The 144,179-nt window shown below is 41.6% G+C and overlaps 2 protein-coding genes across 2 annotated transcripts; both read left to right on the top strand.

Annotated features, from left to right (window-relative positions):
- The first annotated feature begins 37,995 nt into the window (after positions 1-37,995).
- eif2b3 (eukaryotic translation initiation factor 2B, subunit 3 gamma) lies at positions 37,996-89,759 on the top strand. The gene is made up of 12 exons (XM_033649586.2): positions 37,996-38,302; positions 39,816-39,981; positions 46,043-46,200; positions 57,165-57,324; positions 58,821-58,932; positions 69,914-70,003; positions 74,176-74,312; positions 74,563-74,753; positions 75,982-76,044; positions 76,188-76,336; positions 82,878-82,981; positions 89,532-89,759. The coding sequence occupies exons 2-12, from the start codon at positions 39,834-39,836 to the stop codon at positions 89,582-89,584; spliced, it is 1,365 nt and encodes a 454-aa protein (XP_033505477.1). The 5' UTR covers positions 37,996-38,302; positions 39,816-39,833; the 3' UTR covers positions 89,585-89,759.
- Positions 89,760-104,801: 15,042 nt separating this feature from the next.
- Positions 104,802-132,719, top strand: ptch2 (patched 2). The gene is made up of 23 exons (XM_033651186.2): positions 104,802-105,185; positions 106,801-106,993; positions 115,725-115,914; positions 116,011-116,080; positions 116,178-116,269; positions 118,571-118,679; positions 118,784-118,870; positions 118,998-119,119; positions 120,104-120,251; positions 121,272-121,403; positions 121,502-121,657; positions 121,772-121,864; positions 121,952-122,077; positions 122,923-123,304; positions 123,503-124,027; positions 124,579-124,721; positions 124,893-125,073; positions 125,166-125,446; positions 126,869-127,006; positions 128,060-128,202; positions 131,326-131,731; positions 131,833-132,400; positions 132,520-132,719. The coding sequence occupies exons 1-22, from the start codon at positions 105,039-105,041 to the stop codon at positions 132,397-132,399; spliced, it is 4,431 nt and encodes a 1,476-aa protein (XP_033507077.1). The 5' UTR covers positions 104,802-105,038; the 3' UTR covers position 132,400; positions 132,520-132,719.
- Positions 132,720-144,179: the final 11,460 nt, after the last annotated feature.

Here is a 144,179-nt window from a genome sequence, read left to right as displayed (position 1 = left end):
CCTTTTTCAAACTGAGATGCACTGTTAAATCTGTTGCTTTCCCTTCACAGTAGATAATTAAAAAAGAAATCAAGAAAAAAATGTAGGCATCCCATGGCACGGGGCAAACTCAAAAATATCTGGTAATCAAAATAAAAAGGTCATTTTTATTTCCTCAAGAAAAATTAAACTTCAAATAAACCAGTTCTCCATCTGACAGTAATCACATAATTTCACTCTCGACGACTTCCATCCAAAACAAGAGTCCTGCACAGCCTCAAATCCACTCTTAGTTTATTTCAGCAAATTGCTGTAATTACACTCACAGATGCACTGACGAATTACAGTAACATAAGGGCTGAATCTGTAATCAGGAAATAGCAGCATTACTTCCAAGCTAGTTTGTTAAAGGTTACAAAAAGAGTGTTTCTTTTCAAGAAAGCCTGCACTTAAAAAATACTAAGGTACATCATACCCTAAATAGATATGTCAGTACAAACAAGCAAAACATAATTGCTGCTGAGTCTTAGCAATAGGGCAATTATACTTTATTATGTAATTCAGTTTGTGTGTGTGTGTGTTTACAAAAGCCAGTAAAACAGGGGCATGTTGGAGTGTGGTGCAAATGCAGTAATGCGTGCATCACATGTTGCTCTTTCTTTTTGCTCTAAGTATGACTCTTTGTCTTTTAATTTTGAGATACAGCAGCAAGAGGTGGACAGAAAATTGAGTTTTAAATAACACCAGGACAGTAAACTATCCATTTTGTGGCAGCAGAGGCTCAAACACATCTGAATATTGAGTATGTTTCATCACTTAAAGTAGATTTTATTTTTGCACACCAGGCACATATGGATGGACACATGTACGGTCTCAGCATCCTTGTGTTTGTGCACGTGTCTGTGTTTTCGAGATAGACAGCGAGAGCGTGTGGCATTAGAGCTGCTGCGTGAGTGTACACTGAAGTGACAACACTCTGCTTTCATTACAGAACTGATGGAGAGGCTTTTACAGTCTCCATTATTTCACCTTGAATCACCTATCAGCAGAGCACAATAGACACAGCCGTGTCTTACATAACAGTCACAAGAAAGAGTTTCCAATCATCATTAACTGTGCTTGTGTATCATCATAATGCAGTGTTTGCTCATCATTATGCTTCATTATGGAGGTCGGCGACTGAATCACCACCCCAGATATCGACCAAAGCAGCTTAGACAATAGCAACAAAAGAGAGTGTTAGATGTCGTGTATGATTTTTATGTAGCATCTTTAAAATAGAATTAGCACAACAAAGTTTCACAAACATCCTATGAATGTGGGGATCACACTTTTCAGCCATGTTTTCTATGCTATTATTCTAAGCAGCAGCCCACAGGGAGGCCAACCCTCCCCTAGTGGAGTTCAGGGAGCGATCAAAGACTGAAGAGAGTGAAAATTAAACTAAAAAGGAGAATGTATCTGTAGAGCTTGTTGGTTCAAGCAATGAGTTAGAGCTGTCAGGGTTAGTTTCCCTACAGTCACTCAATTTTCAGTGCATATTGAAGGTATACGCTGCAGGAAACATTAAAACTTGGTCCCCAAACACTGCTTGTACGTTTGCTGCAGGCTATTTGCTGTAATGGAAATAAGCAGGCTAACTAAGCTAACCTACCTGTCCAACAGAAAACAAGCCAACTCGTCTCTTGTAGTGCTCGCAAGCAAAAGTGAAAGGGAAAGCCAAACTCAGATTCACTCTGTGCACCGTTTGGCCTCGCTATATTTGCGTTTTTGTGATGTGATGTTATAGTCTCCTCTTGGACGCTTTTTTTATGAAGCCTCGACTTCACCTGTGCGCTGGTATTGGCAGGGGGCTGCACATCACTGCCCAAAGGTTGCAACCCTTAAACGTCCCGATCAGTGTTGGGCAGTAGCATCACTACAAGTAGCGACATTACTAACTTAACTACATTTCTTAGTAGCATGGTGGTAATGTCACTACTTGCGAAGGTCTGGATAAAAGTAAGGACAATAGAACTGAGTTTAAGTAATGTGACTGACGCCAGCACCACACCTACTCATGTAGATGAAGGAAGAACTTCCACATGACATCACTTACTAATCCTTCAGTTTATTCTGCTTGCTGCTTCACTATTGGCTTTTCTGCCTCTGATTGGCTACATTACACTTCTTGACATATCTCTCACATGTCTTGTCCATAGACTGTATATATTTAGTGGATTTGCAGTGGACACGAGAAAAATAGACACAACAAGGGCCAAGAAAAGAGCTGAGAGACAGAGAACCGTATTAAGAGGAGTGACAGAGTGACATACTGATGTCACGTTTTATTTGCAGGACATGTTCATGTTCAAATGTCCCGAAAAACAAATGTTTTCATTGAGGTCCATAATTTTTGTTGTTTATTGTGGTTTTACTGACTGAAAAATATATTTTGGAATCCTGTTTTTGAATTACTGACAGAGCCAGATAGCCCACTGAAAGAGGCCAAGACAGAGACATATATGAAGTAGGAAGAGGAGAGAAAGAGAGAGAGCAATAGGTCAACTGATGTCATGTTATTGGAGGACATGTTCAAATGTCACAGAGTCTTAAAAAAAATAAGAAAGTTTTAATTTTAAGTCTGTTATTTTATAATAAACAGTTCAACTGAGCATTTTTGCTGACTATTTCTTTAACTGTCATGTTTTCTTATCACCGAGATAACACTGAATTGACATAAAGGCCAAAAAAAAAAAAAAAAAAATCAAAGTAGCTTTGCAAGTCGCAAACTACTTTTGACATTTTCTCGTAGCTTAGCTTGCTGCATTTCTCTGGGGATAGCTTCAATGTAGTAGTCTCGCCACCAGACAATCAGAGATCTCCGCCTTCTGATAGTCTGGGGACACTCCTTTCTAAAGTGTATTTAACACACCGGCGAAAACGGCCGGCAACAAAGCAACGCCTCTTGCATTTTTGAAAAGGACACGCCTTCTCGGAAATGTGCGCTCCTCCTTTTCTTGTCCGCAAGGAAACAAACACACAGAGAGCTTGAAAATGGATGCCGAGAGATTTAATTCCATTTTTATAAAACGTGTGCTCATCCGTGAAGAAAATATTTTTTTCCAGCGGATGTCTTAGTTACAACATTATTGAGCTAACTGGCGTCATGTTGTATCCGACAACGGGAGGCTTTTAACAGATGACGTCCAGATGTTAGCTTTACTGCTGTTAGCTGTCCCTGTCAGCTGCAGCCACTGATGCTTTCTAGACATCGTGATTTCCCAAAACTGAATAAATACCACACATAGCAACACAAAACTGCTTTGCTAGCTCAATCATGTTGTAACTAAGATATCCGCTGGAAAAGATATTTTTTTCACGGACCGTTTTATGAGTTATTACCTATTACAGACACTGCTAACGGCTAACAGGGCTAACAGCTAACGGTTAGCCCAGCTAAACGTGCACACAGAAATAGTAATGTTTGTTCAACCATTGTGTTTATAGACTTTACAAACATCGGATTAGTCCAAACGGTGATACAGTGATGTGAAAAATGTGATATATAGGCTATATATATATATATAGCCAAAAGCTCTGCTGGTTTTCTACCTGGAAGTATTTGTAAACAACAAGGCGATTGCCTCTATAGTCCGGCCGGACGGATGAGTCATGGCCTTGTAAAAGATAATGTTTGTTTCTTTTAGTTGGCAAGAATGTGTCACCACAAACGCGACAAACATCCACTAACTTTGACGGCGTTTTCTGCGAGCACGGCTGAGCCATTTTGTTCAGCGAGCCACCGAAGGACCGCCCTGCAGATTTACTATTGGTTCTGCAACGTAGGGAGTTTTTTAAACTCTGAAATTGTATCCGCCCATCTAAACACAAAATCAGGGAGAAAGTCATCAGTCTTTAGTTAAGCAAAGCGTCTAAAGACTGACTTGTGAGTCTATCAATGTAGTGAAACTTTATTTTGATGTAGAGTAACTGGTAGCTTAGCTCATTGCATTTTCCAAGTAGCAGGCCTGACACTGGTCCCAGTAAATTCACCACCACACTTCCAGTGGGTCATAAGTGATGACTGAGGGATCACTTCTGTATAAATCTATACATAAAAGGTCAGTGCCATTTTGGAGCAGCCATAGTAAAGATTTAACTATTTAACATGATATTTTCCGATGATGGCATCTGTCCTGCCAGCCATTGTGACATTATTATCTGTTTTTATCATCAGATTGTTTCTTCGTGGCCATGGGTCAGTCATAGTGAGCCTGTCACATCACACAGTCATTCTGTCCACCCTTTAGATGTGGATTACACATGTTTTAAAGAAAATTATATACACAATGCACAGTACTGCATGTGCTACAATGAATTAAATAGTGAAAATGCAAATGTTCAAAAATATGAACAGAGAGGATGTAACCAAAAACAGAAAAACAGATGGTGCATTGTGAAAGCAGTACTTTTTGACAGCACAATCCCAGCACACTGGCAGACTCAACTATCCCCAGAGCATTGTTTAAAGGCCTTTAATACAATTATATAAAGGCAACTGACAAAATAACAGTATGCTGTATTATATAATCACATTTTAGAATGAAATGAGTCAACATGAAGTAGATGTAGGCTAAGATAAGCACAAGAGCACTGTAGCCTCTCTTTTTTTTAACTTCCTCTACCAAAAACCCTACTGTCACAGTTTCCCAGAAATCTACAAATGTTGCCCAACAAAGGATTTGGTGGTAACATATTCAAACACCAGATCTGAGATGTTGTAATCTCACAGTTAATAACAAGCAACAACTCTGACATAGTTGGGCCAAATCTGCAGCTTTTGTAAGGTACTCAGCGTGGTGATATTTTACAATGGGAGTGAAGTGGGACATCACATTGTATTGTATAAGGTGTGTGCACACATATAAACTGTTTTTGTTCCTGTCACACTGCTGCAGTCATTTGATAATAGAAAAGAGAGCTTGCTGGACCGCAGCCAGCTAAGTGATCAATCTCACACAACTGCGGCTCGATTGCAGAGTTTGTGTGTGTGTGTGTGTGAGACAGAGAGAGATAGAGTGTGTGTGTGAAGACAGTTTATGTATGTGGCAGGGCCTACCTTGCCCAGGAAAGCATCACTATGTTTACTGTGGAGTAGAGGATAGAAGATGTTGTGCTGCCTAGAGATAATCAATCTAATATGTCCAAAACTGTAACAATAGCCAATATTAAATATGAAGAAACTAATTACTCATCAGTGAGATTAAATCCCTTACAGGGAAAAGTTAGAAATGAGGAACATAACACATGTGAATGCAAATGAGGACCCGATTGACTGACAATAACAGCTGAAGACGCTCGCGGTGAAAACCGTGAAGCTGTGAAATTCTCTGAAATTTCCAGAGAGCTCAGCACTGACTTCCTGTTTGCCTTTGTACCCTTCGCTGCAGCTGCATCTCCTGCATCCTGTTGATACAGACTAAACAGAGACTGATCTAGCTTTAGTGCTATTTCTCAGATCAGTGTTTATCAATATGTGTTTTTTGTGTTAGTTAATTGTTTGTGCTTGTTTTGTGGGCCAAATGTGAGACACACATGTAGCATTGTGACCACAGGGTAATTAAAACACCAAGGAACATAATCCCTTAAAGAAGTATAATACCTTTGAGCTGAAATTAGCTAACCAAGCTAGTGATATAACTGTAATCTAATGTACGAAGAATAAAGCTTTGTTGTTGTCAAGCACTACTCTCCCTGCTTATACCAGATACAACTAGATACAGCCCAGTCGCCAGAATAAATGTACATTTCTGCAAACTACATATATGTTACATTTGTACATTTCATATGTAGCAAATGCTGAAACTTTAGGTTTCAATTTTAAATTGTGTAGTAGTGCTGTGGTTAACGTGTGGTTAGATTTAGTCACAAGAAGCACTTAGTTATGGTTAGGGAAAGATTATGTTTGGCTTAAAATATGTGGTTGTTGTCACCACAACCACTGCTGGAAAGGTCACAATGTGCTGTTAAAAAACACGGCTGGTCTCGAAACAGCGGTGTGCTTCTTGGCCTTCCCCGTCCACCGTCCTCTCCTCCTGATGAGAAGCTCAGCTCATATACATGAAATCAGAACTACGTCACTTTAGAAATGTTAAATGATGCTTCTGAAACAAATGTAACGTGTCTGTGGTTTGTGGAAATGTAAAAAGCCAATATGTTCTTATGACGACTGATCTGTTTGGACACTCTGAATGTACAGCGATCCACTCACACTGTAAAGACGCAAGTCTACATCAGGGCTGTTCAGTTACAAATTCAGTTGGGTTAGATTTGGTCACATGTCTGACCTAGGCACATCACAAAGTGCAGAAGCTGAATAAAAAAAAGAGCTATCAATGCTATCAGTGCACAGAAGCATAACAAATGGCGATAACAATAACCAATAACTCTATCTCTCTCCACCAATAGCCCTTTTAACACAGTGATCACACTATAGGGCCGCTACAAAGTCCCTTCTTTTTGCCTCCTTTGCATGTTTACACAGACCCAAACTACGGTGGCATCATGGGTTTGCAGAATCAGAGAGGCAGGAGAGATGTCGGTGTGACATAAAGCGTACGTGTCGGTGGTGCTTTCTAAACAACAATGGCATTTACATGTCTATAACAATCATTTACCATCCCTGTTTTATAGTGGCAGATCTCCTCCTTTGCTCGGAGGGTAAGGAGCTTCCGAATCTCATTGTTTTCTCAATTTGCGGACATTTACAGCTGCTGTTTTTCTTCTTTGAGTTAGCCGCTAACTGCTAACAGCTAATTTCTAAATCTCTCGCAGTGGGTCGCAAGCATAACTTATCATCATCTTATCAAAACGTCACACCAATGCCGCCCATGATCCTGTCTCACAGGCTGTCCAGTTTATACAGACACCTTTGCAGCACTGTTACTACCTCTTGTCACGGCTTAAAGGTGAGATGCTCCGTCCCTCCTCTCTGCAATCGTGCCTTATGTACAGAAGGCAAGGTGGCATAACGGTGCGATATTCCCAAATTTAACTGGCAGTGTAAAAGGGGATAGTGTCTCAATCCCTCTCTTTTTCTCTTTCTCGCACACCCACACACCTCACCTCATTACATTTTCCATCGAGACCAAGGAAGTGTTTAGGAAAAGACATAGGACATTGATTGTTTCTGCACATGTGCAACTAAACAGAGATGAGAAGGAAGCGAGGTAGTTAACTTATTAGTTACTTCCAGGCACTATGTTGTCAACTTATCTTGTCATATTCTAGTATCAGATTTAATTTTGCTACACCACTCAGACATTGCTTCTGGGCCGGATGTGGTCTGTGGGCCACCAACTGAATAGGCCTGCACTCAAGGTTTGTCCCTTTAAATGCTGGAAATAATGTGTATTAATCAAACTAAATGTAAACGGGCTCTTTAAATTGTTTTTCACCTCAAATTGTTTGACTTAGCTGTGAAATCAGACGTGAAATTGTGATGTGCCATGGTCGACACAGCAGCAGATAGAAAAAGATATTAGAAGAATATTTGACCTGTTAGGTGTTTTGAGTGGCTCACTGTGCTCTGCTGTCTTTTTATAAGCACATCCAGTCAAGAGCAGTCACCTGTTTCTTCGTCTTTAACACGAATATTCTCCTCCATCCTTCTGTCACTTAATTTTGTACATAGCTCTCTGTCCTTACCTCATGACTCTATCTCTTTTAGGCCACCTGTGCACACAACACAGAAAATGAGGGAAGAAACAGTTCTTCCATTTTTAGATGCAAGCCTACTTATAGTTCTGTCTCGGTCACCTGAAAACAAACTGTACATACTTCTGTGAGCACCTGTGAAGAAAATCCTTCCCAGAAATAAAGTGTGTTCCTTTCTCCCTCTTTTACTATTTCTGCCTGAAACATCTGCAGCACTTAGTCCCCGCAAGTGCCAAGGCAGTCTCTGTGAGTGTGTCTTATAGCTTCCCCGTGTGTGGATCCCTTGCCTGCTGTGTATCTCACCAGAATAGAACAATGCATAGCTAAAAGTAGGACGCTGACGCTGGATGTGAATAGATTAAAAGCAAAGAGGAAAAGGGGAATTTGACATACAAAAGTCCACATTAAAAGGGTCAGAAACAGAGCTAAGCATCACTGATTGCATCACCACAAAGCACAGTGGATTAAAGTGCGAGCGTAAACGCATCTGGATTTACCAAACTGCCAATTTACCATAAATAGAACAGCTGCCATTCCTCACTTCAGGCACTTTCAATCTGCCAACACACCCAAAAAAAATCCACTTTTTGATGTAACAATAACTTGATATTTAAGACATACAGATATTTTTAAAAAAGTGAGATGGATGATTCACACATTTTGCATACATTATATCGCTGAGAGAGAAAGTGTGTGTGTGCTTCCATGTGCTCTCCACTTCTGCCTTGTCCTGCAGGGCAACAGCCGGATAATCTCCAGAGTGGGTGACTGACTGAATGCTGCTATTTTAGCTTTGCACTGTCTGCGTCTATGAATCACTCTGCGGGGTCAGAGCAGAGGAAGGAGAGGGGCTCTTACAGAGATGGCACAGCGACAAAAGTAAAACAGCTCTGCTTTTGCTTTTTGTGGGTCCAAATAAGACAACAGTGTGTAACGCTTCATTGCAAACAGGGAGAGAACATACAGTTGACATAGGAGGAGCACAAGGAGACCCTGATATTTCAGCAGTGTGTTGGATATTACTGGGACAACTGTATGTTATCTACATATCTGCACTTTGTATTCATCCTGAGTAACCCTCTCCACCTGCTTGTCAATCATCATGCATCTTCTCATGGATGAGCAGCTCATGCTTGTGACAGTGTAAGATGTAAATATTAATGGCGTCCTCCTTTGCTGAGCTGTAGCTAGGTGAGCTGGCAATAAATGCACACTTCCTTCCATACTGTGATACAGTTGGTGGGTGTAGTTTGGTAGACAGAAAATATTTACTGCGTAAAACTGCTCACAACATCCATCCATCCATTTTCATCTGTGTATCCAGGGGGGCAGCAGGAAAAGCAAAGCACCCCTGACATCCCTCTCCCCAGCAACGCTTTCCAGCTCCTCCTGGGGGATCCCGAGGCGTTACCAGGCCAGATGAGGTTTATAATCCCTCCAGTGTGTTCTGGGTCTGCCCCAGGGCCTCCTACCAGTGGGACGTGCCCGGAACACCTCAAACGGGAGGCGCCCAGGAGGCATCCTGATAAGATGCCCAAACCACCTTTCGATGCGAAGGAGCAGCAGCTCTACTCCGAGCTCCCTCTGGCTGTTTGAGCTCCTTACCCTATCTCTAAGGCTGAGCCCAGCCACTCCACGGAGGAAACTCATTTCGCCTGCTTGAATTCGCGATCTCATTCTTTCCGTCACTACCCAGAGCTCATGAGTATAGGTGAGAGTTGGTTCGTAGATGGACCAGTAATTTGACAGCTTCACCTTCCAGCTCAGCTCCCTCTTCACCACGACGGTCCGGCACAGCGCCCGCATCACTGCAGAAGCCGCATCAAACCGCCAATCCATCTCTCTCCCCATTCTACCCTCACTCATGAGGGTTCACAAGTGCTCACAATAAGGTCTTTGGATTATCTTGATTTCTGGAAAAAGACTGTTGAGTTATGTTGAGCACCACATGTGGAGTGCCATCTGGTTCTATTATAATTGAGGGAAGGCAGACATCTCTACAGCCGATATGTCAAACAATCAGCAACTCACACAAAAACAGTATCAACAGATAAGTAACACTACATGTAAGATAAATAATGTGCATTTTTTATTTTGGGGTGAACTGTCTCTTTAAGTTTCATGGTAGATTTTTATCCTCTAAAATATCATGTAAAATAGCTTGCTTTTATTTTCATATTCCACAATATCTGTAAGGAAGATAATTCATATCTGCACTTATTGCTTTTTCTCTGGTCATCCAGCGAGAACAGCGAACTATTGAATATTAATTTCCTGAGGGTGATTAAGCATGCGAGGCAAACTGTATGTAGGCCAGTTTCACCAGCAACATTCATTAGACTCTCATTAAAACACATGAAGGGAACAAGCAGGAGACGTAATGAGATAGTGACTGGTGATGTGATGATATCCAGTACATGTTTCAGTGCTGGTGGTAGCTCCCAGCTGAATCAAGCTGCTCAATAACATCTTACAGTAGATGGTCACAGTTGGTCACAGCTGTCACTGTTTGGCCTTGTCAGGTTCTGGATCACTGGAGCGAATAAAACATTTCTGGAAACAAGAGCTGAAGAGGAGCAGAGGATGTAAACCAGCTGAAGGAGTCAGGTTTTGCACACGGGAGTATTGTTGGTCACAGACGCAACACTGTATTGTCCTCACATCAGACCACCTCACTGTGGCTTCACTCCTCTCATTTGGAAAGCTCATAAATAGATCAATTTACAGTTCAATAGAGGAGGGAGGGAGACAGAGAGGAGGAGATGGATGGAGACGGTCAAGCAGCACAGCTGCACTCACAAAAGACTCTCGGGCCGACAGGGAAAAGCTTGCACAGTGCTTCCCCCTGATGGAAAACAACATGTGATTCTATGGGTAGTCAACATTAACATGATAAATAGAAAAGAAGCCTGAAGCAGTTCCTTTGAAAATATATCAAACACAAAGCGTGTGTTAGTTTCCTTTGTTTCTTCCTGCTGTGCAGCATTTTACAGCTTGTCCATAACCACTATAAAGTCATGGCCTGAATACAAAACAGTATGCATAGCTCCGATTTTAATGATGTCCCATTAGTCATCATTAAATTAATATTTGGAGGAGAACAGCAGCTTGACCTGAATTCTCTGAGACGACACAGTGGATATGACTTGATTCTTAATGTGGTCGGTTAAAGTCTCCATAAATTAGAGTTACACAAACAACTTTTAGTGCTTTTTAAAGACAATAGAAGCTGGTTTCTTTTCACTGTTATGTTTATAAAGTATTCAGTGTTTTAACTCAAAGTGTGGCTGTTTAGCAGTCATGATATATGAATGGCTATACTGGTGTCTATGGAGTAATACCTTCAGGTTAATCATGCTCAGTGTCTGCTGTGGGGCACATGGCTTCCCCTGTAATGTGACGGAACTTTAATGGTGTATTGCTGCCATCTACTGGACAGAGTTGAAACACCACATCTAAAACTATATAAAGTCCAAAAGGTCATGTGTAAAAAGATCCCCTTATTTTCCTTCAGAAGTCTTAGAGATTAATGAAATAAGAGAAATCACATTTTGTATTTGTCAAGTAGCATTAAACAAAGTTAAACAAATTATATATATTGTTCCCTCTATTCTGACATTGGCTATAGTTCCTCTCAAGAGTGGTTTCCCTGGTTTAGCTAACTTTCAGTGAGATAATTAATTGGTTTAACATGTGGTTTTATTTTTAATTTATTAAATCCATGTGTTTTTCCATTATGAAATGAGATGTAGACTCTTTATCACTGTCCGTTTTCTCTTATGCTGAGTGTCTAGTGATTTAATCACTGCAGAGGCAGCATAAGGCATATGGTGTAATGCCATTAATGCTAATCTGTATAGGGAACTTACGAGGGGAAGTGCCAGCGCAACAGATCAATGACACATGATTATTTGCACTATTATTATCACAGCCCTGCCAAACAAACCAGCCTCTTGGAAACAGGATGTAAAATGAGTCACAGAAATCACTGAAGGGTGAAAGACCCTTTTGAGTCCATGACCTTCTGCTGCCACAGGGATTTCAGGTTAACCGATTCAGTATCATCTGACTTCTTAAAATGAGCTTTTACCTGAATATTTTCATCTAACTGATTCAGTTTACTGTGAACCTGTCAATCACAAGTGCTTTATTTTGTTTCACTTCTTTTGGTTTAGTATTTTTTGCTTTGTCTGTTTTCTTATTTTACTGTAAAACCTAACTTGTGTTATAGGACAGATCTGGGTTGTCCCTGTTGTGAAAACTGTTTGCTGATGTTCTATGTAATCTCCCTGGCCCTGTTTCACCCCTGAGTTCGGTATTTCACTCCTTACGTCACAGTGAAGGTGGGTAATGGGTACTAAATATAGATCGGCGCGTGACACATGAGGATTTCCCTGACAGCTGAGGAACTTCCTGCATGTCAGCTGATGTGTGTTATGGCAACCCAGATGTAAACTTCATGGTACCCTACTCAAATGTCACATCTGTAAGTGCTTACAGTATTATTGATAATAACACGAGTGGCCATGGCACCCTGGTAGCTCACCTGGTAGTCCTTAGCGGTGGCCCAGGTTTGAGTCTGTTTCTCTACCTCCTTTCAAAAACAAATAAAAGCCAAAAAGGTCATCTTGAAAATAAATAAATGAATAAATAAATAAATAAATAAATAAGGAGGTATAACCATTAGGAATCCATAATCTTAACTAAAACTTGAGCCAAACACTGAGAGGAAAATGACTGCAGGATTGGAAGTCTTTTAATATGGTAAATCCACTGTGTGTAGGATTTGAAACGTTAGCGCCCCCAAGTGTTAGTTGAAAGGCAGACAGCAGTGCACAGCGTGTATTGTGCAAATCTAACTCAAAAACACTGGGACATCTCAGACGGATGGGGTGTTATCTGTCTGACGGGATAGGTGACCCCTGGTGACATATATATAGATAAACAGTTTCCATCATTTAATCACTTTTTTGCTATCTCCAAATTAGGCATTATGCCAAAATAAAATTCAAATTTTTTAAGCCATGCCCAAGATTTGCTCATTCATCAATCTCCTGCAGCTTCCTCAGACTCCAAACATCTGATATCTCTCTTTGTTTGTCCACTACTACCTCAGTATCCTGACAGAAGCCTGGTTCAGTGGGCTGAATATTGGGATGTCTGAGACACCTGGGATCAATGCTTGTGGAGACTTCAGACGTGCTTGATTAACATCAGGTACAAACTGATTCAATACAAGTCACCTATTGACTCCATTACTCAAACACCAAGCCAAACCAAATGTATCTGTCTGTTTCCCCATTTTGTGACAGATGCAAAGTGCAGAGGGCTCTTTAACAAATCGTTTCTTGCATTTTCCTCAAACACACAGTTATTGGTATGAATTATTCCAGTGGTTCTCCTGCATCTATGGAAGGGGTATTTATACCAACCCCAAACTGAGTCTGTTCTGAACTATACATCTAAGGGCAGCTGGCACCAATGCTCAAGATGGTAGCTGCCAAGAAGATGATTCTAACCAGCTGAAAATCTCCTACAGACTCCTACTTTCAGAATGAAATGATCATAATCACAAAAATGGAGACTAAAGCGTCCAATTGATATATGAGCGACATGGATCCATTCATTGCCTATCTAAAAAAAATAAATAAATATGTGAAACAAATTAAAAACCCCACTAAGAATGAGTGTCATTAATGCAACACATATACTACAACATTTTTCACTGGGGTGACCTCATTTACATCTTAAGATCTGAGAACAATTATTTAATATTCACATACAATTTAACATATAGCATCTTTCAAATAAAGATTTTTGATGGTTTGTATGTGCATGTATATTTTTGGGGGCTGAAAATGAAACCCTGCGTTGTAAAGACAGTCAATTTTGACTATGGTCTTCAAGCTGAGCCAATTGAATGTTTTGTCCTACGCTAATAATGACAAATGATTATTATGTATATAATTTGTGATGACAAATCCAAACCAGTCATGAGCTTTGACATGTGAAACTAACAAAGAAAGAGTAATGACTCTTCACCACAGTCATTATGCTATCAGCTTAGCAACAAACAGAAAACATTGAACAGGAACCTTTTGTTGTGAGTCACACAAAGGCAGATAGATAAGAACAATCAGGGAACCAAGGTAGATACAAAAGGCAATTTACTGTAGTTTCAGTAAATAACATTTCAAAAAAGGAGCTAAAATTACTGTATTTATTCAAAATAAAAATAAAATAAAATAGAATAGAATAAAATAAAATACAATAAAATAATAGAATAAAATAAAATAAAATAGAATAATAATTTATTTTTTAAAAATAGCATGTTTCTGTTTTGGCATGACAAAGAGGTTACAGTGTGATATTTTCACTGAATTACCAAAAAAAAAAAAAAAAAAAAAAAAAAAATCCATCATGGGGAAGTAAATCATGATAATTAACCCACCTTTTTTACAGTGTCTTTCCTACAGCAACTTCAGTTTGGTAAACTAAATTTCAGATGTCAGATTAACTTTCAGATGTTAATGTCATTTATACTAGTCAGTTTAAACCTTGACCTGTCCATCCATCCATTAAGCTTCTAATGGGTCCTGAGGAATCTGTCCCAACAAGTGCCAAGTGCAAAGCAGGTAACACCCTGACGATGTCACCTTTCTATTTCAGGGCCTCAAACCTCTGTGTGCACATACTCTACCATTTGCACACACACACACACATACACACACACAAAGGCCAGTACAACAGCCGTTAGGGTCTTTTGCAGCTGAATGGCATGTCCTTTACAGAAGGTAAGTGCTTTACATGCTGCCTCAAAGAGTTTTGTGCAACCAACAAAAAGTTTGTATGGTCTATTCAAACAAGAGTTCACACACACACACACACACGCACAAAGTCACACAACTTCATAAGCAGACACACATGTACAGATAGACACACACACACATACACCTCCTTAAAACTGAAAGCCCATGGCTTCTCTCCTCAGAGGGGTAATAAATACTTTGTAGCTGTGCCAACAGACAGCCCCTCTTTCACAGTGTCAGCCAGGCCATGAAAGAAACCAGTAAACAATGACTCAAAGAAAACATCAGCTTATCAAGTAGTGATGTAAAAATCTTCCCCAAACAGAATCCATGTTTCATTTACAGCACTGAATTGAATATTAGCTTTGTATCAGTTAGGCACCTGTCAAGAACTGTTTGATGATAAAAAAGATCATCGTACAGTAACACACTCAAATGTAGCTTGTCTAAAGCTGTACAGCACCAGCTATTTCTTCTGTACATAGGTGTATCCCTTATATTGTATATGATTACGTTTGTACATTTTATATGTGGCAGATTCATTGAATCATAATGTTTCTTTACATTTCAGTGTGAAACAATGATGAAACAATGTGGTTAATGTGTGGTTAGGTTTAAGCAGAAAACTTGGGAGTCAGAATGCAACACATTAGTTTTGGACTCCGGGGGTTGGCATGTGGATTTACGCTTGTTTCATGCATTGTGTTGTTTCAAAATAAGGACACATTCACACTGGTACTATTTAGTCAACTTTAAACCAACCTTGGTCCTTTTCCATGGATAGTTCGGTTCGTTTGTGGTGTGAACGCTCATTTGAACTCTGGTGCGGACCAAACAAGTGAACTCTGGTCCGCTTGAAAACTGAGAGTCTCAGTTCTGTTGCAAGTGAACCCTGGTGCAGTTTGTAGACATAGACGTAGAGTACATTGCATTTAGGTGTTTGGTGTTTTTGTGGTGACCAAGATGGCTGAAGGGGATGGAAAGTTTTAATAAATTCAGTCCTGGCTAATCGATGAGCCGGGTTTTCTCCTTCCTCATGCTTTTTTTCTTCCTGGTCAGTGGTCGTTTCGGGCAATACCGCTCCCTAAGAAGCTGTTGTAACTGCAGGACGTTGTCCAGGCAGTTTGGTCCGCTTTAAAAAGTGCAGTGTGAAAGTGAACCGAACTACCCTGGAAATCCAGAGTTCTCACGAGAGCACAATTTGAATTTGCTCAGCAAGTCACTCTGGCAATCAGTAATGATGCTCATTACCCATGTCGTTGGAGCAGAGCTACACCAATCAGATCGGTGTATCTGATATAGGCAGGCCAGAGGTGAGCTAAACAGATGACGACAGTGCTGCGACGATGAAGACGTCCGGAATCAGTCAGTAAACATTGCAAGATGACTACGGATGAACACCAGTTGTTTGAAACGGCTTTGGCTGCTACAATGAACGAGTTAGACATGGCTTTTTCTCTAGAAGAGGAACAGAAGACGGCGTTCGAATCTTTCCTTTGCAAGAAGGATATTTTTGCTGTTTTGCCGACAGTTTTAGGTTAGGTTCACTTCCTTAGCAACAAAAGTGCATGGTTAGGTTAAAAAAAAAAACACCATGACTCGGCTTAAAATATGTTTGTTACCAATGCAATGTAATGCAACATATATCTCTTGTGTAGCATGCTACACATACTAACATGCTATGCTGTTACACATCACTTTCCCCCGCCCACCCTGTGTTCTTTATAATATAGCAGTTGCTCAGAGTGTTAAAAAATGTTGCCATCTGGTGCATCTCATACCACTGCTAAAGGGTGCCTTGTGCACTGGTATCTGACGCTATGGGACACTGACCAAGTGTCGGTATACCAGCCATATTGTCTAGGGCAGCGGTTCCCATCTGGTCCAATCATGGGGTCCAGATTTCTCCTTAGTCATTAGGTCAAGGCCCACAGAGTTGAATAAATTCATTGTAATACTCATGTTTGTCCATGTCGTCGAGCTAGTTTGCTTCTCTGTTAAGCAGCTGTCTGTTATTCTTTCTTTCTACAGCAGGAAATTGCACTTCAAAATAAAAGCTCTGTGACCAAAAGGCACTCTACTTTAAAATTCAATGTAATTTTTATAAATTTGGCACATTCACAAGTCACTTGTGGTCCATTCAGAATGGACCTGTGACCCACTTTTGGATGGCGACCCGCCAGTTGGGAACCACAGGTCTAGGAATCACATCATCTACCATCCCACCCTCTTCCTGATGACTAAACTAAGTGTCAGGAGGAAACACGGCAGGACAAGGACCAAAGTTAAGGTAGTGAAAGTCCAACCAGGGCAGGTGGGAGGGGTGGTGGATGGGTCCAACAAACACTGACCTTCACCCGAGAGAGCGGTGTTCACGTCCTGCAAGATTCCAAAGCCAAACCATGTGCTTTTGTTACCTAAACCCAACCATGTGTGTTTGCTGTTGAAGGAAAAATACGGTAATTAGTGGTTTATTTTGAAAGAGACTGCATGTAAATGTTAAATTTCCTGTGAAACTGGAAGTGTATCTTGAAAGAAGACTATGCATGTAACAGGCAGAACTTGACACGGTGTCCCAGAATATCGACAACCAACGCACCCAGGGACGTGTGGACGTGGAAAGTCCATGACCAAACGTCAGTATGTGACAAGGTCGGAGTGAGAATGTGTTCATGCAGAAAAATAACCCAAAAACATCCTGTAATGGAAAAGTTTGTTTTCAGTCATACAGACACACTCCTGCAGTAACTGGAAGAAAATTAAAAACCTGATCTTTTTACATCTCAGCTTATTTGTCACTAAACATCACAATCCAGACACACACACACACACACACACACACACACAAGGCAGTCACAAAGAGGGAAGTGAATGCTTGCTGAAAGCTAAATTGAAACATCTTGCAGTCATGATGCCATGACTCGCCATTGTTTCTGGGCCCAAAGAGTTGTAGCAGGAGAATGGGAGAAGCGAGAGGAGATGAAGGAACAAGGGGAGAAAGGAGGACCTTGCCACCCATTGGCAGGAGAAAGCGAGAGGAGACTGATATTAGGCGGTCTGTTTTGAAAACTGGTGGACACCCCTTTGCATACACTCTCTCTCTCTCTCTCTCTCTCTCCCTCTGCCTCATTCTCTCTTGCTCGCTCGCCCTCCTTGCACCCCCAGCCTCTGTCTCTCCCACCTCCTCCTTCCTCCTGCATCCCCCCTCCCTGGGAAAACAGGGACAACAAATTAGCCTTCTTTTCTCGGCAAGGCCTGGGGAGGAGGACACTTGGACAGCCCTCAGAGTGTCCGCCTGGAGTTCCCATGGACCCCTCTTGCCCCTTCCCCTTTCAGCCGGCGAGGAAGCAGTCATTGTGCCAGCACCTGTCTCTGAGGAAATTGGTAAAAGTGATGGCTTTGTTAGCCATCTCCATGACAACCAGGAGAAAAGAGTGGGGCCAGCGAGCAGGGATTGGGGTAGAGACTGGGGGGGTGAGGAGAAAAAGAGTGGGAGAAGGAGGGAGTTAAGGGGTTCCACAATGGAGTAGCAGTTGCATCGCTTTGGCTTTGCCAGAGATCTACGTGAGGATGCTGTGACTTGCTGTGCGTGTATGTGTTTGGGAGGGGGCATTGTGTGGGTGTAAATGCAAAACTTGTAAGTAGCAACCAGTGTAGAAACCTCCACCGACCGCTTCTCTCTTTCTCCCTCTCCCTCATCCCTGTGGGTGACACTGTGACATCCACCAGTGAAGCAAGGCGTGAGTGTGAATGGGTTGAAAGCAACAAGGTCAGTCACATCATGTCCAGAGAATATCTCCCCCTTGGAGCAGCAAGCACACACTTTTAATAATTAAGCGGCAAGTTTCCTCACTGCAGCCCAGCTCAAACTTTCAAGTTAGAAGTAAATGAGACATGTAGAGAGAATTAGCAAATTTAAGCCTGATTCATGACATGTTTGGGTAGTCCAGTTGAAGCAAAGGAATTATAGTAAAATCTAGTATTGTGCATAACAGCTCCTTAAAGGTTAACAGAAAGATTTTTCTGTTTTATGCTTTAAAAGAAGAGCACCTGTCTCTGTATTTTATCAGCCTTTTACACAGTGCAAAATGAAAGCTGGAGAGGCAAAGGAGAAATTGATGCGGCCGTCGTCATTTTCAAATCATCTTCTTGTCGAGGTGCATCATTGTTTCAGCTGAGAAATACAATAAAAAGCTCCTTGAAATCTTCATAGTACAACATTGAAAAATACTGTATTGCAGTGCTTGCAAAATGGCAAAAACACCCTGACAGAAAATGATTTTATATAAAAGGACAGGGTGAAAACAGAACAGTTTTATTTCATTTACATTATGTGAGTTACCAAGAGTAATGCTGGCCATTCAAAAACTTCAGTTATGTAAGGATGGAGTATTAACATCACCTTGCTCTACACTCATTTATATTGATAACATAGTTTTTTTGTCCTCCATCACCAAGTCAACTGCAATACTTTCATCAGACCAGCAGATGGTGCTCATTCACTTGCTCTCGCACAAGCAGAACATCTTAAGAAGACTCAGCAGAGCTTTACATTTGCACTTTAAACAGTGTGGCTAAGGACCTACCAATTACTTATTTATTCATCATGTTGAATGAAAAGTATTAATATTATTAAAGGCCTTCTACGGTGGGTGGAAATAGATAAAAAGAGCACTTAGCCTTCAATCCATTTAAATCCCTATATATACACTCATGGGTCACTTTATTAGGTACACCTTGCTAGCACTGGGTTTGACCCCCTTTTGCCTTCAGAGCTGCCTTAACTCTTGGTGGCATAGATTCAACAAGGTGCTGGAAACATTCCTCAGAGATTTTGGTCCATATTGACATGATAGCATCACACAGTTGCTGCAGATTTGTCGGCTGCCCATCCATGATGAGAATCTCCTGTTCCACCACATCCCAAAGGTGCTCTATTGGACTGAGATCTGGTGACTGTGGAGGCAATTGGAGTACAGTGAACTCATTGTCATGTTCAAGAAACCAGTTTGAGATGATGTGAGCTTTGTGACATGGTGCGTTATCCTGCTGGAAGTATCCATCAGAAGATGGGTACACTGTGGTCATAAAGGGATGGACACGGTCAGCAACAATACTCAGGTAGGCTGTGGTGTTTAAACCATGCTCAGTTGGTACTAAGGGGCCCAAAGTGTGCCAAGAAAATATCCCCCACACCATTACACCACCAGCAGCAGCCTGAACCACTGATACAAGGCAGGATGGATCCATGCTTTCATGTTGTTTACACCAAATTCTGACCCTACCATCTGAATGTGGCAGCAGAAATCCAGACTCATCAGACCAGGCAACGTTTCTCCAATCTTCTATTGTCCAGTTTTGGTGAGCCTGTGTGAATTGTAGCCTCAGTTTCCTGTTGTTAGCTGACAGGAGTGACACCTGGTGTGGTCTTCTGCTGCTGTAGCCCATCTGCTTCAAGGTTGGACGTGTTGTTGGTTCAGAGATGGTCTTCTGCAGACCTTGGTTGTAACAAGTAATTTTCTTTTACTTTTTAGAACACATAGGTTTGCACCTCCATGAGTGTCTCAGAGAGAGTGACCACATTTAAAGGTATGATTGATGACGTCCCCTCTGTTCAAAAAGGCTTCATATCCAGATAAGAGGAAACACAACTATATTAGTGGTCAAAGCCAGGAAACTGCTGTCACTCACATAACCACAATGGCGATTTTGATTTTCTCCCACATCAGTGAAGGTCTGAGGCTGCTCTTAAAATGTCTCATATATGCTAATATCCCATGGAGACAGTAATACTTTAGCTCTCTGTGATGTTGGGTAGAAGAGAAAAATAAAAAAACAGCCAGAAGACTTTCTTTTGATCCTGTCACTGTGATAGAATTCAGTTTTGTGGCCATGAATGACAGGACTCAGGGTGATTTTACAAGGATGAGATGTATTTGTCGTATTCTACATCTCACATCTTCCTACTGCTTTTAATGGCATTTGCTAAAATTGACTGTGGCACACTAAAAATAACCAATCAGAGCAGAGGAGTCTCCAACGCTGCTGTCAATCATGTCAATCACTACGCATGAACTGCGGCTAAACCGTCAAACTAGGCAAGATTCTGTTACTGCATTGCCTATTTATCATCTAATGTGTGTTCATAAACATATTTTAGTGTTCTGTTTAGCTGTAAAATGAGAAAGTTTGAGACCTAGCAGCCATATTTGAAATAGTCAACTGAAATACCAAGCACAGCCCACCAGCTGAACCAACTTTCTCATTTTACAGCTTAACAGTACACTAAAATATATTTCTGAAAATATCTGAGGAGACAAATAGACGATGCAGGAACAGAATCTTGATTCATATGCAATCAGCGATGCCTAGTTTGACAGTTTGACCACAGTCCTCAAGCAATGATTGCAACATGTGACATTTTGACAGCGTGTTATGGGTGCAACTCATCATGGGAGATTTAAAAAGCAGCTGTTAGCAGTTAGCAGCTAACTTAAAGAAGAGAAGCGGCCACAAATGTCGGAAAATTGGGAAAACAATGAGTTTCAGAGGCTCCTCCCCCTCTGAGCAGAGGATGAGATAATCCACAATTTAAGAGGGACAGTAAATGAGTTTTATTGGCACATTAATGTCATTGTTGTTGTTGACGCATGCGTGCTGCAGACGCATATGTTGTGCAGCTGTTGTGTTACATGTTACACCCATCATGCCTCTTTTGATTCTGCAAATCCATGATGCACTGTATAATCACACACTGAAGTGGATTGATGCTGCTGTTGTTTGGTTCTGTGTAAATGTGCAGAGGAGGCATTAAGATGGGACTTTATAGCAACCCTATAGAGCGATCTCTGTGTAAAAAGGGCAGGAGACTCCTCGGCTCTGATTGGTTGTTTTTGTTCACATGCATTAATGCCATTAAAAACACTACAAGGCAATAGAGTAGGTAGATGAATGTGATTTTTTTTCTCACAGATTCTCTGTCTCTGTCTTAGTGGTCTATGAATACAGTGACAGTTTCAGCAAATAGGAGAAAAAAGGTAGTTCATAAAAGTCACCAACTTCACGATTAGTTCAATATGACTTCAGTTTTTGTTACTTACCACGATGATGTAAAATGGCCTTGTGATCAAAATCTGTTTTGATAAATGACACCTATAATCATCTATAGTAGTTACTGTGAATATAATTCCCTGCTGGTTGTGTTGGAGTACTGTAGGTCTGGAAACCTTTATGCATGTGTAGGAAAAGCATAGGATTGAGTGCCAGGTATTCTATAAAAAACAAAACAAAACTGTTATATACAATATCATCACTTAGATACAGTTACAGACAAACTATTGTTAAGCTCCCATGTTAAAACCTCATATCTTCTAAATGTAGAGCAGGATGTTGGGACCACCCAGGTGTTCACAAGATTAAGTTGAGGGTCACAAGAGAATTAAAGATACAAGGAAAAAATCTTATGTTTATTTTTTCTCATGATTTCTTTTTTGCATTTGAAGTATGAGATACATTCACCTCACAGCGCCTCTAAAAAACACTTCTTGGTTGGACTGCTCACAACCCATGCCAGCACTCAAAAGTGAACGCTACCTGAATAAAGAATTCCAGCACGTTGTTTCCATGGCCTGGGAAAGTTCAATCAATATTTATGAACATGTGCTACTCTCTGTCAAAGCCAGACACCAGAGGAGTACGTGTCAAACTTGTGAGGTCATCAGGTTTAAAGTCTTGAGCCACTGCGAATGACAGACTAAGACTAAGACAAAATGTTTGTTTTATTCTTTATTCCCAAATCAGCTTTATTCTATTGTAGTGTTGTGAGTTCTGAAACAGAAAATGTACCTATATACTCTGAACATTCCCCTGGGTGCTCTCAGTGTCATCTATAACAGTTCCCTCCAATTCATTGTCTACGGAGCAGCTCTGAACTTTATGCCCTATGACATCACAAACTCGAGGTTTAGCACTCTGGTTTTTGGATTTGGAAAGAGTTTAATTTTAATTTTGTTTAATTTTGGATTGTCTCAGACCATGGGAATAACAAGGGAATTTTGAAAATGGGCGTAGCTCCCCTTTGAAGGAGGAGGCTGCAATTCTGGAGAAACATTGTTGATATTTGAACTCAATACCCAAACAAAGACATGTCTCCCATCAGTGCTCCTTCTGAAACTTAAGTAATATATCACTTACATTTCATTACTATCATGGTGTAGCTCCGTTCGTCATGGGGGAGGATGCACGTTGAAGAGAGAGATTGGACAGGACAGTGTTGTGTAGCTTGGTCGGAGCCACGCTATTTGTTTCCTATTTAAGGCACCAGGGCTGTGTATTTGTACTTGTCTATGTGTTCTATTTGCTCCAGCACACAAACAGACCAGACAGGTTGTGAGATAATTTGACAAAAAGTGTATTGGATTAGAATTGCAAACCACACCGTTAAGGACATAACCTGTGATTAGGGGTCACAGGTAGACATTGCTTCATTCTAAGAGCTCACACATCAAAAAGGATGTTCTAGGATACAGCACGAGCACTTTGTCTATTATGTGAATTTCCATTTCGTCTCCTCCAAAGCAGAAAATAAAACTTGATGGGTAGCATTGAAAATAATTGGCAATATGTACTATTGCTCCTGTCCTACTGCTCTGTATGAGTGTCATTCCAAACAGCATCTGTGAATATTGCCATATGGGAACAAAGTGAACGCGGTGGGTTTACGAACGCCTCTTAAAGTGTCTTCACTGCTGTCCAGGGGCTTAGATTTATCTCCCCTCCAATGTGAGGCTGCACTACGTTCACTGAAACAAAATACTCTCAACATCTGGAGCAGACATACGTGTGTGTGTGTGTGTGTGTGTGTGTGTGTGTGTGTATGTATGTGTGTGCAAGTCACCCCATCTTCTTTTTGATACAGAAACCCTTGAAATGATACTCAGCCTCCTCCTCAAAATATATTTCACAAGAAACAAGAAGTCATTTAGATGTTGTTCTTTCCTCCCTCCATTGTCTTTAAGACACGCATTAACACACATTGTCGTGCAGCATGTGTGTTAGATTCGGGTGTGGGCTGATGCAGCTACTTGGTCTCCACCCTTCAGCACACATGGTATCAAACTTTTGTGTCATATTTCTTAGGAATTTAATAAGAAAAGATTGTGACCCTGCCTCCAGACCAAGGGGATTTATCTCCGGGTCTAAAAAGTTAAGTCAATAGGTGCCTTTAACATGCATTCTCACTATTGGCCAGCAGGGGGCGACTCCACTGGTTGCGAAAAGAAGTCTGTTTGTATATAGAAGGCTATGAGAAATTGGCCCTAATTCTCACATGATTTATTACCTCAGTAATCATTTTCACATTGAGTTTATGGTCTCAATCACTAGTTTCATGTCTTCTTCAAATTTAGGGGCCCATTTAGATTAAAATAGACAATAAAGCAGGGTATGCTTTAGGATGTGGCTACCTTGTCATTGACAAGTCACTATCACGGCAGTGTCCACGTGCTCTCAGTCAGATCCACCCCTCGCTCCTTCACAGCTCCACCCTATCATCCAAATATGGTCATTTCTGGCTCCAAAAAAACCAAAATGCCAGACTCAAGGCTTCAAAACAGCAGTCCACAAAGCAATGGGTGATGCCACGGTGGCTACATCCATTATTTTATACAGTATATGCTCCAAGCCACAATCTGAACAAAATCTGATAATGTTCCTTTTTTCAGTAAGAGCTGAGCAACCAAAACGTCATTGTCGTCATAAAACCCATTTATAAAGATGTGTCTCAAATCGCATACTTCTGTACTTACACATATTTTGAGTGCGTAAGTGTGTTCACACTGAGAAGTATGGAAAAATGCAGTGCACTATGAGTACCCGGATGGTGCACTCAAAACGGTCAAGACGTTGAGTGTGGAACTATGGACACTTCTCTTCCTCAGTGGTCGCCATCTTGGCTACGTAGTGGAAGGGGAGGGACCACTTTTCAAACTGGAAATAGTGGCCGAGGACTGTGTGACTGTGAACGTCGCCACATTGTACAAATACATGTGTTTTTGGCACTAAGCACCACTACACTGTTGTCGGGTATAAGCCAGCAGTATGTTTATTGGGTTAATTTAGCAGTCTGTAATGATTTGGTACTGTGAACGATAACGTGAATGCTAACGCTAGTTTGCAGTCGTCACTTCCGGTAAGTGCACAGCGGCCGTGTTTGGTTTGAGACAACCCTACCCTGTCGAAATTTGCGCACTACGCTAATGAGTACATAGCGCACATAGTATACTACATAGAAGTGTACCAACGGAAATATGTGAGAGACACACCAGAGTCTGCAGCCATGCTAGCAGCTCTGTGAGGCTGCACAGTGGTGCTTGGAGCTGAATGCAAATGTCAGCATGCTAACATGCTCACAGTGGTAATTGTTACATGTTAATGTAGAGTAGGTGTAATGCTTACCATGTTTATGATCTTTGTTTAGTTACATTTGCTAATAAGCACGAAAAACAAGGTACGGCTGAGGATGATGGGCATGTCATTACTTTTTGAAGGTATTGTCTGAACCAAACGACTGGAAAAATCTAAATTTTGAAAGTTCCTGGCAAACCACTCCAATAGTTGTTGAGATATTTCGGTCTGGATAGCCACTTGTCATCAACAGAGCTATTTAGTGTGGTCAAAAAACAAGTAAGTTTGGGGTGCCCAGTAGCTTAGTGGGTAGAACAATTGTGGCAGTGGCAGTCGGTTTGATTCCAATCTGCAGCCCTTTGCTGCACATCATCCCCTCCTTTTCACCCTTTCAAGCTTGATCTGTCCTTTTGAATAAAGGCAAAAAATATGTGAAAAATCTAAACAAAACAAAACAGGTAAGGTCTAGAAACACATCTTTTAGCCACAAATAAAACTGACTTACCTATTGACATTTGCAGTGAAAACACAGATGTAATTCGGCATACCCTGGGTCAGAGGTTGACCTAATTCAACCAACTATACAAAAGCAAAGCCAATCAGGGAGTGCAACTAGTGCCTGGTGCTAGGCCATCATTTGTAGCATCATTCGAGTGTCCTCAACCATTGTGTGTGTGGTCATGTGTATGTGCAAATGTTGTGCTATTTACGTGTAGGCCTATAATGGTCTCTAAATGCAAATAACTGTGTCCATATATTTTATAGTGCCTGGTGTTACAGTCCTTTGGGGAAATAACACAGAGATGTAAAATGCTGGAAAGGAATTGTGTTCTATATGTTACTAAATGGCTTTCCTGTTATTAGGGCTGAGATGTTGTTGTTTTTACAGCATGAGTATGTTTTATATGCCCCCCAAAACACAAAACATGGCCAGTGTCTACTTCTTTTGGTTCATACATGGTGACGACATATTTAACAGATTTATTTCTGTAGTTTATTTCAGCATGTTGGATACGAATTGGTGATGAGCCATTTTGCTGCGCCTCAAAATGACCAGTGTTCTGATATCCAGCTCCGAAGATGAAAACCAAACAACCTTCACCTGCGGACGAAGAAAAAGGCCGGAGAACAAGCATGTCCTCACACTGGGAGTTTTTCTCAACTTTTCAATCTTAATAATGAACTGTCAAGTTCTAAAATCACTACAGTAACTGCATTTATTCCAAATAGAGTCACAGCAAGATAAACAGTGGCACCTGGCGCAGGGGGTGTATAGTCAATAGTGTGTGTGTGGTCATTCACTGATGGACTTACTGCAGCTGTGCACTTGTGTACTAATTTCATGGCTTAGTCTGTGTGAGCATGTGGGACACTTTTAATGGCAAACCAGTCACTGACCTTTGATCCAATCCTCTACAAATTCATGTCATCTTTGGACATCCATGATTATAAGATACTAAAATACAGCTGCTGCAGGCAGCAACAGTTTTTGTCAGCCAAACTCGCCAGACGAAAATGTTGGAATTGTACGTTTCTGCAAACCAAAGAAAGCCTACCTTACATTTGTACATGTGGCTCAGAAAATAGAGCAGGTCGTCCACTAATCTCCTCCAGTTCGCATGTTGCTGTATCCTTGGGCAAGATACTGAACCCCGAATTGCTCCGAATCTCTGGTCCATCAGTGTATGAGTGTGTGTGGTTGGTTACAGAGTAGCAGGTGGCACCATGTGTGGTAGCCTCGGCCACCAGAGTGTGAATCTGACGTGTAGTGTAAAAGCGCTTTGAATAGTCAGAAGACTAGAAAGGCACTATACGAGTGCAATCCATTTACCATAAGTATCATATCGACATTTCTAAAGGGACAATGTATATGAACTGACTTTGACATCAGACAGTGGAGGGGATGGTGGATGGCGTGATACCTAGGTGACATGACTGCCAAAAAACAAATGCCTTTTTGAGATCAACAAACAATAAAACAGGTTGTTTTTTCCAGGGTCTCCGGTGGGGATAGTGCCATGAAAGTGATCGTTTACTACCAAGACATCGCTGCATTTACAACAGGGATAGTGCCACAAAAAGCTATCTTTTTTTACAGAGATATTGTCAGGTTCCCAGACAAGATTGTGCCATCATAAGCGGGTATTTTAAGCCAAAACATGATCTTTACCTAACCATAACCAAGTGGTTTTTGTGCCTAAACCTAATCACATGTTAACCACAGCTTTGTCAAAAGGTAAAGGTTCAATGTATCTGCCACATAATAGTAAACATGGTGTGCAGTAACATACAATTCCAATATTTATGGGTTGTTTTGGTGCATGTCACATGTTTAACAAATTACTAAAATGCTAATAAAAACTACTGTAAATATGTAAACTGTGGCAGGCATTTTTGGTTAGTTTTTCTGTAGAATAAAGAAACAAATGTATGGTTATGTTATGTTAAGAAAACCATGTCCAACATCAGCCGAACTAATTTCAGCCCCTCCAGTATGTGACTGTACTGCAGAAACACCAGCCTTTCAATATTTGTGATTTCTGATTCTTAAGCAGAATTAAAGTAATTTATCACACTTACACTGTACAGTAGCTCTTTAACCAGTAAGTTTAGAAAAAAACATCTTCTTTTTATAGTTTATTGAAACATTTCACAGTGGAAAGTATTGTTGTAGTTTTGTTGTCTGTACATTTGTGTCTTTCTCTGCTTGTTTCAGGCTATTTACAACGATTCTGTCGACTTTTTCTTTGTAGTATTCTTTTTTATGCTAAAAATATGTAACACAACTTTATAAACTTTTTTTCATCAAACACTGCTTCACCAAATGACCTACACTGCGTTACCCTCAGCATTAGTGTCTGTACTAAGCAAAAAGTCACAGTGTTCCCAAACAACTTGGATCCAGCAAACTACCCCAGACATTTTTCCCGATTTCTTTATCTGTTTCTCCCATTTTCAAAACACAAACATTTTAAAACCATGGTTGTTCCTCAGTTCATCGTTCCCTCTCTCGCTCTCTGTCTCACTCACTCACACACACACAGACACGTGCGCACGCACACACACAAAGCTCACAAGCCAGCAGACAAACACCTTAACCTCAAACTTAGGTGCAGACAGGACCACACATACTGTCTCACACACAAAATGTTTGGAATGCCATAAACATTTATTTCGGTTGAAAAGAAGATTTTTTTTTTTTTTCACGTGTGTGTGTGTGCAGGCATGTGTATGTGTGTATGTGTGTGCACATCTCTGTTTTTGCTGAAAGAGAAGGAAAGTTTAACTACACATGTAGGCCACCAGATAGAAAGAGATCAAACATGACCAAATATTTTGGGTGTGTTGTCCATAAAACAGGACAGGTTTATACATAAAAAGAGCTAAACCCAGTGCTGAGTCATCGCTAACCAATGAACCATTTCAGACGGAGAGAAGTGATTTTGCAAATCATCCTGAATTTGTGCTTTTAGTCCCTTTAGGAGTTTGTTGTTACAGAGGAGGAGGATATTTTGTACTACAGAGGGTGTTTTTGTCTTTAAATTTGTAATAAAGTTAAAATGATAATCCTAACAGCGCTGAATTTAGTTGCATTTTAGTTACGTTTAGTTTATTAGTTTTTAAAACCAGGGCCATGCACAACACAACCGCTTAACCAGAGTTAGTCATATAGCTAATTTGCATCTATGGCCTTAGGCAAGAATATATTAAAGGACAGAAAAGTATGATACAGGTGGTTAATTACAAACAATTAAAATCTAGACAATTTACAAATTTATAAGCTGCAATGGTTAATGGACTGCACTTAGCGCTTCTCCAATCTTCCGACTACTCAAAGCACTTAAACACTACATGTCACATTCATCAATTCACACACACATTCACACGCTCGTGGCCCAGGCTACCATACAAGGTGCCACCTTCTACTCAGTAACCATTCACTCGCACTCACACACCAATGGAGCAGCCATCAGGATCTTCCCAAAAGTGGACGACCCGCTCTACCTCTGAGCCCCTTAGCAGTACATCATATCAGATTCACACCTAAATTTCAAGAAGCATATTAAGATGCTGAGCAGGGTTGCAAACAGTCTCATGCATGCTATGAGCATCTACAATAACTTAGCCTCTTATGATGATATACAATCAAGAAACTGAAATTTTGGACAGGAAAACCAATAGGAGCACATCATTGCCATGTTCTTCAGAAACTAAATAAGTTTAGTTTTGATAATTTCATTAATTTTGCCATCCATAAATGCCTACACAATCAGGTCTTTCTCATTTGGACAAACATCTTTTTCTGTCCGTGGAATTAACATGTGGAATTCTTTACCTACAGAACTCAAAATGAATCCTGATTTAGATCACTTTAAACTCAGGAATCAGCCATGCAGTCACGACTAATTTGGTGCTTGTATTGTTCTGTAGTCTGTAGTCTTTTGTAAGGTCCAGACAGTGGTGTGTGGCATTTATGTATGCTGCATACTTGTCCCTACACAAATAGACATTAAATAAATAAAACATATAAAATATATATTATATAATCTCGGAAAAAAGTTGATTCCTTGCAATAGTTTCCCTCAGTGATCACAGGATTGATTTGTCTTGGGCCATGTATTCTATTATGCGTTATTTTAAAAATTCTCAAACTTGTGCATTGGGAATTGACTTCCATTTATCTGCCGACTCTTTACAAATTGTTTTCTTTTTTTTTTTTTAAATGTATCGTGCTTTTGCATCGAAATTCCTTTCCATAAAGTTGCAAGAATATCCATCTATAATGTCTATTTATTCCTGCGTGTGGTAAGATTTTCCTGATTAATCTACTAAACAAAAGCTTTTGTAATTATGAAGGACTACTGTGTCACATCAGATTGTGAAACACAGAAGCGAAGCAGGTTGGAAAGTATCCCAAGTCATTCCTGTAAAGCAATTTCCTTTTAATTCATTGTAATTTTCCAAGAAATCTCCTCAAACATGTTTGAAATAAAGCCTGGAGATGTAATTTCCTTAAGAAAAGACTTGCGTAATGTAATGTTTACTATAGCTAACTATCGATATATACAAAGAATTTCTGTGTGTGTGACTGTCTGTCTGTCTATGTCTGTGTGTGTCTTTCTGTGGCCACATTATGTCTTACGGACTGTCCACTGACTGGGAGGTCCTTCAACCACACAGGGCAAAAATGCAGACACACATACACACACACACACACACACACACACACACACACACACACACATGCACTGAAGACAGGGAAGCTGCTGTTGGAAATGTGTGGTCAAACCACGATGGGATTCCTTTCTCTTACTTATATCTTTTCTTTCTTCCTTCCATCCTTCATCATATATTGCTCCCTATGTTTCTTATTGAGGTTGGAAACCATTCATCAATTGCCTGTGTTTCTAAAGGAATATAAAAGCCTGAGTAAGTGAAAGTGTGTTCCTTAGACCATATATTTGTCTTTCTCCACTACAAACTTTTCACATTGTGAAATATATCAATAAAGCAACAGCACTTACCTTCACAAAAAAATGAAACTTCAATACAATACCTTTAAAAACATCAGTATTTGATTTTTGGGCAGCATTGCCGCCTCACAGCAAGAAGTTTCCAGGCCCTTCTGTGTGGAGTTTGCATGTTCTTCCCGTGTCAGTGTGTTTTTTTTCCGGGTACTCCGGCTTCCTCCCACAGTCCAAAGACATGCAGGTTAATTGGTGAATCTAAATTGGCTGTAGGTTTGAATGTGAGTGTGAATGGTTGTCTGTCTCTATGTGTCAGCCCTGTGATAGTCTGGTGACCTGTCCAGGGTGTACCCTGCCTCACGGGCAATGTCAACAGGATAAGCGGTTACGACAAATGAATGAACAAGTATACAATTCCATTTTCAATTTCATGGAGAAAAAATTACATTTAGGACATTCAAGTTAAATTTTTAAAATTCAAAATGACAGCAATGACTTCTCTTTACTTGGTTAAATGCACAGAACAGCAGAATGACTGCAGTAAATATTAACAATAAGAGAGAGCAAGAAAGTGCATTTTGTACATGTGTATCGATGAATCAATATTTTTGACGACACTAACAAAAAGGGGATTTTTTTTCCACACTTGACGTATACCATAGAGCCAGAACTTAACATAAACTTTATTATAAGATGACAACATCTTTTGCAACACAAATATACTATTTTTAACACCACAAGCTCAACTCTGGAACTCACTCCATTCAAAACACCTGCTTCAGAATATACAGATGTACAGTCCTCGATTATAAAATGATCCAAACTTTTTCTTCAAACAAAAAAAAAAGTGTCATATCATATTTTGGCCAATAAAATATAGATGGATAATACAGAATTAAATGGCAGCGAGAGGGCAAGACTGACATTTAATGCCAGTAAACAGAGAGGAAGGTAAGTTAAAAGACAACACTCACAGTTATAAAGTCAGTTGGACACACAGCTAGAATGGACAGACAAGCAGAGGAAAGTGCCAGCGCCTTGCGGCAGGGAGTTGCCCAGCTTTTCCCACTCTGGCTCTTCAAAACTCAGCCCAGATATTTCCTGGTTTTGACACCGGCTTGGCTCTCAGATTCCTCCTGCTGCATGTGGAGGGAAACAAGAGAAGAATTACTCCAACTGTGTTCAAGTGAAAAAGAATGAATTTCAAGGTCTGCTGACGCAGACTGTTGAACCTTTGGAAGAAGTAAAAAAAAAAAAGCATTTATTTGTGAAAGTCCTTGGAAAACATGCTTCATGTATCACAGTTGTTTGGGTCGATGACACTTAACGTCTTGCAGCTGGTTTCAAGAAGTAATGGTGAACAAATCTACTCAGTTTTGGGGTTTTTTGCTCCAATGAGACAATGACCCGTATCTCGTTGAAAACTTGCATAACAAGAGTCTTAGTAAACAAAGAAGGCATTCACTGTAATTAAAAGCATGTATGTGCACCAGCCAAGCGCCTGATTATTTATGGTAATTAGTGAAGGAAAAAATGAATAAGGAATCTCTTTTTACAGTAAATAAATATCTGTAGCATTGTTAAGCACCAGTGCAGAGAGACATCTTTATCTGTGGCGTGTGTGTGTGTGTGTGTGTGTGTTAATCTCTGACATTGGGTGAACGAGCCTGTTTTGGTTTCCACAGCAGCGGTGAGGGCCCCACAGTGCACTGGCCCTGGAAGTGGCGCAAACACAAACCACAGTATGTCTGTGTGTGTGTGTGTGTGTGTGTGTGTGTGTGCGCGCGCCTGCGTATGTGTGAGACCACATTGGAGTGTGTATGTGCTGCAGTGCCCACCTCTAAACTCGGAGGGAGGCTTCAAACACACACACACACACACACACAAACACACAAGTACACGCCCATGCATGCACACTCACACACACTCCCTCGCTTTGACTGTGCTCTCTCGCTGGGTGGTCTGTGCTGCAAATGTTTATGATCTAAACCAAGCTAATCCAACTGGCTTGTTTCAGTGAATTGAGAATGATTTACAAGACGCAGCGTCGGGGCCAAGGAGGGAGGAGGAAATCAGAGGAAATCTTGGGGCTCCATTTCAAGTCACTCTGTGACTAGATCCTGCACACTTGTCTCTGCGTCTGCTCTCATGCCTACCTCCATCTGTTTCTATCTCAGAGCTGTGGTATTCTGTGTTTGTGTCTTTTGCATTTGCCCCCCACTCATCGCTTAGACGGATGTCTTTATTTGACAAATTAGCCGCTCTTTGACGATATGCAAAATACAAGGGATCAGTGGATTTTCAATTGCCTGTGAAGGCTCTCACCCTCCTTTTCTAATTTCCCACAGAAAAGAGAGAAAGGAAATCTTGATAACAATCTGTCCTGGGTCTCACACACACTTCTCTAATAATGAACACGCCATATGCAGGACGAGATGACGCAATGGCATTGTCTTTCCAAGGAAAAAAGGATATGCCTATATAGCAGCATGTGCTGGCAAGACAGTCACCCACCTTTTGTATCTTTCGCAGATTCGTTTGCGTCTTGTCATGTGAGCTTTCAGTGACACCAGCAAACTGCAGCCCACTTCTCCACTTAAGTTATGTGGAATGTCTTGCACACATCAGCGCTCTGTGGTAAACCAGTTAAGCAGTAATCTTTGTGAGTGTCAGTGGTTTGGGTTGACTTTTATTGGAGCTTCACTTTTTTTTCCAGATCCCCCTTTTTATGAAGAGAGAGGGATGCCACCTGCACACTGACAACACCTTGTAAACTGGGCGGGTGAAGACGAGAAACAGGGAAACATAAAGGAGCCTTTGTAGCTTGGAATATTTGCTCGATGAATGATTTCATCTGTAAATTTTCCACAAAGTTTGTCTAAATGCTATCTGTTGTAAGTTTGTAGCTACATTTTTCACACTGCAGTACTTTAGTTGCATGGGGAGATTACTTTTTTCCCAGTATCTCCTGATAAGGCGCAGCATCGGCAGTTTTCAAGCCTGTGTCAAATTTGTGCCTGTAGTTTGTGACAATAGGCTCTACAGTCCTACAAATCACAAATGAATAAATAGATAAATGAGGGATAATTAAAAAAGATTCAAACATTGTCACAGAGTATAAGAGTGCAAACACTGAAGCAAAAAACAATGGCAAATCTACGTATTTAAACCTTTGACTCTGTCCTCAAAAGAGCTTCAAGTCTGAGAAAATAATGAGGTTATCTGAGCTGGGGCTTGGAGACCACATATTTTTAACAGAAAGCCTGCATTACACACTGGAGGTGTGAGTTTTGAAAGACTTGGGTATTCTTGTGGACTTAGGAGGTGATAATGAAACACATTATAACATTATTGGCTGCATTGTGGGAAATATAGGCTACATTGTTTGTGAGCTTGACATGGGTTATTTTGGCCTCTGCTGCTTCAATTTTGACCATTCGTTTTTAATCCCCCAACACTTATGGAAAATCAGCCAAAATTGAGTGGAGACAAGCTTCCCTCTGTGAGGTTAACAGATGCAGTTTGGTAGAAAGAAAATAGCTCCTACATGAAATTGCTTACAACAAGTTCCGTTGACTGTCTTGAGTAACAGGGTCATGATTTCTTAAAGGAGACACTGCTGTTTCAAATATATTTTTTTGGCAATTTGAGCACCACAAGCCGAGTGCCATCTAGTTCCATTGTGTTTGAGAGAAGGCAGACATACAGCCGATATCTCCAACACTCAGCAACTCACATCAAAACAATCTAGATTAATAATTACAGGTAAGAGGTAAGATACGTATTTATGATCTTGAGTGAACTCTCCCTTAATCAAGCAACCATTAATGCTTGGAGTGGTATCTGCACCTAATGCCTGTATTTGTCTAGTCATAACAATTTCTCTGGGGAGTATCTATGAATATTACGGGTTAGAAAAACCTCGTGTCAAAATTATATTTACTTTAACCAGTAACATAACCTTAACTTTTAGCATTGAGCTAGTAGGCCCGTCACCCTACTGATGAGATTATTTTTAATCTGAAGTCATTTTTAAGAAATCAAAATTTAGATTTTTTTTGTTGTAAGGCATTTTGTTCCTCCTCCAGTGTATGTTGTTGTATACAAAGCAGTCTATGATTTGCAGCATAATGGATGCATCACTATCTCTGTGCCAGCGGTAGGCAACCTGCAGCCTCTCTCCACTGGCTCCCGTCGGCTTTAACAAAAAATAAAATAAAATAAAATAAATCATATAGAAATTAGTAGTGGTTTTTTTTTAACATTTTAATTTTCATTTATCAGTGCTGTCGCCTTAAAGTGATTCTTACATTCTCCATTTCTAAAAATGTGTAGCCTATACATTAAATCAAAAAAGGTTGGCTTCATTAAAAGAGCTATATGTAAGAAATCTAAAGCAAATAGTCATAAAATCCTCCTAATATGTCACAGAGACTAAGGAATAATGTTCATATAACATACAGATCTCACTGACAACAATAGTACAGCCAGAATATTCGCATTTAAAAAACATTTTTACAGTCCGCAAATCATGTTTATGTTTTGAATTTGTGTTTTGGCCTGTTGCGCCACCCACCACCGTCTACCAGTCACGCAGTCAGTAGAGTCTCAGCATCAGTTACAGTTACGACTGAGCTACAGCAGCACGGCAAGCAGCATTAGCAGTGTCCCGGTACATAGCATTAGCAGCCGGCTCCTCCTCAGCTGTATCCCGGCAGCAGCGTTAGCAGCAGAGAAGCCGGACCTGTTCGAACGGTCCGCTGGAAAACCAAAGATCAAGGACACGGCGACACGGCCCTGCCACGGCAGCCACCTGTGGGCAAACAAATCAGTCTCCAGCGTGCCGCTGTCCAGCAACCTCGAATATGTAGGGGAGGGGGGGATGGACACGACTTGCAGCAGTATTTTGAATTTGAGTGCAGTAACCGTTTTGGCCACAGTCTTACATACAGCGCCTTTAATATGTGTCAATCATCCTCAGCCCAGCACCATTTTCTCTACATTTTGTCAAATCTCAATAGCAGTGGCGACAGTAGTCTTACGTCTCCCTAGATTTGCTAGCTGTGGACTCCAAATTAAAGTTTTAAAGAAAACAGAATTCTGCTTGAAGAGATTCATTTGCTTTTACCGCCAACTCTGCAAAGTTAAAGTTCCACATAATCATAAATAGCCCACTGCAGTGCCACCTGGTGGTGAAACATATTGATGCATGCTCAATTAGATCTATCTGTAATGCTGATGGGCTAATTTAAATTTAACAGGCTGTTTTACCTCCAGGTTTAATATGTTTGCAGCTCCAGATAGATTTTTATAATCATTTTTGGTCAAAATGGCTCTTTATATAGTGAAGGTTGCTGACCCCTGCTCTATGCTAACAGTGCTGAGCATGTGTCTATTGAATGTACGACTGAACTCCTACAAGGTAACAGCATCAGCTGTTCACACAACGACGACCCCCATGTGAGGGAAATGTGAAGCCTTTCCAACGTTTGAGACGTTTTACAAGAAAACCCCACTCTCTATTTGTCTGACTGAATCTCCGTCTCCATGTCTATTTCTCTCCCCTTCTTTCTTTTCCTCTACCCTTTGATCACTCCTCTCCCAGCTGTTTCCCTCCTCCTCACCCCTACTCTTTTCTCCTCATTACTTAAGGACCCCTTTTCCAGGAACCTGTCTTTCTAACTTATTTTCACTTCCTCTCTCTTCTTCCTCCAACATTTTCACCCACCACGCTTTCCTCCTTCCATTATATTCTTATTTCATTATTCTGGCATTCAGGCAACAACAGACGGACAAGCTTGTTTGTCTTCTTCTCTCTTTTTTCTCCCCTCTCCTTCTTCCCTCCTTTCTCTTGCTCTGGTTTCGCGCAAGCAGCAACGAGCAGTCAAGCTCATCTCCTGGCCAGAGCAAACAAAACCAAAGCCACATTCCCCGAGCTCAATTTGCTGTTACGTCTCAGCTCTGTGAATTGGGAGTTTTCAAGCTTGAAGTCTGGAGGAGTAGCTGGGTGGCTTCTGGCTACTAATCGGCTCACACCACTTTTAGTGTGTGTGTGTGTGTGTATGTGTGTGTGAGAGAGTGAGTGTGTGTGTGTGAACCCAAGGAATTACTTCTACTGTGGTCAAGAGGACAAAAAAATGAATGTGTATTTAAAGGTCTTTATATGTTTAATAGCAGTCATTTACAGACAGCTGCATCCAGAAACTAGAAATAAAAGCAACTGAAAAACTAAAAAGTGTATCAAAAACATGACATGGTTTGACATGACAAAACATGACATGACATCATCAATGACAACAACAACTCATGAAACTCTTTCATAACTCTGGGTACTGGGTAATATGGAGAAAATCTAATAACACTATAATTTTGACCAAATACCTCCATGCTGACATTGCTTTCACAAAATATTTACACAGTTAGATATCTGATTAATAATCATCAGTAATGTGGATATAATACTAAGTGGGTAAAGGAAAGTAATAGAGCAGAGCAGTCTAAACATGCAGCCTTTAAAACCATGAAAAAACAACACATACGACATTATATCCAAAATCTAAGACAATATCTAGTGTCATATGACATTATCAATTTAATTTTGAGGCATTGCCCACCCCTCCTTCATGGTAGAGTCAGTCATTGCTTTTTCTTTTATTACTATGGTTACTTAATTGGGTGGTTATGTAAGCTTCTTCCATGTGTGTATGGCAATGGTTATGAATTTGATGGGATTGGATGGTGATAGCTGTTTTTGCATTTATCCGATTTTATGTGATGCTACATCATATTTTGTGTGTGCTTAATATTTTTAAAAATATTTTATTGTCTTGTGTCCTTCCAATTTTGCCATGTGAAGCATTTTCTAGAATCAAGAAAGAGCTTGTTTTATGTATCTTTATTATATTTTTTTCTCTGATCATCTGTATAATCATCATGGTCATCAATTTATGATATTCCTCTAATATGTTGGTGATTCTTGAGTCAATATAAGTGAATAGTATCTATCTATCTATCTATCTATCTATCTATGTTTTTTATTTATTTTTTGATGATTGTTTTTTTGTCTCTTTCATAGAATAACCTAATGCAAGACAGCACATTTAATCAAGTAGGCCTACAGTAATTAAGTGCAATTATGAGGTACTTGCACTTGGGTATTTCTATTTTAGAATATTTTATAATTCTACTCCACTTAATTTCAGAGGCAAATATTGTACAGTCTACTCTACTACATTTTCTAAACAGTGAAAGTTACTAGTTAATCTTCAGATTAATATTTTATTTACAAAATGTATGGGTCTGTTTTACGAGTTTATAAAATATGGTGCATAATTTACAGATGAAATGAAGAATTAAGACACAGTCGATAACTATAAAATTGATGTAGCAATTACACATTTATGATCAAATAATATAACACTGACAGGAGCCATCCTGCCTAATAAGTACTTTTACTTTTAATTATTTTGGTACGTTTCATTGCTAATACTTTCACGCTTTATTAAAATATTAAATACAGGAATATTACATGTAAAACAGTATTTTAATAATTAGAATAATCAATGAAAACACGAACCTATCCCCCGCTCTTCTCCTCTCTGTAGGAACCACTCTGCGGAGGAAGTAGTTTCCTACACGGACGTATTTCACTGAACGCACCCAGGTGTCATCATTCAGTGCTAGCTGCTAGCTACCTTAACGTTAGCTCTGTCAGATAGTTCAACGAGTAATTTAACTTCTGCCACCAGCGCTTATCGGAGTGGGTGTTTGCTTTCCAGAGGACGTGTCCGGCTGCCTGTGAGCTGTCTTTTAAGCAGCGGTATCGTCTGCTGCTCGGTGCTAATCGTTAGCTAAGTGCTAACAACAGTGACAGCAGCCAACTTTACATGCGTCTGCCGCTGCTGTCATTACAAGTGGCAGCGGATCAACAGGGATCTCTGACAGGTACATTTAGACTTATTTTCAACCACGCAGCGGGTCAGCGTGACACTTTCACCTTCTTGTTAATGTTTTAGATTCAGTTGGCGGTGTGCCTTTACCATTTATTATTACCGGCGTACCGCTAGTTGTATCAGATAAGTGTCAACGGTGGCTGCTGTGTTGATGACCAGAGTCATTTTGACATAATGCAGCAAGAAATGCTGCTTGCCTCATGATTTTTATGCCATATATGCAAAAAATGACCATGCTCGCACGGTAAAGTACAGTACAGTAACAACACTGTTTTAAAACGGGTGACTGCATGCTGTGAACAATTACACACTCACCCTTTGCCTAAAATACACACACACATATATTAAAAAAGGCATACTTTACTTTTGATAGTATTCCATGTGACTCTAGTGGAAAAACATTGCACTCACTTAAAACAAACGGTAACTATAACTTATGTTAATCAATTAAAAAAACACCCAAATCAACGAGAATACTGTTTTAATTTAAGTTTGAGTCACCAACAATGAGTTAGACAGTTCATTACCAACGGGTAATCAAGTGGCTACCTTTGGTAAAATACTTAACCCCAGAGCTGCATCGACAGTTTCATAATGCCACTTAGAGCACCAACTGGGGTTGCAGTGATATACCGGTTTCAAGGTATACTGTGATATAAAAGTTGACGGGAATCATACCGTTTACATTTGCTTATCCATCCATTCATCCATTTTCAACTGCTTATCTGAGACTGGGTTGCAGGGGGCAGTAGGCTGAGCAAAGCATTCAAGATGTCCTTCACCCCAGCAACGCTTTCCAGCTCCTCCTGGGGGACCCTGAGGTGTTCCCAGACCTGACAAGATATGTAATCCCTCCAGCTTGTTTTAAGTCTGCCCCGGGGCAGGTGGTACGGGCATCCTGATCAGATGCCCAAACCACCGCAACTGACCCCATTCTACATGAAGGCGCAGCGGCTCTACTCTGAGCTTCCTCTGGATGTCCGAGCTCCTTATCCTATCTCTAAGGCTGAGCCCATCTATCCTTAGGAAACTCATTTTAGCTACTTGTATCTGCAATTTCATTCTTTCAGTCACTACCCAGAGCTCATGACCATGAGGTGAGGATCGGGACATAGATGGACCAGTAAGTTGAAAGCTTCTGCTTCAGGCTCAGCTCCCTCTTCACTACGATGGTCCGACACAGCGCCCACATCACTGCAGAGGCTGCACTAAACCGCCGTTCTATCTCATGCTCCAGTCTACCCTGACATTTGTCATTTGTCATTATAGAAGCCAGTCATACCATGAAAATCCCATACCGTTACAACCCTAGCACCAACCAAACTAAAATACACAGATGTACACAAACTGTATACTGTTAACTGTATGCAGCCTTGTGTCTCTACACAACACCTACACTCCACATACAACATCTATATTTATACAGGTGAACTCATCAAGTTGTGGTAGTTTTTCAGTGTATATGAATATAACTCTCCGTCAATCTGTTTGTCCCTCTCCGATAGCTGTCCCCAGCAGACATCATGGAGCTCCAGGCCGTGTTGATGGCAGCTGGTGGGGGTTCTCGTATGACTGATTTGACATACAACACCCCCAAAGCAATGCTGCCTGTTGGCAACAAGCCCCTCATGTGGTACCCGCTGAACCTGCTGGAGAGGGTGGGCTTTGAAGGTGAGAGCTCAAAGTACTTCTTCTGCCACTACATCTGATACCCCCTACGACTGCTACACCTGCCTCAAATACTGCTACCACTACTACTGACCTCTGAGTATTAACGAGTATGTACAGTACAGGCCAAAAGTTTGGACACACCTTCTCATTCAATGCGTTTTCTTTATTTTCATGACTATTTACATTGTAGATTCTCACTGAAGGCATCAAAACTATGAATGAACACATGTGGAGTTATGTACTTAACAAAAAAAGGTGAAATAACTGAAAACATGTTTTATATTCTAGTTTCTTCAAAATAGCCACCCTTTGCTCTGATTACTGCTTTGCACACTCTTGGCATTCTCTCCATGAGCTTCAAGAGGTAGTCACCTGAAATGGTTTTCCAACAGTCTTGAAGGAGTTCCCAGAGGTGTTTAGCACTTGTTGGCCCCTTTGCCTTCACTCTGCGGTCCAGCTCACCCCAAACCATCTGGATTGGGTTCAGGTCCGGTGACTGTGGAGGCCAGGTCATCTGCCGCAGCACTCCATCACTCTCCTTCTTGGTCAAATAGCCCTTACACAGCCTGGAGGTGTGTTTGGGGTCATTGTCCTGTTGAAAAATAAATGATCGTCCAACTAAACGCAAACCGGATGGGATGGCATGTCGCTGCAGGATGCTGTGGTAGCCATGCTGGTTCAGTGTGCCTTCAATTTTGAATAAATCCCCAACAGTGTCACCAGCAAAACACCCCCACACCATCACACCTCCTCCTCCATGCTTCACAGTGGGAACCAGGCATGTGGAATCCATCCGTTCACCTTTTCTGCGTCTCACAAAGACACGGCGGTTGGAACCAAAGATCTCAAATTTGGACTCATCAGACCAAAGCACAGATTTCCACTGGTCTAATGTCCATTCCTTGTGTTTCTTGGCCCAAACAAATCTCTTCTGCTTGTTGCCTCTCCTTAGCAGTGGTTTCCTAGCAGCTATTTGACCATGAAGGCCTGATTGGCGCAGTCTCCTCTTAACAGTTGTTCTAGAGATGGGTCTGCTGCTAGAACTCTGTGTGGCATTCATCTGGTCTCTGATCTGAGCTGCTGTTAACTTGCGATTTCTGAGGCTGGTGACTTGGATGAACTTATCCTCAGAAGCAGAGGTGACTCTTGGTCTTCCTTTCCTGGGTCGGTCCTCATGTGTGCCAGTTTGGTTGTAGCGCTTGATGGTTTTTGCGACTCCACTTGGGGACACATTTAAAGTTTTTGCAATTTTCCGGACTGACTGACCTTCATTTCTTAAAGTAATGATGGCCACTCGTTTTTCTTTAGTTAGCTGATTGGTTCTTGCCATAATATGAATTTTAACAGTTGTCCAATAGGGCTGTCGGCTGTGTATTAACCTGACTTCTGCACAACACAACTGATGGTCCCAACCCCATTGATAAAGCAAGAAATTCCACTAATTAACCCTGATAAGGCACACCTGTGAAGTGGAAACCATTTCAGCTGACTACCTCTTGAAGCTCATGGAGAGAATGCCAAGAGTGTGCAAAGCAGTAATCAGAGCAAAGGGTGGCTATTTTGAAGAAACTAGAATATAAAACATGTTTTCAGTTATTTCACCTTTTTTTGTTAAGTACATAACTCCACATGTGTTCATTCATAGTTTTGATGCCTTCAGTGAGAATCTACAATGTAAATAGTCATGAAAATAAAGAAAACGCATTGAATGAGAAGGTGTGTCCAAACTTTTGGCCTGTACTGTATATATATACATATATATATATATATATATATGTATATGTATATATATGTATATATATGTATGTGTGTGTATATATGTATATATATATATATATATATATGTATATATATATATATACATATATATATATATATATATATATATGTAGCAAGGGCCTTGCTTTAGAGAGGTCGCCATCTTGCGCCGCCATGTATGTAAGGCAGCTCGAGCGGACAATCCAGCCAGCCAGAGAACGCGTTTTGCGTGTATAAATAAACCAACGAAGGCAGCGGAAGGAAGGAAGAAGGAGGAGGAAACAGCAGAGCGTGTTAGTAGTTCATTGATAGAGAGTAGCGAAAAGTTTTTTTAGTTATAAAGTTTGCGAATGGACCACACTTACCACGCAACAGGAGAGAATGAACCCGAACCGTCATCTGCGAGGAAAAGAAGACGCAACTTCACTCCTTGTGATGCACTCTCTGCGGCGCTTTTCCTCCTGATGATATATCTCCCCAACGATGGTAGCACCGAATCCCATTCTGTGCAGCAAAATGGGAGCGGAGGATTCAGCCTCTCTTCTCGCCTGCTCAGCACCCAACACATGGAGTTCCTCATCTGTGTACTCCGGCTCAAACAGGTATGGCTCTGGGTCTGTGTCCGCTACAAGAAACTCTTCAAAATCGCGTTCAAAGTCGTCCATTGCAGCTACTATAGTCCGGAGATATCGCTAGACTAAATAAACAGCTGAGCTCTGTTTACAGGCTACGCTGTCAGTCAGTGTGCGGGCTGGAGATTGGTGGAGCAGAGAGGGGAGGGGGTACCCGCAAGGTACTGTAAGCGGGTATGTGTGTATGGAGTGTGTGTGTGTGTTACGCTAGAAGAGTCAGAGTTTGGGACGAGTCTTTTACCCCCTGGAGTGTTACCGGAGTTTTTGGAGTGCTCAAATAAACTGGCCTTTTTCCCGAACGCTACTCTGGTCTCCTGCTCGTGAGGGATTCATTATAATATCGTCGTAACATGGTTTAGATTTCTAAATAAATATTCACCTCGTCGCTAGATAGACCTACTCCTGAAAAACTCGTGTCTGTGCAAGGCTTTTTGTCCCAGACAGGGCTTGAGTAACATCTCCCTCACTCTCCTTTTAGTTTGTTGCACGCTTTAGGGCGGGACATCGTTAGTGATCTGCTGTCCTTCAAGCTGAGCAGAGGTCTAATCAGCCAGAGTAAATGAAAACACCTGTGTGGGTGTGCATGGCCTCTAAAGAATCATTGTGTTTTCATTACTTTAGAATGAGCTGTTTATATCTACATTAGGAGTGGGTCCTCTTCCATTGAAATTCATCATGTTGCACCACATTGTTTCCACAGTAGCCCAGAGTGGTCAAACTAAACACTGGTGGGGTCATTCACGTTTTCTCATCAGCCACTGTGGTTCTCCTGCACCCTTGGCACATGGGAAATGTTCCAGTTGGTTGCCATCTGCAACCTCAGTCACAAAATGCCACTAAATCCTAAACAGCAGACCTTTAAATCAGTTAAAACAATAGAGAAATTAAACAATAAGTAAGATCTTTCTCTCATCATTATGGAATTTGAATTTAACTTTAACCTACACTTGATTAATGAGATAATCAAGGGCTGGAGGATTCATTTTAGAAATGCACTGCTCTGTCAGTCAGGTCTGATACTGTAACATTTCCTAGTCAGAGCTTCACATTAATTGGATCTCTTGGTAGTGGCCTCATGTGAGTTGTTAGCCCTCCATCCAGAGTGTCAGAGACGGGTGGAAATTGTTACAGGAGTGCACTGGAATTCCTGGTTGGTTTCCACATAAAATGTAAAGAAGCAGAAATGTGGCTCACTTGGACAACCTGGAACAAAACGTGTGCAAACTTCATTTTGGCATGAACGTGGAAAGAGGAACTTAGAGAAAAGGTCACCTCCGACTCAAACACAAGGACTATAACTGTTTTTCATTTTAGACATTTGCACTGGTTAGGTTATATCACTGGTTTGAAAAAGCAAGTTAAAGTCGATGTCTGTTAAATATTTAGGTGTTTTAGAGAGCAAATGTCACTGAGCAAAACTGATTTTGTTGCAGTTTATCATTTCCCTATAATATGACATGGACAGGTTGAAAGAGAAGATCATACAAATGTTTTGTTAACTACAAGAAATTCATATAAACTATGATGGAAAATTTAATATAAATTGCAGTTGACATTTGTTGTGGCTATTAAATTCAGAGAACATCTATGGAAATACAAAATGCAGTTCTACAGACAGTAACTAATCTATTGGGATGGATGAATTTCAGAATTTAATGTTGCAGGTGGGTCACACTTTCTCTGTGATGTTATACTGAAAGAGAGACTACAAAATTTGGACTGAACATTTCAACCGGTGTTGAAACGTATACAGAAATAAATGTTACACCATCTTTCAATCCGTTCATTTTAATAGCAGAACCAAATTCTAATTGTTTCTCCCATTCACGGTCAGCGGTAGTTAAGCTGTTTGTTACCTCGGAAAAATGCAAGTACTTTTGCAAATTGCCCCCAGCAGCACTGCTCTCTCTCCGCATAAAAGGTACTGAGTTTACGACTGTGCTGCTTTTTTCATACTTTCACCAGCTTGTCATCACATCATCAGCCGTTGTCAGGTGTGCATTTCCTGTCTAGATTTACAGTCCAGATTTTTGCCTCTTGTGCCACAGCATGCAGTAGGTCCAGAAACTCGGGGCTTATAAAGGGATTTGTTGCAGTATGCTGCTCTTGCCAGTAAACAGGGCTGTTTGTTATAAAAGCCTGTAGGTCCTCACTAGCCTAAATAAAACTAGCTTTCTATACATAATCATCCTGTGTGGCCGGCAGTTTACTGTGTGCAGCCAGCTAGCCAAAGCCCTGCAATTTGGTTTTACTAGGCTGACACAGCTAGAGTGAACAAATGCCCGGTAGAAAACATTTTATGCAGACAAGGCTAATTAAACCAGACGGACTCTGCAATGTTCTAGATTCATAAAGTGGTCTGTTAATGTTATTACCAACTTTATTAAAAAAAGGGAGCAGTGGTCTTAGCCTGATTTCAAGGAATACTTTACCCACAAAACAATTCTATACTGTGTATATATATCAATTAATCACCATGTGTTACCTTAAGTTCATGAAGAAAACTTTGCTTTTCTTGCATGCCTCCACACTGAGTACAGAATCCAACATATGCGAACATGTTTCATTAAATGAAGTAACAGGGATCCTCATTTAACAACAGCAACGCTATATCAAAACATCTGTTACAAACTCTCACACAACTCCTGCCTCATTTATCCAGTCATATTATCAGTACTTCCCAAACGCAGGCAATCAAGGTTAAATGTTATAACTATATAAAACCATGCATTGGAGTAGTGTGTCCTGAGCAGGCCTGGGCATGCACCTGCGTTTGAGCTCTGCTTGAGTAGAGTTCCCAGGCGTGCGACTCGTCCGTGTGTAAAAGTTTGTATTGATCTGTTTTAAATTGTAAAGTTTTAGTGAAAATGCATGTGTTTGGGAAGTCCTGAGCATGGGACTGGTTAAATGAAACATAAATTATACTGCACGAGTTTGTAAACAGACATTTTAATATAGTTTTACTGTTGTTAAATGAGGACCTTATTTACTTCGGTTCATCAAGAATGTTCACATCATTTGGATTCTTCGTTATCCGTTGAGGCATGCAAGAAAAACAGGTTTTCATTACAGATTCAGATTCAGTTCATTTATTGGTCTCCTTAGAGAAATTTGACTTGGAGCTAGGGGTCAGCATACATATATCAATCAATCAACATATCAACATATAGTAACCAACATAAAATACACGCATTACAACACATAGTCACCCAGTTACACTCCTCATTAATCAGTTAAACACATGGCAAGGCAACACATAGTGAGTAACTGATACAAAAATGGTTATATAGCTGGTGAAGTGGTCCTTTAAGGTTTAGGATGTATCATAGCCAAAAAGACATCTTGTGGACTTTTTATTTGGCAGCTTTGTACTCATCAAGGTATTGCTCTGAGCTGTGTGGGAGCAGGAATTCACATTTTGGTTCACCTAATAGGTCTTGAAGGACTCTCATTCAATCAAGGATCAGAGAGAACGATTTTACAATTCTTTATCCTGTGAATAACAGGCCTAGGGACGTTTTAAAAAATGTCATAACCATAGCAAAATTTGTCATTTTATTAGGAACAAAAATAGCTTTCCAACACATGGCACACTGCAGTTATTTGCAATTTTTGCAGCTTTCTACAGTGTGGGTTGTCTGATAGTTATTTTCTGTGAACTGTGTTTTCAGAGGTGATAGTGATCACCACCAAAGAGGTCCAGAAGATGATGAGCACAGACGCTAAAATGAAGCTGGACACGAAGATGAATCTGGATTGGGAATATATCCAGGAAGACGGAGACATGGGCACTGCAGGCGCTCTCAGACACATCCAGCGGAAGATCAAGGTGTGTGTATCTTTGTGTATGTAGACACGAGGGCAGGGGATTTATCATTAAAGGTGAAGTCTGCTATTCTAATCCAATACACTTTTTAAAATTAAGTGAATATCTCCTCACGGACTGCTAGCTGATCGTTTTGTGTGTGCGCTGAAAAGAATATCTGGTGTTCATTCTCAGTCCTGGCTCTGTAAATGAGAGACAGAGTGGCTTGGAGCTGACACAACACTATGTAGGCTAATGTCCCTCTTTCACCTCCACGCCCACGAGGAACGGAGCTACATCAGGGTAGTTATGAAACTTAAACAACGTCAGAAATATTACCGGAGCCTCTGAAGGAGCACTGATTGGAGAGGTGTATTTGTTTCTTTCTCCGGAATCTCAGACTCCATGTTTAACTGCTTTGGGGTGTAGCCAAGCTCATGCCAGTCGAATTAAATTCCTTCCAACAGAATGGTCTTTCAAGGTCAGTTTCCTGCCTGATGTTTCAGGTTTGCATTGGGAATTTTGTATACTGCATTGTACTTATTATAGCTACAGTTAGCAATAATTTTAGATTTAAGATTCGCAAGTACATCAACCAAAATGTTCTCAGATACGTTTTCTTTATGAGTCAGATAATTAAATGATAGAAACTTGAAACTTTGAATAATTACAGTAATTACAGAGATTTAAACGGTTTGCCGCGACCCTTCTGTCCCAGAGTTTAAATTTGTTGTTTTCTCTTGTTCAGCTTAATGTCCATATTTAAGTGTTTTCGGCCACAAGCTCAATGATCTAAGAATATAAAAGGAAAATGGAGTAACTTCATTTGCTGTTATTGGTTGCTTGCTTTTCTAGGTGCAAGCTTTGTTACTTGCAGTGGTGCTTTAAATATAGCCATGCAACCCCTTGGTAAATGCGCCTGTTTTCATCCAGGAGTGTCCCCAGTGTTGTTAATCAATGATTGTTGACTCATTACAACTTTAATTTGAGCTAGACAGTTTCATTAAGTTATTTGTAATGAACATAAACTGAATATTGCTTTATTATGTAGTGAAAGGAGAGAGCCCAATAACACATTATACATTGCCACTACCAATAGCCAGTGTTCTTCAAGCCTGTGATTCGTAATGAAAGGGATTTTTTCTTGTGGAATTTCGACCCCCAAGAAAAAAAATTGAGAGAGGTTGAAGGTAGAGAAGGAAAATGACAAAGATTGAGGGGGAGGTTTAGGTGGGCGTTGTGTGTACTGCTGGGTGACCACTGATCCGTGCCTTTCCCTCCCCTGAATGGTCAAGGCCGCCGCAGTGCCTCATTTCACCTTTTTAGAATCCACACAAACACGCACAGGCACACACGCATTTACACGTTTGCCGACATGGCATCCATGACCCCCAACCCCAATTTCCAGACCCCCCTATGTATCCTGCCTGTTGATCCCACCATCCCTCCCTTCATCCGATTCTCTCTAAACAGATGAGGTCATGGTTAAAACTCAAACTCCCCGTGCTGCCAGTTTACCCAGTGCACCATTTATTCTCATCCTGTAGTCATGCACATCTGTGCAGCATTTGTGTTTGGGTATGTTGGGGTATATGTTGTCCCTCAGTATATGCCATGGTTCCGACTGACCTCCTGAGACCATGAAGACATGTTTGTATGAGGTTTTGTGCGTTTATAACTGTTGATTTATTTCTAAATCTGTCGCTCTTGTTTATTGTTAGACTAGCAATGCTCTCATGGAGTTGGCTCAGTATTGTTGAATTTTAGAGATCTGTACTTCATAGTATAATTACTGTGTCCTGCTTGGTGTCTCTACAATTTCTAGGGGTGTGGGGGATAAACCAGTTTACTTTAAAATCATAGCTATTGTCTTCTGTGATTCTGAATCAATATACAAATACCCTCCAAAATTGTGTACTTGAAATACACTTGATGGAGGGAATAAAAAGGGAGACATAACAAGTTCACAAAACTGTGATGTGATGTGGAAGGAAAAATTAATTCAACCTGCTCAATCATCTATGAAGTCAAGCTTTTGGATGCTTTTTCTCTTTAATAATCTCCTGGGTAATGAGCTTGACATGACTCACTCAATATGTAAGCTTTTAGGGGTGTTTCATACTCTTACTTACTGCATTGCGGTGGGCACTAAAACAGTAAATGAATCTATGCCGTAGGCTCTGCATATATGGGTATCCAACGCTGTGTCCTGACGTTCACCTCCACAGAAATGTAACTACACGTTATGGCGATGTAGACCTCCTGTTTATTTTTGTAAACTGAAAAAAATATTTTCTTCAGTAGAAGCAAATAAAGCAATAAATTTGAAAGACAGTGTAGGAGCCATGAATTAATTTAGAAAGGAATGAATCTTGTAAGATTAATACATTTTGAGGTGGATTATATTTTGTATTGGTACGTGTTTTTGGTTAGTGTTTTGGGGTATTATTATTTATTATTTTTTGTGATCATCTTAATTATACGTTTGTGCATGTTACAATAAGTTGATTCCTTTTCATTAATACATTTATTTGACGTGTTTTTGGATCTCAGCTTATTGTTTGTTGGGGTGTTAGACAAGTTAAACAGGCCCAGGCTCTCAGCGACTTTTAGTTAGTTTCCTGCAGTCGCTACAGACAGTAAAGCCCCCACAAAATAGCATTTGAAGTAGGGATAGACCGATATGGATTTTTTTAGGGCCGATGCTGATACCGATTTTTTTCCATCACCCTTAGCCGATGACTGATTATGGACTGCCGATTTTCTTGAGCCGATATCTGGGGCCGATACTGCTTTTGCTCCCTCAATTTACATAAAAAAAATGACACAATGATAACAAATATTACAGGTCTCAAGTTTAAAATAAGAAACATTTATTGAACAGTAAAAAATACTAAAATAAGATGAAAAGTTGAGGTAGAACAGGTAGAATATTATTATCATTATTATTATTATTATTATTATTATTATTATTATTATACATTCAAATAAAAAAAAGAGTTCAGTGCTCTTAAATCTTCCAGTAATGTCTTTATAAAATAAACAAATATTTAAGCTGAAGCATAAATAAAACAACAACTACTGTACACAGTAGGATTCGCTGCATGTGCGCTGCAGGGTCTTCCGGCAACACAGAGCTGCCCGTGGATGCCTGTCTGCAAATCATGCCAGGGAAAAATAAATCTGCGAACCCACACGTGTATCGGCCGATGCCGATACAAGTAAAAAACTCAAATATCGGCCCGATATATCGGCCGGCCGATGTATGGGTCTATCCTTAATTTGAAGTCTTGTGCGTGATGTATCCTGGCTAATATGAGCAGAGGAAAAGTCTGCTAACGGCAAGGCTAATTTATGAAATGTGAGATCCCTTAGTCTTGTGCAGATAACGTTAGCATGTTTGATAAGTGAGGAAAGCGTGACTAGCAAAAGACAGTTTTTTAGTCTATGAACCACGTGAGTTGTTCAAAGTTATTGCTGCTAAATATGTTTTCTGTGTTCGTTGAATCCATCAAACTTTTCTACACTTCACACAAACTCAACACAGTGGCATAGAAACGGTACCACCAACCAGCGCGTTGGAGCTGAAATTGAAGAGCGGCACAGGCAAACCACAGCACAATTATAAATGCTCACAACAACATAGGCCACTTGCCCTGGCGACAGAGTAGAGCCTACGCACAACTATAAATCAGCCTCCAGGATTTACTGTACTGCAGTTTAAAACATAAGTTAAATGTCTGGATGAAGCATTGACAAAGAAAAGCAGAGAATAGCGTCGGGGGAACTTTAAAAAAAAAAAATTTGAATAAGTTTATATAATTTGCATTCATTTTTTATTGGCAGTTGTCTGCAGTATCAGTACCAATACAGTCATCGAACAAAACACTGTGAATTTGGCTCATAGATTGATTTTAAATAATGTGATCCTACAAATTAAAAATGAATCATTAAACTCTTCAGAATTCCCACTCTCAACAGTCTCAGTTGACAAATCTCCAGATACCGTCTCTATTCAGAGCGTACCACATCAAACGCACATTTGAAGGCATAAGTGTCCTGCCACGGCAGCTCATTACATTCTTCACAGAGAAACCAGTCGGCTTTGCTTTTGAAAACAGATTTATCAGAGACTTAAAATGCTGAATTTGTTGTGACAAGTGAGTTTAATGTTTTTTCCTCTGGCATTTGAATGGGTCCATACAGATTCTTATTATTCTCTTCCCTCAAGATTTTTTTTCCGATAGATGCGTAGTATACCCACACACACTCACACACAGACACACACTTAAACCGGACTAGCTCCAGCATGCTCCCATTGAGAATAGTCGAGTCCCTAATCCTTTGAGCAGCCAGCTAGATTAGAGGCATTGAGTTACACACACTCGCACACTGGAGGGTGATGAGTGAGGAACTGTAACCATGGCCTGCCAAATCCCAGCACAGAGATCACTCAAACTGTCAAACTGATGCATGAGTACAGTATAGACACACACACTCACTCATCTCTTTACACAAACACCCTCCCATGAGGGGATTTGGTGTAACCTATCAAACAAAATACTTACAGGAATCAGTGTACACTGTGGCTGAGCAGAGTAGGTCATTCCTCTTGATTATTGAAAAGAGAGATTACAAGCAGCATATTTTATTTTGTTCACTCTTCAAACAGCAAAGTTACACAAAAGTGGAGGGATGTGCCTGATTATTACTTAGGTCTTTCACAATAAGCCAAACTAGTGAAAGGAGTACTTTACATGCACTTTTTGCTTTGTGTGCTCAAAGCCTCTTTGACATTTGTATTATTGTTCAGGTTTAATCACCTGGCAGAATGAGTGTATGCAGGCTAAAAGAACTGTATATACATTGGAGTTGCTGATTCAATGGCTCACCTTTGGTCTACATATGTTAGTCAGCTTGTAAGACCCAAGACAAAAGGTGAAGAGAGAGCAGACTGAGAGACAGACCTGAGGCTTTTCATTGGAGAGGGACACGGCAAACAGATGAGACTTGTCTTCTTTTCATTTGTTTTACATCTTTTAACCATTTCGCGCTACCTTTTTCCTCCTACCTGTGACACACAATAGTTTAAGTTTAAGAACGTTATGTTAAGCCAAGCCAGGCTTGTCATGAGAACTGATACTTCACTACCAAATCGAGGCCAAAATTCTAAAAACGTGATACTCATTTTTCTTCAGCACCACAGATACCAGCGATGCAATTCTTCCAGACTTGATGCAGCTGCATACACGGCTATCTCTAGTCTGCTGCTAAATGCTAAAAAAAAGAACACAATAAAAGCAAGAATAGCAACACGTGGAAGACGATGACAAGTGCAGCTGCAGGGACGGCATTACTAGTAGTAATTGTCGAGTTAGCAGTGCCATTAGCTAGCTGCCCCCAGACCCAGGTGGTGCGTAGTGCAGAGCAGCCAAGGCTAGCTACCCAGGCTAGTTGTCAATCTGTCTCCCATTAGATCTAGGTGGTGCTCAGTGCAGTAAACTGAAAAGCAGCAAAATGTACCTATAGACCGACATGCATAACTGGTCAAAAATATTCTCGCCGGTCAACATTGGTCACTGACTAACGATACTGTTGACATCCTACCATATGTGTCCTCAACCACAAAATCTCATGCACCCACATAGAGTAGTGCTTCGCTTCTGAGACAGATTATCAGGAATGAATAAAGAATTTTAGTTTCATTTAAATGTTTTTGATAAAGGAGTGTATGTTTGAGTACAAAGCATTTATTTATTTTTACTGTGGTATTGAAATTTGTATCAAGAATTATGAAATGTCACTGGTATTAGTATGATATCCATGAGTATGTCCTGGAAAGACACATTCACTCACATGTGTAATCCCAACAGAGAATTTAGAGGTTTTCAAAATGTTCACACTCCAAAGTATTTGGCCACTTTATTTGTTTATTACCGATCTCTACAGTTAATAAATAAGGAGCAGTTTGTCACAGTTTCTTACAAGAGGATAGGTCACACTGTCATCGTTACTTACCTACATCAGCCAACCAAAAACATTAGAAGAAACAAGCTGAAATCTGCATAAAGCTGCAGACTTGGGTGTTGATGTAAAGCGAGGTTATTACTTTCCATTTTATTTTTTGTTACCACCAAAAGATTCCTTCACAGATATTGAATTTGAGTTCAAAGTTTCAAAGTATTCGTATTAAAATGGGTTGAGATTGTGTAAGCAGTAGTTTTGGACCACAGGGATAAGTGTGTGTCCGTGTGTGTGTGTTTGTGTGCATCAGTGTGTGTGGTCCTGACCTGTCCAGAGATCCTGGCTGTTGAAAGGCCAAAGTGTCTCTGTCTCTCCAGCTGACTCCACTCTGCTGTCGCCTGACAGTGTGTGTCTGTGTGTGGGGATTGTGCAGGCGCATGTTTCTATGTGTGCGGCGCGCATACTTGTGTGCTCTGTTTCTGAACATGTGTTCAAGCTCGCCTGTGTGTGATAGAGGGAAGAGAGAGTTGAAAGGTCTCCCGGGTCTCCGTGTCAGTAGATCTCCTGCAGACACCTCCAGCTTTGCCGTGGCAGCTTCCTGTCGCCAGGTCCAGACCAGGTTATGCTGGGGGAGTTACCTCCAGGTCAACTACACGACCCCTGACCCCACTGATACCAGCCTTCTACACACACTCACACACACGGAGCTCTTCAACATTCAACCACAGTGCTTATTACAAAATCAAGTGAATTCTTTAATCCTTTGTAGTTTCTGTTTCATATTGGGAATTGCAAATGCGATGCAAAAGCAGGTTGAACTCCTGCTTCCTCTCCCATTTTATTGCCAGCTCTTAAAAATGTGGGAGACAGAAAAAAAACTACAAGGCCAATAAAAAGAGTGAAAACCTCCGCCAAGGCCATGCCCTATTTCACAATGTTGAAGGTGCAATATACGACATTAAGATCATTCATTTAACAGCAAAGTACTATTATTCACGTCCCCTCTGGCTGTCTTATCGCCACCACTCTGCAATATACATTGCCTGGGCTGGGCGTGCACAGGAGCGCGGTGCTCATACGGGATGGTATGAGCACCCACTGTATGATCACACTGTTAGTGCTGCCATTGGTAGCAGTGTTAGACAGTTAGCACTGCTGATGTCCCGACCCACAGTGGCAAGACGGCCTCATCGTGGAAACAGAAGGCACACACACGCACAGAGCAGGTCGCCCCAGAGACTGTGCGATAACCTCCATTAATGATGTCAGCTCTGTCAACACTGTTGTTTAGCACTATTCGACCCCACCATTTTGGCACAGCCACCTCAATATTTGCTATGTGTAATCATGGCCCAGTCTGTGAATATTGTGTGTTGCATAGCAAAAAATAATTTGTCTATCCGCTCCAAAATTTAATGGGTTCTTACTTGGCCCAGGCTGCAACCTTCCACCAAGTTTCAGGAAAACTGGGCCAGTAGTTTTTAAGCAATCATGCTGACAAACGCACAAACCGAGCCAAATTCATGACCTCTTTGACAGAGGTTAAGATGTGTTCTGCAGTGGACTGTTTAACTTCTTGTTTATTGCTCCTCAGGTTAAACAGTTATGGTGATGGTTGTGTTTTAAATACATAGAATATGCTATGGGTGTATACTGATGTATTTAGTTAATGCATTACATAAAGTTTTGCCAGTATTTTGTTGTTTGTATTGTCGCATCATCCGATCTTTTTGCTTCAGTCTTTTCTACACCCCTCCATTCATCTTTGTGTTTTTACACTTCCAATGTTCCTCTTTTTCTTTTCCTTCTTCCCTCCGTCACAGACAGAGTAAAGATGTCTCTGTCATTAAGGCGGCTGGTGCTAATGGTGGGATTAGTTCTTACGCTGACAGCCTTCATCACTGGACAGACAGATGGATGCCGCACACACAGACACACAAATGTGGGCGCACCCACATGTAAACACACATACACGCATGAAGACGTAATGTCCATGGAGGCCAGTTAATAGGATTGATGTCTGTTCTGTGCTCCCTGTCGTTGGTGGTAGAGTAAGTGATATGTCTATGGAATTCACAAGCTGTGTATTGATATACAGTTTAAAGCCTGGATTGGTTTACATATTATTACATAGCTGGAATGTTGAAAATAGTTTGAGTTTATGACGGGAATAATCTCTTGAGGGTGAAATGGTAAAAGAATAATCTTCATGTGTCCTTCCTCAGCAAATGATGAAGAGTTTCTTTTAAGTAAGGATATATTTTGTCATTTGAGTTTTTGGAAATCAAGCACTGAGATCTTTGTTTTCTTTCTGTCATTATGATGTTAGAGCGCTGCTGTTTTTGGACCAGTCCATAGGAAGGTGCTAAAAGCCAGCCAGCCCAGCTCGTTGTTCTGGGTAAAAGAGGGAGGTAGGAAGTTATTTATGGGATATTGTGTCAGTCTCTGCCAGAAAAGTGACAGAAAAATGAACCAGGCCTGGATACAAACATGTTTGGGTATTTGCAAAGTTAGCCGTGATTTATGTTACCCACTTATTTTTTCAGAGATTTGATCGCTAACACAGGCTGAAAAGTAAACACATCAGATATCTCATCTGTTAAGCACTTAAATGGTCCTTGAAATTACAACTAGTGCAAAAGAGTTGAACAGAATTTCAAATACAGAAAGCAAACACAGGTTTACAGCAGAGAGGGCAGCTATTGGTTGGTCTTATAGTGTCCTATAGCTTTCTGTTGTTCAGAACTTCTACTATCTTATTATGAACATTGATTTGGTAAATCTTACTGCTTCAACTTTTTATATAATCATAACTAGTTGCGTCTCACAGTGCTCGGATACATATATACGTATGTACATATTGTGTGATTTTTCTCTTGTTGTGAGTATTTTGTATGTTTAATTGTTGCTACTGTACTGTTGTCTTGTTTTGTTTTTTGCACATGGGACGCAAATGTAACACCTGCAGTAGGCTATTTATGTCTGAGTGACTTAGTTCGCCCCAGGCGGTAGGGGTGATTATTTCCCCCGGACTGCTTATAAAATGCACTTTATTCGATCAAAGCACTTTATTCCATCGACACACTTTAAATAGCATTTTATGGCATTATTGCTAACTCTGCACTTTACTTCCATGTATGATTGTTTGTCTGTTTGTAAACTATTCTTACTGTTTGTTTTAATTATTGTTTTTGTTTTTTAATTGTCTGTGACCTGCCAAGGGACAGCGGATGTAAATTAGCAGTTCTGCTAACTCCGGCATATTTACACATGTATTTATACTGATGTTCATCAATATGCATTGTCCCTTCCAAATAAACGCTTAAATAAATAAATAAATAATTTTCAGACATTTCTGTACATTTAATGCTGGGAAGTTATTTTGCAGCAATATTGCAGATAAAATATGACAGCGCAACTCATATCTTCAAAGCTCTCATAAGTACAAGGATAAATGAATCGGTTGGTTCTTGTCATTGTGCGTAGTTGTCCTAATATTTCTACACCTGTCTTTTATGTTTTTTATTGTGGTGTGGTTTGGTTGTAACTTTTTTTTGTATGCTGCAGTCTTAGCCAGGTCTCCCTTGTAAAAGAGATCGCTGATCTAAATATGGGTTAAATAAATAAAAAATATTTTTATATATATACTGTGTTATATATATTGTAGTGTTGCACGGTATACCGGTACTAAAATAGTACCGCGGTACTAGAGTATTCCAAACGGTACTATACTGCATTTGGAAAATACCAGTACTTTTTAAATTGATTCAGTTCATTAATTTATTTAATTCATTTATGCACACAAACACCTTCCTTGTTCCTATTGGAGCACATATTGCGCAAGTGGTATGTATGACAACACCTGTATCAACATTCGCAGCTGGCGCACATGAAAAAAGACAAGAGAAAGTCTGCTTCGCAAAGGGAGACAACATGAGACAACACAAACTTGGTGGAACATTTGAGTTACCAAACCGTGACGTTCATACCAAGGTACTTACTGAACCATGATTTTTTTGGTATCGTTACACCCCTACTATTTATTGTTCTAAAGGTTTGTATCCAAAAGGACTTTTCCTTAGGGAAAGTACTGAAGAGTATCAAAAAGTATCGAAATTCATATTGGTATCGGTACCGAAACAAAGATTTTGGTATCGTGACAACACTAATATATTGTGGCATAATACATATAGTTTATATTTTTACATACTTCTTATTTGCTCCATTCTTACAATGTCTCTATGCTTGTATGTAAGAGCAGCTGTAACGTGTCCCGACTTCTCCCTGAGGATTAATCAAGTATTTCTGATTCTGATTTCTGATATTCAAACTTTTCATAATAAAAAGCACATTTTCAAACAACATCACCAGATCAGCTTAAGAGAATTGGACAAATTATCCAAAAAAAAAAAAAAAGTTCATTAGAGTTGAAGTCACTTTAACGCAGGTCATGCAATTGTGTGTGTGTGGTGGTGTGGGTTTTGCCTGTATACAGGCAATGCTAAAGTTGCACGACCTCTCTGTTGACCAAGAAGTTATTTCTTCACTCTCCTTTCTTTGTCTGTTTATCTCAAATCCTGCTCAGTATGCCGAATTCTGTTTTGAATATTGAAAATAACAGTCAAAGCTCTCGTGTCCCGAGGTGTTTATGTGCAGCGTTGTCGCCACATACTGTATATTTATGTGTAGTCTACATGCATGCTGAGATGACTGTTATGAGTGAGGAAACCTCACTTTATAAACATGACTCACTCGTCAAACTATATTTTGCACATTTCTGTGGGCTTTTGTGTGGGGGCAGGGGTGATATTTAATATTTTTAACATCACAACAGGTGGGAAGATTTTGTTCCAAAATAGAGTGCGAGCCAGAAAACCTCTCTCTGAGTGCCTGAAATCTCTTAACGTGGTGAAGCAATCATTGTCCAGCACAGTCATATTTTACTACTACACAGTGAAATAAAGAGGCTTGTTTGGATATAAATCTTACTTTATTCTCTTTCTCTTTCCAACCTCCCTCCTCAGACTGATGTCCTGGTGGTGAGCTGTGACCTGATTACAGATGTGGCGCTTCACGAGGTGGTCGATCTGTTCAGAGCCCACAATGCAACACTGGCCATGCTAATGAGCAAAGCCCATGAATTCACAGAGACAGTCCCAGGCCAGAAGGGCAAGAAAAAGACAGGTAACATGAAAAACTAATGACAGGAGACTGTGACATGATTTGGATATGATAAATGATTGGTCTTTATATATTAATTTTTTATTAATCTTCTTGTTATCGTGATCAGCAGTTGCCTACTCCCCAATTAAAGAAGCCCCACACCAGCCAGTGTTACTTCCTGTTCTTTCTCAAACAGAAAATGTGTTTGGGTAATAGTCAGACATAATTTATTGCCATGGCAACCACATTGGTGTCAAAGCGATAGCATGAATAGCGAGCGGTCACTCTAAGTTATGAGATGGAGGATTTTTCTCCATCACCTTCACCTTAAGGAAATATGAATGAATATGAGTCTAATGTTACTTCTGAATGACGACTGCTTAGCTTAACTTCTTAACTGACAGTTCATGTGGACAACCAGTTTGTTTGCTGCCTTCTGAAATGCCAGCAAGTTAATGAATTATCCATATTTTAAATTAATATTTCCTGTCGATTTATAGTTATCTTTGATAGTTGAGTCAGCCATCTTGTATGTTGAGGACTTCCTCTTAGGGGCCTTGATCATCCTGTTGAGGCTGCTTAATAACTTTAGCTCTTACTTAGCAAACTATAGTCAATGGTGACATACCCATGTTACACAAAGTACACAACGGTGAAAAAGTTGAAGTTTCACAGTCTGTGCTGGGTCTAAAAACTAAAGACACAATCCGATACAATCTCAAAATGAAAGCTCATCATCATGTTTTGCCTGTGACTCACACAGATGTAGTCAGTGAAAAGAAATACAGTCCACAAATTGTCCACATCCATTACGTCCTCAATGTAGCCAAAATACAAGATAAGTTGACTAGCGAGCCCACAATGTTGACTATCAGTTTTGCTGCTCAGATGCAAAGAGGCATGACACTGCACTTGCACAAGGTTGGCGAATGACAAATGACCTGCAGGTTTTATCGTAGTCATGTAATCTTCACCGTCTTTTTTAAAACTTAAAGTGCAAAATAAAGTTATTTGTCAAAAAACATTTGAACACAAAAACAGTTTGTCTAAACCAGTGGTTCCCAACTGGTGGGTTGCACATCCATTCTGAATGGACCACAAGTGACTCACAAACATGTCAAGTTTGCAAAAAAAAAAAACACACTTTATTTTGAAGTGCCGTTTACTGTTGTAGAGTGAGTGAATAACGAACAGCTATTCAACAGAGACACCAAACTAGCTTGACAATGTGGTCAGATCCAAGTATGACGCTGATCTTGAACTAATGACTTAGGAGGAATGTGGACCCCAGGCTGGACCAGTTGGGAATCACTGGTCTAAACAACATTGTCAGGAAATGACTTGAAATATAAAATATCATAATAATGCCAAAATACACTGAAGTGGGGCTTTAAAAATAGGAAAATGGCTTCCTCATGAATGTAAGCAAAGCAAAAGTGTATAATTTGCTAAATGTGCCACTTACTATTAGACTCCATTGTTGTGTGTTAAATCAGATGTTGTGAATTTCTTCTCAGCTGAACAGAGAGACTTTGTGGGAGTGGATCAGTCAGGGAAGAGGCTGCTGTTCATGGCCAATGAGGCTGATCTGGAGGACGGGCTTTCAATCAGAAGATCTATCATGAGGAAGTAAGTCAAGCCTGATGGGTGGGTTCAGTCAAATTACAATCTATTATAAACAGACCATGTTGTGAACAGTTTTTATAAGAACTTTCTCTTCAGCAGAAATTGGTTCACTGTTCACAGCAAGGCCTGTCGACACCTATATTCCAACTTTGTGGTACATTAATGGCTAAATATTGCTGAAAAGAAAACATGTTTGGATATTAGGTGAACTGATCCTTTAACGGTCAGCGTTGGGACTTTGACTGATGTCAGATATGTTCTGTACGTCTGTAGTTTCTCGTCAGGTTTAGGAGAGCACATGTTTGGGTTTCTAATCAAAGTCGGTGTGTTTTAGACTGAAAGTTCTGTGTGGGATTTTTGTTACAGGAAGAGTACTCTAGGTAGGTTTTCATTTCTTAGTCCTAAAATGCATGTATGTGTGAGAGCGGGTGTTTTGGGAGCTCGTAAATACTTCATGGAGCCAAAGCCACTGTAAATTCTGGCCAATAAGAGGGGGGCCGGAGCAGCTGCTTGCATGCTTCCCTGCACAGAGAAAATCTTCAGCCACACACACACACATATATATATATATATATATATATATATATATATATATACACACACACATTCTGTCCATTTCACACACACAGAAATGCTTATATGAACACATACAGAAACACGTAACACGACCCCGAGGTGGACAATGATGGAGCGAAAACACTCACACGTTGTCATCAGTGTTATGGAAACACGAGCCCATAGCTAAACATTTATGGCTCACATTGAAGGACTTATAACGTTTAAATCACCTCTGATCATTTATACACACACATGTCACACAACCACACGAAACAGATTTAAAATATCTCTCCACGTACAGTATTCATCACCTAAGGAAATAACAAAATAAATTCCAGAGTTCTGGATTTTTATAACACACAAGAGGATTGTTTTCCAAGATTTGACTGCTTTGCACATCAGTACCATCCAACTTAAGGTCACTACAGGTGCCTCCTTTTGTAATTTGTGTTTTGTATGTGCAAGCTGCCTCATTTATTTGTGCTGCCTTGAAACGTGTGTGCTGACCAGTTTGATACTAACCTGGTCATTTGCAGAAAAACTGACATTTCCAAAGACTTTTTTTAAAAACTTTGTGCTACTATCCCTAATACGACCATTCATCCATTCTTCATCCTCGTTCAGAATAAAATCTCCGAAGACATTTTTTGTCTCAAACAGAAACTTTGGTATCTTTAAGCCTGGACCCTATTTTCCCATGTATTTAAGTGACTGATAGGAACAACAGTTTTTAAAATTGGTCCAGTATTGAGCCAGAACGCGACAGCCAGCAGCTGGGAAACAGGCTGCAATGAAACCACTTGGGGAATGTGCGCACCATCGATTTATGTCCAGTGAAGGTGGTTGTTTTTGGCACTGATAGGCTCAGATTATTACCCTGTGTCTGACAAAATTGTGGAAAGGATCCTTACAGAGATAGACCTTTTAGTCAGAAATTACTATAACCAAAGTCAGTAACTTTATCTTTGTAGAATGCACTTCATTCAGAGTTGACAGAGACAAAATAAAACTCATCTTCCCACTGTTCCAACAATCACCAACTCTGGAATCATTACTTCACGCAGATGTGAAAATATGCTGACTATATACGTGCTAAAATTACAGTTTGTGTAAATGAAGTCTGTTGGCTTTGACGAGAGCAATTTCAGGACTTTTTGATTTTGTAATGACACAGCACACACAGCACACTCTCTGAGACTCAAAAATCCACTGTTGGAACTTTAAAAAATATTATATCCTTTTTCAGTATAAAGTCTCAGTTATTCTTTTCTCTTCACTTCCATTCTTCCAGCCATCTCTCCCTTATTCTGTTCTTCTGTCCATACAGCCATTCATCCTTTCTTTCATCCCTGCACAACCTCCGTCCAGTGTAATTTTTTTCTCCTCTCCTTCTCTACGGTTTCCACATGGTTAAGGTGTGTTAGCTCAAAACATTCTGCACATGTGAGATTGTTTGACCTGGAAATTGCTTAAACGGTGTGAAAGAACTCCAGCAGAGCTTCCCCTCGTACATTACAGCTCCACCTGTCAGAGTCTCTTGGAGGCAGGCCCGCAGGAATGGTTCACTGCGTGTTAATAGGCCGATTCAAAATCAGAGTTGTTGGAAACATGAGAAAGATTCCAGCAGAAAAGGCACGTGTTTGGGATATGTCATTTGTCCATACTTTTCCAACACTTATGTATTATGTGCCTTTACTTAACATGGTAACTTGATTGCTCAAGATACATTTCTAGTTTGACGTTAAAGACATTATAAAAACAGTCAAGCAGGGAAGCTGAGGGAGCTTGGATCATATTTTTAACTGCAGTGACCTTTAAGATATTGGACCAGGAGTTGTTTGCATCTGTTAGCAATGATGGCACAAGACAGAGGGGCTCAAACCCACCTAATCAACACAAATACCACATGCTATACCTTCCAAAAATTAACTTCCACTGCAGCTCAACAAACAGGCACTATAACAGTAATGCAATAACACATTTTAGAAACACAATAAGCACATTTCCAAGTGTTTTACAGCTTAAATTATGATTGTGCAATACTCCACGCACTCTACTAAATGTAACAACTGCCATTAGTTTATTCTACTGATGTTTCTATAGACTGGACGCCATAAAGGGACAAGTTAGTAATTATCATATTTTAATTATATGCTCATATATGAGTTCTTCTGTGCATCTATTTTATTTGTTTTATGGATATTTGTTTACTTGCTGGCTCTTGATAGTTTTTTTGAGAATGTCAGAGCCTCTGAATCATTTGGCACGTTTGAAAGCTAAAATCTAATTGCTGGCATACGTCAGTCTGGTTTTCATTTTCTTTTATTTAGCCTTTCTTAAACATTTTCGATATTACAAAACATTTACATTACGCCCACAAGGATCACTCATTTAGTCAGGTGGTAGAAAGTTCTGAAACCATTTTGTTAATCGATTAATTGCCATTCACCAGGCAAAACTAATAGGATTTGCTGCTTTCCTCTGTTTCATATCATTGTAAATTGAATATCTCTGTGTTCCTTTGACAAAACTGCAACTTGAAGACCCAACCTTGCATTGTGGTAAACAATTTTCTGACATTTTATAAACTAAAAAGGATGTCTCTATGATCTCACATACCGACTGTGCTGGTTTTGTCAGTTGTCAAAAGTGACCTTGCTTCACCAGCAGGTCCATGTGTAGCCTTATAACACAGGTTCAAGCATGTGAGTCAGCTCAATTAAGAGAGCATCTATTAGACTTGTATTAAGGGAATCACACACATTTTATTTTGGAGGCAATAGTTGCATGCCCTGAATAAGTCGTAAGCCCTTCAGCCCTGTTGGCTCTGTAGTGGAAACCTGACTAATGAGGGTATTAACAGTCATTCTGCTGCGTCTGAGTCATCGTCCGCTGTGGGGTTTTAGTTGTAACTAAATAAGACATTATGCTGTGTGTGTTTGTGTGAGCTCGAGAGTTGTGACTCCTCTCTCCCACTGAGGACTTTAGTGGTACTTTAGTAGTCCGTCATTAATCCAAGGGTTGAGTCATCCTTGCCTGCAGAGGCACTAAATTCCTGCTCCCCTCGACACCGAGCTCTACAGCACTCGCAGCAACCAGAAGTCACATGATGCTGCTGTTAGGAAAAGCAAGATGTTTACGCTCGTTTGGGAAACGCGAGATGTTTGTTGTAGTTGGATGCTGCAAAACGTGTAAACTAATAAAGTGGCATGTGGCCAGTGTTTGGTGTTTTGAATCAGAAGGACTAGAAGTGATTTATGTTCCAAATAGTGAGTGTTTTTTTTTTTTTTATTTATTTATCAAGTGTTATTTGATACGGACAATTTAGTTTTAGATTAAGGATGAGGAGAGGATTTTGGGATGACATGTTTTAGTGTACAACCAAAGTAATGCCATCCCTAAATAAAAATGGATTAAGTGGCACATGGCATTTGGACTTGTGTTCCATTTCCGTCGGTTTAAAATTGAGACACATTTGTGCTCACCTAATATTCCAGTGAAACCTTTTTGGCTCTTTTTTTGCATCAGTGCAGGGACTTGTGCAACAGGGCGAGTGTTGGTGTTTTCCTGACCTTGAATTATGTGTTTTCCTGTCCTGCGTGTAGGCCTGGCTCCGATGTAGAGGTCATAGTGTTTTGGAGAAAAAAAAAAAAAAAAATTGGATCTTTTTTTGGCACAACTGTTGCATTTAGGTATTGAATGAGTAATTTCACTGACTGACATCATGTCTGATCACCACACCCTCCGGGGTACCTTACACTTTATCCAAACCATTTCCTACACGGGATGCAGCACCTATACTTTCAGACTCCCTCATTGTCCTCATGCATGTGACCCAGCAATTATCACTCAGCTAAACAGGAGTCTTTTGACATCATAAAAACAGGCTGTAGCATAGTGTCAAATCAAACTATTTTTGCTATTGGTTGGGTTTTTCTTCTGGATCAAAAACTCTGTAATAGTTGCAGCTGCTAATGCAGAGTTTCCTGCAGTGTTTAACTGTATAGTAGAGGTGCCCAGCTGAAATAAAGAGTACCTCTGCTGGCGTCAAAATTAATTAATACAATTTTATGACATATAATACTGTATCTGGCCTATTAAGCGTCTTGGAATATGGGCGGTAAAATGTATTCAAGAAAATCGAGCACACGTCTCTGTCACCACATTCTTTATGATGGCTGTAAATTCATCGATTGATTTAAGTGTTTCTAATTTTATATCTTTTTGGAGATTGTTCCATGTCCAAGGTGCAGAGTAGGAGAATGCAGTTTTCCCCAGATCTGTTAAAACTCAGGGTACATTAGAAAGCAACCACCTGGAGGAGCGTAGCTGGTTACTACCAGAGCTGACACACAGAAGGGAGCAGAGGTAGTCCAGAAGTTTGCTTTATAGATAAAAATATATCAGTGCTGTTGTCTGGTTGAGTGGTCAGTGACGTCCAACCCACCAAATCATAAAGAATGCAGTGATGAGTGAGTGACTTTGCATTTGTAATAAAGGGCAGAGACGCATGGCGCACTGAATCAAGGCTACGTAAAATGGAGGAGGTTGCATGCATATAATATGTCACAGAAAAGTGGCTTCCTTAAGTTTTTTCGTAGCACTGAAAGTAAAAGAAATAGAGACAAACAGCCAAGTCAGTCAGGATGATGTGTGAAGGAAAATAAGTCAGACATCAGGCGGCTGAAGTTAGTTTGATAATCACCTGTTGGACACACGTTTTTACCCAGCAGAGTCTGCAGTTATTTTGAGCTGAAGTTAGTTTAAAGATCACAACCAGCTTGATCCTCAGTGGCTCAATGGCAGAGCTAACACTTTATTGCGACAGATCACTCCACTGTAAAATGTGTTTTTGTCATGAAAGAAAAGCCAGAAGTCCTGCACATTCCTTATACCTGTTCTTCCCCATGCTGCACCAGACTTGTAAGGCTTCCTGTTCCTACTTTTGCTATCTATCCCTCTCTCTTCCCGAAATTCTCCCTTCTGCCCACCTGCAGGTGCCAAACAGTGATGTCACATGCTGGGTGTTCCCATAAATTCCCCTTTAAGCCCACAATACACACACCTGGGGAATGTAGTATGAATAAATACATTTGACAAACACCCACAGAGCGTGTCTGTGTGTGCACGCACATGTGTTTTTATGCTTTTTTAATAAAATAGCTTAACACAGACGGACACACACACAGTTTGATTTATGGCTTTCAGCATCTGGTTGTAAAATGTGTGTGACCAAGCAATCCTCCTGAGTCACTCCAGTTATAAGCAAGCCTGGTGAAGAGAGGAAGAGAGCTGAAAGGAGAAAGCTGGAAAATTGTAGAAATAGTTTTTGATCAAAGAGAGAGGAAGGAAATGAACAGAGGAGGTAGAGGTAGAGGAAGAAAAGTGTGTGGCATCGTTCACTTTTTATTCAGTACCGTGTAATTTTCAGTATCCTATCCTGGGTCACTGCACACATCCCGGTCAAAAGTTTAGATACACTTTCTCATTCAAGTTAATAGGAAAGTGCGTCCAAACCTTTGACTGGTACTGTGTTTTAATTGACTTTATTATGTACACTCTAGACAGTGCTCTCTGCCATCATCATCATCATCAACGCACTAAATTAGGGAAGAATTACTCCTTCCTGTGAAGTTGCACACACCTGTGCCATCAATGTCGAGACACACTGAAGCTGTTCTGCCGGCTTGTGCTGGCCCAAAACTTTACTGAGACACGCTATGTAGATTTTGCCATTAATTTAACAGGCATTTGTATTTATTCTTTTTTTGTCAGGCGAAAGCACAACTGACTCAGACGTTACCATGATAAGATATTAGCAGCAGTTGTAGCCTGACATATCTCCACAGCACTATGTCAGCAACAGAGAAAGGTCTGGAAGCACACATTACCATTCTACTATAGGGGACAAAATACTCTGGATTGTTTGTATTTCTTTAAAGTAATCACAGTCTTGGGTGGCGCTAAGCCCAGGATGCAGCGACAGTGCCCTTGCAAAATAGTGTCGGGGGGTAATTTGTTTTGGTGGTACATGAGAATTGTCATTAAAATGGCTCATTCTCCACAAAAGAAAACGTCACAGAAAACAGTAACAGACATATGTTGAGTGTGTGATTCAGCATTCACTAATTAGTGCCCAAGAGGTGACGCCTGGCTGTACTGCAGGGGTGGAGGAGAAAATCAATAGAGCATAGTATCGTAGTATTTTGAGTTGCAATATTGTATTGATACACAGACACCAATTTTCATATTATATAAACTTTTAATATTGCAAATTCTTATTAAACTTTTGGCAGCCTATTAGAAATAGAAATTCAATGGCTTTTTCAGTCCACTTGATACACGCTGCAATAAAAAAACGACTGATGTGAGAAGAACAGACTGAAAACTGTATTTTATTAAATACAGTTGTTGTTGACAACTTGTTCCTTTGGGGGCATAAATTGCAGGTAAAAAATCGCAATATATGTTATCACAATACTCAACAAACTGTAAAAATTGCAAAATTAAAATCACAATAATATTGTATTATAACTGGAACTCTCTTCCACCTGAACTACAGTCTGCTACAACAGTGCTCTCTTCTGAAAGCAAACGTGAAACGCATCTTTTTTCGCGAGCTTTTAGTTCAGTTTTTAAGTGTATTTTTATTTGTTTTAGAAGTTAGTACTAATTTGTTTTAAGTATAATGATAATACCTTCTCATTTTGTTTGTTTTTATCATGTCCTTCTTGTGTATGTAACACTTTATTATCTTATATTTTTTGTTTGTCCTGCATGATGTATCTTAAGCACATTGAGTTTATGCTTGTCGTATGAAATGTGCTATATAAATAAAGTTGACTTGAGTTATGTAGCTTGATAATATCGTATTGAGAGGCCTCTGGTAATTCCCACCCCTACTATACTGTAGCTCTGCATGAATTCACTAGACACATTAAAACCACAGATGATTAGCTGGCTGTATGTGGCTCTTGAAGAACATTACTACCACAATATCACAGAAGCCCGTGTGAAGCGGCACATATGCAGTAAGTGTCACTGGTGCATGCTGCTGTCAGGGTAAAAAGATGTGGTAAAATCAACTCCAACTTGTCGTGTCAGAAAATGGATCAATATCAGGATCAATATCAGGCACGAGAATCCTGGGAGATGGAGTCTGGACTTTTCTGAGTTGTGTTTACAAGTTGTTTTATTCATGGTATATCTTTACAACAATTCACTGATATAACAAAGTCGACACAACTTATTGCACAATCTAAAACTTACCATTTGTCAGCATATAGGTTGTTAGCTCCAAGGTTGCTGTCCCTGTGACAATGTTGAAAACGGTAACATGCAGATAGCAGAAGGGGGGTGGAATGCCGGCCTAAATAGCCGGCCAGTGGCAGGTTTATAGCCACAGTCTACATCTGGTGAGTCAGACTGGCCACTGTTGTATTGTTACTGTGCAGGAGTACTTTGGTAACACCCATTCATAATGTTGGTCCTGTTGGCAAAGTAGTAAAATGTTCTAGCTTTGGCTACCACCCAGACTGTCTATTCATAACGTAGAATCTGAGATTTTTTTTTCAGGAGGCCGTTAGTTTCCATTGATTTCACGTATGAAATTATGAATCGGCTCGCTCAGGTCTGAACATCACTGTGAACAGTAAAAATCATGTCTGCTTTTAATTTGGTTAAAGTTATGTTACCGTTGTGTGGTAACGAGACACAGACTTTTCAAATCAATCTGCTTTTACAACTTTAAAAAATGGAAATCACTGGAGCATGCTTTGAAAAATGGTTCGCAGTAATGGAGGGTATATGTGATTTGTATTAAATGGGGCTAAAACATGTAAAAGCACTGGTGTGATCCTTTCAGGAACAATGCACCCCGCAGCTTTTATTATGTAATGATTGAAAGGGCAGAGGAAGAGGAGGAGAGGTAGTCAGAGAGGATGAAGGGGTGAGGGTGGATTTGTTTATTGAAACCTGGAGGATGAAATGGTTTTCTTTGGCTCTCGCTTCGTAAATGTCACATGTTCAAACTCTGCGTCCGTGTGTGAATATATGTGTGAATGAGTGAATGCATGAGTGGGTGAGTGTGTGTCTGCGTGCAAGTGCCCCCCCAGTCAACATAAACCTGTCTAACTGGCAGCTGTCTCATGGCAGCAGCTCTGCAGGGCCACATCTACGGTAGCTGACAGAGGACAACAGACAGATATCACTATTCTCTGGCTTTTATGTGAGCCCATGGCGGCGTCTGGTTTTCATCACATGTTCCTGTCCTATGTGCAAAGGGGAGGTCAATTAAAAGGGCTCTGAGTAAATGAGAGGCAAACATAAAACATAAAAACAGCAGGTGATGAAAAGAATCAAAGCAAAATGTCCTCAAAGTAGCAGCCAGGGTGGTTGTATGGTTAATCAGTGCATGTATGCCGTGCAGTGGGACACCACAAATGAATTTTATGATGAAAATTATCATGTTTTGTTTGTTTTTTTAACCTTGTGTGTTAAATGTCAGAGACAATCAGTGTTAATTTTGACGGCTATTTTAGTTTAGTCTTAGTCTTGAGATGAAAGTGCTTATTAGTCACATTTTAGTCATTTTTATCCTTCATAGTTTTAGTCGATGAAAACTCACGACATTTTAGGCAACTTTTAGCCACTTTTTCTTTATGTTTTCTTTTATCTTTAAACTAATCCAGTGAGGCTAATTCATGTATAAAAGTTTGCATAAAACTTTTATTGAGACGATTTTTTTCTGCGACAACAAATCATTTCTCCACGCTTACAAACTTGCATTTCTCCAGCAGTTTTTGACATGTTTAAGGGATGAATTACAAGCACACACGTAGTCATCATCATTTGAGAAGCTCAACATCTCTCTATTTATGGTCTCAAAAACTTTGACACCTTAGACAACTAGGACTCAGACTTGTTGATCTCACTGTTAAGAAGCAGAGAAATAACTTAATTAAAGTCTGAATTCTTTCTGAAGTTTATTAAACTGGCGTCCTCTCACAGAGTTGTTGATCAAAACTAAACTTTCAGCTTTGTCAGATAAAACTCTGCTGAGTTCAGACTGTTTACTTACAGCACAGCTACACTCACAGATAACTGAGCCTCCTGCCTGTCAAACAGCATCAAACCATAACCCGTCTTGAGTCCAGATCTGAGTGGAGTCCTGTGGGTATCAGCTGTGAAGTCTGACGGCTGGTGGCTGCTTGCTTGTTTGTCATTTAGTGGCTAATGAAACAGTTTTGCCAGCCTGATGTTTATGCGGGATTTAAAGATAATTACAGGCACGGCTGTTGGCTTTCAATGTCTGATAGTCCACAGCTAACATTTTCGTCACGTCTCGTCTCATCCCTTTATGTGAAGATCGATTTTTAGCTCATCATCATCTCGTTTTCCTCTTGGAAAAGGGGCTTTGCTGAAAAAATTCCGTCATTGTTTTCATAAACGAAATGAACACTGGAGACAATACAACCCTTGTCCCTACTACTTAGCTCTTACTCCTCCGTTTCACATGTAGGGACAGGATGTCCTGATTCTTGTTGGGATAGAGGGTTGCTTAATGGCCCTGCTGACGGAGTTTATTCCGGGGCACTCTAAACTGAGTGTAATGTGAAATCATCTGCAACATGGTTGCACAAGCAACAAAAGAAACCCACAAATATATATTCTTTTTTCTTATACAATAACCATCATATTATTTTAATGTGGTTTCAGTGTATTATGGTCCTTTTCCGTATAACAAGCACAACAAGAACAAATAGCTAGTAGTATGCCGATGTCTCAGCAGCTAGCTCGCTAACCTTACAATGTCATTGCTGATTTGCGCATGATAGTCCCGCATTTTGACATATTTTCATGCAGCTTTCCTCCGCCCTTTGATGAAATTTAACTCAAGTCCAGCAGGGATTTTGCTGCACTTGTTAACGCCCCTCTAATATCAACACAGACTGGCAGAGAAGGAGTATGGGTTACTAACGAGCAACACTAGTGTCCTGGTAACGAAACAGTGTCCATTCTTATTTGATGACTGGTTTGACTGATTGATAGCCTGAAACATGAGATGTGAATGAATCATGACTGCCCATGCTTTTCTGTCCCCATCAGATAAATGGCAGTATTATTGTGATAATACCATTACTGCCATACTTATGTCAGTTTATGCTATCAACGACAACTACTGATGACGTAACAGGGTCTTAATGGTTGTTGGATTGGGGAAAGCTACCACCTCTGTCTCTTGTAACTCTGTTCAGCGCGGCAAAAAGGCACTCGAAGAAGAGGAGAGATAATGGGATTGAGTCTGTGCCTTTTTAGTGCTGTGTGAGCTCTTGTAAAGCATAGTAACTTTATATGTAAAAGTCAATTTTGATATGATTTTCCTCTCTTGACTCTGTGTCTGCCTCTGTCTGTCTTTTACCTGCAGACATCCCAGGATGCACATCAAAACAGGCCTCGTGGACGCTCACCTCTACTGTCTGAAAAAAGCTGTGGTGGACTTTCTCGTTGAAAACAAGTGAGTAAATACGTGAATGACGATATAATTAGACAATTGCCTGTCCACCTTTAGATTTTCTTTTGACAAAATACTTTAAAATATGGCCAGTTTGTGTCTACAGTCTGAGCAGTATGGGTATGAAGTACATGCACACACTTGGACATGAACCCACACAGTCAAACAGACATTCACATTCGCAGCTTAATCTGTAGCAAGTGTTAAACATGGTTACATGGTGTGTAAAGCTTTGAAAGGTCCTGTTAGCAGGGTATTCTAGCGAGGTGTTAATTTGTTTTACTATGTGCCACTGAGGCAGGCTGTTAGGCCTTTAGCCTCTGAAGTGAAGCAGTGTCACGGGGAACCCTCTGGAGCCGCCCGGGTAATACATGCATGGTTAGACTGGTCAGAATAATCAAAGGACCTATATGATATGAGGTTGTATTAAAGTGTTTTGCACTTAGGTTTTCTTTATTACGTAATAGTATTAGGAAGGGGTGCAACAATACAGTCCCCTCATGATTCAGTTTAATTCACAAAAGGCCTCATGGTTTGATACACTCACATAATGTTAATAAAGTATGAATGAAAATGAAATATTGACATAGAAAATTCATTCCTTTAATTTAATGTAGTTTTTACAAACTTTATAAAAGATGCATTAACAAGAGTGTCAACATAGTCAGAGCAAACACTGGAACGTGTTAGGTTACAAATGCTTCAAACTGCTTTGTCATTTCCAAAGTAACGATGGTAACATGACATTTAGAGGTGGCATGATGCCACGAGAAGAAGGGAAATAAGACAAAGAGAGTTTCAGATTAGTCGGGAAATCAGTCTGTCTGAGCTGCTTGTCATCACAGCAAACATCACTTGAAGACCTCATACTGTAACTGCAGCATGCACACAATGGGATTCCCTAAAAACATGATACTTCACCAGGATGGGCGGGGCGTAGCGGGGCGTAGTGGTGCATGCTGCGGTGAGCTCCGCAACCATCTCAGCGCATGCACCGAGTTAACATTCATACTATATAACCTGATGATGATAAACTTGATGATTTCTGGTCTGTTTGTAAGAAAACAGACCAGAAATCATCAAATTAGTTATTTTGGTTTGATGAAAATGAGAAGTTGGACTCAGTGGCAAAGTATGGGCTTGTTTTATTTCTAAAGCTCTGAAAATTAGGCAGACTCGACTGAATAATACACACAGTTGAAAGTGTACAGAATATACTATCCATGTTTTCCCATGATTTGAGACCGTTTGGGCAGGACCTTTATAAAATACTACATTGATATCAGAATACTAACTCCCTGTCTGAGTAGATTTCTATTGTTGCACATAATTTAGTCCACCTAAATGTTAATATATATTAGCACTATTTCATTACATTTCCCAGTATAACATTATGATGATTAATTTGAGAATTTATCAGCAATTTGGTCATTTGAAAATCTGCAAGGAAGTCTAGTTGCAGCTGCAGCCATGTCATTAGTAGAAGGAGCAAAAATCTAAGTATCTTTGTAAAAAAAAAAAAAAAAAAAAAAAGAATAAGAAATCAGCTCTGTTCAAAGTCACAGATAGGCATGAGGTCTCCTGTACGTTGATCCTTTGGTTCAGAGATGACTCAATGTGAGCGTATGAGACCATGCATCAGATACACACAACACTTTGAATGATGCAGGATGTAAGGTACTTCCCTGGTCTGCCCTCTAGATGATGTTTAGTCAGAGGAAGTCTTACCTCATCTCTTCCTGACCATTAATAATACAAGAGTGCTGACAAAAATATCAAGTGTGTTTGATAACGACGGGATTAGATCCAGATGCATTCCAGACAAGGTTGCGAGCTAAAGAACAGCATGGCGCCGAGCTTCTCAAAACAGGGTGGTGAGGAGACTTTGCCAACATGTGTATTCTGAACATATTTTGGAAATGGTCCCATTGAAATGTGGGCGCTTGCCTAAAGGTTGGATTGTGGAAATCTGTCATTGCCCAGTTTTAAATCTGAACAATTTGACATGGAGTGGCTGGTTTTAGTTGACACATAAATAAATCCAAGGTCAGTCCAACAAACACAAATCCCTCAGCTACACTCCATCTCTTCACCCCGGCTGAATATTTTGGTCAAGGCGAGAGATACACTTGAAAATTTGCCGCAAAGATGTAGATATAAATCTTACGTCATTACATCATTAATGCACCCTCTCCCACCGCCATATATCATCGCTGTTGTCGGATGACTCATTTCTTTCTTCGGCTCTTTTCTTGGACTTTCTTTTAACAGCTCCTCTCTCTCTCTTCCTTTCTCCTCCGTGCTCTCTCTGTCTCTTGCTCAAGGAGAGAAATGGACAGAGTAACTGTTGTTTTTCTCCTGTCATTCAGATGGAAATTCTAATCTCCCTTTAAAAAGAAAGTAAGAGAGGGCAAGTGAATGAGGGGGGTGTGGGGTGGTGGAGAGGAACACTGAGCACAGTGCAAAGAGAAGGAGAAAGAAATTAAGACGGGGAAGTTACCTCCTGGTTTATAGAGACAGAGAAAGGCTTGAAGTCATCGTAAGAATCTTCGGCGCTAGTTGTCACGACCTGTTTTTACTGAGATGTACATTCAGTAACAATAACTGCAATATACATAATTTACTGAATCTGTGTGCATTACTGTTTTTTAATCTTTCTTTTACTAACAGTCTGCTCAGTCGACTTCCTGTTTCCTAAGATACCACAATCACTTCTGTAAAGGTAATATAGATGTGTATATATACAGCTATATTGTAGCCTGGATAAATGCTGAACTCTAACTGACTAGATGGGTGTTCGTTCATTTTACACAAAGTCTGATGTCACTCTCTAAATCATTATGTTACCAAGACATTAGTGGGCTGTGGATTTAAACATGTAGTGCATGAACGTGACCTGCAGCAGCCAAAGGTTTAATCAGTTTAGCCGTTTTAGGATTTCTCTCTCTGAATGTTAGTGACAGTTTCTGGCCGAACCTTGACCTTTTCCTCTCTGTAGATACAGCATAAGATGTTGAGCACAAACGGCAGCAAAGCAAGAGGAAAAAGCGTGGAGACAATTCATTGCAAGGTCACGGCAAATGCGTTAACCACCTCAAACTGATTTCCTCACTTGCTCATTTAGGCTACATCCACACCAGTATGTTTTCATTTTAAAACACATAACTACTGCTATATTTATGCCTCGCTCCCACACTACGCTGGCGTATTCGGACCCATTAAAGAGGAGACTTCTGGGGTGCCCACTAGCTCACCAGATAGAGCAGGCACCCCATGTACAAAGGCTGGGTTCGATTCCAACCCAAGACCCTTTGCTGCACGTTATTCCCCATCTGTCTCCCCCTTTCACACTATAGCTGTCCCATCAAATAAGGGCAAAAAGCCCCAAAAGATATCTTAAACGTAGACTTCTGAAAATGCTGCTGGCCCCTATTTTAGATTAAAAACTCAGGGACTTAGTTTCAGTCTAGACGGGCAGAAACAGAAACTTTTGAAAGAGCTGACAACTCATGTTCGCCACACGCTGGCTCCTTCCAGTCACGATGTGTCAAACCCAAACATCTGTGATTTCATTATTTTTGTGTGGGTACTTATTCCCCATTGCCATGGCTTCCTCTGGATGGATAATGCTCATGGTACTGCTGATATTTCGCCATATTTTGCTTTCCAACAACTTCCAATCCATATTTTCCACTGCCTTGAGTTGACCACCCTATACTCGTTTGTTACTTTCAGTAACAGTTCCACCACATTGTCGGTCATAGCAAAGACATCAGTGGCCTTAGTTCCTCTGTATTATTTTCTGTAACTAGGCAACTAACCATAGAGTAGACAATCTGCTTCCTGTTTACATATGCACAAGCATACGTGAATGGTCATGTGATATGCATTTTCATGTGTGTTAATATGGACAGAGATTATTTCTGTAATGCTTGTGTGTAAGGAGATCGTTTTCATATTTAAACCCCATTTTAAGATGAAACCGTAGTATTGTGGGTGTAGTCTTCACTCACAGTTACACATTCTCTACCAAGTGACCATTAGGAAGTGTACCATTATGTACCATACATACCAGGATCATTGACTTTCCTCTCATGTGTGATGTGGATGACTTCGTAGGATGTTTAACGTCATGTCAGAAACGATTTTTAATCTTTCCTCTTCTTGTATCGTAGGTCTATCTCTTCAATTCGGGGTGAGTTGGTACCATATTTGGTTCGGAAACAGTTTTCCAAAACAACCCACAGTCCAAAAATCAAAGATGACACAGAGGATCAGAACCAGAAAATGAGTGACGGCACCACAAACCATGGTCAGTGTTTGCACAGCCACAGCGGTGTAACCTGTGTAGAATGGCTTTGGATCTTATTCATGAGCCATCAGCATGGGGAATATCTATGTTTGACTGTTGCAGTAAATGAACGCTTAACAAGTTGATTAAAAAAGGACAACTTTGCCTAATAACAAGGTATACAGAAAATCCCAACCAGTGTGTATTTGTCACGATTTTAACTCCCCACTCTGCTCCTCCTGCCTTGCTTCTGTCCCTCTTTATGGTCCAGAGCTCCTCATCTCATCACGAGACGAGCCTCTCCTCCAGCTGGCCCAGGAGCGCTCCTGTTGGAACGACCACCGCGGAGACATGAGTGAGGCTTACCATGGAGGAAAGCTCCGCTGTTATGTTCACATTGTCGACCAGGGCCTTTGCTACCGTGTTAACACTTTAGCTGCCTACATCGAAGCAAACCGACTGGTAAGTCAGACGTTAGCCTGCTCCCTCCAGGGTTTTTGTTATATATGCATTTTCAAATGTGCATGTTCTGTTTTTACAACAGGTTTGTGCATTTATCTGTTTATTTTTATTATTATATTTTTTTGTTTTGTTTTGTTTTGTAATTATTACACGTTATCATTCTCTGGTTCCAGCCTCTTAAATGTGACAATTTGCTGTTTTTCTTTGTCAAACGTGACAGTGAATTGAATATCTTCATATTTTGGGTTTATAATCTGTCCAAAAGAGCAAATTTCAGATGTTGTGTGGGCTCTACGAAATTTGAGAATTCTACCTTTGATCGGCCCGAAAAATCAGGCCCAACCGTACAAAAACCCACATCACTTCTGTCCGAGCCTGACCCAAGCTAGAACCAAGGCAGCAGTTTTTACCCCAAACCCAATTAAAATGCCGAATTTCCACTGTAAAAAATAATAATTGAATATATAAAATATTAAAACATTCATTACAAGCTAAAGTCACCTAAGATATTGTCAGTGCATTAAAACACATTTGTGACATTGGGTGCCTTCATAAGTAGCCACTCTGAGGGCTGGAGCTCAGTCTGGCACAAATTGGACGGTTCATAATTTCAGGTCGCACACACAAACATGTTCCTACACTCGTGGCTGAGGCTACCAGAAAAGGACCCACCTGCTACTCCATTAACCATTCACACACACTCACACATTGATGGTATATCAGTAGCATGTTAGGGTTCAGTATCTTGCCCATGTGGACTGGAGGAGCTGGGGATCGAACTGTGGATCCTCCAATTAGTGGACGACCTGTTTTACCTCCTGAGCCACAGCATAGTGAAAATGAAACACAAGTGTTCTTTAATTCATATCAAAATCGAACACTCTAACGCAAGGAAATTGGCAAGAACGTAACCAGATTCAAGCCCAGGGGAATGTTGAGAAATTACAGCCCTGCCTGAACGCGGTGGGTCAGGTCAAATCAGGTTCTTACAATGAATCAAAGCTCTGTTTTGAATGTCATTTTTTCTCAGCCTTTAAAATTTATGGCTCTTCCGCATCTTTTGAACCCTCTCATTCTTGTGTTTTGCCATTTTAAAAGCAGAATTTCATTCTTATTTGAATGTTACATACTTCGCCCAGTGACTCAGTTCCTCTACAGGAATCATCAAACTTATTAGATAATCTTTCTAATATTTTAATTTCATGTCTAACTGAGTTCTCTCTATTAGGCCCCAAAGCTGGTTGAGGAGCCAGCAGTCCACTCGTCTGCTGTCATTTCTGAGAGATGTCAGGTAAACATAATATAGCAGAACTACCACTATAGTCTCTTTTATCTCTCTCGTAGTCTAATATGAGCTTGATCTCAATCGTTTGTGTGTGTGTGTGTGTGTGTGTGTGTGTGTGTGTGTGTGTGTGTGTTTGCTCTCCCCATTAGATGGGATCAGACAGTATCATTGGAGCACTGTGCCAGGTAGCAGATAAGACTTCCATAAAGAGGTCCACCATCGGAAACTCCACCACTGTAAAAGAGAAGGTCAAAGTCACCAACTCTATCATAATGCACGGGGTTACCATCGAGGAGGGGTGAGAACACACACATCTGTACACACACACATGCACACACTTGTTGATAACATGGACTTTGAAGTGCTTTGGCGTACAATTAAATTTCGTCTAAAACCTTCGAGGCATGTTTATGAATTAAAGTTCTAATCCTCTCATCGGCTTTTGTTAGGAGCTCAGTCGGTACATGCACACTGTGTGTGACAAAGCCGTGGAATTTAGTAAACAAAGATTTCAAAATAAGATGAGCTGTCTTTTGTTGCCAGGAAAAACTTGTCCTTGCATCATCCCCAAAACCACTAAACGTCTTTCCCTTCATCTGTTAACACTGTGTGGGTTTCACATGTGAAAGCAGCGGTGTGCCTTCATTCACTGGGTGTCTTTCCACTGAATTTTCTAGGTACTCCTATGTGTGTGTGTGTGTGTGTGTGTGTGTGAGGCAGATGCTTGTGGATGTGTGTGTCCGTTGATGGGAGGTGTAACAGGTTTTGTTTTCTGAGCTCTATGGGGTCAAACAGGGAGCGCTGAGTTAACAATGCATCTATTGGTGTGCAACCAGCCAGAGACCAGTTCCAAACAAACACAAAGCTACTGAACTGAAACACACAACATTCATATATTTTATTTAGCTGCTAATTTACTCGCCTACACCGAGATTCCCACTGGTTATGGAATTTGTGGAACACTGGGGGGGCTTGAAAGGTGTTTTGCAGACGGCAAACGTCTGAGCTTATTGGTAATTTCTCTTAGGAAGTAAGCAGCACTGACATGATTAACTGATCAGTTTCATCAATAACAGCTGATCAAATGCCAGATCATGTATCGATATCCAGTTTGATAATCTATTTAGTCATTTTTATTAACTTTAAAGGGACAGTTCACCCCCCAAAAATACATATCTTTCCTCTTACCTGAAGTGCTGTTTATCAGTAGATTGTTTTGATGTGAGTTGCCGAGTGTTGGCGATATCGGCTGTAAAGATATCTGCCTTCTCTCAAATATAATAAAACTAGATGGCACTTGGCTTGTGGTGCTCAAAGCGCCCAAAATATAACATTTGTAAAACTCAACAGCAATGTTTCTCTCCAGAAATCATGACCCAGTTACTCAAGATAATCCACAGGAACTATTTTCTTTCTACCAAACTACTACTTCTTCTACCACCAGCTGTATCACCGCGTAGAGGTGTGTATCTACTCATAGATATAAGGCTCATGCTTGTAACAGCGCAAAATGTAAACATTATTGCGGTCTTCCTTGGCTGAGCTTGAACATTAGTTAGCTCAGTGGTGTCAGGTGAGCTAGCAGTAGGTGCACGCTTCCTTCTGTGCAGTGATACAGTTATTAGGTGTAGTTTAATAGAAAGAAAATAATTCCTACCTGAAACTGCTCACAACAAGGCCTGTGGATTATCTTGAGTAAGCGGGTCACGATTTCTGGAAAGAGACATTGCTGTTGAGTTTTTCAAATGTATTTTTTTGGCATCTCCAACAATCTAGATTGATAAATAGCACGACAGGTGAGAGGAAACATTTCTGCTTTTGATTTTGGGGTGACCATCCCTTTTAGGTTGGATGATATTTACAGCTAAATATGCATTATTCAATATTCATTTTATGGCTGCAAAATTCCATCAACTGGAAATGTTGGAGGTGTCCTCTACATCATTTCCCAAACTTCAACCCAACATATTCGATATCCTGCAAAACATTGTGTCCTCGACATTGGAAATAATATTCTGAAGAAAGGCTTTGAAGAAAGTTTGGCTGCACAGCGTGAGTTTACAAAGCCTGACTCACCAGCAGGGTTAGGGAGGTTTCAGGGAATACTCAGCATTTGTTGATTTCATCTTCATAAATCTAAAGATTTGTTTTCCTTTTCCAAGTTATATTGTTATAATTTGAATAAGTTATGTATTTATTGGCTAATTAAGATGGTTGTTAGACATAATATCCAACAGAAAACAGAAATTACCAAACAGCCAAAGAATGTGCTAAAAATTGAACAAATGTGCTGCTTTTCCTCGTTGGAATCGGCAGTGTAAAACAAGCTATTTACGTCAGTGCAATTTCTCTTCAACTGAAATATCACCTCAAGTGAACCAGGAGGGATTTTCAATTCCAAATTTAATGAGGAAACTTTTGAAGACTGTGCAGGATGTAGCAGATTTGCAACATCATGATTTTGCTTGGGGGCAAAAAGCCCCATTCTTTATATTGATGCATCATGATCCGCCACATTATTTCCCTCAGTCTAAATGAAGTCCTATCTTATCTTATTGCACATCATGATTGTCAAATGTAGCAAGTAAAGTGGTCAAAATTGACGGCTTTGTTGCAACAAAAGAAGACTCATACAGAGAGCACCAGCAGCCACTGTAGAATTAGCATGTAGATTGATCTGCTCAGTCTCTTAGCCAGGAACCCCGGTGGAAAGAGACTCATCTTGGCCTCAAGTCTGGATTTTAATGCACTCATTCACTGGCTCCATTTCTTTTATCTCAATTTCTTACTCCTCCCTCTCTTTTCTCTCCATCAAGGCCTCAACGCCATCTCTCTCCTCTCTCTCGCTCTTTCTGTCTCTTTCCACCTCTTCTTAAGCCTTTCAGGGACCCCAGCCAGCCAGCATGGGGACCCTCATCATGCCCATGTAGGTGCACGCACAAAGGCATGAAAGAACGAGAGAGACGGGAGAAGAGAAGAAAGAAGCGAGGGGAAAGCAAGCCAGCCCCGCAAGAAAGAAATTGCAATTCTTTCTTTTCTTTTCTTTTTCTTCTTTTTTTTTGAGGACATAAGAAGGAAGGAGAAAGAAGGAAAGAAAGAGCCAGTGTGAGGGGATTAGCAGACCCCGGCCATGTCGCAGAAACCCCTCGCATTTCTGGTTTCTTTGTTTGGAGCTGACCAGAACTTGTTGACAAAGCGCTGCGTGTTTGGGAAGGGGGATAGTAAGGGTCAACTTTACAGGGGGGTTGGCACAGGAGGTGGGGGTTGGTGTGTGTGTGTGTGTGTGTGTGTGAGAGGGAGGATGGGGGGGGGGGGGGGGGGGGTCATGGCAAGGAGGAGCCCTGGTGTTAGTAATTAGTGGTGTTTCAGCTCCGAAGCTTCTTTGGTGGTCTCTCTCTCCCTCTCTCTCTAATGTTACAAAACTCTGAATCTTGTAATCTCCCATCACCAACTACCACCACCACCACCTCCTAGGTAGTCACTCACACACACATCCACACACTCCTTTTTCCCTCTCCCTCCAGGCCTAACCACCTGAATAGAATGGGCCAATACAAACCTGTCTGTGTGTGAGGTGCGGAGGGCCAAGTGTGTGTGCGTCACTGACTGGGCAAGACCAACATGTGTTCTCCACCGGGCTCCCCAAGCTACTGAAGCACACATTCTCTAACCCACACACTCACACATACACGCCCTCTACGGTTAGCCGACACAGGACACACAAGACTGTCTGTGTCTCCCCTCCAAGAATTTTATGGTGATGGTTTGGCTGAATGTGAGCATGCACGGTGGGTTGGCACTGCCAGCTCAGGTGGGACTGTAGCGTGAGGCCAACAATGTCTGAACACACACACACATGTGCACACAACGCTGGCGGCTGTTGTTCTTTAATATAAATGCTAATTTCACGTCATTAAGTTCAGTTGATTGGATGTGTTTGAGTCTTCGGAGCAGGTGGGAGGATTCCTGAATGTTCCTGCTGTCACTTTGACCTCCAGTATGGCACTCGCTCCTCAGCTGTGTGAGTGGAGATGCTTGACAGCCAACAGTGGAAGGGTGTAGCTGTACTGGGCAGCTCCCAGTATGAATATTCCTAACTGTGTTTGCGTGCCCGTGCGTGCGTGTGTACATAAGGTACGAGGGAGAAAACAGAAGTTGAACCATAAACATGTTTGAATCTCCAGCGGGCCCAAAGAGCAAATAGCAGAGTCGGAAAATTCTGTTTTAACACCACCAAACTTATCCCAGCAAAATATTAATCTTTAATTACTCGAGAGTTTGCAAACTATCAGTTGGTACCAGAAATGAGTCACTGGTTCACCACTTTCAGGCCCGTATGAAGTATGTCAAGGTTCACAGATATTGTTGAGTGGCTGTGAAGGTTTCATTTCATTAATCTGTTAATTTTTTTTTTAACTTGTACCATAAAGTTTAAACAAACACTGAACGTTAAACCTTAATGAAGGATTGGTTTATTACAAATCTGTTGTGTGAGGGTACAGTCACACATGAGCGAAATTAACAAAGGCAAATATTCTACTCCTATCACCTTCCATTCAGTGCAAGCAAAGGGATGAATAAAACTTTGGCTTCGGGGGGCAAAGCAAATTTGCATCTTTGCGTTGTGTGAAGTGAACTTTGGTGAACTTTTAGTTGCAACCTCAACCAATAGCACAGGAGTATGTGTGGAGAAGACATTGATTGCTGTCATGTCTAACCAGCTGATATTGTATGATACTGGCCATGGAAAATACAAATTGCCCCACATGAGAGATGCTCCCTTACTGGCAGTCAGCTGGGAGACAAGCATGGAACATATGAAAATGGAATCTGTACCAATTACATCATACTTTGCTTTATTAGCAAGCTAACGAACATTAGCTGCTAAGCTAGCTTTCCATTTCCATCACATCAGGCACCACGCATCCACATTCAGCACGAATATCGCCTCGGCAGGCAAAGGCCACTCATGTTTGACTGTGTCTCTAGACTGTATTATTGTTTAAGCTAGGTGTACCTAATAAACTGGCATGTGAGTAATATTATCACAATCTAGAGTTTTAAACTTCGATACTGATATATCAATTCTGAATATTTGAAATGGTTTCAATTCTCATTTTCCGCAGTATTGATCCACAGTTACACAAAGCTGCGCTTTCTTGCTCTTTTGTATTATCATTTACTACAATTATTCTGCTGTTCTCTGCTACTAAACATGAACAGAAAACTTCTCATTGATATGTTTTAGCCTTGTTACATTTATCTTTTAATAAAAATTAAAAATGTTATGCTGTTAATGTTAGTTGTCCCTATGGAAATGACAGTATCATGAAAACGTTTGATATTATACTTTTATAAAACGTAGTTCTCAATACCTCTTTTAATGCCATGACAAAAAGAAAGAAAGTCCTAAGCACACAAAATAGGATCATTTTTTCTTTTGCTTGTGGCTCTGCCTCTAGTCAGAGAGAAAGCTGTAAAAGTCACAGGTTCAGAACCAGTTGATTGTCTTCCCCATTGTTTCATCTGTGCAGACTTGGGTTAAAAATCAGACTCTAAATTTTTTTTTTTTTTTTTTTTTTTTTAAACTACTTTCAGTATTTTTGAATGTGTAATTAACAGTGGTCGAATGGTTTAAAACGCATCGTAAAAGCATCAAGGTATCGATACCTTTGGCAGCCGTGCATGTAAGTGTATACAGTATATAATATAGCCTTTAGAACAGCAGTTCCCAATCCTTTTGACTTCTGATGCCTTAAAATAAGCAATATCTTCTTGTACCTCACATCACTGCTTATGGCCTTAATGTGGAAGTGAGTTATGAGCATCTCCACCAGTAGGTGATTTTCCCCTCTCAGAGTGTTTCATTTGAAGTCCTAAAGAGGCATTAACGATTCCACAGAAAAAGTTGCAAAAAATAAACTTTATACACATGTGATGGAAACATTCTTTTTTCTTTCTATTCCCTTTTATTATCTTGTGACCCCTCAGGTTTATGTTGGGACCCCATGGCTAGTCCTGGCTTGAGTTTGACTTGATTCACACTTTAATAGATACTTGACAAAATCAAAAAAAGACCTGGAACTCGACCTGAACTTGTGACTAGATCTCAAGCCTTTTCACCTGAAAATACTCAATACCTTTCCCCAGGGCAAAAGAACAACTTTATTTAAAAAGCTTGAAATGAATCTTTTTATTCCATTAAGACATAAAACATGCAACATCATACAATATCATTTTAAAGGGAGAAAAGGTTTACAGAAAGTGTCTTCGAAACTTGGGTAGAGAAAGTTATTGATGTTTTTTACAATATAAGATGAGTTATATGCAGCAAAACAGGACAGAAAGAAACTTAGTGCTGTTGTGGTTATTAATGATAATAATGATAATACATTTTATTTATAGATTGCTTTTCATAGTACTCAGACACTTAACATCATGAAATACAATGCAGTAAAATCCACAAATCATTCACACATTGATAGGGTTATATGCTATAAAAGTGCAATGTCGGTATACTTTTTTATGACTAGTTGCAGTCACACTTATTTTGACAAACTTGTTTGAACAAACAGATAATCATTTTAAAAAGCATTGGTGATTTTTGTGAAGTTAATATATTTTTACACTGATGTTTAAATGGCATTGTATTTGGGGATGAGCGCATTTTGACTTGATTGGAACTCAAAAATCAAAGTTAAGGACTTTGGACTTGCGACTTGTGTGCAAAGATTAGTGACTGGCAAAAACAATGACTTCTTTCCACTTATGTTGGGTATCATTGCTGTCAAAACTATCGGAGGAATATGATTAATGTTATTTGTGTGTGCTGTTTCCAGGTGTAATATCCAGGGCAGCGTGATCTGCAGCAACGCTGTCATCAGCCGAGGAGCAGACCTCAAGTACTGCCTGGTGGGGAACGGACAACGGATCGAACCAGAGGGTGAGGAGCATAAATACACACACAAAATAACGGCCCCAAGATATTTAATTCAGCTAATTTCTCCTCACAGTAATTGGCAGCACACGATGCCTTGCTCAACAACCTCTCTCGTTTCATTACCCAGGGAAGCTTAAAGTACATTTTAGGCATTTGAATGTGGCAACACAAATAAAATCCACTGGATACTGAAGGAAAGTACAGAATAAACAAAGTAACACCTTCCATTATCACACCATTTAGGACAAAAACGTAACAAATGAACGCTATCTGTTAAAGCCCCTGGCACTTCTCCTTGGCTGACTCAGTTAAGGTGTTAATGTATGTGTGTGGTATCTGTGTGTAAGTGCCAAGTGTTGAAGCCAACTAGGAAAGTTTCTTAATTCTGAAGTCTGTGTGATAGAGAGATTTGTCAGAGATTTTTTTTTTTTAATTTCCTTAATCCTCTTGTCCCCGAAGCTAGCTGTTTGTGTGTCTGTGTGTGCGCGCGCGCATGTGTGTGTGTGTCACATTGATGGAGAGGTTAGAGAGCAGGGCCAGAACAGGACCACCCGGAATTCAACAGCAGCAGCCTCCAGCCACATCCAACACTCACACACACACACACGCACATATAGAGAAAGAGAGAACGCGCTCGGCTTCCAGACTGAGCAGCCTAATTGAGTGAACAACAGGGTGCTCTAAGTAACAACAGTGTGAAGTTGAGCTAAACTCGCTTTAAAAAATGTTTGAGACTTTTGGAGCATCCAATGAACGATCACTGCATCAAAACCGATCTCCGCTTTAGCTTTTTTTTTTTTTTTTTTGGCAAATCTTTTCCCACTGGCCAGCAATGAGCTGCTAACATTATGTTATTGAACACTGGAAACTTGGACTCCTGGTTGCATAATTGTTTTGCATACACTGTATAGCCAAATTTCAGTCGCACAATTGCAAAGTTCCAAACTGTGTCTGTGATGGACAGAATATCTCTATTACTGTTGGTGTCACATGGAGATGTCGCTCTCACACACTCTTGTTTTCATTGTAGATTTTTTCTTTGATTATTGTTTCATTGAATGCCATTTTAATAGACATTTTAAAAAGGATCTACTGTATATAGTCAAATGAAATTTATTTTTCAAATAACCCCAAACCGCAAGTGTTTCCTCAGAGGGCTTCACAGTATGTACAACATACAGCAGTCTCTTATTCTCAATGTGGATTCAGGAAACAAAACGGGGAAGAAACCCCAGAAAGAGCAACAGAAGAATGACCCCTCTTCCAGGCCTAGAGAGTAGATATAACCATGCAGGTTCCTGAATCACCGAGTTGTTCATAATTATAGAAATTTGGCGCATTAACTTTTTGGCACATGCGGACACATGTGGTGGATATCAAACTCCATTTCATCCTGAACAGAGTAAGAGGGAAGTAAAAACAAACCTAAAAGATTTTTTCCTCTTTTTTTTATAATCTTGGATCACAGGCGAGCCTGTATGGCCAGCCTGGTTTTACTCCCCTGGGCTAAAATACACTGCTTGGGTGTGGCCCCTGTAGTCATTATGGTGATGCCGTAGGCACTGTTGGCATCTGTGTAGGACACACCGGGCTTTCCACCAACTTCAATGTAAACCCATCTTTGCCATTATTATACCCTTTTTCTAACAAAATGAGTGCATGTATGTGGGTTAACATGGGATAACTAAAGCTAAAAATAGGAGATGGAGAGCTTTCCCATTGCCGGTAGACCAAAGCCGTGAACATGGCTCTGCAGCAGACGAGTATGCCTTTCTGTGCATGTGTGGGTTTTTTTTATCTCACGTTCGACATCACCAACAGGCCAGAAAACAGGCTAGTAAACAGTAGAAAGCAGCCTGGTGCCCACTGAAAACGTTACGTCGCTTACTTCTATTTTATCTCTTATTTAAGTCTCTCAAACTCGGTGCAGACTCATATGGAATGATGTTCAAGCACTGCTTAGAAGGAAACAGAGGTTATTTTGTGACGCCTGTCATTGCATCTCACCAGCTAAGGGGCTGAAATGATCGCATCCACCTGGGTGTCATATTTATATCGCTGTCAGTCGGAGCTTAAGCAGATAAATACTCGTGACTGCTGCAGAGTAGAGCTTTAATCGGGCCCAAAAAATCTGGCCTGACCCCACCCGAGCTCATCCGTTTAACTGTAATTACGAGCCCGAGCCCGGTTTAAACCCGACATTTTTTTAAGGAGACGAACGTGGACATTGAAGGTTGACTCTCGTCTTTCTTTCCATGGCAAGCCTTCATCATGTGCCTCTTAAGTGTCGAGGTCCCCGTCTTTTTGCTGTCATATACCACCATCGTGCTGCACTTGGTACACTGGACAAAGCCGACACACACGTCACCGTCGACAACTCACGTGTGCGGCCAATGGCACCGTCAAGCCCCCCCGGGTGTGATAAGTAGTTGGTTCCAAGGATAATTTTCCGCCACAGTCTGAGGATAGTGGCTGGAAATTACAGCCTGACCCGGGTCGAGTTTGGGCTCGGGCAGACAATCTAAGCTCTACTGCAGAGTCATTTGAACCAGGAATGAATGTCGACTGTAACCTCTCCCATTCAATAAATAAGCCAGATGTTAGCGGGTGTTGTGGTTCTTTGTGCTGTGGGAAAGCGGCTTCAGACGCTCAAAACAACAGATGAAGCTGAAAGACCGTGAAAGTCCGCTCAGGTTGGGAGAGGAGGTGTATGAGTCCAACAGACATCGGACTTTGTTCCAGGAGACCAGTGTTCGAAACCAACAAACATCAATATTGGTTGCAGCTTTTGTGCCACTCAAGCTGAGTGTTTTGTAGCGATATCCGCAATCTTTTTCTAACGATGACCAAGTAGTTTCGTTGCCTCAACTTAACCACGAATGTCCTCTTACCGCTGCCCCCCTCTGCACCGAGATACAACACAAAATTGCTGCCCCTAAAAACATTTTAGTAACACGTATCTTCTGCCCAAACCACAAAATATGACAAGTAGGGATTCTTAAGTGCTATATCGTAGGCAACTGGACTTGCTTGAGTTTCTTGAAGACGTTTCGCCTCTCGTCCAAGAGGCTTCTTCAGTTTTAAAGAGGGAGAAACCATTTGCAAGTCCAGTTGCCTACAATATAGCACTTAAGATTACCATGACCTGCATGACTGAGAATCTTCACCAATATGAGACGAGTAGGGATGAGATCACGTCGGTATGGCCAGTGTCATGTGTCTGTACAGTACACCAACACTGGACAAGAGTTTCCATTGCTGTTTTTTGTCTGTAATCCTCCTCAAAACTTGCCTCAACAGTTTTTAGTAGAATCAACATTCTGCCAGTTTATCACTTAGGTAACCGAGGTTGGGTCAGATTAGATTCATCTACATAATACATTGCTCTAATGATGTACCTGCTCTCCTGTTCACTTTATGTTGGATTGTAAGAAAGCACAGGATTGTCTCTCGCCACTAATCTAGCTGTCTGACCATAGGCTGCGAAAGACATTACACACCCAGTCCACTGTTAAAGCTGTTGCAGCCATGGACCACCCTGCTAGTTAGCCACACACACACACATACACACACACACACACACACAATTACAGATACAGGTCTGTCAGGTGTTGATATTTAAAAGATACATACCTCTCCTTTGGCTGCTTCAATAAATACACACACATACATGCATTAAAACATGCATACATTGTAGATACATACACACCGTCTCTCCTTTTCTTCTTGCTGTGTCTTGAAGATGACACTGTTCTTATCTAATGGTGCATTATGATTACATTTAACTATTCAACTATATTTGGTTAGAATATGTGCCTACAGCATACGACTCATTTCTCTCCTTTATTTGTTGATTCAGGTCAGAGTTAGAGCTGTGTATTATCATTGGCTCAGCAGGAGGAATATGTAATTATATAATCTTAATACATTTAAACATTATATAAGTTACCGATGAATCAACAGGCCCGAGTTGAGTTTCTTTCCCTCTCCTTCCCTCTCCTTACCCTCCCATGCTCCATTTGTCCTCCCCCTCCACACGGCAGAGGATAAACTCGTTCTGAGCAGCAGATTCCTTCACACTAAAACCTGCCTGTGTGGATGGAACATTACTCTCTGCCACCGTTTGCTTTGGATCAGTACCGATGCTTGGAGATGGAGGGATGGAGGGAGGAGCAGCGGCAGCTCTCCTCATGCTGAACTAGCTCTGGGTTGAGAGTGATAGCGAGAAGAGGCTGGCTGACTCACTTTCAAGCATCATCTATTTCTTTCTGTGAGGTTCAGGTAGCGGTCAGGGTGACCTCAGTCTTACCACACTGAAGGTTCTGGGACTGATTTCAAATATATTATAGCACCATACACTGGGTTTGCGTGCTATAAGCCATTAACTATAAACTGCATATCTGCCTGGCAGCCATTGTTGTCCAGTCATTTCAGTATGGCATCAAAATGAATATGTAGAAAGTACTTAATGGGTATCTCATCAGAGTGTGCAGGATTTAGGGGCATCTATCGGCAGAAATTTCATATAATATTCACAACTATGTTTTCACTCGTTTCTAATCACCTGAAACTAAGACCCATGTTTTCATTACCTTAGAATGAGTCGTTTATATCTACATTTGGAGCGGCTTCTCTTCCCACAGTGTCTGCCATGTTGTTTCTACAGTAGCCAAGAACGTACAAATTAAACACGATCTCTAGATAGGGCCATTCGTGTTTTCGCCTCGGCCACTGTTGTTCTCCTGCATGCTTAGCACACGGGAGTAGTTTCAGTTTGTCGACCCTACACACCGAACCTGCGAATAAAAAGTCAGGTTATCTGAGTCCTGTAATAAAGTTGCGAACAAAGGACTAATAAAAAAAACTTGAGGAAACTCAGACAAGAGTTGACAGTCACCTGCCAAGTAACATTTTTTAATGCCTGAAAGTGCCAAGTTTTTCAAGATACAAGTGCAAGGCCGTATCCAGTAATGGGTGGCATGTCGTCAAGATGTACATAGTGAAAAATTATATTTATTTATTGTGTTTATGACCATATATATATTCTAAGAAACACTGTATTTAAACTAAACGTTTTAGTATCTACTAATGGCTAAAATGGACTTGTGTTTATTAGTAGTAGGACATGATTAAATCTCCTGTTGGCTAAGGTAGCAATAGGATAATCTTCTCCACAACATGTTTGTCCACTGTATGAGCTGTCACTTGATATTTGATGAGTTTTTGCAGCGATTTATAAAGCTGAAGGGTCTTACAGATTTCTTAACTGCCAGAGAAACTGGCAACTAGAAACTGTGGATTTCAGTATAAGCATAAGAATCAGCAGAACATTATCTGCCATTGATGTAGGCGTGTCACAATACCAGAAGTTTAGTAGTGATATCAGTTCCAGTGAAACTCCACCATTCTTGATACCCAATAAATCCCATGTACTTAAACATGCATTCCTTTAATAAAAACACTTGAATTAAATCACATTTAAATTTAATTATCAATCCCTGATGGCCCACCTCAAACGCAAAGTACCTGTCTGAGTGGGATCATGTGATTTTGTGGGTGAGAAAACACATCAGAATAGCCTGTAGCAGTGGTTCCCAAATGATTCAGCCACGGGGTCCAGATTTCTCCTCAATCATTAGTTCAAGGTCCATGCAGTTTAATATATTCAGCATCATACTTACATTTGGCCACGTCGTCGAGCTAGTTTGCTGTCTCTGTCAAGTAGCTGTCCATTATTCACTCACTCTACAGCAGGAAACAGCACTTCAAAGTTAAAGTTTGTGCCGGAAATTCACTGTATTTCAAAATAAAATGTGTTTTTTTTTTACAAACTCCATTCAGAACGGACCCGCAACCCACTTTCAGACCACGAACCACCAGTTGGGAACCACTGGTTTTACAGTATATTAACATATTTCTCCTCCATTGTTGTTTTTGTTCAGCACTAGTACATGTAAGATGTGACAGTTGGTCTTTGTCGTAGGCTGTTTGTCCTGCCCTTCTTCCACTGTGATTGGACGGCTTGGTAAAAAGTGACAGTGAGGAACGCGGCATTTTACCCAGTGTTAAACATTTTTCAATTCTTGGTGACCAGAAAAAACACCAAATGTGCAGCACTCGGTGCAGAACAGACGCTCAGTGCCTCATCACGCTGGTGTTTGTAGCATAGGGTAAATACACGGCGTTCCCATGGCAAAGAATTGAAAAAAAAAAAAAATGGTAGCCTCAGGAAAAAACACTTTTCAATGAGTGTGACTGCAACTGCACTTGTCGCTATCCTCTACATGTTCTTCTGTGCTAGTAGGAATTCCTCTTCTTCCTTTATCATTTAAAGGCAAACAAGTACACTCATAAGCGTATATGCTGCCCTGATCTGGAAGTATTGCATCCCTGGGACCCAAGATGCTGGAAAAAAACGAGTGCCATCAGAATTTTGGCACCGCATTGTTAAAGAAGTATCAGTTCTTGTGATGTCCCCACTTTAAAGTAATATTTTCTTTTCTGTGTATATTTATATAATAAGTATATATATAAGTTTCTCTCTCTTCCTCAGCTGAGAGGACCAACGAGGTCATCGTTGGAACGGACCAGCTGATGGAGATCTAAGGGATAGAGTGGCATCCCCTCATTAACCAATCAGAGAGCATCACAACACAGACAACGGCTTATTCATCGGCTGACTGACCAACGAGAAGCCTGGATGCTGCCTGACAGTTGAACACTCTCCTCTCACAGGCTTTTTTGTACATTGTGTCCAAATAAAGACAAGTGCTGAAATCCATGACTCAGCATGTTGGTGTTTTTGTTTATTTTTTAATCTTAAATAAACTTTAGTGTCTTAGAGCTTTGAGAAAATATGTGAAGTTGCACACTGGAAAAAATGGAGGTGTCCTGTTCAGCGGGAACAGTTTGACTGTCAGTTTCAGGTAGATCTTTGTAGTTGTTTTGCCACACTAGTCGTTATCAGACTGTTACTTATCTCCTGTAATGGCAGGACTCAATTACTCAATTCACCCTGTGAGAGAGGGAGGGGACCTGTACACGTTTGAATGTGCATGGGTGTTCATGTGCACACTGTGCAGCTGTAGAGACCAGAGATGGAGGAAAGAGCAGTGGGAGGGGTGACCACAATGGCGTGGGGGTTAAGTTTATTTGTACACAAAAATGGTGTATGTGTAGGCCCCGGACCACCCAGCTTGATCCTGTATCAGTTAACACCGACACCCCACCCTCACACACACCCACACAAACACAGCAGAGGAGGAAGCTGACTCGCGCCTGACACTTTTCGCTCTTTTTTCTCCTCTTCTTTCCCTCTGTGCTCCCTTTGCTGTCACAGGATTTATTGCATTCCTTCGGCAGAGCATTTCTTAAATTACAGGTTTGAAGTTCCTGAGTCACGAAAGAAGAAGATGAGGACAGGGATGTCTGTCTGTGTGTGTGTGTGTGTGTGTGTGTGTGTGTGTGTGTGTGTGTGTGTGTCAGTCATTTGCTGTCCTCTGTTTCCTATTGTGTCTGCGGCCTTGCAGGAGTCATTTAGACTGTCTCTTGTGGCCTGATTATGTGATGTAGCTGTGTGTGTGAGAGAGACGGAGAGATTATGATGTCTCGTCTTCCATCTCTACTGTCCATTAGATGGGCTTATTAGCCTGTCGGTTAGACGGACATGTTTTTATGATTACTGTGTAAAAAATGAATATCACTGATGTGGCTTGGTATGGTTCATTTATACCATATATTGTTTATATTAATGTTCAGTATGCTGCACTAAAACTGTAATAGTGCTGGATATAGAATAAATAATAGTCACAAACTCATAAATGTTTTATCCGCAGTCTGCAGCACAGTTGAAAGTATGACTTTGTTGATAATTCTTAAAGTATGCTGGATTTTGCTCAATGTAAAGCAGAAATCTGACACATTTTCACCCTGTTTAAAAGGTCTCTATGGGAAATCCACAACGTATGAGCTGTCTTCACATGGTGCTCAACATGGAGGTGCCTGAGCCAGCAGCTGGCAGGTAACTGTGCTAACTCCACAAACAGCACTACACAACAGCAACAATGCTGACAGAGGTAACGGCCTTTACCAGGGGGGAACCACAGGTTGGGCGTTGCATTTACACAAAAACAGCATCTTGACATTAGGGTTGGCTGCGCTATGAGCACACTGCAAAGCCTCTGCAATCAGCCAGCCAGTTTGGATTACAACACACACACAGGCAGCATGACTTCATTGTCTCAAGATGCCGGTTACTCCGCTATATCTTTACACAGCAAACAGTGTTTTGCTGCAGTGTTAATGCTCTGAAAATCATATACAGAACATTAAAGGGGCAATTTATTATTTAGAAAAACACTTTTACTTTTTGTGTATAGAGCAGACACACTCTTATTGATTTTACACATCAAGATTAGTTTACCCATATCTGTGAAACAGCTGTATAATGTCTTCTGTTGCTCTGGAGGGACTTCCTGGAGTCAGAGAATATAACCTTGATGATGTCTAAAGGGTTATTTTGACATGGGATCCCAAACTGAAATATTTTAACAGAAATCCTGAGTTAAAGTTGCCTTATTGGAAATGTAGTATTCAACCTTTTTCAACCCACTTTCCTACAAAGTACGTTTATCAATGTATGAGTGTGTTGTTGATGTACACTATTTCCCCACAGCATGCATGAAGCCAAATAAGTTCAACTTCCCGGGTATGAAATTATCCGAATCTTCCACATCATCAGGCCCATAGAGCAAACAAGACTTTCACGAGTCGAGTGGCTAACTTCCTCTTTAGCCCTCCACTAACTTGAATGGGGGATAAAATATTTAATCGTGCAGCTCAGATCAAATCCCAATAGTGAATTTCTCAAGGGTTGTGATGCTCAACAACAATTTATCCACTGATTTACAAACACCTTTTTCAAAATGAGAGTCTATGAGAAAAGTCTTTTTGGACCTAATTACATCTCGTGACAGGAGGGGCATCATCATGGGGGTAAAAGTCAGACTGGTTACCTAGGGCCCCAATTGGTGCAATAACTAAATTAAAATTGGCTTAAAAAAAGGAGGAGAAGTGGAAGCTGTCTAAGTCCCCCACCCCTTAGAGGTTCAAAACGATTTTGTCTGCCCCTGCAGTTGGATTTGCGGGTCAGCCCACAGAGACTGCTCATGCATAGGGCCCAGACTTTGGTGCTACGCCCCTGCATGACAGACCCAGGAGTTGTAATTCCACAGTTTGGCCATTATGTCAAATCTATGTGTCAAATTGGCTTCAAAGCCCGATGCTGTTCCTGGGGACCTTACAACATTTAGATTGTGTGTGGTGGTGGGACCCAATCCAAAAATCTTGGAAAGCAAAACAAAAAATGTTTAGAGAGATATTTCACTATGTTTAATTGGCAGAGATGTGCGCTTGTTATCATCTCCTAAAAAATGTGAAAGTTTTGTATACTTACGGCTTGAACAGTGACAGTGAATACATAGGATAAATCTGGATAATAGCTAGTAGTCTGTCTGCACAATGGAGTGCAAACCAAGAAGTCACACTTTAATTTGACTGGTTTCCTGACAAGAATACATTCCATAAATGTGGGTCCCAGGCTGAAAAGTTGACTGCTAAATAAACAACGTATTCTTTATGTGGCCCCACCACTGAATTGTCTTCTCACAGTGTTTACTCTAGATGTGGCTTCAGCTGACGGATTGAAATACTTCTCTGTGCAGTACTTTTCCATGACCCTTGTTTTACCTGTGTTTGCTTATCTGTTGCATTCCTCCCATTTCATTCACATTATGTATGTCTGTATTTTTTCTTTGCATTATCACTTAGTCACTTCTATCAATTTATATGTCATAATTTTCTTCAGACAACAAGAGAGTCGGGGCGATAAAGTGAAAGACGACATTTGTCACCTCAGTTATGAGGAAAAAATGGTAAAAACCACAGTCAAGGCTCACTTTGTCCGTGCTCTTTGTCTTGGCTGTGTTAACCTTTTTAGCGGTCTCACACTCTGACCTCTCTCTTCAACCACATGATGAGATCTGGCAGCCGGGTGTGTTTGGGTAGAGGTTTGTATATTTACTCAAAGACCCCAGAGTCCCCTCAATACAACGCCACCATGGCTGAGCCCGCCTTCCAGCTCATACATGTGTTTGCCGGTGTATGTGTGCAGGCTTACCTGTGTGTGACTATTGTTAATCCTCTGTCACACAAACTAATCAATGCTGTCTCACACCCTTTGAGTGAATGCATGCATGCATGCATGCGTGTGTGTGCACACATGCGTACACAAATGTGCATGTTTGCTTTGCAAATCTGGAGATCAGATGTCAGGCCGCAGATCATATATCAGGCTGTCTGTCGCTCTTTGGTTTCGTAGTCTTGTGGAATTTTCTGACATCTCTACAAAAGATTTTCATCTGATTATGCATCCCAAACAAATCCGGAGAGAAGAGAAGTGATCTGTAAAATAAAACATTTTTATGCACAGATTATCATCAGTTACCCGTTTTGCTGGCGGCACATTTGCCCGCAAAATTTGTTTTAACAAGGATGAAATCTAGCATGTTAAGAAATGAAGATGCTCTCACACATCTGCAGTGACATATAAAAAAACTGGCGTCTTTTATTTTGTGGCAAATTATGAGCTCTAAGCTCTGTGTCTGTTGCAATGTCTTTGCACAATGTGTAGTTTCTTGTGTGTGTGCGCAGAGGGAATCATTAAGACATCACTTTTTTAGGACATTAATGTCATAGAAGTTGACAGAAGTCTGGAGATTGAAAGGCTTGTTCACATCCGAGTTTTTTACAAGTCTGGGAAGAAACCCAAAGTGGGTTGGGGAAAATTCCAATGGGTGTCAACTTTGGCGCTTTTCAAGATAAATGCGTTGTATGACACTTGTGGACGTGATATCTTGACACTGTCTCATGTCTCACATGTATACCTCCAGAACAGCTTTCTTAATCTAATACAGCTGGTTGGTTAGTAATTGAAAGGGTCGGGTTCCCCAAAACACAATAAGCATATTTTCCCACTTATAAGAAGTGGTGTCTGACCATGAAGAATTTGGTTTTATGGGCCACTGTTCTAAGCTATTGGCCTCAGCCTCCACTAGAATACAATGAAAGTGAATGGAATTTTGTCTGTGCTGCACAAAGTACTTAAAAATTACAAAATTTAGCGGCCATGTGTTTTTCAATAAACAATTTTCCAGTTACTCGGGATATTCCAAAGATCCAAATGTCTGGCATTAGTTTTTATTGGAACTCCTTTCTACTGAGGAAGAAGCTGTGATGAAAACTGTCCAAAATAAAGTCTGTGGATTATCTAGAAAGAGTTTGATAAAGTTGGGGAGGAAATGTTTGGACTTCCTCAACTTTGATTTATAATGTGAGATGTCAGCTAAGCAACAACAGCATAACGCCGTTTAGGATCAGAAAATGTGCAACCAAATAGTTTGGCCTGTGTTTCTTTCGCTTTTTCCAGTTGGATAAAACAAGCAAGATTATCTCCTTACAGCTACGTCTCTATGGTGGGTCGGTCATTACAGACTCAACCTTTGCATTGAGTTAATTAAAGGGACAGTCAAAAATACATACTTTTCCTGTTAACTGTAGCGCTATTTTTTATTAATCTAGACTGTTTTGGTGTTAGTTTGTGTGTAAAAATCCCATTTCTTTGAATGTTGACATTCCATGCAGTTAGTTTCACTTCACCAGCAGCGTTTGAGCCACTGATTGTAGGTGTTTCTACCTACTCATCCCTTTTTTCCCAGCAACTTTTGTGCCACCAAATGTGAAGCAATGGGCGTTAGTTTTTGGGATAATGGGCTATTGGAGAAATGGGCGTTTGATCCAGTGGGACATTTTTCAAATTAACAGGGCTTTGGAATTTTAGGAAGTCAGAACAATGGGCAGTCCCCAACATTAATGGTGTCCTCCTCAGCTGAGCTGTAATGTTAGCTAGCTCAGTGGTGCTAGGTGAACTAGCAGTAGATGCCAACACATTCTTGATCTGACCTCATCACATACTGAAATTTGGTCATGGACCTTCCACGTCCAGATACAATGTGAAAGGTACCCTGGGTGCGTTGGTTGTTGATGTTCTGACATGCCGTGTCAAGTTATGCCTGTTTCGTGTTTTGTCTTCTTACAAAATACACTTTCGTTTTCACAGGACATTTACCGTTAACAAACAGTCTCTTTTAAAATCAATGCGCTACGTCAGTACTCCACAACTAATGCATGTGGTTAGGTTTAGGAAAAAAGAACAGGGTTTGTCTCTCCCGGGTGAAAGTCAGTGTTTGTTGGACCCATCCACCACCAATCCCACCCACCTTACTCGGACTTTTGCCGCCTTAACTTTCATTCTTATCCCACTGTATTTCCCCGACACCGTCGAGCGCCATTGAACTATGATGGCAACCGGCCACGTATCATGCCAACATTAAAAGACGGCTTTCTTTCCTCAGTGTCTGATGCTGCAAGTCACTGCCTTAGCACCTGATTTCGACGACTTCGTAGTGAGACCAGGTTGTAGATGCACACTTCCATCTGTGCAGTGATATGGTTGGTGGGTGCAGTTTGGTAGCAAGGTCCTTGGATTATCTTAAGTGACCGGGTGATGATATCTGAAAAGAGACATTGCTGTTGAGTTTTTCAAATGTGTTTTTTTGGCGCTTTAAGCACCACAAGCCGAGTGCCATCTAGTTTCATTATATTCGAAAGAAGGCAGACATATCTATGGCCGATATCTCCAACACTCTGCAACTCACACCAAAACAATTTTGATAAATGGCACTACAGATAAGAGGAAAAAATATGTTTTTTTAATTGGGAGTGAACTGTCCTTTTACTATTTTAACAGAGATCCCAAAAGACACCAAATGTCTCATGTTGGAATTTGGAGGACTGACATGAGACTCTCGATCTGTGTGGAATTAGATGGTTTTAACAACGTTCAAAGCTGGATAAGGGGAAACAAATGGGGAAAAATGTGTTTTAAGGGCTAAGACGTGTACGTGTTGAGTGACTTCACACATGCTGGTCTCTGCTTTTGCTTCTGCTGAACCCTGAGGGGTGAAATAGAAAATAAAGACCCAAAGCCTTAGATAGATGTGTTGGATGGATGGTGGAGACAAATGTGCGATACATAGACATCCCCAGATGCACAGAGAGGTGGGGTGGAGTCTGGGCTCTGGGTTGGGGGGTCGGTTGAGTAGCTGGGTGGCTTCATGGCTTGAGGGCTGATCGTGGGTGAGCAACAGAGAGACAGAGAGAAGGGAGCGAGCGAGTGGGCCACCCAAGTGGCAGTCAGTCAGAAACCTGTGTGTGTTTGCTGCTGACCCCTACACATTAGCACAACACTTCCTCAATTTGTCTTCTGTGTTCTCCGGCCACAAATGAATTTCCTCCCTCCCTTTTTTTCTCCACACACTACCTTTCAAGATGCTACACCCCCAAACACACACACACACACACACACACACACACACACACACACACCACCCCATCTCTAACTTAAACATCTGAATACATGCACACACAAACACTCTTTTTACAAGCTTTAGAGATACAACAGTTGCTTATGTTGCTTGGCCAACAAAGAGTGTGTGTGGAGACACAGATCCCATGTATGGGATAACAACCTCAGTGACATGCCTTACACACACACTAAGCCAGATATCCCTGTCTGTCACTGCGGAGGCCCCCAGCTAATTAACTAAACATTGACTGGGTGGTTGATTGGGATCACGTCTTAAATTGCTTTGCAGTAAAATCACAGGAAGACGAAAAAGACCGACCTCCTTTACACCCTCAGGTGACCTTTTCTCTCTAATCTTATTAGTTGGAATGTTTATAACAGCTACAGCTGAAACTGCAAACAGATTGGCTGTTACAAATCATTAAAATAAACATTTTGTCTGTCTCAAATCTGCAATTATGTTCCCTTTTTTGCGCTTTAATTTTACAACAAACACTCCCCCTTTAAATCACTTTAATCAGTTCAATTTAACACCAAAGCTACTGAGCTTAACAGATACAGGAAATGTTTAAACCACAGATTTTGTTTTATAAAGAGATAAAAATGGTTGAAAAAAGTTCCTGTATGATAGAAATGTTTATTTCACCTTTACAGCTTTGTCAAAAATGTGTCTAAATATCGGCAGCTGTATGTTGCCTCAAAGAGGAGCTTTACTGAAAGGCTCACAATTGTGTGAATCTCTTTTTGAAAAGCGATACCGTTTCAGCCTATGTTTGCTCACATATACTTACATATGCACACACACAGTCGTGTGTTTCTGTGCTTTCTTTTAAAGCTACAGGTCTGAGTTTGCATTACCACCTGCTAGCCGCGTCTGACAATACCTCTGTTACAACCGCACAAACAAAGACTTAAAGAAAAGTGTGTTTCTCTGTCTCTCTCTGTGTTTTGTGTGTTTTTCCCCCAGAAAGGCAACCATTCATTACGATGACAAAGGGGTAAAGAAATGCATTATCATAATTAATCTTGTGTGAGACTGTGGGTGGCAGCTCTGACTCTGCTCTGAGACTGACAGAGGTGCTCAGTGCAGAGAGGGTCTCTCCGCTACCGGGCAACTTTTTGCTTTTTTGCTGATATCTGAGAAACATAATTATAGACTGGTGAAAAAAAAAAAGAAAAGAAAAGAAAACTCTTACGGGTTTTCCCAACAATATGCAAGATGACTCTTTAAATCAAACACACCAAAATGAAAATGTTTCATGACTGAAAAAGTACAAAGGTTTCGGTTCACGTAGAATATGGTGGATATCGTTTCCCATCATGAAATCACACAGCTCTTTGTGTGTTTTTTCAAACAGCTTTATTTGTCTAGTCAGCCGGCGTGTAGCCAAATATTCTGTTTGGTTATCGTGAAAATGATTTGTTCATTTGGATAAGACTTGACCTGAAATGTGTTTGTGATTTGTTCTCTCTCTCTCTTTTTTTTTTTTATTCCAGGGATTTTTTTGTTACAACCCAGTCTTTTTTTTAAGAGCTAGATGTGATGCTCTTTAGTTTGATGCTTTAAAGTGGTTTGCATAATGGAATTACTGTAAATTGCCCTCACACATAGATAAGTATACACAGGGTGTAATGAGAGGGTAGAAAAATTATTATCATCACACCACCTCAATCGCCTTCAGATTGCTCAGAGATTGTATAATGTGTAGGGTCTTTATCTTTATTCTAGACCTGCATCAAAAATCATTCATTTACACTTTTTTTTTAGATTTTAGGGGCCAGACTAGTTTTCAACATAAAAGTCTAGACCACACTTTATTTTAGGGAGTAAAAGCTTTGCATTGCTTGTTGAGGCTTCAAAGCTTTAAGTCTCAATATATTTAGACAATCACAGGCAAGTGTGGATAATATATCTTGACTATATAATCTCAACATGTTTCTTTTATTATGTGCAATAGCTTTTTAGGGTAATATCTATCAAGAAACTGGACATATGAAGACACACTGATATCTGTTCAATAAGACATAAAGGACTGTCATTAAAACGGGACAGTAGAAGGATTTAAAAGATAACCACTTCTGCTAATGTAATATACTTTTAAAGTCAAAGTTTGGTGTTCACCTCTCTTCGTAAATATGGACAGTGCAAGCAGTTGCACTGGGGCCCCTGGGGTGGAGGGGCTCGTAGAGAGCGCGGGCCCTTGCAAGTGATTCAGATTGCCACCTTGGAAATACTGTGTACCTGTCTTCAAAGATACGTGATAAGAAAAAGACTATTATTCATTTAAAAATGGTGCCATTTGCTTTAAGTGTCGTCAAAAAAGGCAAACCCATCTGCATCATGGTTTTATGTTTATTTTTTTAAATAGTCAGTAGCTATCTAAAAACTACATATGCTTTTTCTGTACAAGCTATAAAACAAAAAAATACACTATAAAAACTATTCGATTAAATTATTATTTTTTTTACTTTCTTTGATATTTTTGTCAGATATGCAGTGATGATTGCTGGGTAATATGCATGTTGATGTTGTCCAATATCAAGTCTCTATTTATGTCAAAACAATACATGCATGATGGCGTGCATTAGGGCCCGTCGTATCTTCCTTACGCCCCTGGTACATGGAACATAAATAGTCAACATATGGTTACACAAACATATACTGAATTACAGACATTCTTGTTTCCAGTTACTCCATATTTAATCAAATTAAAGCTACAGTTGGTTACTTTAATTAAACTAACTTTTTTTATATTTGCTGAAACTGTCACCACACAGCACTGAACAGTCCCTCCAGAAATTTGTGGGCTGTTTTTTGGATTGTTGCTGCCTGACATGCCTGATTTCATGGCAGCTTTTCTTAAAAAATGTGGCGCTTGTTGCAACATTTACAGGCATTTTTGATATGAATGATATTGCAGGGGTAGGTGAAAACTGCAAAAATTGTTGTGACACTGTCTTGGATTTGGAGCATATTGTGGGTATTTGTAATGGTGGACAGCAGCAACAGATGATCGCCGCCAATCAGCTCTTGCTGCCATTCGACGCAGCGCTGAAGGACCGTGTCCGCAAGCTGCTCCTCTGCCTGGTTATCATGACCTAACACAACACAACATGATCTCATCCTTACTAGTCATATTTTGCCGCTCGCAGCAGCAGTTAATATCCGACACTAACCTGTTAATCTCACGCTGACACTGAAACGGCTAGACTCTGTCATTAATCGTTTTAATAACAATTGGGTAACGTTAGCTGTGTGATGCTAACAGTTAGCCCTGTCACTGTGTTTGTGTTACTCATGATAAACAGAGAGAAAGAAAGAGAGAGGCTTAGCGAACCAAGTTGTAGTGATGGGACATAATTGCAAGGTCACACAGAATTGATGGGGATTGGCTGAATTTGCGTTAATATTTGGTGATTGCATCATCACAACATCCTGGAGGGATTATAAAATGAGACAGGTAATCTCGTCTCGTCTCTCGTCTCATCTCTTCGTCCTCCGCTTATCCGGGTCCGGGTCGCGGGGGCAGCAGCCTCAGCAAAGAAGCCCAGACAGTCCTCTCCCCCAACAGGTAATCTGTGAAAAAAATAATATTCCTTTACCTATGTTATTGCCTTGTAACACTTCTAATGGCCTATCACGTGTGAACGAAAACAGCCAGTCAGAGCCGAGGGATCAAGAGAGTTGGTCCAGCTGGCGGGCGGTGCTTGGTACTTCGGTTGACTATTTCCAACATGGCGGCTGGATCAGAAACGTTCTTATTTTAAGGCTAGACAGTACACTAAAATATGTTTCTGAAAACATTTGAGGTGAGATATAGGCAGTAACAGAGTCTTGATGATAAACATGACCGACAACTGTGTTAGCGACTCCTCAGCTCTGATTGGTTGTTTTCAGTGTGTCCTGGTTGATTCTAGCCAATGCCATTAAAGACAGTGGGAAGAGGAGCAGGAGCATATTTTTTCCACATACTATCTCTTTCATGTACTTATTTCAGAACACAGTGACAGTTTCAGCAAATATGACACAAAGTTATCCTCATAAAAGTTACCAGCTGTAGCTTTAACTAGCTCATTTGGCATCTTGCTCCCTCTTTCTGTAAACCTTTTAATTCCTAGGAATATGTGCCTCTTCCTTGTGTTACCTCCTCAATGTTCCCCAGATACAAATCAGTGTTATATGGATATCCCAGAACGTAATTTATCGTTGTTACTTAACTTCTGCTGTGTGTCCTAGACGATTCAGACTACCACTGTTTTACTTCTAAAAAGAAATAAAAATATGTGCATACGTTTATTTTACATCTCTTTTATTCTACTCTCTCATCCATCTTTACTTACTCCTTATGAGAGAAAAAGGAGAAATGCAGTCGTGGGCAGTCTCACTGCCTCACTCTTCAATAAATAAACACTCTCTGGGCCTGAACCCTGGGCGTCTCGGCTGTTGTGCGACGGCTGAGTGCCAGAGCGGTTCCGTAGCTCTGCCTATAGCACATACAGAACCCCGGACGGACAGCCAGCCATGCATGCATGGATGAACGGATGGATGGATGGAGTCACTGGGGAGACATGAAATGGAGGAATGGAGATTGGGGGGAGGGAGAAGGAAGAAGAAAGAAGGAAGAGCAGGAGTAGAGAAGCAGATGAAAAAGGGGAAAGATGAAGGTGTTAAGAAGAAATAAAAGGAAGAGTAGAGGAGATAAAAAATGAAGGGGGGAGGGTTGGTTGGAGGGAGGGAGAGGGACCATGTGGGACACAGGACACGGAGAAGAGAAGGAGGGAGAGGGGGCCTGGGCGGTTTGTGTTTGGAGGCTGGGGCGGTGTGATGGCAGATATCTGCACAGCGCATGGTCATCTCAGATGGTTTATTTACCCAAGGCCTCCAGACCAGGCCTCGGACCTCCCTGAGTTTGTTAGGCTTGAAGGGGCCCCCTACTACACAACCCAATTCCTCACATTCCACATTAGCTCCCATTTTCAGCTGCCTGTTTCCCTCTACCACTCAACCTGACCCAACCCAGTCCAGGCAAACTATACCCAGTCCCAGCAAAGCAGAAAGAACAGGCCGGCCGGTGCCACCGTAGAAACCAGAGCAGCTTATAAGAACGTATGGTCGCCTCCATTTGGACAGATGGATGAGTAAGAATATATGTATGTACGTGTATCGTCTAACTGCTGCAGAGAGCTGTGGCGTGGTGGTAAATGAGAAGCTAACAACAGTATCTATGATCCTGCGTTCCAAATCAATAGATTGACTCATTGTGAGACATCCTGTTTAATCAAGTTATAACAGGAGATCTGAGGAGACCAGCAGAAATGCGTCTTTGATCTCTTTCAGACCTTTAAAGCTTCAAGAAGATGATCTGAAATAAAGAGTTCAAAGAAGATCGTAATGATAAAAAGAATTACGTAGATATATGACATTATGGGAGCCTTTAAATTTATTTATTACCCCAACTTCTGTGAAAGTTTTGATTATTTAGCCACCCACGGCAGCCCAGCTGATGACTTGTAGTCTCTATTCCTCACCCTGATGTCAGCAATAAATCATACTTTTAAAGCAAACGGTTACAGAACAATGTCCAGATGGGCTTTGCCATCATTTATATTGTAATGATTATGATAAGAGATGAAAGAAGAACTCATATCCCTCACTTATTTAAAAGTATACAATAAAAGAAAAAAACCCACGTGTTTTAAAGTAAAAAAAATACAGAAGTATTATCAGCAAAATGTTCTTAAAGTGTCAAAGTAAAAGTACTTGACTGCAGATATAATCTATCATCATCAGTGTATAAGTAGCATTTTATGGTAGCTGTTTGAGGCAGAGCTGATTTTAACTATTTTATTTGTTGCAGGTAATTTAATCAGCATAATCTATAACAATGCATCGTATTATATAAGCAAATTATATCTTTATCGTGTAAAATGCTAACATACAACGTCGCATATACAGCTGTAAAATAGATGTAGTAAGGTGGAGTAGAAGTAAAAGCAGAATAGCATGGGTAAAATACAAGTACCTCCAAATTATACTGCAAAGAGGGCGTGACTAAATGTACCTACTTCTCTAAATCACTGATAATTATTTGTTTTTTATTTATTTAAGACAGATCATGTTGCCGTCTAACTTTGTATGGATGCCATTTAAAACAAAGTAGAATGTGAATGTTTTGTTCATGAACATATATTCTTATTTTTTTTATCCTGACAGCCACTTTCATACAAATTTCACACACTATATTTTGCAGTGTTTCATACTAGTTTGATATGTAATAATTAAAACAGGGCATACTAGGCAAACATGTCATATATAGTGCACTAAACAGCAGTAGCATAAAAACATTTTACATGAGCATAACGTTGTATAAAATCTGTGATAGTGGCCATAATTGAGACAAAAATACATATGTTTATTAAGTTTATGCATTTTTTTCTTGCTTTATCATTTGAAATTAAATGTCTTATATCATATTTAGCTTGTGACAGACATTTTCTACTTTGTTCTGACCTTAAATTAATTGGAAAAAATGACTGACAGATTATTTGATAATGAAAATAATCATTAGTTGCAGATCTAGATGTGATCTCACAATCATTTCCATTCATTTTAGACAGTCCAATAGTATTTACAAATATGTGTTTAATCATTATCTTCTTCCTTACTTCCTTTACCTGTAGCATCATATAGATGCTGCCCCATGAGGCTGATGCCCAGCCCCTATGACAGTGACATTACTGCACATCCACGGTGTGTTTCTTGTGTCTTTGCCTCATTTAAACAGTGATGATGGATATAACGGCTCAGCAGCAAGCTGTCACATCAATTGAACGTACACGTACTGTAGCTGTCATAAACAGAATGAGCTTATAGCACCAACACCTACATTCAAATTGCTTCACTTCAGCTTCAAATTGTTTTACAGTCGCCCAAAGGGCCTCAAGTTAGCACCAGCAACCTGACAAATGTCCTGCACAGCAGCACAGGTTGGTGTTTAGGCGGAGAATGGCTGTGTAATCTGGTAAAGTGTTTGTTCCTCACCCCCATATTGTCATGAGTGGGGCCAATGGGGGCTTACATTAGCAAACCACCAAGACTCTCCTAACCTCTGTCTCTTTTTTTTCTCCAGAGATTAGAAACAATCTGGTCTGAGAACCCCCCCTTTCATTCTTTCTTTTTCTTTCATTTTCAGATGTTGTTCTTAGGTGAACTGCTCTCTGAACTCATGAAATCATGCATGGCAAGACATGGAAACGTTCCAAAAGTCTCCGCAGAGATAAGGGTGTCACACTGAACCAGGCAGCTCTGAGGTGTTGATGAAAGAGGTGCATATGTGGAGTAAGTCCTGCGATCCTTTCGGGGTAACTTTACAGGGATGAGGGGTTATATTTTCTAGGGTGTAAGAAGGCCTATCAACCTTCTTTTAGAAGCTTTTTGGCCACAAGAGTTGAGGTTACAGCTGTTAGTGCTAAAAACCTACACACATGCACTTCTCACAGCTGCCTATAACAAACTGCACTGGCAGCAAATACATGAGAGGGTAAAAAAAAGTATTTTGGGGGGTGTTCTGCAACAAATGTGAGGCTCCAAAACCTCATCAAGAATAAGATGCCCTGAAGTGATATGAGAAGTGTTGAAAGATCTGTAATTCCCACACACACACAAAAAGAAATGAATCACATGTTTATATTCTTGTCTAAAAAGCTGATTCTTTTTTCTTTCTCTGATTGGCCCCTGCTGATGAAACAGGAAAAATTGTGTGCGTGCGTGCCTGAGGCTGTGATATCAATAGATGGCATGTGCGATTGCTTCTTACAAACTGGAGGGCCCGGCCACTGGGAATAATGTTCAGAGAGCAAGTGAGGCGGGCAGGCAGCAAACAAGCTGTGTGCGTGAGTGCGCGCGCGTGTGCGTGTGTGTGCATGCGTGCGTGCGTGCGCGGCTGTGCAGAGTTTATTGAAAGAGTTCCTCTCTCCCTCCCCCTCCTCCTCCTCCCCCCTCCTCCTCCTCCTCCCCCGTCCTCCTCCTCCCCTCCTCCCCTCCCTACAGCCCAGGCAGCAGCAGCCTGGGTGGTCCCCCTCTCTCTCCACTTTGGTGAGCTGTTGCTTAGCAGCTAATAATAGGCGATGTTTGCAAAGTAATTTGCCTCTTCCTTGGCCAATGGGAGCCGGAGCACTTTTCCATCAAACCTCCCTTTTCAGGATTTGCCGAGAGGCGAACTTCTCCAAATGTTACCGCTACGGGATCGGAGTTAGACTTGACACGGACGGCTCAGACATAGGCTACTACTACTACTACTACTACTACTACTACAACTACTACTCCTCTCTGAGACGTCGTTTCACAGACTATCGGGACGAATGAAGACTGAAGGATCTATACGGATTTCGGCGCATAATGTTGGGATGGAGTTTCGAGACTTGTTTGGCTCCAGGGAAGACTAGAAAACGTTCCTCTAACTTGTCGCCGGCGGTGCTGGATGCGCTCCTCTTCTATGTTGGATTATTGTCGCTTTTTCTGAACTCGCACCGATTCTCTGTCGCCTCGCTCTGCGCCCCGATCACCCTCTTTGGACTATGGCCTCGGATCGCGGGGTCCCAGGGGCCGGCGTCTATGGAGATTTACCCCCGAGTTATACGCGCTCCCAGCCGCCTGCGAACCCAGACGTACTCCGGAGACCCAGCTACTGCCACGCTGCTTTCGCACTTAAACAGATCTCAAAGGTGATACAATGCTCGCAGTATAGTGTGGATTCACTGTGAGGGCAAGCTTTCATTCAGTCCGCAGATGTGAATTAAAAGTCTTCAGTGGCAGCTTTTTGATTTAGCCGTTATCTAATCGAGAGTTGAGGGCGCATGTGGGAATGTAGGGCTGAAGCAGCAGCTCCCAAACTGGGGTCCGGGGACCACCAGGACTCCCCGAGGGAGTGCGCAGCCAAATCAGGAGTAGTTCACTTTAACTGTTTATCATTTAACCAGAAAGATATAGAAATTGTCATCAGAGGTTGAAATAGGCAACAGATACTTAATACTTTATGTTAACCGCGACGAAACTTGTTAGAAGACAGATCTCGCATGACATTTTGGCAACCCATCTGGATGAATAAAATGATAACAACTGAAGAGTTTCGTATTTGGCAGCATGTTAACTTTGCTGTTTGTCTGAATGGACACCAGACTCTCATTCATTTTTGTTGTTAAAGCCATCGGGAGGGGAGCTGAGTGAGGGCTTGTTCCCATATCCGTGTTGTGCGTGTTTTTGGCTTTGTGCAGGCAGCGGAGAGCGCACTGGCCCGGGGTCTGTTTGGAAATGTGGTGGGTCCTGTAAAGGAATTCACTGATTGAGTTTGATCTGACAAAGCATCTTTGGACCGCCCGGATGCTTGGACGTGTTTCAGCACTGCTGAGAGAAACCACAACACCAGAGCAATGTCTTCTGCAGCAGTGACATTTGTAGCACAGGGACTGAATGTTTCGCCCCAAAGTAGAGCTTATAACAGATATTTGACAAATTAGGGGGAAAATTGTGAAATGCAACAGGGAGATGGATGTCATCTGAAACTTTATTTGTTAGCAGCTCATTTTGTGAGTGTTAGTTTCATGCACCAAGTGATTAAACAAGGCTTCTTGTTGTCCAGATAGTTGCAACAACAGTTAAATATCCTGGTAAACAGCAGTACACATAGGTTGATAACTTTGCTCTGCATTCTCACCACAGAACAGATTCATATAAGACATCTAACACAGTGACACCTGTTTTTCTAACTCTTTGAATCTGAATTTTCACTATTAGCTTCCATTAGGTCCTGAGTTTGTTCTGATTGGATGAAAATGGTGTTTTTAAAGCTCCTGTTTCTCTGGACGCTGTACATTTAAACAACTAGTTTCCCCGAAAGCTTAACATTAGTAGGCTACAAATTGTTGCCACAACTGTGCAGAGTAAATCATCTCAGATGTGAGGTGTCATGGGAGATCCTGTCCTGGGTCTGGACTGAGTTCAGGTGATAGACATGAGGTTTCAGCAGGAATCTGACAGCGCTCACCCAGTGTAGGACAGCACTGCCATCTAATCTGTGGTTAGCTAGTTAGCACCTTGACTTGTCATCCTGTCATGCAAAGCTTCACCTTATATTCCACACAAATACACCTCTCTCTGTGCACAGATGTGTGTTGTCACTGTGCTTCAGAATTCTTCACACTTGAGACGCAGATAGAGACACAAGCTGTGAATCCTGCCTTTGTGGACAGTTGTGCAATGATGCATTATTTATGTGTGGTAACATAGCAATAATAAAACTGTCCTTTTCTCGCCCTCCCTCCCCTCCTGCTTTGAATCCAGGGGAAGGCGGTAGGTCAGAAAGCTCCTCTTTGGATCCGGGCGAGGTTCCAGGCCCTCCTGTTCTCTCTGGGCTGCCACATCCAGAGGCACTGTGGGAAGGTCCTCTTTATTGGACTCTTAGTGTTCGGGGCTCTGTCTGTGGGACTCCGAGTCGCAGCCATCGAAACAGACATCGAACAGCTATGGGTGGAAGGTGAGTTCACAATGTTTCTGTTGACCTTTCAAGCGATGTGATGGTGTTTCTCACACAAACACAATGTCACGTATCCTTCAGGTGGTGTCGCTCTGTGAGTTCGGTTTTAGGTTCGTGGCTGGACTTTTTGTGAGCAACTGTCAGCTGGAAATAGTTCTCGATGACTTGATTTTTGAATGACAATAGTGGCTGGTGGGAAGATGCATTGAGGCCATGATAGTTAGTGTCATCTCAGTGCCATGGGAGGGCACTAGGTGTTCAGTGACTGATAGAATGACTGGCTGAAATCCAGACTGAAGAGAAGCAGCAAGAGTTCGATTTTAGGACACTGGTTTTAAAGCTGTGTTTATCTTTGTCTGGATGAAATTAACACCGTCATTACTGCACAGAAGGAATACCAAAATAGCTTGCAGATAGAGTATTAACCTCCTTTTGCGCAAGTCTCTTTTTCCTGTTTTGTTGATGTGTAAATGCTCTACGCTGTATTCCACATGCTCTGTTTTTCGTTCATGTCTGTTCATGTCTTACTAAGTCACAGTTTACCTGAGAAACCCAAACACTGACATTACTCCATTGCAATCTCTCCCTCTGTCATGCAGACACTAACTGTTTCTTATATAGGCATGACTGTGTTTGTGATCCTACGCTGACTAACAGACTTTTACATTTGACACAGCTCTCTTTTCCTGCTCCTTCTGTGCAATTTAGATTGAGGTTATCTGTACATTTTCAGCGGTAGAAGCAGCTTTATTTGGTTTTTCACACTGGCCAAATTCCTTTTAAACCCCCAGGCTTTCAGTGCCGGGGCTGATCCTCGCAGCAGATGGACTGTGTGAATGGTTAGCCATCTTTGAGGGCTCTGACCCCTCCCCCCCTCGGCTCCCTGTGTGGTCCCTAACTATTCTTGGATTCCATTCAACAAGAGGCAAGCAGGCAGGCAGGCAAGCAGGCACCACCTCCCTAAACCCCCCCTCCCCTCCCTCCTCTCCTCCTCCTCACAAGAAGAAAAAATATAAGTGAATGCAGCTGAAGTTTACCCACCTGTTTTGCACACTCTAAAAGCGCTACAGCAGTTGGTGAATATAAACAGACTCTATGGGGTTTTTTAAGCCCACCGTGTCACCGGAGGACGGGGACAGGCGGCTCCCACAGGAGCTGTGTGTGGAGGTGTTGGAGAAATCACACGCTGTTGGTGTCAGGAGAAGTGTTTGGAGGCTGTGTGCTTCACTTGCACAGGAATTTACATAAGTTCCTGTATCAGGCACAATTAAAAAAAAATTGTAATTATTAGCTCGGCATTGCAAAAGCTTTTTGCAACAAACAAAAAAACGCAGGCAACAAGAGTTTGAATTTCCACAGTCTCTTTTTCTTTGGTTTCATTCTGGTTAGTGTAAAGCTTCAGGATTACCTCTTGAGCTAATTGGCAGATCCATCTCTTAAAGGAGATGTTTAGATGTTTGCGTGCCAGTTGTTTTGCTGTGGGATTGAGAGAGTTGAACAGGGGGGGCTGAAAAGGAATGCTGTGCCTTTAAGAGGCCGTGGCCATGTTTCTAAAGTTTCTGCCTGCCTTGTTTCCACCAATAGCCCATTGACAAAGCTGCTAGGGCCTCAATGGAGAGTAAAGTGGTTCGGTAACAAGGAGAGGTTAGTCCTCTCTCTCTCTCTCTCTCACACACACACACACACACACGCACCATTGCACATACACCAGAAGAGGAAGGAATAATATTCTTTCTGATAAGACAGCTGATTTTATATTAAGGGACTCAAAGTATTTTTCTGCATTAAGTTTTATTGGACTGTTTCTTTGTGTTTTTCTGGAAGAAATTTCTAAAGCACTGTAATAATCTTATGAAACAGATCTTCCAGATTGCAGCATAAACAAAGCTTCCCCACTCGTGTCCTCATTTGTTCAGAATAAACTAGCTGTGAATTGACACCGTATGTGTGAACGCTGCCAACATGGTGTAAGATACGTGTGTGTGTGTGTGTGTGTTAGGGGCATATGCTTCCCATCATTTATTCATACTAGATGCAGCCCCCACACTACCTACGCATACACAAACACATCCACTTGTCATCTTTGCCACCTTCGGTGTGTGCAGCCTGCTTTAGCCGTCTGTCTGCCCGCCTGAATTTCCTGACTGCGTGCCCGTCTGTCTGCCTGTGCTTTGTGTATGTCTGTTTATATTTCTACCTGTCTGTCTGCCTGCTCTGTGAAGTCAGGCCACCAGGGCTTTTTTAATTGCTTCCTCCCCTCCTACAGGACCAAAACACTGTGAAGCAGAGCACAGCAGTGGAGTCTGTCTGGAGGGAGTAGACAGAATAGGTCGGCAAAGTTATTGTCTGTGCCATGTGTACCTGCGTTCCCAAGCATACAGCCTTTATTTGCATCAGTTCTGTTTGTCTTAAGGATTCCTGTGCATTTGTAAGGAACACGTGCAACAAAGGAGTAAAAGGGGTTAATCATGCCTGCAGTCCTCACACCTGTGTAGGTGAGAATAAAAGCCACACTATCAGGGTGTTTAGTCTGACAAGGGGATTAAGAACGATTTCTGGCTTACTGCTCATTCACACAGAGAATCTGAGACAGACATCACCCATTAAATACCTTCAGTTACTCACACAGGTCTTGTTTGGCAAGCTGTGTTTTAAAGCATACTGACATGAGCAGCATACTGACATGACATGGATGAACGCTAACAACGTGTCATTTATAAGTGCTGGAATTACACTGCATTTCTATAATTCCCCAATTTCTGCAACTTCACTGCACATGACACATTGCATACTGTAAACATACATTATGCTAGCCTATGTGCTTTACAGCCTGCTCACCTTTGAGTGTGAAAGTTGGTGTGAGCTGGGCAACGTGTGACCCAGTCTGTATTGTCCACACGTTGTCCAAAGAGAGAGATCGTAAAAAAAGAGGTGCAGGAAGAAGAGAGGGGTGAGAGCAGACATTGGGGGGTTGGGGCAGGAACAGGGCGGCAGGTTTACAGCTAGCTGACACTTTTTTTGCTCGTGTTTTTTGCCTGTCCCACTTGAACAAACATCAAGTGTGAGACTGTCTCGTGCACGTCTTTCTTCCACCATAAAGGACTGTGAGAGGCTGTGTTTGTATGAGAGAGAAGTTGCTTGTTTAGGCATGAGATTTTAACTAGAATCTGATTTCTTTTTGCACTGTGTTTGGATTCTAAGTCTTGTATCAATTGTTGAGACTTTCCAGCACAGATTCTTCACCTTCTACAAAGACCCATTTGAAAAGCTTGTTTGGGAAAAGACAGGAAAGAAATGGCCTCCATGTAAAAAGTGGTGGTGTTTACTCTTACATTAACTAAACTCATCCTTCTTGGCAGAGTTTGGGTGAGGCATGACAGACATGTACACAGACTCAAGCTGTCCAAATATGAGTGCAGTGAGACAGGGCCTATCCGGATAGCAGGCGCACCACATGTCCCATAAAGAGGCCATGTAGAAAGAGGATAGGAAAGGGGGAGGTAAAGACCATACGCAGTCCACATAGCATGAATGCATAGAGACTGGAGTGCTAGCTTAGCCAGCTAGGAGTGAAATCAGACCAAGAAACAGACTGATTAAAAGAAGGCCTCGATGAGAGAAAAGACATCTTGAGTTTGCGCAAACGAGCAAATGCACACGTGGGCATTTCGGTGTTTGGAGCAGTTTCTCTAAACAAACCTCAGAGCTGCACAGCAGGTAAATGCTATAATTCATCGGAGCGCACACAGCGCCCCAGTTCAGACAGAGAAAGGGAGCTCTATGAGGCATTATTGGAGGTGAATAGTGCGCGGTGGTGCCCCAGCTAGATAAATAAACTCCCAGCGCTCAGGGCCCAGGACCTCACTGGTAGAGAGAACAAACAAGACCAGAGTCAACCTGGGTCACTTCTAAATGTTTATTTCACCCCCCTTCCCGCCATCCTTCAATCCAAGTCTCCCTCATTCCATCCCCTTTTTCAGCATCCCCCCAACACGCACACTCTTCAACAGTTAGACCAAGACCACCCCCCAACAAATAAACACACAGTGAGCAGCTATACATGCATATGACAGACACATGGCCTCCGTGATACAGGAAACACACAGGCTGCTCCCTACCTGTCTTTTTAAAGTTTTAAAACAGAAGTATCATCATGTGGCAACATTTACAGTGATAACACAAAACTTTGTTACTCTGGCGCCAAGGCTTTTATAAAAAAAAAAAAAAAAAAAAGGCACTGGACTGTCAGTCTTTGCAACACTGAATGCAACATACCGAGAAAGACTGCAATGCAACTGAAAACCGGATAATGAAAACTCAATCAATATAGTGTGGCACCCTTTCTTTCCTCGCTGAAGAGCAACCTTTGTCTTTGGTCTGCACGAAATAAAGCGGCACCAGTCACCTTAGAGTTTGCACCATTTGCCTCTGTCTTTACACCATGAAAGTATAAAAAGTAAAGGGAGAGGGAGATGGAGAGAGACTGAACATTTTCTTGGTACTTGGGAGGGAAAAAAGAAATGGTTCTCGGGCTCAATAAATTCATTTCTCGTCTGAATGAGACCAGCAACGTGGAAAAATTTTGCCTTTCAGGCGGGGATGAATGTATGTTTCAACCACACATTAAGCAGTATTAGCGGTCAGTGGAGTGTCTAATGTGACTATTTTTCACAGTGGCCAACTCTGCCCATGATTAGCATAATTAGCAGAGGCAAGCCTATACATATGGAAATAGAAAGTGCCTAAATGCCAACCCTGGTGGAAATTTATGTGTGGTGGCTAACACCACTGGCACATCTGAATAGAATGTAAGTGAAACTGATTTTTCATGTTGTTTTCGCTGTTTTATACTGTTTTTAAGGTGTGATCTCAGGGTGGTTGTTTTTGTCATGATGGTGGGAGCTGCAGGACTAGAACACATTGAAACTGATCAATTTCGTGTTCACACATTAATTAGGATTTTCTCCTGCTAAAACAACACAACTGTCTTTGACGATTAATGAACAGATACAGCGTGCGTGTGAGGACAAAAACACACACACACACACACACACTGTATTTCTATAGGTAAGATACCAAAGTGCCAGCTTCTCTTTCTTGCCCCCAGCCTCACCCTCCCACAGCCAACTCTGGCATTGTTTTACAGGCTGGGAAAGTTTTGGTCCATTTGCTTTTGTTGTGAAAAAAACGTTCCCTCTTTATTTTATTCCGCTGTTTGTTGGGAAACATCTGAAAGAAATTGAAGGGTTGAATGACAAAAGGGGTCTGCATTCAGTCTGGAGCTGCTGCACTGAAGGATTGTATGGAGGAACGGCCCATCTGCTGGGGGCAGCCCGCTTTAGGCGGTGCCCTGGCTAGGGAATGCCATAGGGCAGGGCCGGGCTGAGGACCCAAAGTGGGGCACAGTCCTGATTCTGGTGGGTCCACATGTGACAAAAGGACAGAGAGGTTTTTTTTGTGTGTGGTGCCAGGCCAGGAGAATGAATTTCTCATTTGGCTCCTTTGCTGAAAATCAAAAGAAATAAAAGACCTCTTTTGGAAGACACTTTGAAAAAAAAAAAAGTCTGGGAGAAAACATAAATGATGGATAGAAGATGGCAGCCAAGGAATAGCTTTGTGTCTTTTTTATATTGTTGCTACTCTGTGGTGGTCAGACCTCCTTTCTCTTAAATCTATCTTTTATTAAGGGAGGTTCTGTGTAGACGTTCATTACTCCTCATGCTGCCATGCCGTGTAAATCAGGAAACTTCAAATGCAATGCATAGCAGGTAAAAGCATACATGTCACTTTCAGCCCTCTTCGTCTTGGGTCTTCCTTCATAGCAGCATGGGGCCTTTCAGAGGCCCCCTAATCCAGCTAATCTACCACACTGAACTTTGAAGGTGGCCTGCACGACCTATCATGGCCTGGAACTGGGACTAGGCCTGTAAGCCACTATGACAGAATAGAATAGAGTAGAATAGAGTAGAATAAATTTGAAGCACAGCACTTAAAAGATGGCCTTGCCTCCATCCTAGATGCCAGATGTGAGAAGCCGCACATATTTCACTGAGTTAGGGAATTCTGGGTGTTCGGGTTTTGGGGATGGAAGGGTCAGGTGGAGAGGAAATGACTGAGGTTGGTGGAGACGGGGTCCAGTGCATACACACATTCATACAAACATTAAATCCGTACACACACAGCCATGAAACCATGTCAGGGCTTGTTGTGACATTTTTCATTTGCTTTTCACTTTCCCAGTGTCGTAATTGTTGTGAAAGTGCTTTTAGTGGTGAAGCTAGTAAATGAATTCACATGTTGCACCCAGCAAAGTGGAGTTGTTTGCTAAAATTTGTCAGATGGTGGTCGAGTTTCTCGAAAACATCCAATGAAAGAACTGTGGACGTGATTTAGACGGAGTTGTTATTATGATTTTGTGATTCCTTTTTTTTTCTTCCTTTTATTTTTTGATCGTGTTGCCAAACACGGACTAATATTTCATGTTACAAAATTGCTCATGTAGTAAAACTACAAGCCACTGGGGTGTTGAAACCCCCGGGTTTCCACACTCAAAGGCGCTTTCTTCCCAGGGTGGGAAAATTTCCGGGAACTGTCTCTTTAAGGCTGTGTGGAGCACAGGCTGAGTGCAGGGAGAGGGTGGTGGTGAGGGGGGGTGGGGGGATTCAAAGAAAGAGTGAGAAAGAGAAAGATGGAGGAAAAGGAGAGGAGAAACTCAGGAGATGGAAAGAAAGACAGATAAGAAAAGAAAAGTTCATTCTGGAGCGAACGCTGAGCTGAGCAGAGCTGAGCTGAGCAGAGTAGTCGCGAAGCTCAGAGTTGGGTGGTTGGGGCCGGACCAGGGGTTGAGGAGAGAAGGCGAGAAAGAGAGCGAGAGAAGAGAGAGGACTGGCTGCCTGGGTGGTCCAGATGGGAGGAACGAGACACAAATAGCTATAATTTACTTCAGGAGGCCTGTAATTACAGAGCCAGAGTCTCTCCGAGCCACCCAGTTCCTGTTGGGATCAAAACCCCACGCTGCAGAGGTTAACATACGAAATGTCAAAAAAGGTTTAACAGATGTCAAAGAGGTCCGCAAACGGAAAGGGTACCATTTTGTAGTAGCCTTTTTTGATTGGAAATCTGTGTGGCAAGGAGTGGAGTGGAGGAGAACTGAACCTCTTAGCACCATTTTTACACCAAGTCAGATTCTTACATCTATTTGAAGGTGTGAAAATGGCTTAATTAAAGTCAAATAAACCCAAAGAACATGTACTCATAAAAAAAACATCCTTAGATCCTTAGTTTCTCAACTACAAGAGGAAATTATTCAACATCAACAAGCATTATAAAAAGACTTTAATTTTTTTTTTTTTTGGGACCAGATGTGGTGCAATGAGCCAGACACTTAAAAAAAAAACTCAGCACCCATGACTGCAAATAAACGAGATGACCTTATATTCTGAAGCCCCTGCGTAGGTAATTAAAGTCTTGAAAGTGAAGCCTAGAAATATTGGACTGCGTCTCCAAGGCCCGGAGTTCTAACCTGATCTCACACTTTCGCGGCGTAGGCTGAATAGTTTGTTTTTTCTTTTCTCCCCATCAATTATAGGAGCCTGCTCCAGGCTGGGGGGAGGTGCAGAGAGTGTGAGGGGAAGAGAGAAAGAGGGAGACAGACGGAGAGAAAGACAGAGGCAGAGAGGGAGCATTAAGTGTATGAGAGGAGTAGATGGTGGTCAGGATTGAGTGCAGCGTGGGGAAAGTGAGTAGAAGAGTGACGAGAGTTAGAATTAAGAAGGAGGTAGCCCTTGTTTCCAAACTTCCTCCACCTCCCCACTTCCCTCCCTCTCTCCCTCTCTCCCTCTCTCTCTGGGGTTGTCATGTAGTGGGACAGCGAGAGGGGCAGACGGGCCCTCTGTGATCCAGCGCGGCATGTTTCATGTCCACTTGGCACAGGCACAGATCCCCCCGGCTGGCAAACTCTTTTCAGGGCAACCTCCTGTAATTAGGGGGCTGGAGTCTACCGCACAGCACAACATTGCTCTCCCTCTCTTTCTCCCTCTTTCTGTTTTTTCATCCTCTTTCTATCTCTTTTTTCTTCATCACCACCTCTGACATCTATCTCTCTTTCAATCTATTTAACTTTATCTCTTTGTATCCCCATGACATCCCCAACTCATGTGTGCCATATCGGCACCACTGCAGCCACTTGCTGTTTCCCCCTTCTCCTTCTCCTCCCATCTCAATCTTTTCTCATGTGCTCAAAACATCTAAATCGATATGTGCTGCCCCGAGCGGAGTGGCGGAGGGTTTTGGGGCATCAGAGGGTTGGTTTTCCGAACGAACAGGGCACATCTGTTTCGCAGAAGGAGCCAATGAGAAGCTGTATTACTCATTTCTCTTGGCCAGACGCTGGCTTGTGTGAAGTGCCTTCAAAACCAACTCTGGCGAGGGCCAAGGGCGTTGGTCGATATATGTGTGTGTTCTTGTGGAAGTGTGTGTGCATATATACGCACGCTACACACTTTGTTATAGGATCCAAATGTGTGTGTGTGTGTGTGTGTGTGTGTGTGTCACTGTGTATGAATGTTAAAGAAATTCTGTGCTCATGTATGAATAATATACAGTATCTATCTATCTATCTATCTATCTATCTATCTATCTATCTGTCTGTCTATCTATCTATCTATCTATCTATCTATCTAACTAACTCATGAATTCAGTGTTAATTTGTCCTTTATTCTTTGTTTTGTAGCTGGTAGTCGGGTGAGCAGGGAGCTCCGCTACACCAAGGAGAAGCAGGGAGAGGAGTCAGTATTTACCTCACAGATGCTCATCCAGACCCCCAAAGAAGAGGGTGCCAATATTCTTACCCAGGAGGCTTTGCTGGTTCACATGGAAGCCGCCCTGTCCGCCAGCAAGGTCCAGGTGTCACTGTTTGGAAAGTAAGTGGACCTTTAAGTGGACATGTTAGGTGAAAAAGTTTCCCTGTGTGTCGACAGTAAGAGTTGTAAATTAAAGATTTGTTTTCTGTCTCGTAGGTCGTGGGATCTTAATAAAATATGCTATAAATCAGGAGTTCCCATTATAGAAAATGTCATGATTGAAAGGGTAAGTTCAAAACATTTTGATTTTTTATTTCTGTATATGGATATTTTACCTTATTTATGATGTTTAATTGTGCTTCTTTTCTACTTCCTGATCCCAGATGATTGACAAGCTATTCCCCTGTATGATAATCACCCCATTGGACTGTTTTTGGGAGGGGGCCAAACTACAGGGAGGCTCCGCCTATTTACCGTAAGTCTTGGAATATTTGACCCAACTTACTGTTTTTTGTTTTGCATATTAAAACATTTCATAGAAAGTCTTGGCTCTCCCTTTGCTGTCATTGCTTCCATCTGAGTTGCGTTGCAGACTGGAGCTTCTTGGAGGGGTCCGTAACTTTTAACACATGCTCAATGGAGACATACAGTTGGGCTTTCAGTATTCTGTCAGAGGGTGCTGTGACTGACAGCGGCGGTCAGTAATAGAGTTCTTTTAGGGCCCAGAGAGGGACTGGAGGGGGGTGTCCTGACAGAGAAATTCAAAGAGAGAAAGTGAGAGAGAGATGCAGCGAGGGAGGGATGGAGAGGGAGAGAGGAGATGGCTGCAGCAGCAACTGGGTGGTGGGTTGGTAGAACGGAGGGCGGGGAGGCGGCGGCGGTGGTGGTGGTGGTGGCAGGGGAGCCCTTTGGGTCAGACAATGGTAAGCATTCTTTCAGTTTACGAGTGAGTGTCCATCAGTGCAGGGGCCCCGGAGGAGGGAGGGGGGCCGGCTTTGTCAGCTCACGGCTAACACTCGGCATTCTCATGGTAATGCCCCGGGCTCCCAGCTCCCAAGTTGTCCAACAAATAAAATGGGCAGTATTCAAGCCTCAAGTCCCTCGAGAAAGACAGAGAGAGGCTACAAGACGGTTAACAGTGGAGTCTGGGCGTATTTGGGCATTTGCGGATTTTTTTTTTTCTGCTCCTTTTTTCAGGACGAAGTTCTCTTGAGAAATTGAGTTACTGAAAGAGAGCTCTTTTTTTGTTGTCCGAAGTGATATTTCAATTGAGTCCTTAGTTTATAAAAGATAGTTTAGATCGTAGCAGATGTTTCTTTGCAAACAAATTATTTGTTTATATTTCTGTCTGGAGCTGACAGCAGTATGTTGCATGACAAGCCAGCACATACAGAAACAAACACAAGTTTCCCATCCTCAGCATCTCCCAGTTGGCTTGTGTGAAAGCACAGCCACAGAGAGGGAGAAGGGGGTCTTTGATGATTCACACATCTTCCAAGTGTTCCTGTAAATCACACAAAGTGTTCAGCATCTGTTGTTGTTTATTAATCGTTTTTTTTTTAAACTCGTTTTTTTTTTTTTTTTTTTTTTTCATGTGGAGCTGAAGGGAACTGGTGGTGGTCACTGAGGCCAGTTTCACCCTCAGCTTCTGCTTCACTTCAGCTCTGGTTTTAAATACTACCAAAAAAAAGAGTGAGATAGAAAGAGAGAAAGGGGAAGAGAGAGAAAGGCAGATTGGGAGAAAGAGTGAGGAAGAGTGAGAGGGAGAGAGAGAAAAAACTTGGGAGAACAAAGAGCAGCAATCTATGAAAAAACAAAAGGGCCCAGGCCCGGTTCACTCAAGCAAAAACTAGCCGATAAAGGAGTGTGTCTTTGCGAGCAGCAGCAAAAGGGACCCTGGTATGTGGGAATAGGAGAGGAGCTCTCTTCATGAGCCATTGGAGGGAGATTGAGCCCAGAGTTTGGGATTCTTCAATTTCCATCTCTTTCCGTCTGTCTCTTTGTCTCAGAAAATGTCCATCTTAAGTGTTTTCTTGCTCTCAATCATAAAGTCCTGCCAATAATGTTGAATGTTTTTTCCTGTTTTTGCATGTCTAATTTGAAGAGGCAGCAATCAATCCATGTTCTTTAAGATGAATACAGTGAAAACTACAGGAAGCTATTGAATAACTTATTGGCCCAGACACTGGTCCCTTTAGCAAGTAGACTATGTCACCAAAAATCATGTTTAGAGTAGATTTATTGAGCAGATAATACATTTATCTCAAGGGTGGTGAGGATGGCAGTACAGGTGAGCTTCAGAATGAGGTTATTTGTCCGTGAGCCTCACATAACAAACAGTGTGAGAGTCCCCCCTCTGCTTCTCCTCTCATCCCTCACCTATTTCCTTCCCCAACCTCTCCCCTTCCCTCCCTCCTTATCAAGATGTTTGGGAGGCAGAGGTAATCGTTATGACTCAGTGCAGGACATTGAGGAATGGAAGCGAGCAGGCAGCCACCGTGCCTTTTCCCTGGGCATTGTGGCAGCGTGAAACAGGATAATAAACGCTATTTTATCCTGTATCTGCAGCTAGTCTCCTGCGTAGCCCTGGCACAACCAGAGAGAGAGAATTAAACTGAACTGAGTGAATCATAGTTGTTTTTTTTCTGCTCACAGCAAAGATTAGCAGGAATGCAATGCCATGCTGCCTCACAGGCACAAAGTGATAAAAGTTATTATACAGTTGCTACTTCTTGGGTTGATGGTCATCGTTTCTGTGTGTGTGTTTGTGCTTCAGGGGTATGCCTGATATCCAGTGGATGAATCTAGATCCAGTCAAGCTGATGGAGGAGCTGAGTCAGTTCACTTCACTGGAGGGATTTAAGGAGATGTTGGACAAAGCCCAGGTAGGACACACAAATACAGAATGACAGATTTATTGAATGAAACACTCATCTAGTTGCACATTTTTTCATTTACTGAGGCTTTCTTACATTGTTTGATTCCTCAGGTGGGACATGCCTACATGAACAGGCCGTGTCTAGACCCCTCAGACCCTGACTGTCCTCTCAGTGCACCCAACAAGGAGCAAGGAGAGGTAAACTCACACCTAACTCAAGTCATTACATACAACAAGACGCTGTAGTTGAAAGAAACCCTCAGAACGAACACCTAACATGTTTCTCTGTGTTTTCCATCTCTTCCTCTGCTGCTTGTCTATTCAGAGCCCTGACATTGCTGGGCGTCTCCAGGGTGGTTGCCATGGTTTCAGCCGGAAGTTCATGCACTGGCAGGAGGAGCTGATCCTGGGAGGGCGGGTCAAGAGCAGCCAGGATACTCTGCTGAGGTGTGTGTTTATTAAGACACGTACAGAAAGACCAGACACTGCAGTTTCAGGGGATTTTACAGAGTGTGTCATAAGTTTGCTCTCGTCTTATTGGAGGATGTGATAATAAAGCGGGGTTGTGTGATCGCTGCTGGCTGAGCGTGTGAGCCGCCGTGACTGTGGAATCTGTGTAACCCCTAATAACCCAACAGACACATGCTTGGAATGCCTGGTTCCAAGAGGGATCGGTTTCCTGTTTGACCCTGGTCCAGGATAGGCCAATTAAAGATGATTGACGGCCACATAAAGGGCCTCCCACCTTGTTACACATTTGTTGTGTAAGGGATCAAACAAGAGGAAGACATAGAAGAAGGGAAAAACACTCAAAATCACATTTTCCTGAAGCTGACCTGTCTTTTAAATAGAAGCTCTCTGGAGTTTTGTTTGTTCCAATTTACTTCAACTGGATTTAAAAGCGTTGCCAATACAAATGGAGTGACGGCATTGAGTCAGAGCCCAGATCACGACCTACACAGGCCCAACAGAGCCTTGAATGAAAGAGGATTCCAGTCCCATCTGCAAGAGCCACACTTACTCTTGGATGTGATTTATGATCATTTCTTTCACATTTTGAGCAGCACCACTGCTCGCTGTGTCTGTGCCAAGAAAACCTGAGGACATCTGGGATTGCAGCCGAAAGGCCGGCAGACAGGCAGACTAGATAACACCTGCTTTTAGCTGTTTACATTGGCAGACAGACAGGCTGGCAGGCGGACAAATCCTAGAAGAAAAGGCACCTGCCTTTACCCATTCACAGAAAGGCATGTTCCTGTGTAGGCACCAGGAACATCTTAACAGTCTAACTGGATGATTTTCAATGTGCTAGTCGTGAGATGGATGATGCAGTTGAGGTTTTAACTCAGCTCAACACGCTATAAAGCATGTTCTCAGACAGAGCCAGACATTTCTGAGGTGTCCTAAGTTTACATCTGTGTGTTTTCACAGCGCGGAGGCTCTGCAAACCATGTTCCTGTTGATGAGTCCGAAGCAGCTGTACGAGCACTTTAAAGACGACTACGAGATCCATGACATAAACTGGAATGAAGAAAAGGCCACCGCCATCCTCGAGTCCTGGCAGAGGAAGTTTGTGGAGGTGCGAACTTAAATCACACATGACTCGTTTAGTTAAATACTCACATATGAATAAAACGCATGCACATATAAAGCTGGACAGAAGTTCAGATTTCTATCGTAGCCACCGTGAAGAAGTAGGAGGAGGAGGGGGAGGGTGAGAAAAATGAGGAGGCATTTCCTTGTCCCTGTGCAGTCTTGTTGTTGCTTTGGTATATACACACATACATACACACACTGTGGGACTTACTCTGCAGTGTCTGAATTCCATCAGTCTTCAGCTCCCTTGTAAAGCGAATCGCAGGGCAGACCAGGGCACTAGGTGTGTGTGTGTGTATGCATATATGTGTGTGTGTGTGTGTGGTAGGCCAACCATCTCTCTCTGTCAGAGCCCTAGTTATAGGAACAAGCTGTTGCTGTGATAGCTGACACCCACCATGCTGAGGGTAAGGAGAGAGGGCAGGAGGAGAGTGAGGGACACATGCGAGGGAGGAGGGGTAACAAACTCAAACATAAACTGACAAAGATGTGACACCTCCTCCCGATACACATTAAAGAACAAGAACAGATCAATGTAAGATTGCAAATGATGACTAAATGTGAACAGGTAAACAGATTTGAGGGGGGCTGCGGTTCATTCGTGGCACAGAGCGGAGAGCGCAGCCTCCCAGGCCATGTGATCCCATCCCTTTCACCTTTGACCTCACAACCTCTGGCATCTGTGCTCATTACTCCTCAGTTGTCATACATACGCACGCACTCACACACATGCTAGCACATGTAAAAACACACTGACTTTCACACACATGCACATTTCAAAGGGACAGGGTGCCTTTGCTGTTAGAGGACCATGAAATATGGGGATACAGGGGAGGCTTGGGGTAGCATTGGTCAGGAGGAAGTGTGTTTGCATGTGAAATAAGTTCAGTCAGCAGTTCAGCCTCCAGGATCTTCTTTTTGTCGTCTAATTGTTCAATATACAGGTCATGTGCTGAAGAATGTATAATTTGGTGTTGACAATTAATCAATGTTTCTCCATCAGGTGGTCCACCAGAGTATCCCATCAAACTCCAGCCAGTCCATCCACGCTTTCTCCACCACCACCCTCAACGACATCATGAAATCCTTCTCTGATGTCAGCGTCATCAGGGTGGCTGGAGGATACCTGCTCATGGTGAGCATATGTCCATTGATTATGGCGAATAAGTTAATGAAAAATGTTTAACTTAACCGTAAGATTACTAATATTTAACACGGTCGTCTCCTCTCTAGTTGGCCTACGCCTGTGTGACCATGCTAAGGTGGGACTGCGCCAAGTCCCAGGGGGCTGTGGGGCTGGCCGGAGTGCTGTTAGTGGCTCTGTCAGTGGCTGCAGGACTGGGTCTCTGTTCCCTGCTTGGCCTCTCCTTCAATGCTGCCACCACACAGGTAGGACACAAAGGAAACTGCATACATGTACTGTGTAACGTTACTTTAAGGCTTACTGTATGTTTAAGAGGAGATGTGTTGTGGAGTGTTCATTCTGACCTTTTCTCATCCCAGGTGCTTCCCTTCCTGGCCCTAGGGATTGGAGTGGATGACATGTTTCTGTTGGCTCACTCCTTCACAGAGGCTGGAAGTAACATCCCCTTTAAGGTACCTTTAAGACACTCCTCTCTTTCCTCTCCTCTTCTATCCTCTCCTCTCCTCCTACTCTAAACTCTGTCTGTTTTTGTTTTAAAGGAGCGGACAGGAGACTGTTTACGTCGCACTGGCACCAGCGTGGCTCTGACTTCCATCAACAACATGATAGCGTTCTTTATGGCCGCTCTCGTACCCATTCCTGCCCTGCGAGCTTTCTCTCTGCAGGTATGTTTTTGCACACACCCTCACACGCATGCGCACAGACATAAACACATGTGCACAATCGCACACCGAGAGGCCGGAGGCTCCTTTGAAAATGAAAGAGATAACTTAAGAGAGGTGACATTCATTCAGGGCAAGGAAAGCCTTTGTTCCCAGTTTTATTGCCGCTGCACCTACAGGGCCAACATTTTTTTTGTGTGTGTGTCTCTGCATGTGTGTATATGTGCATAAGTGTGTGTGTGCATGTGTGTAATGTGGAATAATCACAGCAAAGAGAGTGATGAACAGAGAGAGAGAGAGACGGAGAGGGAGGGAGGAGTGGATCAGTATATCACTGGCCCGTCAAGGCGGTTTGCTCTGATCTGTGACTAACTGTGGGTGGTCTGAAACACACAAGCAAACACACAAATACACACACAGACGCACACACACACACTGGAAACCACAGCCAGTTAGAATGTCAGCTTCAGGGGCTGGAGTGAGTGGGGAGGCAGCGGCGGCGGTGGTGGTGAAGGGTGATGGTTTTGCTCAGACTCGCAACATATATATTCCCTCCCTGCTTCTTTCTCTCTGTGTTTCTAGTAGTTCTTTCACTCTGGCTCTCTTTTCTTTCTTTTCTCTCTCTTCCTCTCCCCTTCTGGCTCGCTTAGTATTCCTGGCTGGTGATTTAGAGTAAGGCTTTTCTTTGCTCTCTGGGCTGTGGTCTGAGATACTAAAAAATAAAAAAAAAAAGAAGGAGCCCTGACTCTCCCCAGCTGGGTTAGGGTGTCTGTAATTTCACATACTGTTCTCTGTCTTTTCTCACTTTGTTTTTTTCATTTTGTCTCCCTGTGTGTCTCTCTCCCTAGGCGGCCATTGTGGTTGTGTTTAACTTCGCCATGGTGCTGCTCATCTTCCCTGCCATCCTCAGTTTGGACCTCCACAGGCGCGAGGATAAGCGTTTGGATGTCCTCTGCTGCCTGTACAGCCCCTGCTCCGACCGCGTCATCCACCTCTCTCCGCATGAGCTGTCAGACGCCGGAGAGCAGCCGCACACGCCTACAACGACAACGGCGCACCAGTACACGGCGGGATCGACAATCACCACCAGCACCCAAATCACCACCACGGTGCAGGCGTTCACGCAGTGTGACGCGGCCGGCCAGCATATTGTCACAATCCTACCACCTACCTCACAGATCTCCACCAGCCCGCCATCCATCATCCTCTGCCCCACGTCACAACCTCAAGGTAAATGATGTCATATTAACAGAGCAGTGGCTCTTCAATGGAGTCTGCCATGTTGTTCTACAGTAGCCTAGAATGGACAAACCAAACACTGGCTCCAGATGGGGCCGTTTGCATTTTGTTCAAAGCGTTCTCTAAAGTCAGTATGAATAAATCCTGATATCGAAACACTCATTTTCTGCTTGTATTTCCTTCCCCTAGCCATCACACCTTCCCCCACCACCACCTCTGTGCCGGACCCCTACGGCTCCCAGCTCTTCACCCCTACCTCCAGCTCCACACGGGACCTCCTGGCCCAGGTGGAGGATTCCAAATCTGGAAAGAAGTGCGTCCCGCTCCCTTTCCTGCACTGGAACCTGTCCAGCTTTGCCAGAGAGAAATACGCCCCTCTTCTCCTCAAGCCCAAAAGCAAAGCCATTGTAGTGGTTCTCTTTCTGGGCCTCCTGGGCCTCAGCCTGTATGGGACCACCATGGTGCACGACGGCCTCTACCTGACCGACATCGTGCCACGTGACACCAAGGAGTACGATTTCATTGATGCCCAGTTCAAGTATTTCTCCTTCTACAACATGTACCTGGTGACCATGGATGGGTTTGATTACGCCAGGTCACAGAGGCTGCTGATCCAGCTGCACAACGCTTTCAACTCTGTGAAATACGTGGTCAGAGACAGCGACAACAAACTGCCCCGCATGTGGCTGCACTACTTCCAGGACTGGCTCAGAGGTAGGAATCTCGGCTCAGGTTTTTTTTTATTTTGAGTAAGCCAAGTAATAAATTGCTCTCTGTCCCCTTGGGAGTTTAGTCCAGTAGAGGGTGCAACAGGTTTTTTCAGGTGTGCTTTTTTTTTTTTTTACGAAGGAAGTGAATGGGTATGAGCGGAGGTGAGAATGTGTGAAGGGTGAATGAAAGTTCAGTCGTGCTGTTTACCCCCATCCACCTGGGCTCAGGGGTGGTGCAGCAGACAGGTTGGGGTCATAGGTTATCTTTGCATGTGTGTGTATGTGTCCTCAGGCTAGAACATGTCAGAGGCCCAGTCAGGAGGAAGTGATAACCAACAGGTCAATCAGAGCCAGCTGAACAAAAAAAAAAGAGTTGGAAAGGGAAACTTGATATTTCACATTTTCAGCATCGCCGTAGACAGACACACAGGAAAGCTCCAATAATTTTATGATAATCAAAGTCATAATATTTAGAAATGACAACCACAATAATCTTTTCTTTTCTTTTTCTGTGTGTGTGTGTGTGTGTGTGTGTGTGTTTTACCTCACACGCAGGTCTTCAGGCTGCTTTTGATGCTGACTGGCAGGCAGGCAGGATTACCTCTGACAGCTATCGTAACGGCACAGAGGACGGAGCGCTGGCGTACAAGCTCCTCATCCAGACTGGCTCCAAGAAAGAGCCTTTTAACTACAGCCAGGTATGTCCATAAGCTGCACTTCAAAACAGAATCCACATGTCATTCCTACAGCACGCTGTGTGGGACTGGGGACAACTACATTATCAGCTGTCTTTCTTACCATTTATTCAGACAACAACTCAATACGTGCATTGCCATTCAATCAGTTTCTTTTTATTCACTTTTCTCTAGCTGACTTCTCGTCGTCTGGTGGATGCAGAGGGTTTGATCCCAGCAGAGGTGTTTTACATTTACCTGACAGTCTGGGTCAGTAATGATCCTCTGGGCTATGCTGCCTCCCAGGCCAACTTCTACCCCCATCCTAGAGAGTGGATTCATGACAAGTATGACACCACAGGGGAGAATCTGCGCAGTAAGTTATCTTAATCGCAATATTTTGCTAAGCGCTGACACACCTGAAAATATCTCGCATTATAAACAGCAACTTCTCTTCCTCCTTTACAGTCCCAGCTGCAGAGCCATTGGAGTTTGCCCAGTTCCCCTTCTACCTGAACGGCCTTCGCCAGGCAGGCGACTTTGTGGAGGCCATCGAGAGTGTGCGGGCCATCTGCGACGAGTTTATCCGCAAAGGCGTGTTGAACTACCCTAACGGATATCCCTTCCTGTTTTGGGAGCAGTACATTGGCCTCAGACACTGGTTCCTGCTGGCAATCAGCGTGGTGCTGGCCTGCACCTTCCTGGTCTGTGCGATTCTCCTGCTCAACCCCTGGACTGCCGGCATAATTGTAAGCAAGCAATCAGTGTACCCTTCATCACACCTCTTCCTCGTCCCTCCTATTGCTCTTACATTCCTACATTTTCCACCTCATGCTACCTCAACAACATCATTAGCCCCTTCCTCCTCTCACTTTCTTCTCACCCTTCTCAGCACAGCTCAATAACGCTGTCTAGGGGGCCCCTTTTTTCTGCGGAGGGCTAGTACGCACACACACACACATGGACACACACACACACGGGACCTTTGTCATTCTAATGTAGGCTGGGCCGGCCTTAGAAAAGGAAATGCAAAGGAGCAAGAAAGGCTTTGCCCTCCTGAAGCCTCTACCTCCAACTCCCTCACTGCTTTTGTCAGAGGGAGAGGGAGAGACTTGGGGACAGGACAGATCTGCCCAGTTGCGACCTTGGCCTGCTCAACCCATCCATCAGGGATATGTGCGTGTGTGTGTATGTGAGAGAGAGAGAAAGAGACAGTCTGAGTGTTCAGCGGTTGGAAAACATTTCACACACAAGCTGGTGGGACCGGTGGTCCTTAAGGGCCCCCCATACTCACACAAATCCACATATCGCCGACCATTGGGGGGGCTGAAGTGTAGCACAACAACAGTGCCAGTTTCAGTTGGAATGTGTTTTAATTTAAGTAGCGGTCCCTTGAGACAGCGACATTACACAGTTTCCTCAGACAGAGGGAGAGGCACAGCTACATGCATGTACGGTTTCCAAGCATCAGCCTGCCTGTGAAGGTTTCACCCTGCCTGTATGTGGTCGAGCAGTAAAACGGCTTTTATCATTTCCAATTTAACCGTGCCCCAGCTCAGAGCCCCCGCTGGGATCAAAAGCTCCAGTTGGCCGGGAACCGCTTTCTCCTCCCTGTTTTCTAAGCCTTGTTGTTGTTGTTTGCATTGCGGTTTACAGTAACATCGAACGTTTACTAGTTAAGACACGAGTAAAACGCAACACTGCATCTCACTGCAAGATGTTGCATTAAAATATCGGAAACAGTAAAATCGGCAAACAGGCTGGTATCTAGTGAAAAACAGGATCATTTGTTTTCCACAAACACAGGCAGATGTGTAGTAGCAGCAGAGTGCTCACACTCTGTTGTCTCAGGCACTGTCAATCATTTCAACCACCTCTGAGAAGGAAGAAGAGAAAGAGAAGGAGGGAGGGAGGGAGGAGGGGATGGTATTAGCCTCGGGGTGGGTAATTTGATGCCATGTGGTTGAGACCCTGAGCACAGGGTCAAAGACTGTGTGGGGTGAAGAGGAATGAGGGTTCGACTCAGTCGCTAAAGAAAGGCATATTCACCTTTAACACTCACATGCTTTTATTTTTGTTTTATTGCCTTGTTTCCTCATCATCCCACTGTTTCTTTAACGCTGGCAATTGAAAACAGTTTGTAACACTATTTTTTCACATCTTCCTTTCAGGTGTTTATCTTGGCCATGATGACGGTGGAGTTGTTTGGCATCATGGGTCTGATTGGGATCAAGCTGAGCGCCATCCCTGTAGTCATTCTGATTGCCTCTGTGGGCATCGGAGTGGAGTTCACCGTTCACATCGCACTGGTGAGTCAAGACTCGGCACAAAGCAAGAGCGCACACATGGATTAAGTGTTAGAGCTCCTACAGTTAAACACCTACTTTACTTGAAACCTGATGCTTTGGTCCAAATGTTAAATACCAACGGCAGACTGACATGACCACATGCTTTGCCTACCTCAGGCAAGAATTACATTTAACCACTAATATTATTACTAATACTATTCTTTATTATTTGTTATTGATTAAATACAATTCAACATTAAGTGGGACACATATGAAATGTCCCAGCCAATGTCGTTAGATGTTGATATTTGGTTGACTTAAGGTTGTGATGCCAAATAACCAAAATTCAGTGTCAGGACAAGGCCTAATTCCAGCGTCAATTTGACGTAGAATACAGATGACGTATCACGCCACGTATCACGTGTCACGCCAACATCATCATGACTTAGAATAACAGCGTTGAGTAGTAAGGGATTAAGAGCAAAACCCAACGTCCACACAACATGAAATTCTGATATTGTCGTCCCAATTTTTATTCCAACCATACTTTGCTGACTGTCTGACGTAAGAGCCCACTGTCTTTGTGACATCATATTGATGTCTGGTGCCAGCTGGGGGGTTTCAGAGTCCTCCACCTTAAACGTTTGAGCATCAAACACTTGAGTTTCTGCATTCTGGTGAATTTCTATGCACCAAATGCACGCTCTAAATATTTATGCCTATGATTAAATGTATATGTCTCACAGCAAGGATTTGTAACAGACGTTTTATAAAAACAATATGCTGCATTGCACATATTTGAGTTGTTTTTAAGTCAGTGCAAAGCTCAGACTCCTGTGGCTTAATGCCTGAAATGGAAAGTGAAAAAGGTAAAGTAAGTGTGATTAAAGATTTACAAGGAAACGTTTGGCTTCCTGGTTCACGCTGGCAGCTCTCTCGCATGGTGTACTGTCTTGTAGTGCAGCGTAGTGATCCCCAACAAAACCCAAATGCAGGAATGCCAAGCCTGGCTGCAAGCACAAGTTCTGTGTGATCTGCAAGATTTCCAACTCATTTCTCCCCCTTTCGCCACAGGGCTTCCTGACAGCGATTGGCAACAGGAACAAGCGCTCGGCAGTGGCTCTGGAGCACATGTTTGCCCCGGTGGTCGACGGAGCAATCTCAACGCTGCTGGGCGTTCTCATGCTGGCAGGGTCAGAGTTTGACTTCATCATGAGGTGAGATGATGTGTGTGTCAGCATCTGTTTGCGTGTGTGGCGATGAATGTGCTGACTTCATGCTTATGTGTAAGAGAGTGACAGTACTCACTCACAAAGTGATGGTGCTGCACCCTCCACAGCCCATTTGTTCCCTTCAGAAGTAGCAGTGTTTTGGTTTTACGCCATTAGTGTGTGCATGTATATGTGTGGAGCCAGTTGTCTAGCCTCACTTGGGGACGGGAGGAAGCCCTGTGGGGGGTCAGGGGTGTATGCAGGTGGAAATGTTATACCCCTATTTATGCACACCCCCCCCACACACACACACACACACACACACACACGCAGTGACAAATATGCACCTGGTTCTGTCACTCCGGGCACACACACACCCGTCTCCTCAACCTCAGAGCACAACAAATGGGGAAAACATCAAGGGTGTGTAGCAGCTGCTCGTAAACATGGAAGTATTCTGCTACCCACTGGGTGATGTCTCTCTCTCTCTTTCTCTCTCTCTTTCAAGCACACACACATACACACACGCACACAACAGGGAATCTGTAAAAATTCCTATCATCCGTTTGGCATTCTGTCCCTCCATGAAGGGTGCCGTAATAAAAAGTGAAGCTAAATTTGAACTGGTCAGCCAGTCAGATGGTCTGAAGCCCACCAACAGACATCACTCCCCACTGTGTGTGTGTGTGTGTGTGTGTGTGTGTGTGTGTGTGTGTGCGTGCATGTAAATTGTGTGTACTTGTGCGAGCGTGTGTTTTCTACCACTGTTTCATGGTCAGAGTGGAAAAAAGGCGAATAGCTCGATGTTTTTCAGCCGAATGTGGTCTAGGCCCAAACCCGAAACCACAACCTTGAGCTCACAGACTGCAGCAGGCCTCCATGACATAAAAAGCACAGTTTTCCTGCAGAAACAGAGACAGAAGCAGAGAGAGGAAAAGAAGAACTCTGAGGGTGGCTTCCTCGCAAGGATATGAGGTCCTGGTGGGTGGGTGGATGAATAGATCCTCCGCAGTGTCGGAGTGGAAAGAAAGAGGTGTAAATATATGGAAATAGGGAGAAATTAAGAGTAAATGGGAAGTAGGGTTTGGAAGAGGAGAGCATTTTCAGCGTGTTGTTTTTCTTCTTTTCCCCCATTGTTCTGCGAGAGATCATTTTCAGAGGACGGGGCGAGGAAGGGAGTAAGAAAGGTCTAGTGTCTCTGTTGGAGGTCTTGTTTAGCTGTAGCTGTAGCTGTGGTCGGGTGAATGGGGCAAGCCAGAGCTGGCTAGCTGGGGAGTAGCATAAATATACCGCTGTAAACATCTCCTGGCCTTGTAATGCACTGAATAAACAGCAAGCCTAATTCAGCTCTGCTCAGAGTCCTCTCTCTCATGCACACACATGCGGGGCACATATGAGTGCACACACGGACACCCACACACACACATGAGGAGAAATGCACATATGTACAGGCATGTAAACACTTAGGCTGTCTCTTACACACACATACACACACAGGGCTCCCCAGGCCCTGACAACGAATGGAAAAGATTACAGTTTATATAAACAACAGAATTCCTAACAGTGAGACACTGTTGGAGGTCCCACCAACGTCTCACTCTCTTTCTTTCTGTCTCACTCTTCTCTTGTTGTTGTTGTTTTTTTTTCACTATTAAAAATTTGTTTTGGAGCAAAATAAGCGAGCGAGCTGAAAAGTGGAAGCCAGTGCTGCGTTGTTAAAAAAAAAAAAAAAAAAAACGACCGTTCGGTGATTTCAGCGCCTGCATGTGAACGTGATTTAACTCAATAAAGCGCGCAGATTAAATATCTGCGTGTGGTTGAAAGACAGTCATGGTTTGAGCAGACAGCAAGAAATTGAAAATATCTCCCCGAAGTGTTTTGTGAAAAGTGGTTAGGATGACATGCGTTATGCTTCTGATAAATGAAGAAAACATGGACAGAGGTTAAAGAATAAAATATGTCATAGAGAGTTTTGGAGCTGACGTGGGTGCAAATAAGGGCTGAGAAATAACACCCAACATGCAAACCATGAACTTTTTCCTAAAGAGTGACCTTTGTCAAGTGAAGAAGTAGTAATAATAATTGGAGTAGTCCATTCAGAGGAAAAAAGCATGCTTCCAGAACACCAAGCAGCTATTATCCCCGTCCTTGTTGGCTTTTTTTCCCTTCATTCCAACAATCATTTTTTTCCTCCCTCTTTCTTTTACCTCTTTAAGTCTGGCTGGTGGTTAGCATCGCACTGTCTCTTTCTTTCTGCTTTCTGTTAGTGTTTAAGTGGAGTCCTCTCTAATTTTCTTGGGGAGCTCTTTCTTGTGGCCTGCCTCCACCCCTGGCCTCCTCAGAGCTCCACTGAGATGCACGCACACACACACACACACTCACACACACAAAATGCACACACATAGTGTGAGTGAAAAACAGAGCGAGAGAAAGTCTTGTAGCAGCAGCAGTGGAGGCATCAAAGCATGTTTTAGTTGGACTGAGCGGGGAATCAGATTTGCCCTCCCTGCCTTTGATACACAAACACTGGGCTTTCCCTGACTTCTTCCCCTCAGCTACTTCCCTTCCTCATGTGCCAACTATGTGTGTGTTTGGAGTTGTGCGTGCGCATGTGTGTTTGTCGCATTAAAGGGAAAAAAATTGCATGAAATTAAGATGCATGTCAAATGCTAAATGTTGTCAGCTCTGTATAAAAGTATTATGATTTTGGCTGATGCTCTAAATCTGTCTGAACTTCAGCCAAATCCCTGAAAAAGTTGAGATACAAAAGAAAATAAGATTAAAAGGATTGTGGCTCTGTGGCTGTGAGTGTGTGCACATGCATATGCCATTTGCATTGCATGTATGTGTTTGTGTGCAATTCAGCTGATGCAGGCAGTAGGCCAGAAGAGAAGGGTCAGGCAGACCTGTTCAGTGTAAACACAGAGGTGCTTTGGTGTAGCCTGACCTTAACTAAAATCCAACTGAGTTAACAGTTAGCCGCTGCTACCAGCTAACAAGAAAGCTCTTCTTGTTTCAGACAGGAAAATAGAGATAACAACATGCCACAAGCTAGTTTTAATTGTCTCTTTTAAGCACTAACTGTCCTCTTGTATTCAAACTGACTCACCTCCTCTCTGCATTCTTCAGGTATTTCTTTGCTGTGTTGGCCATCCTCACTGTCTTGGGGATGCTGAATGGCTTGGTCCTCCTGCCAGTCCTCCTGTCCATGATGGGCCCACCAGCTGAAGTCACCCCAGTTGACAATGCCAGCCGCTTGCCAACGCCTTCCCCCGAGCCACCACTGCCCCCACCGATGACCCACCATGGGTACTACACAGGCCACCACAACCAACGGTCGTCTCGTCAACAGGCGTTTTCTGAGTCATCGGACTCTGAGTATTACTCTGAGATGACCACCACATCAGGGATCGGGGAGGAGGACTATAAGTACTGTGACCGGAGCGCCTACATAGCATCGCACAGCAGCGCTCCACCTGCAACATCTCACATACTGCTGGAAGCCAGCAAGAACCCCAGCTTCCCCAAGCTAACGGTATGACCACACAGATAAAGATATATAGAAACCTTTCCTGCATCTTCTTCTCAGATTCGTGTTTTTCTGAAAGTAAACAATGAAACTTTTTTTTGTTGTAGGTGGTGAAGCCATTCAGAGAAAACGCAACAAGCGGCGGTGGAAGGATAGAACCGTTAAATGAACCTTCCCACAATGCACATTCATCTCTCGGCTCCCAGGTTACATGTTGGGATGGAAACAAGCGGGAGCAGCAGCCGGGCCTCCAGAGGCTGCAGGCGCAACCCTTACCCAGCGACAAACCTCACTTCCCTGGGAGGACTTGTCAAAGCGGCCCCAGGCTGCAGAACGGCAGAGGGCCCCAGCCAAACAGGACTAAAGGCCCGAGCTATAGCAGTAGCAACTCGGCCCTGCCGATGCAACAAGGCACTGCGGCGGGGCCCGTTACCATGGTGACGGCCACCGCCTCCGTGACGGTGGCTGTGCATCCGACCTTGCCGGGGGCGGCATACCAAGGCTACATGCACGAAGGTTTTGACACGGACAGCGAGTCAGACTGTTTTGAAGCTGCTAAGAGGACTTGTGGTGACAAAACAAACTTTTCTTCATGTAAGAGAGACTCTCTAGAGCTCCAGGACTTGGAGGCAACAACACAGAGCCAGACAGAGCATCAGCTCGGCAAAACATAAGGTGAGTTAGCAACCAGTCAAGAAATACATGTCGTTTTTTAATGAGATTTATAGTCTTTCTAGCCTTTGAATGCCTGTGTAGCAATGTCTAACCTTTTTCTCCCTTCTGTGTTTCCGTAGGTGGGTTGAGGATCCAGGCAGCCAAAGATTGCTAGAGTCTCTCACACCCCCAGCCTTCTCTCTTCGAGTCTCTGGCTGCTTCTCCGGAGCACCTTGCCGCCTCACATGGCGTCACTTGACGTCTTAAAACTCTCTACTGTACATAGACTTCACGCAAAAAGGAGAGGATTTATTTCAAGGACATATTAAAAAAAACAAAATGATGTTTTAAGAATTATATAAATCTATGAGTATATATTTTAATACTAAAAAAGAAGGAAGCTATTTAAAAGAGTACTGTATAACTTGGGTATACTCTTGTGTAAAAGTTCAGATGTAAAAGATTATTTTTTTCGTGGGGGCGGTTGATTTTTTTTCCCTCACAGTGTATAGAATAAGAAATGTGCTATATGTAAAAAGTGTCCACAAAAAGTGAGATGTTATTAAGATATTAGGCTATTGAACATACATGGTCAGTGTTTTATATCTATTTGTATTTTTTTTTTTTTTTTTTGCTGCTACACTTCAAAATAATTTTAAGTGATTTGCCTTAAAAAAAATGCAGTACCCCCTCCTTCCCCTCTGGTTCAAGTCAATTTTACACAGTATTACTCTGTGAGATATTCTGCATCTGACACACTCTCTGTTGTAGTCTAATTATAGATGTTCACAGTGTGCACTGTAAAAAAAGAAGAAGCAGAGAATTACACAGCAGATACTGTTTTCTTAACAGTAGAAAACCATCGTGCCTTCAATTTGTCCCCTTTTCTTTGTTATCACAGTATTCAGTATTAAGTTCTCGCTTTGGTGTATATACGTTTTGTCTCGTCCAGACACAGAATGTTTGTCAGTTGTCACCTTCATCTGTCCGTCTATCTGAATACTGTTGAATGTGACCAGTCAGCCAACATGCTGGCCAGGTTGCGTTTAATTCATATATCATGTTAAATCTTTGTCTGGGTTTCCCAACGTCCTCTGCAGTTTTAAACTACTTGAAGGAGCTGTGATAAGATTTTCCTCTGCAGTTTTTGTAAGCTCTACAGGGGGTGACTTCACATTTGTCTTTGTGTTTGACAAGTGGTCGCCTTCTTGTATTATTTTGAAAGGGAATTATAAAAATCCAATGCAAAGGGAGTGATTTTTATGTTATTATTATTATTATTATTATTATTATTGTTTTCTCCTTTTTTCTTTGCTGGCTGCTTTACAGTTGTAACACGTTCATGTTGTTGCGACCCTGTGCAAATATTACATGATGTGGTTCAGTCTTTATAGCGCTCCAACCTGCTCTGACTCACTTTCTGATTTCTCACTCTTCTTGCTAATACAAACCTCATATCTGCCGTGTTATCTCTAATTCTTAGGTTGTTCGTGTAATTTGCTTTACAACATTTTCATTGTTGTTGTTGTTCAGTATTGGTCTCATCACTGCCAGGTTAAATTGCAGGGAAAAAAAACTTGCGGATCTATTTTTTAATTTCTTTTTTTTTTTTTTTAAAGTGGCAGCTTTGGTTTCTTTTGTACATATGAAAGAAAAGTTAAGTAGCTACTGTGCAGTTGTGAATTATTAAGCGGAATGAGCAAAGCACCATTTACAGTTCGATCGGACCGTAGACAGCCAGCAGGTGTTGTCAGACAGTGGCGAGGAGTTTAAAAGGGAGGGGGGGGGGGGGGGGCTCCTGCATTGGTTTGTAGTTTATTTCGAAAAAAAAAATTGTTAATGTCATGCCATATAAATTATTTATATTAAAATTTTATTTTTGTAGTTTGTACAGATGTTAGTATCTAGACTGAAGTTCTATTTTTAAAGAGTGAATATATATTATATATAAATATATCTATTTGTTGCTGAGTTTGTTTTTGTTTTGTTTGCATTTTGGGATGGGGGGGTGGCGTGGGAGGGAGGGGTCGACAACACTTTAGAGCAGAGGCCTTTTTTTTTTTTTTTTTTTTTTTTTTTTTTTTTTGGTGGAGCAAAGGGGGCAGTTGGAGGACCATGAAGGAGAAGGTGTGTAGGAGATTGTGTCACTGTTACACCTTGTTTTTAAGTTTCCTCTTGGCCCTTCCTTCTTCGTTGTCATTTTTTAAAAAAATGTGCTTGTCCATGTCTAAAACACTGTGACTTCTGAAAACTATGCTCAAGAAAACCCTTGTGTGACCGTTATGTTCCCTCACCTGCTATAGAAATTTAACTAACAAAATAAATTGAATGAAAACAGTGTTTCTGTGGTCCTGTGCCAGTCTTTCTTCAAGTGTGTGTGTGTGTGTGTGTGTGTGTGTGTGTTTACCTGTGACCCTGCAAAGAACTCAAGGGTCACGACTATTATCACAAATGCAAACGGGCAAACTGACAGTGTTTGCTGGTTAAATATACTGGTTAAATAAGTCAACTCTATTATCAAGGTGCATTGTTGAGGTGTCAAACACAAGGCTGATGTATGCTGGTATTTTAAACCTGGCAGCATCCATGGTCAATTTATTTTAGGCCTAAATCTTATTAAGCTGCATGCTCAAGGAGCTCTATATGACACTCAGAGGATTAATAATTAGCAGCAACAACATTTTGCTATGTAAAGATATAGTGTCCTGAATAGTGAATGAAGTCACTCTACCTCTGTAGACGGCAGCAGTGCCAACTTGGATTTGGCAAGTTGTCAGACCCTCTCAGTGAATTTATTTCTAATAAGCGACTAGTGAAAAATTAAGCCACTTTTTCAGATCATCAGGGAAAAGGGAGAAATATATGATATTGTAATTCATTTCCAAGCATGCTGCTCAGAGTAATCGCCGACCACAGCTCTTCCTCCTCTCCTCTTGCGCCATGTAGGAAGTGTCGAACAGGTAGGAGGAGAGTAGACGCTGCTTGTCGCGGGAGTTTAGTTGTAGAGAGTTTCTCTGGTTATGTTGATGCTGATGCTATTGTTATTATTCATACTGGTACTGGAAAGGCGTCATTGCACATGCAAAGCACCCACCCTTCGAAGGTTCACCAATTGGCTTTTTATTTTGGATAGTGAAGGAATGGCCTGTCTTACTCTGCCTCTAATTGGCTTACCATGACATTCTTACCCTAACTCTGAGAAATCTCACCCCTCTTGCCTAAACCTAACTGATCCAACCAACAAAGGCAACGAGTTCTAGATAATCATACTCGTAATAGTTCGCTATCCAAGGATTCGCCTCACCCCATCCTGTTAACACTGTTAGCTCTGTCAGTACTGTTCACGCTGTTAGCCGTTAGCTGCTAACCAACACCTCAGCCAACTCAATTTTAAGAGCCATCTGCAGACACTCTAAATATCCTATAGCCTGGAGCTCCTTTAAGATTTCTCAGCCTCGTTAGTTGTGAATAAACACGACAATTCACATTCAAGAGTATTTACACTGGATAAATCATTAGTCATTATTAAGATATTACTGCCCCAGCAAAAGACTGAAAAGTATATCCTTGCGTGGACATTGGATCATAAGAAATTAGATATCCGTTAACAATGATGAATGCTATGCTGTTATAAATTAACCAAACAATGGGGAATGAGTTTCATTTAAAAAATGTGTCTTTGAACAGCTGATGACCCAGATCAAAAATCAACTGAATCTCTGGCGAGTGCGTTACTGAAATCAGCACCGATTGTGTGACCCTGATGCATCAAAACAGTTTTAGGATATGGGACTTATTACCTTATGAATTTGGTGTGCAGTGCTTGGCTCACTTTTTGTGCATCAGCCGTAATTGAAACTGAACTCATAAGATGCTAATGATATCCAAGCAAATTTCATCTGACATTCAGCTCTCATGCAAGCTGTTTCAGCAAGTCTGCCTTAACTTACAGTAAACATGTGATCCACATGTTATCCAAAATCCTTGCTTCACTTTAGTTGCATTCTCTTTTTCCATCTGAACAGTTAGAAGGCTGTGTTAATGTGCTCACAATCACACTTGTGAATAAAGGATTAAACAAAGAAAATGATCAGGCTTGATCATAGGTTATTCTTGTTTCTACCAGCAAGCAGCCACCCAAGATGGCAATGTCAGTTAGTGCATCTGTCCGCATTTCTTCCTTCAAAGCGTTATATCTTTGACAACTTATATGGTGGTGTTGCATGGTCCCCATAGGATTATGAGATGAGAGATTTTGGTAACATCTTTGACCTTTAGTTGAGTGCAACTATCGACATGTTTTCTCCTGTCAGCGCATCGACCCACTAGAAGTTACCTCCAAATCTAATGGCCGTATTTCTATAGAATTTTGCTGCTGATATTCATAGTCACCAGAGAACTAACCTTTTCCATTTTGGACACAAACTTTCCTCTATACGCCACCCTCAGGCATAAAATGCCAGCTTTACATATAAGAAATCATTAGATGTCTAACATAATAAGCAAATGACCGTGGATATATTTATGCTGCCTAACTTTTATGACCCTCATGGCATTACCTCGCACTCCACCATCAGGATACATTTCATATGTATATCTGCAGCCCCATCACTGTCTCTAAGAATACCAGATTTATCATGTTTGTCTCACTTGTGTATTGTGATGAAAACTGCAACATCAGATGACTCCTAGCAGGGCTTTTATTGGGTCTGTTTTAGGTTAAGCGCAGTCAGGAGACCATATGACACAAAATCAGGACTTTGTAATACTCTGAAAAGCCATTTGAGGCCTTTCTTGTGTAATATGAAAAATGGATTTTATTAGTTTTACCAGTGTATTTGGAGGGAAGCAAATCTCTTGGGATGTCGTGGTAAAGACCCACGCAGCAGTCTAGATAAGCCCAGGGCTACTGTTTGACCTCATGAGAAGGTCATGTTTCTTATTTTGTGGTGACGACTGCATATAAAGCCATTGTTGGTGAACGGCTCCCATACACCTCACTATCCATCCTTCTGCAGAGTGGTCCGGACTGCTAGAAGCTAGTTACCAGCTAATAACGAGCCAAGCTACATTTATGTTAATAAGCCAGCACGTTCCTAACTACGGTTCGGAGCCGGTAAGCTGTCACTGAGAGAGGTAACAGCATCATATGTTTCTACAAAAACCATTTGCACGTTATTATGTGGTAAATATGTTAAACTCTTTACATTTTAACAATGCTGTTGTCAATGAGTGTTTAAGTTTAAGCACAAAAACCAGTTGGTTATGGTAAGGAAAAGTTTAAAATACCCAGTTTTAGAGGCACAATCCCAGCAGGAAAAGCAGTGCTGTCTTGGTAAAAATACAACCACTTTTCATGCCTAAAAATCAGCTGGAATCACAACCAGTTTTGTCGTCTGTTGGTCTCAAACAGTGGTTTGCAGGGGTCAGCTTATGTATTACATCACACCACAGACTTTGATATGATTTGTACAAAATGTATAAAAAATGTAACGTATTTATTGTTTTGCAGAAACATTTTCCTCTGGCAACTGGGCTAATAATTAAATAGATAAGTCATTGCAGGATAGAATTAAACTGTTTTTTGTTTGTGGTTCATTTTTATTTCATTACGCCTTGGATGAGTTTCCATATTGTGCAACACTCTGCTTCCCGTCAGTCACCTGACACTCACTGAAACACCAGCAGGCCTGGGTAAAGAAATAATCCCACAGAATGTGTTACCTACCTTACACTCCACTGTCATATCCCTACTTGATAAGATTTCTTATTGCATTGATAGATGCAAATATCTCGCAATATGTGTTTTCTCACTGCGGAGTTTAAAACGCCTCCACTTCATGAACAATGAATTAACACTGAGAACCACTGAACTGGAGCGCTGAACCACCTGGAAAGTGTCTGGGATCACTGGCTTCCTGGATCATTGTTGTGACTCGTCTGTCTAAATCTCCGCCACTGTGAATGCAGACACACACACACACACACACACACACACACACACACACAAGCAGACACATTCGCACAAATATCACTGCTATGCTTACATGAAACACATTCTTAAAAACTTTAACGCAAAACAAACTACTGTACGAACTCACACACATACACACACGTACACCCCTGTCTCCTCACACACCCACACACACACACACACGCACACACCCCCACACACCCACACACACACCCACACACACACCCACACACACACACACACACACACAGGCCCACCTGTGTAGATGAAAGGTAGATGCTGTAAATTCCTTCGCTTCTCACACAACAGCTCCTCGTTTGTCAGCCCAAGCAAAGCAGCCCATGTCTGAATCTGATACCTCGGTCTTTTGAAGTTACTGTCATGCACGTCCACCTCTAAACCAAACCTCATACAAACATGACATGAAACACACACATGAAAGCTCACAGTACAACACAGTGTTTATACCTGCCTGTATAGTTCAACAAAAGCTAAACTTAAATTCCATTTATTTAGTATTTAATCTCACGTACGCCCTGGAGCTGTAAACAATACCAGATTGACTTAGTTTTAAAGCTGCAGGTTAATGAGAACAAATTTGCCCCTGAAGTGATGTCATCCTGGGAGCACATGTTGTATTTAATGTCACAGCTCAGTGACAAGAAAATGAAAACATGCTGTCCAGTTATGGGTCACAGCAGGGCTGGAGCCTATCCCAGCATGCATTTGGTGGAAATCAGGTACAGTAAACAACTGTTCAGAATAATATTCACAGCCATGAACAAAGTAGTATTTGAAAACTAGCTGAGGAGCATGTAGGAAACAGGAGAACACAGGGAGATCATCCCAGAGAAGGCAACCTCACTTCGGTGTGTGTAGCGAAGCCACTGTACTACATCTCTGTAATGAATAAAACATATTGTGTTTTATGTGGTTGTATTATTAAAGCATTTTAATTTAAGAGTACACTGAGGCAAGACATAAAAAATGGAGAGCACCCATTAATTTTCCTCTAAATGCCCCAGAAAGAAATTAATAAAATAATCAGAAACAAATGTGATGACAGAGGCTGGTTTCAATAGATTTTACTCCCCGAAACACACACACACGCACACACACACAGCTCACAGGGAGGTATATCAGATAAGAAAAGAGGGATAACTTTACAGTTTCATGGGCCGATCTGAACTTTTTTTTTGTCCTGTTTGAGTTGGGAAGAGGATATTCAGGATTTTCCTAGCTATGGGAGAACAGGAGGGTGTAATGAGTACAGAGAGACCACACTTTAACCAAAAATATTGACATCATCCTTACCAGCTCCAGGCGTGTTGTTCTAAATGACTGACCTCTGACCTTTATTTAAAGGGACTTGACTGACAAAATAAATTAAAAACAGACCGCTGTATACATGAAATGGGACACTAATTTATGAAATCGTGTGTTAGAATATTGAGCTTCTTGTTTAATTACTGTCTCTTTCCAGAAATCATGACCCGCTTACTCAAGATAATCCACAGACCTTGTTGTGAGCAGTTTCACTGAGGAACTATTTTCCTCTACTAAACTAACTGCCAACCATATCACCACGTAAAAGGCAGTGTGCATCTACTGCTAGCTCACCTAGCACCACTGAGCTAGCAAATGTTACAGGTTAGCTAAGGACAACTCAGCAGCACTGATGATAGTGAAGTGTTGTAGTTTTTATTCACTTTTTTTTTTATCATTATTACTTTTTTTGCACTTTGAGCACCCTTCTTAAAAAGGCATTTTGAGCGGGTATCTCCTCTGCTGTCCTTTTTGGTCAGCTGAGGATGTCGTCCATGAGTAGATGCTCACTTCCTTTCTCATGGTGATAGGGTCAGTGGGTGAAGTTCAGTAGAAAGAAAATAGTTCCAACATGAAACTGCTCACAACAATGTCTGTGGATTTTCTTGGCTAACTGGCTGATGATTTCAGAAGAAATGAAAAGAGAGAAGAGACATTACTGTTGAGTGTTTCAACTGTATTTGTTTAGCACTTTGAGCACCACAAGCTGAGTGTTATTTAGTGCCATTATTTTCAAGAGAAAGCAGACATCTCTAGGGCAGATATCTCCATCACTCAGCAACTCACACCAAAACAATCTAGACCGATAGATAGTGCTACAAGTAAGAGGAAAAAATATAGAACCACAGAGAGCGTTAACGTACAACTTCACTGTAAATCTCCAACATGTGAGCCTCCACATGGTGATGCAAGAGCAGTGGATGTGACTGTGGTTTATGGAGCTCACTCCCTCCTCTCTGTGTGTGAGTGCAGTGTGTGGGCCCAGATAGCAGCTGATGGTCCAGATAACACGATCTCCCAGTGCCAACTCCTGACCTGTGAGTGAAGGTGAGATCAATGGAGGAAAAGAAAACACAATGAAGGAACAAAAGACTGAACTCGTGATCTGGTGATGCTGGTGTTGGTGTGTATGCATGTGTGTGTGTGTGCACTGCTTGGGTGGCCTGAGGATGAGCGCCCATTGTTGCTGGAATTCAATAGGGCTGATTAGTAAAGAAAAGTGTGTGTGTGCGTGTGTGTGTGTGTGTGTGTGCGTGTGTGTGGGTGTGCGCAAAAACATGCACTGGCATGCGTGTCTGTGTGAAGCAGGGGGTGGTGTATGTGTTTGTACTTTTGCACTAAGCGCAGCAGAGAAGAATGGGGGAATTAGCTGTAAAGCCAGTGAGAAAGCGGACTTCAGGGTGACATACCACACAAATCCGGGGAATGGGGATTGTTTCTCTCCACATCCACAGCAATGCTTTGTTTCAATAGAATAACTCTCTCGCAGACTCCATAAAGTGATAAATATGTATTTTTTTGTTAAATTAATGCTCTTTTAAGAAGCAGCACTCATGAACTGAGATACTGAGTTTTGACAGTTAAAGCTGCAGTAATCTAGGAGTCAGTCCCCAGCTTGAAACTCAAACCATTATTGGAATTTTAATTAACTTTCACACCCATCAACTGACCCCATTTCCAGGTTTCTTAGCACTTAAATTATTTTTGCCTCCTAACTTACCTTTGAAAAGAGGATGAATTTAATACCTCAAAGTGAAATGAGAAAAAGCAAGACATGTTTTTGTAAAACATTTCTTTAAAGGTAGACGCCACGTACATATGTAGGAAAATACATGTTTCATCATACTAGCTTTAATTGTACACCACTGACTTTGAGCCCAAGTGCTGCCTGTGACATAGGATTAAAGGAATGTGGATACTGTAAAATATAATCTCATAACCCAGGCAATCACTTGTTTTAATCACTGAAATCAACAGGCCTATATTTGGGACAGGCCTTTAATTCCTTTCACACAAAACTGTTGCTCATCAAAGATCAGGAAATAGAATCAAATCTATATCAATTATGAATCATTCATTTGATTTACCTCCGACAGACAGCACATCAGAGAGAGACACAGCATACCGACACAACACCACTTTATCCTGTTAAAACAATACTCACAACATGGATTAATTATAACGAAAAACACTTCTGATTCTTTTGATCTGAGGACTGAGAATATGGATAACTTACAGGGTAATCAAGGAATGGACACATATTTTGAGGTAGCCAACAACCCGGTTTTATACATCCAAGAACTTCTAAAACTGCTTGGCAACCACACCGGGCGTCCAGTTGAAACAGGGACCTGACGTTTAATTTGGACTAGGCTTTTAATTAGAGCTTTAAGGTAGTCGGTTTTTACACTAGAGTTTGATGAGAAGATCCTTGAACAAAAAAAAGCGAAGGAAAATTCAAAACAGGGTTGATTTTTTCTGAGCTTCTGCGCCGCAAATTAAGGCATCAATCGACCAAGTTGCACCTCAACTTATGAGGATTATAAAGCAACAACATGGATGCTCCATAGTTCCAACGAAATCTGCAAACTTTATCACATACCAGATCCTATCCTTCTGTTCCTACCTTTCACAATAAAAGCCCGAGACATATAGGCTACAGTACATAACTGTTTACCAGTGGGAACCTAAATTCACTCAGAGCATTTTGCTAAAGGGAAACTCAATGAAATAGCTTACAGAAGCTAAGCGTACCTCAGACAGACTGCAGGAAGCTGTCTTGGGTCAATAGGATCCCAGTAGTTGTCACAAATTTGCACTGCTACCGAACTGATTCAGATCAAAACCTTTTATTGAATAAGTGTTGCGAATGTTGCAGATAAGCATAGCTGCTTCGCTATTTTGCATTTTGGTGTTGTTTATTTGTCACAGTGTGTAAGGCCTTAAAGCTCACTAATTAGTTTCTTATACCTCCTGTTGTGGGGCTCCCACTAGCTTGGGTTTGAGCAGGCGCGTCAAACCCATGGCTGCTGTGTCCTTGTTACAACAAGCAGTGGGTTTGATTCCAACTTATGTGCTGGTAGGTAGAATTTGTTGGTCTTTACATTAAACTAAGCTAACAGTCTCCTGTGGCTGTTTTCTTGTTACTATGGTTTTCCTAAAAAAAAAAGTAAACTATAACGTAAATAATAGGTTGATGCTACACAAAAAGGTAATATCAGTATTACTTTGATTGGCTCTTAGAGTTTTAGCAGTTTGGTCAAATTATCTGTAGGTCTATTTGGTGTTGTTTGTCAGTTAGCTGTTTTTATTTTATAGCAGATGATGGTAAATTTAGACTGTATGGACCCAGCAGTCGACCACCAAAATGCTGCCCGCTATTTCTTTGGTGCATGTGGGCAGGTATTACCCCAATTGCACCTTTAACTTACTGTTATCAAGCTACTTGTAGCATTTTTAATGTACTGTTCTAAAAAAATATTGTGTCAAATCTTAGATGAACCTAGCTATGTATATATAAATTTCCCCTAAATATTTGCAGTGGTTTACTGTTTCACCATTCTGTGCCTGTTCTCTCAAATGGAAATGTCCTTTGAGAATCGAGTTTCTCCGCTGCTGCCTGTATTTATAAGTGTTCCTGCTATGACTGCACACTGCACCAGATTGTTTCTCCTCAGTTCTTCTAATCATCCTTCACAGAAACAGAGGAAGAGCGAGATCAATATTTATTGAAAACGCTCCTCAACATAACAAATGTGTTTGTAATCTATGCCTCGTGTGTTTGTGTGTGTGTGTGTGTGTGTTTGATATACCTTGGCCGTGACCGGGCCCATTGAGGGGTGGCAGGAGGAGGAGGAGGAATACAAAGTTCCAGGCAATCATGCAGACAGGCGGGAGGGCCCGTATAGTGTAAACATGTTTTAAATAAACAGGAACCAGCGTAATGCCCTTTTAATTGATTCATTCTGTGCTTTGCTGTTTACAGAAGGGCCTAAATATGAGCCTCGTAAGGCAGAGGCCTTGTGTTTATAAGTGGTTTGTTTAGTTCAAACAATAACAGTTTGAACACCAGACGTAGTTGTGGATCAGTCGTGATGCATTGTGCTGTAGTGCTTTGCGACGTTGCATTTTTTTTGTTGTGTTTTTCATGTTCTCCTTCTTTCTCCTCATCACTCTCTTTGTGTGTTTCCATTTGAGAACTCCATTTTAGGGGAGAATAAAGGAGCTAAAGCAGCTCTCTACAGTACCCCACTGTCTCCTCTTTACAATTTGCAGGCCAGCCAGGGTATGTTGGTGTGTGTGTGTGTGTGTGTGTGTGTGTGACTGAAGTTTAAATTGTAGCCACAGTGTAATGATATGGTGGCATGGCATTGAGGGGTACTCCAAAGGGAGGGCGGGGGTTGGTAATTAAACATATGCAGACACAGACACATACAGAGGGTGATACACACACACACAGTCAGACACACAGAGAGGCAAAGAAAGAGAGCAAAGCTAAAC

Source organism: Epinephelus lanceolatus, chromosome 12 (assembly GCF_041903045.1).
Source record: "Epinephelus lanceolatus isolate andai-2023 chromosome 12, ASM4190304v1, whole genome shotgun sequence".
Taxonomy (NCBI): domain Eukaryota; kingdom Metazoa; phylum Chordata; class Actinopteri; order Perciformes; family Serranidae; genus Epinephelus; species Epinephelus lanceolatus.
This window is presented reverse-complemented; position numbering and strand designations above follow the sequence as displayed.

What these genes read in the sequence shown, in the direction of transcription:
- eif2b3 (XM_033649586.2), top strand. Translation starts at nt 39,834, where the DNA reads ATGGAGCTCCAGGCCGTGTTGATGGCAGCTGGTGGGGGTTCTCGTATG. An exon ending in ACATCCAGCGGAAGATCAAG is followed by an intron (nt 46,201 to 57,164) that starts GTGTGTGTATCT and finishes CTCCCTCCTCAG; the next exon opens with ACTGATGTCCTGGTGGTGAG. An exon ending in GAAGGGCAAGAAAAAGACAG is followed by an intron (nt 57,325 to 58,820) that starts GTAACATGAAAA and finishes ATTTCTTCTCAG; the next exon opens with CTGAACAGAGAGACTTTGTG.
- ptch2 (XM_033651186.2), top strand. Translation starts at nt 105,039, where the DNA reads ATGGCCTCGGATCGCGGGGTCCCAGGGGCCGGCGTCTATGGAGATTTA. An exon ending in CGAACAGCTATGGGTGGAAG is followed by an intron (nt 106,994 to 115,724) that starts GTGAGTTCACAA and finishes TTTGTTTTGTAG; the next exon opens with CTGGTAGTCGGGTGAGCAGG. An exon ending in GAGTTTGACTTCATCATGAG is followed by an intron (nt 128,203 to 131,325) that starts GTGAGATGATGT and finishes TGCATTCTTCAG; the next exon opens with GTATTTCTTTGCTGTGTTGG.